This window comes from Tauraco erythrolophus, chromosome 1, assembly GCF_009769465.1.
Source record: "Tauraco erythrolophus isolate bTauEry1 chromosome 1, bTauEry1.pri, whole genome shotgun sequence".
Taxonomy (NCBI): Eukaryota; Metazoa; Chordata; class Aves; order Musophagiformes; family Musophagidae; genus Tauraco; species Tauraco erythrolophus.
The window spans coordinates 127,466,664-127,610,216 of NC_141465.1; the positions used below are offsets into that span (position 1 = coordinate 127,466,664).

Consider the following 143,553-nt stretch of genomic DNA (forward strand, 5'->3'; position numbering starts at 1 on the left):
TTTATAAAGTGTTCATAATATTTTAAACAAAAAAGGGATGAATAATGATAGAATTCTTACCTGTGTGAATAAGAACATTTTTTTCAATTAGTTATATCTTATATATTTCCCCTGAGATTAAAATTGGAATTACTGAACAATTAATTTTCAATGTAAATGAATTGAAGAAACCATGTCATTATTATTCACACTGTTCTTTTATCTTTTTAATCAGTGGAGTTAGAGTTCCAGAAAGAAAAAATGCTTGAAGAAACCAAGTACTTTCTGGTACAATAAGTATTTGCAAAACGTGTTTGTTCATAAAGAATGTACATTTATATTTTCCTACCAAGGGATCTAGTAACAAAAAAAAAAATATCTTTGTATGTACTCCATGTTTTTTTATCAGCTACAAATCTTGATACTCTTATTCAACACATCCCAGCTTTTCAATTTTTCTCAGTTGTTTCTTTTTTTTTTTTTTTAGCTTGCAATATCTTCATGTGCAAATGTAAACTTCTTCTTAATCAGTATCCAGCAAACTCTACCCTATAAAAAATTCAGCTCTGGCATCCTTGCCTTTTGGAGCAGCAATGTGCCCCTTTTCTGGGGATATTTCTTTTCAACAACCTTTTTCGTTGACGGACCTCAGTGACTTCTTCTTATGCTTCTCTTGAATGAGGGAAATGAGGGAAGTGAGTTTGGTTACAGCCCTTAGTTTCAGTGAGGTTTAACATAATCCACAGTGGCACTGCTCTCAGGGGGAAGCCTTTGGCAAACATTGTTTAGACCTGCAATACAGAAAGGTGACTGCAGCAAATTTTTCAGAGGCACTGTGTAAGTGAGGAAAAAGAGAATAGTACCGTTAGAAAATATAATTGGGAGGATACTAAATGGTTGCAGAAATAGCTCACTTTTTGAGTAGCTGAGAGGTGTGACTGCCATGCCAAAGTATTTCTCAGTTGTGGAATTGGTCTCACACAAACTCAAGACCCACCTTTCGTGATGCTGTGGGTTGGTTCAGATTAAGTAGCCTCACCAGAAAACGTGTTTCATTAATTTGAAAGGGTTTGTGTAATGCTTATGACTTCAGGGGAATGAAGAAAATTAACTTTAATGTAAGTCCTTATTACACAATGAGGACACCTTCAGCTTCTCCCAGAAGACTGTCTGGTAAGAAAGCTCAAAATAGTTTCAGATAACTAAGAGTCGTCCTAACTTTCTTCTTAGATACATTGCAAAAGAACGACATGGTCTGAAAAAAAAGTCATAGCATCAGTTACAAGCATATCTATCTATGCAAGCAAATCATAAACTTCTAGATATTTAATAACACTTAAACGTGTTATTAAACTTTAAATGTATTTAAAATGAATGTTCTCAAGCCAGCAGCATTTTGTGTCAAGATTTGTCATAATGGCTAATAAAACTGGCTCTGCTTACTCAGAACACTGAGGAGAGAACAGGGAGAAATATCAGCCGTATTTTGTTCCCAGTCTAACTGACATAATTCCACGTACTTCAGTAATGTTGCTTCTCATCTACTCTGGTGCAAGACTTTGATTCTATAAAGAGCTTATATATGTGTGGAAAGCCCTCACTGAGCAAAGAAATCCCTTTGCTTAACTGGAAGCAAAGTTAGACTGAACCTCAGTGCTTGGTTTTTTTCAAGTTAAATGTGTGTCTAAGACCTCTACTGGATGAGAGCCTAATTGAATAAAATAGGGGATTTGAGTCTATCCGTGATAATCTTCTCCATAACATTCACCATCTTTCTTCTCTAAACTATCTTGCCTGACACTGTTTACCTTGTCTTAGCGCTGAATGCAACATAATCCGCAGAAAGTTCCACAAGTCGCTGGGCTTCATCAGGCTGAACAGGGGGTGGGGATCCTCTAACGCTGTGAGATTGGCTCTGTAGGTCGGACGAAGCAAGGAATACGAGTTACTCCCTTTTATTAACCAGCGTTAAGTTTGCAGTGCAGTTAATTGCCAAGCAAGAATATTATTACTTCTGCAAAAATAGCTGAATTCTGGAGTAAGGCCCCATAACTGTGACAATAATACGAACGTTCTGAAGAAAGTTCAAGAGGATTTTAATGAAGAGAGAGAAACATTGTGTTCAATATTAAATCAAAAATAAACCGTCACAAATAACGTAGCAATTCTCACCCAAAAAACTGCTGCTAAAAATGGAAGAAGCGGTGAAGTCATGACTGTGCCTGACTGTTGGGAGTCCGGGGTGGTGGTCCTGGCCATTGTATTGATTTCTGGAAGGTGTGTTTGGACTGGAAGACATTTTCTGAAACTGGATCATTTAACAGTCTTCTACTTACTCTGGAAGATATTATACAGTCCTTTTCATAAAACAAGAGAGCTCTAACATTTAACAAGTTCTTTTTTTTCCCCACTGCTCTTACTGGAAAGCTGTTCCAGCACTTCGCTGCACCTCATCTAGTTTACAGGCTAAATTCAATCATGAACAGGGTATAAATATTTGTTCACGTACTGGTGTTCCCCTTTATTTAAAGAGTGGTAGAGTGCTTTCTCTCAGTGTTTGCTCTTTCACTGCCAACTGTAGTTGCTTTGTCTGACTCAATCCCATACCACCATTTCTCTCCAAGCTAAGCAGATCTCACTCTTTCACCATATTTGCATTACTCCTCAACTCCCCGGGGAATGCTGCTGTATGGCACAGTCAACGTTTCTGCCTTAAGTCTGTACTACTGGCCTGGAGGGTTCCAGTCATTGCTAATGTGTTTTTGTGCCGTTGTTTTTTCTGGTGCTGTTATAAACTTCCATGTGCATGTGGGCATTTGGAGATTTGGAAGTTGCTAAGCCACTATCCATCATATTTCAGAAGTTGTGGCAATCTGGTGAAGTTCTCAATGACTGGAAAAAGGGAAACATAGCCCCCATCTTTAAAAAGGGGAAAAAAGAAGACCCAGGGAACTACAGGCCAGTCAGTCTCACCTCTGTGAGATCATGGAGCAGATCCTCCTGGCAACTATGCTAAGGCACATAGAAAACAAGGAGGAGACTGGTGACAGCCAACATGGCTTCACTAAGGGCAAATCCTGCCTGACTAATTTGGTGGCCTTCTATGATGAGGTTACAGCATTGATAGATAGGGGAAGAGCAACTGACATCATCTACCTGGACTTATCCAAAGCATTTGATACTGTCCCACACGACATCCTTATCTCTAAACTGGAAAGACGTGGTTTTGATGGATGGACCACTCGGTGGATAAGGAATTGGCTGGATGGTCGCTCTCAAAGAGTTGTGGTCAACGGTTCAATGTTCACGTGGAGGCCTGTGACGAGTGGTGTTCCTCAGGGGTCAGTACTGGGACCAGTGCTATTTAACATCTTTGTTGGAGACATGGACAGTGGGATCGAGTGCAACCGCAGCAAGTTCGCAGATGACACCAAGTTGTGTGGTGTTGTGGACATGCTGGAGGGAAGGGATGCCATCCAGAGGGACCTTGACAGGCTGAAGAGATGGGCCTGTGAGAACCTCATGAAGTTCAACAAGGCTAAGTGCAAGGTCCTGCACGTGGGTCAGGGCAATCCCATGCACAAGTACAGGCTGAGCGGAGAATGGATTGAGAGCAGCCCTGAGGAGAAGGACTTGGGAGTGCTGGTTGATGAGAAGCTCAACATGAGCTGGCAATGTGCGCTGGCAGCCCAGAAAGCAAATCGTATCCTGGGCTGTATCAAAAGGAGCGTGGCCAGTAGGTCGAGGGAGGTGATTCTGCCCCTCTACTCTGCTCTCGTGAGACCTCACCTGGAATACTGTGTTCAGCTCTGGAGTCCCCAACACAAGAAGGACATGAAGCTGCTGGAACGAGTCCAGAGGAGGGCCACGAAGATGATCCGAGGGCTGGAGCATCTCTGCTATGAAGACAGGCTGAGAGAGTTGGGGCTGTTCAGCCTGGAGAAGAGAAGGCTCCGGAGTGATCTTATAGCAGCTTTCCAGTACCTAAAGGCGGCCTACAGGAAAGCTGGAGAGGGACTTTTTACAAGGGCGTGTAGTGATAGGACAAGGGGCAATGGATTTAAACTGAAAGAGGGCAGATTTAGGTTAGATACAAGAAAGAAATTCTTTACGTTGAGGGTGGTGAGGTACTGGAACAGGTTGCCCAGAGAAGTTGTGGATGCCCCATCCCTGGAGGTGTTCAAGGCCAGGTTGGATGAGGCTTTGGGCAACCTGGTGTAGTGGAGTATTTCCCTGCCCATGGCAGGGGGGTTGGAACTAGATGATCTTTGAGGTCCCTTCCAACCCTAACCATTGTATGATTCTATGATTTTCACATCTCTGGCAACCACACGTATTGCACATCAGATTCTCTATCTGTACAGGCAGCAAGACACATCTTGAAGGCACCCAAAGGCACCTTTCAGAAGGCAAACCTTTTAAGACAGAGTAATTAGAAAAGAAATATCTGAATAGCTTTTTTTCTGCATTCCCATGGAAATTTCTTTGTTGAACGTGAAGACAGCAGCGAACTTCTGTCGAAGTAGTCTACATGAGTGATTCAAGCAAGTCTTACAAAGACAAACGTAACCTCAGATTAAATAAAAGTAATAAAGTTTGCCAAGGCACTTTTTTCTAAGAGGATTCTGAGATGTGACAATGTGAATAGGCAAAGAATGAACTCTTCCTCAGATGGGAATTTCTAGTATCCAGGATATCTGACCAAAATTTGCTCACTGGTTATCTCACTGTATCAAAAGTGCTTTCCTGATTTTACTTTTTTTGATCATGGATAAAAGTCAGCTTTAGTACTCAGAGCTCCTTTGTTAGCTTCCTGCTCTCCTTTGCCTTTCCAATTTTTTTCCTGCCCCACTAACTTTGCAGTAAGAGTGCAAACACCAGTTTGACAGAGTTAATGCGGAAGAATGTGTCAATCTCTTGGATCTGCAGTCTTGATGCTTTTAACTTTACACTCTTCCAAGGAAAAAGTTTCTCCAAGAATTGGGGAATTATGAATGTTTACTCACTGTTGATATTTGTGATGCTTGCATAAGCATGTTGTACTGTAGACTTTAAGAGTTTCTGTAAACTATGCTCTGTAAACCATAAGAGCTGTAGTTCGTACTGTAATTGTTTAAAATTTTTCAGTTAACTGAGACTCAACGTGTTGTTGATGAGCCCCTGGGAAACTTGGATACTGCAGATTATTTGGCACTGACCTTTGTGTCCTGGCACTGAGTCAGGATGCATGCACAATGTTAGCATGCGCTACGCCACCTTGGGATGCAAGCTACCGGAGATGTAAAAGAACATTTTATTTCTTGTCTTAAATTATTGCTGCACGTTCTTAACCAGGTGTCCCCTTCTACCTGAGAAGCAATTGTGCTGATATTAAGCATTTCTTGCCCAGTTTTCACTTGTTTCATGGATTGTTCCAAGACTCAGTTAGTATTGATTCCTCTAAAGCTCTGGCCTCTCTTTGAAAGATATAACTTTTTTATTAAGAGTGTATCACAAGGGGTTGTTATTGACTGGTAGTGTGTTAGGGTGATTGTTCAGTAACGTTTTTTCCACACCAGCTCTGTTCAATAGCTTTTATTCATGGTCTGGAAGCATTAATAATCTTCAGTGCAGTGCTGTAGCTAAATTGGCAAACACAGTAACTTGGCATATAAGCAGAGGAGTATCCTGTAACGTATTAAGATACTTGTACTCCTACCTATAGTACTACTGAGCCTAGTTTTGGACTGTTGTATAAACAGAAGGGGTTTGCTCTTCAGAAAGGAAGACGAAATGTCTACTAAAATCCCTCCAACTCCGGAAATCTTCTCTCAGAGGGAAGAATTAAGAACTAAATGCACACTCTATTCAGTTATCCAGGAAACAGGTAAAAAAGTGACTTGATAGTAAGTTATACGAAACTGAAGAGAAAAGAGATTTCTGAGGGTAGATTAATTTCTGTGTAACAGCAAAATACATGATAATGTCATTGCTCCCAAAATGGTTTTAGTCCTGTTTGGTCTAAAAATATGGCGCATCCACAAAAAAAAAAAGCGAAGAATAATGAATCAAGGGATCGTTTAGCTTGGTAGGTTGTGTTTATTTTCCTCTTCAAAGGCTTTAAAATAAAGCAAGCATTTTTTTTAAAAAAAGAACTGCTCAAGCTCAAACAGAGTTGATTGGCCAAATACAGAAATAATTGGTCGAGAATTTCTGGAATGCCAGTTTGGGGGAATATATTAGTTCCTTTAACCTCTAAAATCAATGCAAGATACGTTTCAAGCCCTGTACTACTCTCAGACCTGGTCCTCACTCAGAGTGGAATCAAGGGAAAGCTCATAAATTCAGTGGAAGGTGGACTGGACCTAAAACCTTTGAAAAGGTACAAGATGCTGCATTTTAATGATCCCTAGATATGTGGTTCAGTTCTGTGATAAGTGTTCAAGAAAATTTTACAAACAGTTGGAAAAATAAATATAACTGACATTTCTCTCAAATTGTCATGGAATGCACTCCAGCTGTATTTATTATACACATTTTCCCCATGCGCTATGTGCTTGCATTCCTTCGTGATGAACGATGTCGCCGTGTGTTGGAGTTGTCATGCTATCTTTCTTGTTTGAATCAGGAATATGTAAGAGGTGATTTGAGGACAAAATACCGTAGGACGTCCCGTCATATTTTGGAACTTGCAGGACGGAGCTGAGCAGTGGCTGAATGGCTTGGTTTAGGAAAGAGTTTCAAGAGAAGCAAAACAGAGCCTGCTAATGCTACCAGTGCAATTGTGCCTTGCTGCCCATTTGCTGTGTCTACAGGAACCGAGGATCAGATCTTCATCTGTTGTCACCTGACTGTTCATTTGAAAGTCTTTGGGCATAAATTTTACTTTTGTGGTAAGGTAAAGTGTGGGCCTGGGCCATGCTCTATACCCCTAGACACCATGGCAGCAGTAAATAATGCATTACCATGAATCACTGCAGCTTCTTTGAAATTAATAAACTTGGCTGTCACCCAAATCTGGAGAAGCATTTCACCCTAGCAAGGCCTCCGAGTCCATGAGGGAGCACACAGGAAAGCAAGTGGATCTTGTAGTATGCAGCAAATGTAAAGATTCAGTTTCAAAAAAGGAAAGAAATGACACAACATGTAATCCATAAAAGCCATATGCCATTGCACAGGATATTACTCACACGGCACAGATCTTCAGAGTTGCATACAGTTTGATTGCTATTTTACCCTTATGTTGTGACTACACACTAGAGTTGTAGGAAGGAAAAATGATAAAAAGGCAAACAGCATGTAGCTTAAGTTTAATGAGAAAGTCTCTAAGAAACACAAGAAGTTCATTTGTGGGGAAACCTTTCTGTTTTTGGTTTCTATTATGATTGCAGCTTTCTCCCAAACATTTTGAATTTTGAAATTTGCTCTGCATTTTTTCTTCCAATGGAAAAAAAAAAAGAACTATCATCCCAACTCTCCTTTTCCTAGATGATCCTCTCCCTTCCTTAGATGCATACTGTTACCACTTGGCCAGCATCCCTTTCTGATTTTCTTAGACCTCTCTCTCTTGCATTCCTGGCTGCACAGTGACTCACTTGGAGATCATTGCCTTCCTTGACCCTGGTGAAGGGCCACGATTAGGAAACTTTCCTGAGATGTGAATGCAATGGCTTCAGTTCCTTGAGAAAGATCCAGCTCTCCCACTGTTGGGCAAGTGCTCTAATCACTCAGCTGTTATGCAGAAACTGCACTTTTCCCATTCTTTGTAAGGAAATCAGTGCCAACATTTCCTTCTCCTCCCATGAGCTCAGTCTTAAGGGCGAATACTCCAAGAAGGCATACTGGATCAGTCCCCTTATGGATGCAGGCAGAATATCAGGGCCTGTCTGCCTAAGTCTAGACCACAACAGAGCAGAAGAAGATGTGCTCAGACGCGCTACAGAAGGACACAGTGCTGTGCTCACAACACGCGCAGTCACTGCAGGAACTTGCAGAGTGATCATGATATGCTGAGAGATGGAGACATCTAGGAGTTTAGGTGACTTGAATCTGGATCACTCTCAGGTATATAAACAAAATTTAGGCACCAGAAACATTTTAAGCGATGTCTGTAACATTTAACTACAATACTCAGCAGTGTTGTAAAGTACCTGGGAGAGCAGATTGAGTGTAGAGGATGTTGATGGGAAGTAGACTTGGAAGGCAAGTGTGCAGTCAGGGTGACTTTGCTGATGCAGCAGAAGCAATCTTGTCAGAGAAAGTATGTTTTCAGTCTCCAGAAGGGACTGCCTGCTTGACAGTGGTCTGTCCTGCTGGTAGGATGAAGCACAAAGGTTTTCATAATTAAAGGATGGATGTTCAGGAAGAAGAGATGAGCTGATGCTCAAATGATGTTTCAGAGTGATGTTATAACTTTTCTAATTATTCAGGTTGTAACTAGCATCTATGGCCATTTCTGAGTGCTCTTACCAAGCAGTTTAAAACACACGCTCACATGCACCTGGAATAGTTTAAAACAGAGAAAGAAGACAGAAAACGTCCAGACACCCCTGGGAAGGCATGATTTAGCCACTTGCAAACTCAGCCCTTTCTACGGAGGAAGGACACAGTTGTACTGGTAGGGCACTGGTCTCTGCCAGCCTCTTCTTGAGAGACTGATTCAAAACCCTTGGTTATTTCCAGGTAGAAAGAAAAAGGGGATGATTTCTACAAAAACATACTCCTCACTCTGTACCTAGAGATGATATAGGATCCAATGCCGACTGGAGCATGAGTCACCTACTCCACCTGCACTACAGCACTTGGTAAGTGGGCAGTGAAGTACAGTCGCTGGTGGGTGAGTCATCAGCTTCATGTGAGTGGGCAGTCAGATCCTGCATTAGCTGGTTTTTCAGAGACATTTCTAAGAGTATTTTGAAGCTCAGCATATGGCATGGGCAAATTATTTTGGTTTTGTTTGTGCTTGCTGCGGCTTCAGCTTTGGCCAAGGAACCACATTATTAGGCATGACATAGCCTACAAGTTTTGTTTTGTGTCATTCCAGCTTTGACATGCTTGTCTAGAGAAGTTTCATCATCTGGTTCTCTGTAAGCAGCTTCCATTTCTCTTTACATTCCAACAGAAACGAGGAAGTGAATGGAAATAGCAAACAAGATAAATAAACTATACTATTTCTTCAGCTGTTAGAGCTGCTTTGGCATCAAACTATGGTTCTGGTGGGTTTTGAATGCAAAATATGTATTTTCCCTTTCACTAGTTTTCCTTTTAGTGTCATTTTCTGTTATAAAATTGCTGTAATCCTCTGTTCTGCTGTTTCCAAACTTCACCTGGTATCTCATACAGCTGCAGAAATCCTGCCACTTTTTGAGACAGGGCTCCTGCCACAGTCAAAATATGCCCAACTAAGTTTCACGGGAGCCATGCCCTACTTGTACTCTTTGCACTTAGGGCCACATACAGGTCAGAGACTCCCTCCATCTTTATATGGAACTGGAGGAAGATGGTACTTTGCTTCCTCTCAATCTTCTCTGGAGCCGTGACATGTGGCTCATGAGGAACACAAAAAACGACAACTTTCCGAGCTGTAAGAGAAACACAGCCAGCACAAGCTGGACTCGATGACACTTCTTGGGATTGCTCCTTGGACTTGGCATCTCCCGGAAAAACAGTCTTGCTCTGCTGCCATCTCAAGGAGCAGCCGTGTGCGCCACTATGCCTGGTTTAGAGTGGAAGCTCCTCTGGTGACTCATGAGGGTGTTGTACAAAAGCTGCTAGCAACAAGGGTGTTTTTTTAAAGCTTCTTCTCAATATAAAAATCAGTATCCAGCGCAACTCCTCTGCCAAAAATACACCCGAACGCAAACCAAACATGAAGACCACCACAAAAGCAGCCTGGTTGCAAGCCCAGCAATCAGAACTCGGGGCATTGTGGATGTGGAGGTGCCCACAGCACCATTTCTTGTGGCTGCGATATTACACAGCCGCTGTGCCCGCGCACTCGGCTGCCTTGTGCTGGGCAACAGGCGCCTGCCACTCCCAGTGCGCCCAGGGACACCTGATGGAGCAGGACCGAGCTTGTAATGGCACAATTTGGCCCTTGCCAGCTTTCGAGGACCTCACGAACTGCCCAACAGCAGTTTCTCGGACAGCCTCTTTGTTTTCCCCCCCGAACCGCAGCACACTTGCGTACACGGCTGCTCCCCCACTCCCCGCTTTTTGCACCACATCTCAGCCGGGGGAAGGGCCGGGGCAGAGGGAACCCCACGGCCGGGATTCTCTGTCGGGATTCGCGCTTTTCAAGGCGGGGGGTTGCGCGGAGCCGGCCGCATCACTCCGCAGCAGAGGCACCGGCGACCCCGAGCCCCTTCGAGCGTGGCTCCTGCCGAGCCCCCGGCGCCCCCGCTGCCCGGCCCGGCTGGGCTGCGGGTCCCGGGCAGCCCCGCGGGCAGGGCCGCGCACAAAGCGCGGCCGCGGCAGACAAAGGGGCAGCGCTCGGTGGCCGCATCGGGCCGGGCCGGGGGGAAGGCGGTTCGAGCGCGGCGCGGCGGGGCCGGAGCGCAACGCCCCGGCGGCCGGAAGACAGGGCGGGGGGTGAGGGGTGGGGAGAGGGAGGGGAGGACCGGCTCGGCCCGGCTGAAAAGGAGGGCTCGCCCGCCCGTCACCCCCCCACCTCCCCAGGTCCTGCCCCGCAGGCGTCCCGCACCATGGCTCTGTCCTGGAGGAGCTGGCTGGTCAATGAGGGCAGCAAACACCTTTTTCTGGTAGGGGGCTGCCGCCGGGGCGGGGGGTTCCCCCCCGAAGGGGCTGACCTGCGGGGAAGCGCTGGGGAGGTGGGTGCGGGGGTGCTGGTGGGCGGCCGGCGCCGGCCCGGGTCGGGTCTGGCCCGGTGGGGCACCGGGGAGCCCCGGGGGTCGGGGCGGTTTGTCCCGGGAGGTGCCGGCCGGGGTCGGCGGGAGGTGCTCGGGGCAGGACGGGGTTCGCGTGTGGCTGTGCCGTGCCCCCGTGCCGGCGTGCGGCTGGCAGAGGGACACGTGTGTGTCCCAGCCCGGGGACAGCGCGGGCGTCCGTGTCCTGCTGGGACCCGGCGCACGTTGTACGTGTGCCTGCTCTTTGTTAGAACCGCTTCGGGAAAGTTTGGGTGAAGATGCATCTTCTTAGAGGTCAAGTTCGCCCCGCCTTTGTCCTTGTCTCTCTGTTGCTACTTTTTATGCGATGGGTCTAAAACTGCGATATCTGACTAAAGATTTCGAGCAGCGTTTTGTAGGCGGAGGGTTCCGCCACCTCTCAGTTGTCTTAAGTCACAAAGGTAAAAGTTTTGTGAAGTTCAGTCAAAGGCAAAATGTCTCACATAGAGGCTATTCCTTTTAATTTTAAAAATATTTTATGCCAAATGCTTGAAATTTGTTTACCCCTTCCATTTACTTATGTTTATGACACCACAGGCATATGAGTTTTATGAATGAAATTAAGACTGAAAAGTTTGCACGTGTAACTTTCACTTATGTTCTCTTGTTTCTTTTTCATTTTAGCTTTTCTGGCTCTCCGTCAACATAGGGCTCTTCTGGAAAACCTTCCTGCTCTATTATCAAGGGCTGCAGTATTATTATTTGCATCAGATGTTAGGGGTGAGTGACCCGGACATTACATTTTGCCCTGGAAATTGGGATGCTGGGAAATGGGAAAGGTGCAGAATTGCATTTACTGATCAAGGATGACACAAAGTGCCTGTTAACTCTGCAACATAGGGAGTGATCAAGTAGGCAATTACTGGCATAGTAGTGAGAGTTGTTCAGGAGTAGAAAGTGAACAGTGTTGAGAAGAAACGGAGCCGGTCAAGTGTGGGGCAGCAATCCTTCCCCCTCCTCTCCTCCCTCTCCGTGTTCTCAGCTGCAGACAGGCTCACAGGAACACAAACATGCTCAACAGATGACTGGAGCTCAAATTTTTGTCATCAAAATGTTAGCCAAGCTCGTGGGCTTGCAATGGCAAATCCTTTCTAATCCAGTTATTGTGATACATAGTTGCTGAAGGAGTTCTTTTGATACGTCTTAGTTCTTTTCAGTCTTTGTCATCCTCATAGATTTGCTGTTCGTGTAAATCATTGTAATCTATGTAATTTTAGTTTTGTTTTCTAACAAAATTCTTGGAATCTGAATGTTTTAGTGAAGATTTTACTATTTTAATTTAGCATGGATAATATCCACCACCAGAAGAATCTAAAAAAGATATTGAGGAAGCGAGATACAGGTCTGTCTTGTGAAGTTATCCACAGCTATGCTGTTGCAGTGGTTTGACATGACTTCTAACCAAGGGATACACTAAAGATTAACAATTTTCTGGCAAATGCTCTAGGGTTGGTCAGAATTTGAGAATCTAAGAAAAAGTGGATGAATAACGTGATGCTTTGTAACTCCATGTCATACTCAGGAATGGATTTCAATGGAAAGTTGGCATGGGGCTAAAGCACAGATGATGCACATCCTAACCTGCTGCAGAGCCTCAGGGTTTTATCTTTGGTGGATCCGGGATAGATTTTTTCATATGATTGATATCATTGCCATAGCTAGCCAGTTCCATGAGCTTTTGTGAACTTGCTTGAAAGTAAGTTGACCTGGTATACTTTTTTCTCTTTTTTTTTTTTTTTCTTCTTATGACTGACTCAGATGTGTTCAAGAAATGCATCTTAGCAAAGGTAGTGCAAAAAGAAGGGAATGAAAATACTTAAATCCTTCATGATCATGACTTTCTTGACAGAAAAAGTGTGAAAACACGTTTCATTTTACCATAGTCTCTAAAGGCTTTGCAAACCAGTGCATCCATTTGAAAATGGGTTTTTCCTGGCAGAACAAGTGGGTTGTTTATAAAGCAAATGTTCTTGGGTCAACATGTTGGGCTGGATTGTCAGCTGGTATCAATCAGCAAAGTTCCTCTCAATTCAGAAGACTCATCTGCCTTGTACCAGCTCATCGTCTGGACTTTTTTTTTGGTTTTCTTATACTTCAAAGTGAAAGACACATACAAAGTAATATAATGTGTGTTCAGAACATGTGAGAGGATTCAATCAACAAATTCCTCGTCTTGGACAGAAGATGAGAACCAGGAGGCTGTGTGTTTGACTTTGTCTAACTGCCTGCAACTGTGGGAAAAAATACCAAAGGAGTTTAGAGATTTTTTTTTTTTAAATGAGGGAATTGAGGAGCTAAGTCTAAAAGGTACTTTTGGTCAAAGCTCTGAAACCAGTTAAAAAACTTCGAAAGCATTAAAGACTGTAAAACATTCTCTCGATTTGCTTTTTACAGTTTGTCTAAATATCATCCTTAGATGCCAAAGTTAGCTTTTTCCCTTCTCCTCAATATAGTTGTGTGTGTGTATGTAAGTCATACGGATTGTTTTGCAAGGGTTGGGAAAACTGAATCCAGTTTTAGTCTCTTCAGGAAACAGAGTAAGCACATCCATACTACAGCTGCTGTTACCTTCCATGGGGATTTTTGCTCCTCTTGTTTTTCTACTTTATTTGGTTTACACACTGGCCACCTCATGGCCCATCTCCATAACCAGTCTCCTCTCTGTTCCATACATGGGTGAGTGGCTTGCAGTGCCTCGGTTTGCCATTTTTTGATGTTTGAAAATGGTGAGGTTGAGATGAAAGTTCTTAATTTATAATTCAACAGTTGATTTTTATTTTTGTCTTAACAGAATGAACTTTTATTACGACCACTTTCATGAAAATTGGTTCCTCTTTGCAGCTAGTTAAAAAAAAAGGTCAAAAAAAAGATATTTTTTGAATGAAAAGAATTTATCTTGTTTTTCAGTGAGGTCTGCTAAGAAGGTTTTTTCTTTTCTTTATATACTGTGGTAGCCTAAAATCTCTTTATGAACTTCTACACTTGCAGCACTGAAAGATTTACCACAGGTAATTTTATTGTTTACCGAGTAACAGGATGGAGAGCAAGAATAGTTGCTGTAGGAAATCAAATTGTGATACGAAATGAAATCTTGGACTGAATATCCTGAATGTAGTCAACTCTGCCACGTTGGTGTCCTGGAGGTGCAAAGAGAATAAATAAATCAAAAGCACTGATGTGCTAGGAGGAGGTTAATCAACCTATTCTATGCTACAAAATTTAGTGGGTAAATTTATATTTTGTCAAATTATAAAATCCTAGAATCATAGAATGGTTAGGGTTGGAAGGGACCTCAAAGATCATCTAGTTCCAACCCCCTGCCATGGGCAGGGACACCCTCCACTACACCAGGTTGCCCAAAGCCTCATCCAGCCTGGCCTTGAACACTGTCACTGCTTTGCTCAGTTTGAGTCCTGTTGATGAGACCATGAACTCATGGTCTCATCAACCATTCTCACACTGTGGAATTTCCATCCCTGGAGGTTTTCAAAACGTAATTGGGCAAAAACCCTGAGCAAGCTTAGTCTGAGTTTGGTGTTGAACTTCCTTAGAGCAGGAAGTTGGAATAGAGACATCCCGAGGTCCCTTCCAACCAGAATAATTCTGTAGTTATATGATTCTTGTGGTGTAAGTTCAACCAGAACATAGTGGATGAAAACTTCTTCCCAGTACTTTTGCCTTGATGTACCATCCCTTTGGGTACTTAATTGCTTGTAACACACTGCAGATCGCAGTCTTGCCACGTGAATGCATTCCTTGCAACTGGTTCTGGAACATGATTCAGATAATCTCAATTTTTCATAATTTAATAAATGTTAACTTGTGGTTTTACATTGCTTAAAGAAGAAAAAGCTGGGAAACACCCAACAGTCATGGATTTCTTATAAGAGTGTGACAAAGAGGAAAGGAGTGTTCTCATCTTCATGATAGGTACTACAAGATGTAGTAGGCAGGAATTGCAGAAAGGAAGATTCATAAATGGCTTGATGAGACTCCAAAATCTGTTGTTGAAGATTTTGTGTCTGCTCAGTCAGATAAATTGTCCAGATGATTAATTTCTTTGCAGACTTCAAGATTTCTCCCTTCCCATTAGCTTGGCTGTGTATTTTCCCAATAAGTTTGCTTGCATCTGACCAACAAATTCAGTTCTAAATTCAGTACTGGCCTTATTCTAGAACTTAAATCTTACTTTTAACAGCATTAAATGAAATACCTGTTTCTTGTTGTTTGAGTTTCCCATGAACAGAAACTGCATTGGGCTCATTTTGTCATGGCATAAAAGGTCTCCCTTTCCCTATTCGCTCTCTAGTCCCTGTAGGCAAACCCAGATAAGCTTCTGGATTTCACAGCAAAATGGAGAAAATGCATTCTCAGAAGGGTCTATTTGGGAAAAGATTGAATAACTGAAAATGGAACTGAAAGGAAAAGTGCTTCCTCACTTTTTTATCAATACAGTTGCTGCCTTCTTACTGTGCAGTACTATGCATCACATTTATGTCATCTTTATTAACTGCTTGGAATATGTTCCAGATGCTCCAGTAACTGGCATCTGTCTCCCTGCTAGTTTGTCGTAATGATAGAGATTTTGAGGCCAAATTCTGCTTTTATTGATCCTTATGTTACTGCTCTGCAGGCTGCTTCCCCCAGACATCTGAGCATTGAAGGGAGCTATGTATCTTGACCCTTTATTTTCCTTAATGCAGTATGTTTTTGATATTTAATTGTCTTGTAACCACGTTATTTGAGATTTGCTCTTCAGGGTGTTCCATGCAGAAAAAATATCTAAGAATACATTTATGTTGCTATGGAAGCTCTATATATGTCTGCAGGATTCCCTAACGAAGGATGAGAGTGTTAATTCACAAAACCTTATCTTGATAGTCCCCTTGAATTTGCAAGTAAATCTCTTGCATTCTATTTGCCTCATTCTAGTTTTTTTTGTTTGCCAAAACATTTTTCCCTTTAACACTTTGTCCTTCCTGGACATCCCACAGTTCAGCATCATTGCTGAGATTATTCTCAGTTATGAGCCATTGAAGAGCTTGGGTTTTGCACCCAATAGTTCTTCTGTTTGCTTACTTGCTTTTTTTTTTTTTTTTTTTTTTTTTTTTTTAGCTCAAATGGCAATAGCCCTGTGAAGGATGTCTATTTTGTTAGCTTTTATGGTAGAACTTCTACCTTTGCAGAACTTCTTATGAAACTGTCAATAGTGGAGGTTCAATTAGTAGAGGTACATCTCAAATGATTAACTGAAATTTTCACTACTGTATCATGTAGACTTGTGTTAAAAATAGTCTTCTAGTCACCATTGCTCCTTGTTCTAAGATGGTCATGGCATAATACTCTGTGTAGAACAAAACTGAATTATGGCTAAAATGTTTCTTTGGCTGATTATTCATTATATTATGTATTATCGCAGGGCTCCCATGGTAGTCCAACAGTGGCAGGTCTTAAAATAAAGATAGCTTCATTAGACTCCAGAAGACTGATTTTACACATCAGATTACCTACTGCATTGTGATAAGGTGAAATAATTCAACATAAAGGAAACCTTTAGTAGCAGACGTTGCATCACTTTTGTGTGACTGTGACAAATATGACAATAAACAACCTCTTGCTGTGGCCATGAGTTGTGGTATGTTGTGAATGTGTTGGGGGACTCGGGTACCCTGAATCCCTTGATTCATGACTGACCTCGTGGAGTTTAGATCATGTAGCATTTTGTAGGGTCAACTATTCAGGCTCTTGTTGCTAGTTAATATATACAATGCTGTCACACTTTGATGTTGCTACAGAAAAAGGGTGAGTCTGGAACACTCAAATCTGTAACATAACTTGAGATCTCATCCAATCTGTGTGTGCATCATTCTGCTGCACAAAAAGAAACCTGTAACTCAGCAACACTGACAAAAGTATTTTTAAAATTGTATTTCCTGAGATCAGGATTATAACAGTTTAGATTAACTGATGTATAGATTAATAAAGATGAACATTTGGTCTGAAATCTTGTAAGTAAATATACTTTGTCTGGAGATTATCAGAGAAGTGGGATGCTAATGTTGAATTCCAGATCAGGATAGTTACTTTCTTCAAATTGCATGACTGAGGTAAGCAGAAGGAGGAGTACATCTAACAAAAAGGTACTTTGTGTAAAGTGGGAACATGACCTAAATATGTGGGCAGAAAGAGAAGGAAAACTTTCAAGGAATGGCTGATTGGTGAGTTACGAGTGAACGGTGAGAACATTGATTCTCAGTACTGCAGGGGAGGTACCCATACCTCATGAGAGAGCGAAAAATATTGCTGCCATTGTCCACTCCCGATGTTTCTCCCTTTCTATAGTGTTATATCCAAGTTCTGATTCATATATGCGAGCAGAAGACTGAAGTTGAATTAGCATAGAGAATTGGGCTACTGTTAAATTCTCTGTGTAGAGAATTGCTGTTTTCGCTGGGTTTTTCTAGATACTTAATATACTTTTTCAAATGCGATTCAAAATATGACACCACTTAGTCTTAAAATAATTTTTAAAGGGTTGCAGTACATGAGTTTGGGATATACAGAGTCCTTGAAACCTTCCATCTTCAGGAACAAAACCAAGTCAAACTTCTGTAGGAAGTTTTCACATGTTCTGATAGGTTTCTGCTACCCTCGTGTTTTCCTTTCAGCTGCTTTGTTTTTTTTTTACTAGATCTCCAGCCAGATTTGGCAGGCCCAGGGAGAATAATTGCTGTCTGAACACTTTATATGTGTCCTTCATCTTAGATTATCTGTTCTCTTGTTACTTGAAACTCGTCTATGAAGAAAAGGAAGTCGAGTCAAAAGGAGGCACATTGTGTAGCACAGTTTGTCTCACGTACGAAAATAAATATTTTTAGCTGCTCCTGTACTGATTTGGGGAGGTGGTCTGTGACCTGTGTCTCCAGGGCAGCATGTGGCTTATGAGTCTTCTCACAACTGTTCAAGTTTGCCTAAACTGTAGAAGATTGAAAAGGTTCAAAGCTCCAGGGAGAGAGTGAAGTGTGACGTCTCTTCTGCACCAGGACCTATTCAGGATTGTTGCTTGCAGATAGTGAAGACTTGAGAACCAGAGACACATCGCTTTTGGGTATGGAAGGATTTGCGGTATTCTCCTGTTTTGTTTTGTTTTGTTTTTTTCTACACGATGAGCTTAGAAATGAAATGAGACAATATTTGTTGAAGTCTTCCTGTGTTCTGCTCCCCAACGTGTTTCGCAACCATGTACTGAGTATTAGATTTCTGAGCACAGCAGTTGCAGGTAACGTTCATCTCTGTGTTTATAACTGACGAACTTTGGGAAATTCTGTGGTACCCAGTAAATTGCTTTAGGCCTCAACCTAGCACTGAAATCATTTACCTAACTGCAGAAAAGCTCGTTTCCCCAGCAGCAACGAGAACTGACTCTGCTTCTCTGTCCTACTTGCACATTGTATGAGCGTAGCCAGGAGTCCATCCTGATGCCTGTGGGACCATACATCAGACAGGGATAGCTGGAGAAAATACATTCCCACTATCTCTCTGGAGTCCTTTTCTGCTGCTTTACAGAAGGAAAATATGGTGATTGCTTTATATTTGTCTGGAGAAAAAAATGTAGCCTACTTTTTAGGATTTGAGTTTGTAGTGGATCCAGTTCCCTACTATCCCTGCCACAGATTTCCTCTGTGAATTCGATTAATCCTTTAATTTTTCTATGCCTCTTTGCCTCTCCATGAAATGGGATAACAGCATGTATGGTACTGGGTAGGCAGAGTACAGGAGGTTGTCAAAAGCTTGGGTCTGATACCAGCAACAGTGGATGAGAGAGTGTCCAGCAGAGATTTTGGGAGGGTTATTTTCTCTCTTTTTGATCCTGCAGCAATTTCATGCACTACTAATATAAAATAACCTTTTTTTTTTTTTTTTTTTCCCTTCCTTAAGACAATGATAATCTTAGGAAGAAAAGAGGATTATGTTTCTCTCATTTCTTAGCTAGTTAATAAGGATATGTATTCCCTGCTAGAGCCAGCGAGTTGCCTTGGAGCGAAAAATCTACTATTGTTTAAAAATTCAACAATGCACTGCCTTGATGTGTTACTACACCACCCAGGCAATGCACAGGAAGTCAAGAAAGAGACCACTGGGAAACCGTTTGGAAAGCATTAGTTTCATGGGGATATTTTTAGCCTTTGAATATATGTTAAGAGCAAACTTAGTGCTCTGTTGTTCTTCTGGGTCTTGAATGAGTCGCGATTCTGTGCGTTGCTAAACATGTTTCTTTACCACTGTTTTCAAATTGGTCATGGGCTTGTTGCAGCAAACATTGCACAACTTTATTTCTTCAGAATAAAACCTTAAATGAACCATTGGTGAAAACTATTTGAATCACACTTTCCTAGAAGTGTACAGCGTATTTGGAGAAGTCATTTCCTACTCCATATTTTTTTTTTTTCTTTGTTCAGAGGCTGATAGCATTGAATTCAAATTAGTGTTAGGGCATTCTTCCATAGTAATTGCATTATGAATGAATATTCACTATTTGTTAAATAGTGTGCTGGAAAAATACAAAGGAAGGTTAATAGGGCTGCATTTTCTACTCATCATAGCTGATTCATATTTTTTGTACCAGTTAAATTGTTTGACATTTTATTTAATTCTTACAATAAATTATTTCATTTCTTTAGTACCATACAGTATAGAATTAGCTCTATTCTAGACTATTCCATACTAGACTATTTTGTTGAAGTTTTGTAAGAATAGTTGTGCCTGATAAAAGAAGTCTTAGATAACTGATATCAAGCCTGTTTTATGTTTAAACTCAAGGACAACATAAATTCTTGAGAAACTAATATAGATCATATTACAGAAATTATTAAATTTTTCAAATTGTTTTACTTATTAATTGTATTGCAACTTTTTTTCAGCTTTTGGGTGTTAGTCAAGAGCTACAAAAATGGTTCAGTTTACCTCTGGGTTTTGCATGATGTTCGTTCTACATAATTCTTGGGTTTTTCAAATCATGCTCATTTCATCACTGTAGCACATCAGCAAGCTAATAAAAATGCTTATGTGTGTTTAATGACCGTGTTTTTGAAGTTACTGCTTTTATGAGGTGTATAACTCATTTTTAGCTTCCCTTTAGAGGAATAATAATTAATGAAAATACAGTCTTGTATATGCAAATGGCACATTATAAAGACATTTTACTTGCCATTAAGTTCAATCATTTCAAGGTTATTGCCACTTTATCTGATATTCCAAAAATATTTATGATGTTCTAAAGTCACTATAAACTACAGTGGGCAAAGATACAGAAATTTTATTGTGGTTGTTCACATTTATTTTTTTTTTAAATCATACTTTGAAGTGGAAAGTGATATCAGCATTCAGTAAAATCTCAGCTCAGTTGCTTAGGTTGTGGCCATTGTAACTGGTGCTCAGTTGTAGTCATTGCACTTGGGCTCTGGACCAGTTGGGAGAGTCTAGAGGAGAGAGGAGAGGATGATCTAAAGTGTGAAAAACATGACTTGAGGGAAAAGTAGCAAGAATAATCTCTCATGATGCATGTGAACAGAGTGTGAACTAACAGATGAAATGGAAGCAAGAGAGGTTTTATGTAAGGAAAAAAAGGACTAAGAGTGCTTTGGAAGAAATAGTGGAGGAGGTCTGGAGAGTGGGAAAGAATTAAGTGATGTGGTTCATTCTAGTCTTATTTTCTGTAGTTCAGTGAGTTAGAGATGCCTCTGTTGTAAATGTCCCTCTCAGTGTAACTTTGGTGAGATCTGCTCCCAGGATGTTTGCCAGGCATCTCACGTTTACGTGACAGAGAACAAGGTGGAGCACGGTTTGTGGGGTAATTGCTCCTATTTCTCATGAGCAACTTTTGAGAGAAGGTGCCTTTATCACTACTTTGTTCTGTGGAAGCTGATAATGTCTGGTGAGGAGGTCCTTAGCACTCAGGACTAACTAGATAATGTAAAGTATCCAGAAGAGAAACAGGATTGAGGTGGAGAGCTTGATGCTTCGGGTAGATTGAACATCTTTACCTTCTGTTTGCCCACTGGTTTTGTGCCCAGATGTACTGCAGAGAAGGTGGGTTACATGGGAGTTACTAACCATGAGAGCAGCCAGTTTTGATGTTTTATGGTACTGAGAAGCTGCTGACATACTGTTGTGCTTGTGATCTTGCTAGACATGCTGAAGTCCAGTTATTTTGTTTACTTTACTTTTACTAGTTTTTATATTTGTCCATTTCTGTGACATGTAAAAAACAACTAATAGCAATTACAAATTTTGAGATTACAAGCATTTTCTACTAATTTTGGTAAAAAAAATATATTTCTAAGTAAATAAAACCTCTTTATTTCTCTCCAATTTTGTTTCTTCTTGATAGGAAAGATATCAATATAATGTTTCACTGATGAATTTTTTTTTGACTGAGAAATAACAAATGTTCTTTTTTTGACATAAAATTTAAAAAAAAACCCCAAAACTAATAAATCTTCAGTAATTTTTATTACTGTTCAAATCATTCACATACCTCTGCAGTATTTAACTTAACTTATAATATTGTAATAGTTTTTTATTAGTTTCTTCAGGAGTTGAAAAACTTGGAGTTTAGAGAACATTGTAAGAAATATCCTTCCAGAAATCTGTTGACAGTCTAAAAGCATCTTTTATATAAGCTAGTAAAATGGTAATTCAACCTAATAACTAGGAGAACAATGGCATTTTGCTAACTTTTTAAAAAGCATAAATGAATGAGAGAATATAATAAGATTAAAAAATACAGGGTTATGACATTAATGTGTGCTTTGTTCATTTATGTGACAAGTGTTTTTGTTCTAATTATGTAAGTTCCAAATATACCAGTGAAAGCATTAGTGAAATTGGGTTTCGTTACAGTTCCCAGCTATTGAGTAGTTAAAATGAAGAAAACCTACTTTCTTTAGGTCCAAATATGGCACTGCATAGTATGAAAGGATGAGGAGTTCTGTGACAATTCCATAACAGTCCTTGTTATTTCAGTTTAATTGAATCAATATATTTTTTACATCTTTTCTGGCTTTTTTACCAGAAAATCGTTGCACTTTACTTAAGTGATTGTCTAGTGTCTTCACAGTATTTATCGCTCTTTCTTATTTAATTATGTCTCCTTGCAGATAATAATTTCTTTTTGGACACCTATTGTCTTAAATGTGTTTTGTTCCACGTGGCTTTGAGCACTCATGAGTATGTTGGTTCTTTCACTAGACAGTTGTTATTTGCTGACATTATTGGTGACAAAATTAATTTTGAATAATTTTTTGATGTAAAGATGAGAGCTGTTTCCCTTGTAGAACAGGAGAGCAGGCTGTGTACACAGTGGTTTTTGCAGCACATCATGAAACTCCGCTGTTCTGATGAGTCAGGAGAGCATGGGCACCGTTCGGTTTCACGGCGAAGAAAAGGAGGTTGAATACTGACACTTGAACTGTTAAAATGTCTTTTCTCCCTGTAATCTAACTCTTGCTGTATTTGTTCAGCTAGGATTGTGTGTTAGCAGAGCTTCAGCATCTGTCCTCAATCTCAACTGCTGCCTGGTCCTTCTACCAATGTGCCGCGTTCTCTTGGCCTTCCTGCGAGGATCTCAGAAGGTGAGCACTGTCCTCAGAATGCATCAGTTGTTTAGCCTAAAAGTAATAGGAATAAATCTGTTATATTCCTGTTTATCATACAGTGTGTGCCTGCATGGTGCAAGTACCAGACATTCAGCCTAGATTCATGACTCCGTTGAAGACAAGGCCTTGGCTGACATTGTCTGGTTTGATTGGGCTTTTTGTGAGGAAGGTGTCTTCAACACAGTTTTGAAGGGCGGGGAGTGGCTGTGGAACTGCAGCCAGACGAAGTCTCCTCCTTCCTTCAGAACTCTAATATAAAAGACATCTGTGTCTTCTCTACTGCTGTCCTGATAGAATTCAACAGAGCAAAAAACTTTTTCTCTGCAGGACCAGAAGTGTCCTACTGGAGATGACAGAACTTCAAATAAAAATACCCCACCTGATATGTTTGTTATCATGGGAGAAAAAAGTTCTAGCAAAGCTAAGAGGGTTTGCTTTCTGTACCAGTATTCAGTAAACAATACTTGGTTTTTTCTTGTTTGTGATTCACCAGTTGCTTTTACAGAAACATAAGTAATGCTTTTGAGGGACATCTGTGTTTTCTAGATGATTGCAAATTGAACCTATGAGTTCTTTCCATCATGTGAAAGTACCTATAAGATTTGATGCCTATAGATGTATATATATGTGCAAGTGTAACTTTCCTTCTGATCCTGCTCACTAAAGAGCTAGGAATGCTTACAACAATTAGTGCTGGAATTCCTAAATTTTAAGGCCAGAAGGAACATGACTTGATGTGCTCTTGACATCTCTGTTATACAGATCCAACTGTAATTCCTTCATTAAGACCTCAAAATTGGCTTATTGATGAAACCTTGTAGTTTTTAAATTCAGCTACTGTGCTTGCAAGGGTGTTAAACCTAATAAAAGTTGAAGTTGCTATTGTATCACCTCAGTTGCTGTTAGTATTTTTTTCTTTGCTTTGTTTTAGAAGCGATTGCTTGAATTCTTCTCTTATTAGGTTGCCAGCAGGAAAACCAGAAGGCTGCTAGATAAAAGTAAAACTTTCCATGTGACGTGTGGCGTTACAATATGCTTCTTCTCAGGTGAGATCTTACTGTGCTGAGCAGCAGCGTATTTAGGAATCACATTGAAGCAGTTCTTTGTGGTTTTTCTTGTACGGTACATTTGGGGGTAGTCTTGCTCTGTGCTTCCCTGCCTTACATTGTGAATGCTGTCTTGGATCTGTGTGGGTTTTGGTTTATTTTTCCTTTAAACACATGGGCTTGCATTCTAATGCCGAGCCTTTTCTTAAAATTCCAGTTTCTTAAAGGACAGGTATGAGATCAGGTCAAAATCTGCTATTACAAGTGACCCTCCTTTGTACTTAAACAATTTGAGTGAGGAAGCAGGGTGCAACAGGCATATCTGCAGAAGAGGGAGTGGTAGAGACAAATACTCAATTCGGTGAAGAATATTCTTTGGTGGACACCTTTGAATGTTGTCTCCGAGCTGAAGCGTTGCAGTATGGAAATAATTGCTGCAGTGTTAAAAAAATCTTAAAATACATACAGCTTTCTGCCATGAATGTCCACAACGTGGTTTACTTTAGAAAAATAATTCCTTACTCCCTGATGCGTCTCATGCAGACGATGTGATTATAGCTTGGCATCTGGGTAGCCACTTTTCTTGACTTCAGGGAAACATCTACCTCTCTTTTTTTTTATGGATCTCAGCTTTACTCTGTTTTTTTTTTAAGTCTTACATGTTGCTGCTCATCTGGTGAATGCTCTTAACTTCTCTGAGAATTACAATGAAGACTTTCTGTCACTAAATGCAGCGCACTATCGCGGTGAGGTGAGCCAACTGTCCTTTTATATTTTACTTTTAAGTATATAATTTAAATATATGCTTATTTGTATGTCCAGTTCCATTGTGTGATCCATCCTACTATCTATGTAGTGCTGCTGATTTTGTGCATTGGAAACTCACCATCATATGGATTTTATTTCTTTCTTTGGACAAAGCATGTATTAAACACTTTGTTTAAGTCAGCAGGATTCAGACCTATTGGATTATTAGGTAGAGAATGCTGTCATCAAGTCCTTTCACCTTGTGTCTGTTCTGCTTCTCAGCAACATGCTTTAACTTTTGGTCAGCCCTAAATTGGTCAGGCAGTTGGACTGGATGATGGTTTTAGGTCTTTTCCAACTAAAATAGTCTATTCTATTCTTCTTCCTTCTGTTCCTTGGGTGGACCTGATTCAGACACTTCTGCTGCTGTTTTGGGAAAATACATTCTGCATTTGCAACGTTTAGAATGTAGCGCTATGTGACACATACTGAGATTTGAGACTGATTTTGTGGTTTTGAACTGCAGTGGATCTATAGTATATATGCTAAGAGTGGAATTGGTTATCTGCATGAACTGGGCTGGAAGTTCATTGCTACTTACGAAATACTTTGTTTGCATGACTTCTCTTGTGGTGCATTCCACAGTCCTGGTCCCGCCTCCAGGTGCTTGCTTGTGCATTTGGCCCTGGAGCGATGTTTACAGATTTTAAGAGTAAGACCAGAGTCCAGAACTCTTTCTTCTTTGGGCTACAATCAAGTTCTCTCTTGTTTATATTCATTCTAGTCTCAAGTCTGCAATTCTTTTCTACCAGCTTCATTAGGAAAGACTTAGAGTGACCCTATCCCAGCTGCATCTTTTCCTGGAAAAGAAGAGCTTGACTCAGCCCAGGCTCATAAGGACCAACAACCAAGGTCTTCTACTCCCTTGGTGAATGATCTAATCACTGAGCTATTCTATGGCAGACAGACATGCCAACACCAACTATTGTGCTGAGGTTCTGGATTGAACTCAAGTGTCTGCGTGTGTTAGGAGTGGTCTAATAGACTTAACCTCATCAGGAACATGAGCAGGAGCTTGCCTCAGGCAAGAATGTGCCAGGTGTGCATGGCAGCCTGTGCTAAGCAGCCATAAGAATTCAGGAAGAGAAAATGGAGATAATAAGTTTTTCGTAACTCTAGGATCAAAACCTCACAGATTTTAAGTACTCTAGTAGCTCTTGAACTTTTGTGCTTGTGTGCTGGGTTTACGGGAGGGGCTGCGACTCTGCAGAGAAGAAGCCCGCGCTGGAGCAATCTGATGGGTAAGGATTGCATCCTGTGGGAAGGACTCATGTTGGAGAAGTCTGTGGACTGTCCCATGAGGAGGGGATCCATTGGAGCAGGGGAAAAGAGTGTAAGGAGTCCCCCGCGCCGCTGGGGGAGGAGGTAGACCTGGAAAGAAGGAAGGGGTGGGGGGAAGGTGTTTTAAAGATCTGGCTTTGTTTCTTGTTATCCTCTCTGAATGAGCCGTTAACAAATTAGATTGATTTGTCCCCAAACTGAATCTGTTTTGCCTGGAGCCATGGTCGGTGGGTGATCCCTCCCTCTTCTTGTCTGGACCCTCAGGGCTTTTCTTACATTTTTCTCCTCTCCACCTCACTGAGGGGGAGGAGTGAGTGAGTGACCTTCTGGTGGCTGAGCTGCCGGATGGGCTAAACCACAACAGCTTGAATTCCACTTAAGCCTGCTTTTTAACGGTGATGGGCAGTCTGGGTGCTGCTGGCATCTTCTGTACGTGGGTCGCACATTTGGGTGCAGATAAGGTCAGAGGGAGGGAAAAACATTTCGTTTTTCCTGACCTGTATGAAAACTGCTCACCTCCCCTCACTGCATTTTACTGGCAGTTTAAGAAAAAAAAAGTTTTTCTCCGCAATGAAGACCAAAACCTCACGAGGCGAAGGACTCAAGGGGATTGAGGCAGTTTCCTGTGAGGTTGACATATTCCCTCTTCCTTTCACATGTGGTGAAGGACACAGGGAACATCTGGCCTTATATTGTCAACTCTGTTGTGTTCAGTCCTGCTTCACTGGAGTCCACTGCAAATCTCTTGGTGATGTAACTGGCAGTAAAATGCTCGCTGCTGGTCTTTCATTTAAGTTCCATATCTCTCTCTCTCTCCTGCTCTCCTCTGTCTTCCCAAAGGTGTGATGTAACTGAGGAAAGTTAGACTTTCAAAAATTAATTATTTGTAAAATTATCTGGATCCTAATTTTTCATAACAGATCAGAACTGTCTTCATTGGGGGAATACGAAGGCTAAAGGTGTAGTTTATGCAGAATTGCAGGCAGTGTAAACTGCTACCGAATCTATTCCTGCACCAGGTTTAGGGATTGCTTATGCCATTGAGCATGTAGCTCTATAAGCTACTTTTTATTACTACCTTATTCATATGGATGTAAAATCACATATATTGACTTTTTTTTTTGCCTCTCTGTTTTTCAGGACCCGAGGAAACTGCTTTTTGCTACTGGTAAGTCTGTTGCAAAACTGAATGAGAAAGTTTGCTGCTTCTCGTCATCACTCTCCAGGCAGAACATTTTGATCCTGTGTTTGCATGCTCCATTTGTCGTATCTCAGCTAGGTTGAGATGTATTATTTTGTTAACATAACCTAGGTTTGCTTATCCAATAGTCAGGAGGGAGGAGTTACATAAGCCTTGTAGTAGGATGAACAGCATCTTCAAAGCTGTTGTTGTACAGATGAGTCAGTGGAAAATCATCAGTTTCAAACAGAGATCCTGCATAATATTAAAACCAAATTCCTAAATGATCCAATTTCTAGAAAAAGAAACGCAACAACAAAGCGGTCTTCTTGCTTCAGCTGGTTTATTTAAGGGTTAGTTTGACTTCAGAGCAATTTAAACTGTTACACGGGAATCGGGCTTCAGCGCTCATAAAGAATAAATAAGCAAAGGCATTTTTGGTGCAGGAATTTAGAAGGGAGCAATATATGGGTGTGGAGGGGCAGGCACAAGCCTGAGCTGTAGTGCTTCACGAGCAGGCAAAGGTACTTTCTGAGGTCATCTCTCTTTCACTCTTTTGGATCAAATGCGAAAATCCCAACTTGGTAGCATTTAGAGCAACGTCTAAAGGAATTAGTCTGGACAGCAATAAATGGGGTTCTAGACCTCTCAATCCCAATAAATTTACTAGAATTTGCAGCCTGTGGGAAAGGGCTTTCCAAACACCCTAAGCAAGGTTTAGGTCAGTTGAGAGTAGAGGAAGTGAGAAAGTGAAATGATAAAAATTGAGGTATAAGTTAACTGCTAGCTGGAAATAGGTTTGGTAACTGATGTAGTGAGTGAATCAACGGTGGGGGCCTGAAGGTAACTCACGGAGGAGGGAGTTAAAAATGGGGAGAGAGAATCAAAACAATGGGGAGAGAGAATCAAAACAAACAGCTAGTGTTATATCTAATATCTTGGATCAAGGAGAAGGACTTGGGATGAAGAATGAGTGTAGAGACCCCATCAAATATTGTCACAGCTTCTGGGAACACTTTGAGAACTCTCTACATGAGCAGAGGACCTGTGAGGTGGGACACCTCTTACCCTCTGACAGCCAGGAGAATACTGCATTTTCAAAAGCTTGTGCACACTGTTTCAAAAAGCAGTGATTCCAAGTCATCTTCAATTTAAAATTATTCAGATCACTTCCCATCCTAACAATGGGTGATTAACAATTATTATTTGTGTGGTGGGATTGCCCAGACAGGGACCAAGATTTTGCTGCACTGGGAGCTGTACAAATATGCAAACAGTTCAGAGCTAGATATATTGGCTGATTTTTTTTTTTTTTTTTTTTTAAATCACAGTGAAGAGAAGGAATAAGGAGTTGGAAGGATTTACAGTGTGATGGCTTTTCAGATCAGTCCAGGAAAGAATCTCCTTGTATAGGGCATGAGGCTAAATGTGGGAGGAACAGGTATTTACGATTATAGTTAGTGGAGGAAAAGAGAGACAGGGAGGAGAGGAAACACTAAAAAAGCACTGATGAATTGGGGTGAGGCTGTGGGTGATTTCATGTTTGCAGTTTGATGGAGAAGAGAGTTAAAGAACTGGATGTAAAAGGAGACCTGTGGCTTGTATGACAATGTAGGAAGCTGGATCAAGTGCTGTACTGCAATTGGAGTGGAAGTATTTGTGTCAGAGGGAAGATTGATGGCACACTACACATCAAATTAGATTAAGGAAGAAGAAATGAAGAAGGAGGCAATGGAAGGAATGTACATTTTTTACTGCAACTGCTTTAATTGTAACCTTTCCATGAAGGGGTGAAATTACATTTCTTATGCAGTCCATGACAAAACTTCTGTTGATTGTAGGACCGGGATTTTTCCTACAGTTTGTAAAACTGAGGAGTGATTTGAGATGTATCAGATTTTGGATATCAGACTTTTCAACAAATGGATATTGAAATGCTTATAAAAAGATAAGATTTGAAATTGCTTCTATTGCTAAAGACTCTAAAATCATAATCGATTATTTTAAAAATTAACTTGTTCTTATCAGTAGGATGTGATCCTGTAAAAGATCCTGGACCATTAAAATCTGTGGTTTTGTCATTTTTCTAATGGGATTTTTCAAATCTATCTTTAGGCTGATGGTTTACTGTACTTTATGAGCAGAATTCTACTTTAGGATGAGATGAATCATACTATAGTAATACTTGTTTCTCTCCTTTGACTTAATAAAGAGCTGAGGATAGACTAGTTCTGATACAAGTCCGCATTTGAGCAGATGAACTCAATCCTTAATGTTTTTAACCTTTCCTTCTCAAATGCTGACTGTAGATCACTCTCACAGACCTTGCTGTACAGGCAACAATTTCAAGCATGATACAATGCCATGGAGAGTAATTTCAGGCTCTTTCTCGTTCCAGGGTGAAATGGGTTGGCAAACAATTGTAGCGACAGCTTGCACAGAAATTGATTTGCTTGAAATTCTGTCCCTGACCAGGTTTTTAATTGTTGTGTTCAACAGAGTTTAGGATTTGGAATAAAAAGGAGATATAGAAACTTGTACAGTCAGCCTTGCAAATAAACAAATTGACAGGATTTGTTCTTGGTTACCTGCTTAGAGACAAATGTCATGAGCAAAAGATTACAGGAGCAAAGACTAATAGGAAATTAGTGGTGCGTGGTGAAATGCAAGGAAAAGGGCAGTTTTCTCTGGGAAGGTGGGAAATAACGCAACAGCTCTTCTTTCCTATCTAGTTTGCTACATGAATTGTCTTCAAGAGGTAAACACATGCAAAGGTTTGATTGAATCATGATTTCAAGGGTCTGATTGAATCATGATTTGTATGTCTAATAACTTCCACTTTCTTAGAAAGTCATAGGAGACAAGTATACCTCTTCACAGGTCAAATGTAAGTTATCTTATGTCTGTTCTAGTTCCAGGTCTGACTGGAGTCATTATGGTGTTAGTATTATTCCTCATGTGTACAGCTTCTACATATGCCATCAGGTAAGACATAATCCGATCATTATGCTGAAAAATGCTGTTTGAGTAATCATATTCTCATACTGATTAGAGGGAATGAAGAATAAATGCAATATGAGGCAAGAAGTATTTAAATGAGTGTTAAGAATACCAGGTTTTTTCTCTATTTTTTCCTACTAACTTGCAGGTAAACTAGCACAGTGAATTTTGTGTTCAAAAAATTACAGAACCTGAATAAATTACCTTCAGAGACAAATGTCGTTTGAGGAATGCGCTCTGTTAAAAATCTAGACCTTTAAAAATTCAAATAGTTCTTTTTTTCCTGTTTGTACAGAGAGGCAGTAAACTAAGCATGTGGAAAGTTCTGTCCAATGCATAAATTAGGTCCACTGGAAGTAAAATAAGATGATATCTTTATCTTAATTATTTTCACCAATTAATTGTAACAACAAACTGTAAAAAAAAATCAACAAAAAACCCAGCAGTGAAGCAAACGGCAGCAGAATTGTGCTACGTAAGTAGAATGTTGCTTTTTTTAAAGCTCTGCTTCTGGTTGTCAGATACATTCTTTTTAATATCTATTATAATTTTGAAACAGCAATGCAGTATTGGCTCAGAGTAGCTGCAGGGATTTCTAAAAGTTCGGTCCTCCAATGTGTTCACATTCTGCACCAACATTATTTGAACACGTATTATGGTACATTTGAGGGACTGGTACCTTGGAGGATCTAGCCCAATGTTGTAGCCTTTTTAAGGCTTGGATTCTGCATTTGAAGCATATAAAACCCCTCCTTGATTTTTATAGCAGTCTCTGGTGAATTCAAAGACTGATTATGTAAATACTTAATCTCAATTCAGCAAACACTGGAGGATATTTTAATTCCATCTCTTCAAACATTAATGGTGCTCCACTGATGTGGGCTAGATATGTGGTTCTGAACTTTGTTGAACTAATCTATCTTTCCTGAGTAGCAATGTTATCAGACACTGATTGAAGAAAGTAGTTTAGCAGATACTTGTGCACTATTTGTAGACAAAGACACTTCCAGGGTTCAGACTGTTGTGAGGAGCTGTAGGCTACAGAAGTGCAGGATGAAGCTACTGCGCAAGATGTGGGACATGGCTGCACATTGCATAGTCCATGCAGATGGCTCTACTTGCAATAGAAAGCCAGTTTTGGAAAGGCGGAAAAATAAAACAATTACTTCACTCTGCAGCAGTGAGCCAGAACAAAGTCCTGTTTTCTCCAAGGCTGTGATAAATTAGAAAAAAAGAACAGCATTTATTAATGATTGGAAAAATTAAGAAAATATATGTAGTTGCACACATATTCTTGGAAATAATAATTTTGGGGTTCATGCAACAAAGATTTCCATCTTTCCAAGGTAATGCTTGATATTTCCTTCTTCAACTGCCGTAAGTACTAGTGCTTTCCCATCTTTCTGCCATCTAGCCAGCAGAATCAAAGCCCTTAAGAGATCATTTGCTTCTCCTGTTACTCTAACAGTAATTCTTATTTAGAAATTTTATCCTGGCTTTTCCCTCAGGCATATGGCTCAAGCTTTTCTTTAGAATGTGTTTTCTAAGGAAACAAGCGTCTGTGAGCATTTTTCTGTCCCTCTTCAATCTCTTTCCCTGTGGATTCTCACATGCTTTATGATGGAAGCTCATGCTGTAGTCTTAGGAAAATCAACTGTAAATGTTCACTGCCTATCTGAAACTGGGCTTTCTTTAAAGTATTCCAGAGACTATTATACTCTCTTGGATTCCAGCCCTAATCCACTCTTGCACACTGACCTGCTTAATCATTTCTTCCTTCATATGTTCTTCCGGAAATTTTTCTATGCATGATTATCCTGCTATTTTTGTGCCTTTACTTGTTCAGTAAGCTATGTGAATAAGTATTAGGAGGATTGAATTAGCTGCTAATGTTTTAAAAGGGGAAAGTGAGTATTCTTTGAAAAATTTTCTGAATTTTTGCCATGTCACACCTGAGAATTAGACCAATGTGTTTTCTTCAGTAGTTGTTTGTTGGAAGGGTTATGAAGTTATTAGAAAATATGACAAATCCTGTGAATAAATGTTGACATTTCTGCCAACTTTCAAATGAATGTTGTTCAAGGGTATTTCCGTTGAACACAAGTACTAGTGACTTCGGAAATCATATATTTAAAGGAACATTAAAATATAAGCTCCTCCAATGCCATCTCTTTTTGTAACCAAATATCACAGTCTTCAATTCACCTTTTAAACTAGCACGTGTATCTTCCTTCTCAAAACTAGCTGTAACAGGGTTAAAAATACTTTTCCAAAGCTGTGCTGCTTACTGTGTCCCTTGAAAGCATGGCAATCTCTCCTTGCATTTTTCAGAAAGTTAACTCTTGCAAGTCTTCACCTGCAAAATTCTAAAGCAGGTTAACCAAAATTAACATTAAATATTCAACTTAATGTCAAATTTTCAGGACTAAAAAATGCATTCATTTTGCAAATAATGTCTATTTTAAGCCCTAAGAAGAAGCTAAAGAAAGTAATAAATATTCTGAAGAACTATGAAAATATATACGTAGCAGTAGGAAGATTGAGTGTATTAAAGTACTGTATGTATGTGTAGGACACAGTTTAAGAAGGATGCAAGTAAGAAATATGTAATTGTTAAAATGCTGGAAAGTATACTTCATGGTAAGAGGTTCAAGGGTCTCCATCCCTTTAGTTTAAGGAGGTGAAGTTAAGAGGACTTGATTACATTTAGGGGAACTTGCTACATGTGAGGAACCAGGATTTTATAGTAGAGGTATCTACAGGAATGCTGAAAGAAGAATAAAATGCTCAACTGGCTGGAAGCTGACGTTTAGACATATTCAGACAAAAAGTGTACAGTAATTTTAATCAGCAATAATAATTAGCTGTTGAAAACAGCACATCAGAAGCTGGGATTGACTTTCGATTACTGAAATTCTGAAAAAAGTGCTCTAGATCCAATAAAATGAATTCAGTGTGAAGCTTTTGGTATTGTAGCAAGGTACCAAACTAAACCAGAGCTCCAAGACCTGTTTTGGGTCTGGAGGTAAATGTTATTCACTTTGTGCCTTCTCATTGCGCTTCTGCTCCCCACATCATCATCCTTTACTTTCATCTTACTGATGAAACTCCCACAACTCCTTACAGATACTGACGAGTGACTGCATGGAAATGCCTACCAGAGTGTGGGTAGTTAGAAATGATTTGAGCAGCCTCAGGGAGGAAAAAGTGTTAATGTGGTGATGAATGGAGGAAGGATGGTGTGATGAAGGGAATGTGAACCCTTGCTGGGTTCCTTAGAACTACCCTTGGGTTTTATTTTAGTGATTCTCAGAGCATCAATATTATTTTTTCTGTCTTGAGAAAGGAAACAACTAAGAAACAAATGCAGTATATGTTTCAGACCCATTGAGGCAAGGGTAGTTAGCTGTTTATGTAAAAGGCTGTAAGAGGGGAAAAAATTCTGAAAAAAGTTAGCTGTCGGAGAAGTAGCTTCTTCAATTATGTTCTCAGAGTTAAGGTTGTGTTTTATTTAATAGTTGTTTTGGCTTCTGAATGGGGATAGGTTTTTTGGTTTTGGAAGGAACTCTCCTACCATGCTGTGTAGTGTGAGAGGTGTGTTTGTGTGCTATGAAGTAGAATATTTTCTTAACCATTTGGTTGTTGTTGTTTTTTGGTGACCATTTTACTCAAGAAAGAACAAACAAGCTTAACAGAAAACAGTTCCAGATGGATATTTTCTTTGGTCTTGGTTCTTTTTACATTACCTAACAAACTACTGATGAAAGGAGTTCTCTTTCCCCTTCACCTCTCCTGATCCGCACAGTGGTAATGTTCTTGTTCCGCTCAAGACCATCAGTCCTAGAGCCTCACTGTATGCCTCCTGCCCTGAAAATTCTCCTACCTGTTGCCTCCTTGCTCTAGTTCCCTTGTCTCCTGTATGTCCTTCCATTCCACACCCTCACAAGTTTCTTTCACCTTTTTCACCAGCCCTTCTGCTGCTGTCTACACTACCTGTTTGTATGTTGTACTGGTAGTGAGGCATTAAACACCGTGGCCTTGTATTGGGGCAGGGAGAACGCAAGGAGACACTCACTGTATAGTGATTGAGTTTTGAGCCTGGAGGCTGAAGAACTATTCTAGCTATAAGGATCTGATAGAGACTAAGTAGGACCTCTGAAAGCAGTGAAGTCTTCTAATTTAGGAAGAGTTCTTCAGCTGGCTCTGTACTTCCTTGTCTTTCATCTCTCTTCTCGTCTTTTTACTTCTGTGCTAGTTGCTTGTTCTTCTCAACACTTAATTGCTTGCAAGTATTGTGTGCCTGTAGGAATACATACTGGACTTTGACTATTCTACGTGACTACATGGTGTATAATGATGTCCTATGTGCACAGATCTGCTTTTAATTAGCGGTGATTCCATCCGAGCAAAACAGCATTGAACCATGGTTTATTCTTTTCAGGGTTTCAAACTATGACATCTTCTGGTATACACACAACCTTTTCTTTGTCTTCTATATGCTGCTGATGCTGCATGTTTCGGGGTAAGTAAATGGAAAACACTGTCCCTTTTCCTGAAGCACAACCAGAAAGAGCAGTTCCCTTGGTTGCTGCCTTTCCTGAGCTCGTTCGTGCACAATGGGCCAGCTTCTTGACAAGATGCATTCCTCTTCAGTTTTTCAACAGGTGTTTGTTTAAATAAAGTTCAGACTGTAGCTTGGAGGATTGTGTGTTACTACAGCCAGCTAGCACAAACCTCTTCACTTTCAAGTTTATTCCTTGTCCATTTTGCTAGTTTCCAGTGGGAAATCAAGAAAACATTATTCTTCCTTTTCTGTCCCCTCTTACCCGGCTGCTGAGAGGAGAACGTGAAGCAAAGTTCCTCATCCTTTTCTCTTTCCTCTCTACCTTCCATTTTGACTCCTAAGGAGAGAGAAGGAACAGCCTCTCTCTTTCTCATTGCTTTGATACAAAGTTTACTAGTTTTTCTTCTTGTTTTCACAAACATCAGACCGATGTTCATGTGCCGTGAAGGTGATGGTCAGGTCCGTGTCAGGCACAAACAAGCCCAGCTCTACCACAAGGTAAAGCAGCTTCCACGAGTGTGAAAACCTGGTCCTTTAACATCGCTGAAGTTTCCTTCGTGGATGTAGATGCAGAGAGTGGTATAGGGAAGGGAAAGTGCATTTGAACATGGTTTGTTTCTTCAAACACATACTGGAACATGGAGTGCTGGAATGCCTGTGCGACACCGAGCACTGCTGCTGAAAGTAAACAGTGAAAGGTAATTAGGGCTAGCAAGATCACAGTAGGAACACGTTGTTGAACAAAACAAACACAGCTTGAGATCTGGTGAAGTGAAATAATGAGTTTAAAGCATTTGAAACTCCTGGATACAATTCTAGTTCTTTGTGTGTGTTTTTTTGTTGTTGTTGTTGTATTTTTATTGTGTTTTTTTATTTGCTGTGCCATAGCTCTTGTTCATAGCTGAGGAAGATGGATCTAACCTGTTCTTCCCATCCTGGGGCAAGGATGAACAACTTTTGCAAAATTATTCTTGACTGGTGTTTGTCTAACTTCTTGAAAACATCTGGTGACAGATCCTCTAACCTCCCTAGGCAATCTCTTCAAGTGATTGCCTTCGGAGTTTTTTTCATGTTCAGTTTCATTCATCTCCTTCACTGTGTTATCCTTTGCCCATTGTATTCCTAACCATGTTACCGCTTCACGAAGGAAGAAGTCTAGTTGGAGAAGTTTGCAAACCAAGGCTGCAAGAATACACCAAGCATTAAACACACATCTTCTTGTACAACAGCCTCCTTAGTACTGAACTGAAAAGTCGTTCAGTGCAAATCTAAAAGAACCGAGTGTCAGTTAAAAGTGGGAGAAGAATGAGTCATGGAGAGTGGGAGCTAGTTCAAGTTTAGGATGCCTAAATGTAGGTCTCTAGATGTTTTCTAAGTGTCTTTCTCCCATTATAGTCTAATGAGTTCTAATAAATACAGTCAGTGGAGCCTGAAGGATGCTTCCACTGACCTGCTGCTACAAAGATCTACATTCAACTGAGCTGGATTGATTTCTGGGCTCCATTGGTTATATTGATTAGAAGATCCCTTCTGAGAATAAAGGAAGCTTAGATACCCACGCTTAAATGTTCAAATGACTCCTGCATGGCATGTCTTAGAGATTGGTAGACGCATGGCCAGTTACTTTACAGAGCAAGGCATCTCCTGTGGCTGAACTGTGCAGGCAGATTGGGTGAGGATTTGCCTGTCTTGGGAGTCTTTCCTTTCGAGTATTTCCATAGTATTCCTGGATTCTTGTTTTGTTTCAAACTATTATGGGTATGTTCTTATAGTATCCTCTTCTTCAGGGTAGCCAAGCATTCCTCAGCAGTATATAAAGTGACATGATTTGTCTGTCATATGTTATTGTTTTGTTCTTCATCCCTACCCAAAGGGAGGGGAGAATCTTTGAGAGAATTATCCCTAAAGACTTTTGTTGCTTTTGTACTTCTTGCAACGTGACTTTCAAATATTTTAGTGGCTCAAGGCTTGGTGCATATCTACATTAATTTATCTGTATTTTAAGCCAGTAATAGCAGCAACAAAATGTAGTTTATGTAAAATAGAAGCTTGATGTTTCTAGTACCAAGGTAAGGATCTATAAACCATATAAAACATTTGGAGCCAGATCCCCATCTGATCCAAATTTGGTATTACTGTGGAGTTAAATGAGTTATGCTGGTTCATAGGAGCTGAGAATAAGGCCTTTGTGCTGTTACTAGAGTTATCCAAGCATTTATCTTCAAAAAGCTGAAAATTCTTAAGATTCCACCCACACATTGACCTTTAGCAGACCCCTCAAGAAACTCACCTTGAGTTGAGGAGCAGAAGATGGATGAGAAGATAGGAACAGTGCAATTCCCTATAAAAACACCTGGAACCATTGATCTGTAGCTTAGCATCATAAAAATCTCAAGAAATAGTGATATATATTTTCCAGCTCTAGCCAGAAGTGAATTTTATCTCCATTTTGGAGATGGAGTATTGGGGCAGAGGTTCATGTATGCCCATGCAAATCCTGCATGCTGTATTGCTCAGCCTGTAGGACACTTTCACATGGTTTACCCTTTTTGCCTCTCCCATTTTTGTTTGCTAAAGATGTCCATCTCCTACTTACTGACATCCACACTGAGTTTTTATGTATTCAAATGTTGCACCAAATAAATATGTGAGGATATATCTTCATCTCCTTAAGGGCTGTGCAGAATTCAACCTTTCTGGGAACTGATCTTGGGTGTGTAAGGCAACTTGCCTTTCCTTGGCAGCTTCAGAAATGGGAGTCATTGCAGCTGCTGTTAATTGCAGCTTTGTCATCCCAGTTTGCCACTCAGTTAGCATGTTTGTAATAGTTTAAAAAAACTAGACATCACTGGAGTGTATGCTCATGTTTGCAGTTCAGCTATTTGTGTCTCAAGGAAAGCTTTGAATCCTCTTTGGGATGTTCTGAGAACAGAGAAGCTGTAGGAGCAGCTGGCAGGCATGCATACAGGGCTGACTGGAAAAATATCACATGTGCTATGACTTCCAGCTAAATCCATGAGGCACCATAATAATTATGGAGCAGGGAACTGGCATAATGCTAGGGGTATCTGTCACTTTGCAAACACGCAATGACCAACAGTGGTGCCAGATGCAAGTGACAGGCATGATCGGGCAATAAATACAGACAGAAGCATCGGTGGAGGTGCACGGACACTTCCCAAGTGATTCTCCTGGGGTTGGATGTGGAGTTTAGAGTGAGCAGGTTTAACTTCCAAGATGTACTTTATTCACTGGACCATACGGGAAGCTTGTTACTAGCTGTCAGGACCGCTTTTCAGTAGGGAAGATTGCCAGTAGCCTGTCGGAATCCATTTAAGTTAGGAATATTGCAGATGTCCTACTTCTCTCTCTTCTTGTGAATTAAACTCTGTCGCTGCTGCTGCTGTGTATGTACGTTGAGGAGAGGAGGGGGCAGCATATGTCCGTATGTTTGATCACATACTTGAGATGAATCTTCACCACATGGCCTAATGCTCAGAGGACACGTCTCACCAGACGTTGTGTCAGTGTGCCTTCTTTCCCACACAGGACCATCCTATACAGCTGTCATTTAGCCCTTTGTTTTTTTAAATATTCCTCCTTGTGCTTTTACTGTCATCAAATCCAGATTTGGAGGCAAGTAGTACTTCTGAGGAATTTTATTACTAGTATTATCGGTTCTTCCCTGTTTTCAATGATTCATTCATGTGTTGAGATATCTCAAAGTGTCTCAGGTTTCCACTTTTTTCTTCATAGTTTCTAGCTGCAGCTGCAAAGTCCTCACTTCATATTACTATAAATTTAACTTCAGCTTAAAAAACAAGCCTGTACCCCACAAAATAATTTGCAAGAAAGGGCTTTCTTTTTTCCTTCTATCTATTTGACAAGATGATATTCAAAGGAGCAAATTATACTGTTGTGTGCAAACCTGATAAACACCAAGCAGTGGGAATATTCCTGCAGTTTATGATTTGGCAACTTAGACCACTTTTGCTACAGATTGCATTAAAAACCAGGGCTTGCTGACTGTAGGGAGGATGAGTGAAAACAGCCTGGGTGTGATTGAACTGGAAATGTGATTATTTAATTTTTTTTCAAGGCTCCCACAATGTCTTCCCCTTTCAAGCAATATTAAGCTTGAGGCTGTTCAGTGGGGGAGTGCCAAGTGAGCTGGAAAAATTAAACCTTGCCTCTAGTGACAGAGGGCTCTATTGTTGCAAAGTTTCAATTTCATTGAAAGTCCTGAAAGTAAAGGGAATAAAAATTTTTAGAGAAGATGAGCCTTGTGACTTCTTTCTAAAACCCTCTCCAAATTAAGTTAAGTTGCTTGGTTTTGACTATTACTTCAGTGTCTTTGCTATTTTTATTTTCCTGTAGGGGAGTGCTGAAGTACCAAATCAACTTAGAGGAACACCCTCCTGGTTGCTTTAATCCTAACAAAACACTCCGACAGAATATGACGATGCCAAAGGCTATTGAAGATCCATTTCCTGACTATACTGCCGAGCCTTCCCCAGAGGACTTACCAGTATCAGAACCCTTTGTACAAAATAACTTTATGAAAATTTGTTCCGAGGAACCCAAGTTCCAGTCACACTTCTCAGAGGTCTGTATGATCCCACATTTCAGGTATTATAAGCCATGCCAAGTCTTTCAGTTCAGCCATAACCACTAATTACTGCTTTTCCAGACCAGATGTTTTAATAATGGAAAATATTATTAAAACCTTTTCAGGCATTCAAAGATTTGATGGGGAAAAAACAATCAGTATTAAACCTTGAACTGCATTACAATGTGGTGCATAGAATAGGGTGGAAAATGTCAAGAGATTGGCTGTAATGTTCTTTTTTATATGGCATGATAAGAGATGTATTGGCCTTGCTGTAAATGTGACTTTAAATTACAGTGTAGCACTTCAGAGCAAACATTTATATAACATATTCATAAGCTCCTTTTGTAAGCATTGTGTGGCAGTAGCTAATTGAAATAATCAGACTCCATTTGTTCTTTTTTTTCCATGCGGATGGAAGTCTTAATGCTCCTTTCTGGGTTGCAGTTGGTTGTGGTTTGGCTTTGTGTAGCCTGTTGTTTGCAGACAGGCTTGTTCTGTATGTGGTATGGGTAAATGAATATGATGACAGCCTTTTCTTATTCTATTTTCTCTTTTCCTTTTGTTCTTTATGTTTTGTGGCAGCAGCTTTTTCTTCATCCATCAGCTGGGCTGTATTAGCAAGTAGTCTGAGGAAGTTTGGCAATACGGAGTTCACAAGTCTAAGGCCCACTACCCAAGGTGGTCCCATAACAGACCTCACAGGAGTTTCTCTCTATTATTGTCATTGTTTTCTGTAGAACACGTCCCTTACTAGCTGCAATGGGAACCCATGTTACTATGGAGCATGTAATCATAAGAAATAGTCAGTTCTACATTGAAGTCCTGCAACAAAGTTCTCTGGATGTATATTTTGTTGTGGTAATACTCATGCATTACAAGCATCAATGTGTATCTGGCTCTGTATGATCCACAGGACATCAGACAGTCCTCTTAGGGATTTAAGATGCCTACTTTAGAGCCATTTATGGAAGAAGAGCCATGGAAAGAAATCGCCACTCTGTTCTCCTGGCAGCTTGTAACATTATTTAGGAGTTTTTTGGATTTGGAAGTGTTTTATGTACTTAGTGATACCAAGTCTAAAAAAAAAAGCCGTAGGTCTTGTGAGCGACTGAAGTTTTTAAGGCCAGAGATGCTTGAGGAAATTAAATAATCTGCTAGCTGCAAGAGATGCTGATGTCTAACTTCAGAAATTGTAAACGGAAGATGGATGATGGTCGAGGGCACTTCAGTGCTGTGGCTTGAATGACTGAACAGATGTGGAATTAATAGTTAGCTCTGCCATAAGCTGTTAGTAATTGACTTGTAGGATGGAATTTAGCTGAGCAGCTGCAAATGTCTCCATCTGAGGTAGTCACCGAGGGCTCCCCGTATAATCAGTGCAGAGAAATGGGCACTTCCAGGGCATTATTTGTCTAGCATGCACATCTTCCACAGGGGCAAACGAATCGTGATTTGAAAGCACGTGTTTCTCTCCCTTGTCTATGATTTTATGTCAGTTTAATGTAACCATAAGTTCTAAAGCACAAGAATGCTTCTTTCTTAGTTTTTTGGTAAAGATTAAAAGGTGATTAAAAGTAGGTGTTCGTCAAATAGTATTTCAAGTCAGACTGTTTTCCCATTAGGGCTAACCAGTTTTGTAGTACTCTGGTCTGGTAGATTTTGAAACAGTGTTACGTGCTGTGTCATTCACTGCTGAAACCAGTTGCCATCTAACCGTAAACCCAGAGTAACATGGTTGCAAACAAGGTCATTAGCATTTTGTTCCTGATGAGTTTTATGGTTGAAATTGTTTGTACTTGTGGATGATGCTGCCAATTAGACTGATTAAGCTTCCATAACATGCTTGGATTTCTGCATGTAGAGAGATGTGGAGGTTACTTGTGACCAAAACACTGTTCTGCAGTAGATGTGAAATGAGGTCCTACAAGCACGCATGTAGTTTTGAAATTAGAAAACAGAAATTGAAAAATCTTTTGAGATAGCATATTTATTTTCCCTCAGACCTGGTTTTGGATTTCTGGACCTCTGTGCTTGTACTGTGTTGAAAGGCTGTACCGCTACATCCGCAGCAATAAACCAGTTACGATAACTTCAGTGATACGCCATCCCTCCAATGTCCTTGAAGTAAGGATGGTGAAGGATGACTTTAAAGCAAGGCCTGGTCAGGTGAGTCAATGTGCCCCTAAAAAATCACTGCTGTTCATGTAGCATTGTCTATAGGGATGACTTTCACTTTGTATGTACTAACCCATCACTGAATGTTTTGAACATATCTTTTCTACCATTTTATTTTCTCTGGCTGATTTTGTTTCAGTATGTTATTCTACATTGTCCAAGGGTGTCTGCACTGGAAAGCCATCCATTCACCCTTACAATGGTAAGAAAGATGATTTTTTTTCTGCACTTTTATTTATATGTGGTAAGCAAATGGTCTTTATTTCCTTCAGGGTGAAAATTCCCTCTAGAAGAGCTTATGTTTCATTTATGAGGGTACCAATGCATACAAAATGGCATGATTATTATGTATGACAATACTCAATACATACATTTAATTTTCTCCACTGTTGAGAAAATGATAACGGGAAATTTTTTCAGTCTCCTAGAAATGAAGAACAATAATAAATAAATAAATAAAATCAATGTGATTTTGATCATTGTTTCATAAAAGAGATTTCAGCCATTTTTGTAGAGCTTAATGCAGAATGAGCACAAATTGTAATGAATTTTCCGTCGTCTTTCCTATTCAATGAAAAGACATTTCTGCAACTGCTTTTTCCAAAGTTAGAAAAACATCAGGTTTAAAAAAGAAGTTTCTAAAATAGTCTTCTGCTTTATTTTTATATTAACACATATATGAATGACTTAAAATAACATACCAGTGAAGTCATACAACATTGGGATTATTACTTACTCAGCTCGATTGATCTTGTATGGGAACTGGACTCCCTGGAGAGAGACTGGAATAAAGTGAAATTGTATATCAACATATGTGAAGTTCTTCAGGAGTGAGCAGTGCAGAGACCTGCGAGATGCTACCGAAAAATCCCTGTACTGCACTGGCTATGTTGTTACAAAAAGCAAAGTTTAAGGTTGGATATTAAGGGCAGCCTTTTTCTTCCAAAGGGAATAAAGTCTTTAGGACTGCCTGAAATGGATATTCTTCTTCAAAAAGACTATGGAGATAAATATTTGCCTTAAATTGTTATATTCAGACTGATAACTGATACTTTATCCTGACCAAATTGTACCTAGTGCGATGAAGCAGCTGTTTTACTGTTACCTGAGATTCAGAGGGTGCAACCCAGTCTTGTCCACTTTCAGTTCTTTGGTTTTGAGGAGTGTTTTGTTGTATTTTTTTTTTTTTTTTTGTTGTTGTTGTGTGGTTTTTTGTTGTTGTTGTTTTTGTTTTGTTTTTTTAAATTTATTTATCTACATGCTGAGCTGGGAGGCAAGTACTGTCACAGGGAAACCTACACTAAATTCCACCCAAAATAAATTCTGTGCTGTAAATCTGGGAGTGAATCTCACTTACGGGAAGCTGCCTCTCTGTAGCTTGGTGAAGCAATATTAGCACTTGCATAGCCTGATTTTTGCAAATTTTTCCTGGCTACTCACTTTACTGGTGGAAAGCAGAGGTGTGTTACTTAGCTGTTGGTAACTCCAGTAGGCAGTTCTTAAGGTTTTCCTCTGTATAGTGCATGAAGACAACTAGATATGCTATGCTGAAAAATTATGTGCATTGAATAAGATGGAATGGTAGCTGTTTTTTTGTGCAGAATGATTCAGTCAGTATTTATTTATATTTTTTTGTTAGTTTAGTGATCAGAAGATAAATTTAAAGAACTTAGCATAAGTCTCAGATTGCTTTTTACACTCATTTGGCCCCAGAATAGCTATATTTCATAAAGTTATAGTTTCATAGATTCATAGATTTCTAGGTTGGAAAAGACCTTAGAGATCATTGAGTCCAACCATCCCTAATCCCCATTAAACCATATCCTCAAGTAGCTCATCCACCCTATTCTTAAACACATCCAGGGATGGGGACTCAACCACCTCCCTGGGCAGCCTGTTCCAGTGGCTGACAACCCTTTCAGAGAAGAAATACTTCCTAACATCCAACCTGAATCTCCCCTGACTAAGCTTATGCCCATTTCCTCTTGTTCTATCACCCGTCACTAATGTAAAGAGACCTTCCCCTACCTCCCCACCATCTTTTCTCAAGTATTTATAGGCCGTATTCATAGGCCAGGGAGGTGGTTGAGTCCCCATCCCTGGATGTGTAAAGTTATATAAGGTTAGTTCATAAAGTTCCTAGCGACTATACTAAGGCACATAGAAAATAAGGAGGTGATTGGTGATAGCCAACATGGCTTCATTAAGGGCAAATCTTGCCTGACTAATTTGGTGGCCTTCTATGATGAGGTTACAGCATTGATGGATAGGGGAAGAGCAACTGACATCACCTACCTGGACTTATCCAAAGCATTTGATACTGTCCCACACGACATCCTTGTCTCTAAACTGGAAAGACATGGTTTTGATGGATGGACCACTTGGTGGATAAGGAATTGGCTGGATGGTCGCACTCAAAGAGTTGTGGTCAACGGTTCAATGTCCAAGTGGAGGCCAGTGACGAGTGGTGTTCCTCAGGGTTCGGTACTGGGGCCAGTGCTATTTAACATCTTTGCTGGAGACATGGACAGTGAGATTGAGTGCACCCTCAGCAAGTTTGCAGATGACACCAAGTTGTGTGGTGGTGTGGACACGCTGGAGGGAAGGGATGAGAAGCTCAACATGAGCCAGCAATGTGTGCTGGCAGCCCAGAAAGCCAACCGTATTCTGGGCTGCATCCAAAGAAGCGTGGCCAGCAGGTCGAGGGAGGGGATTCTGCCCCTCTACTCTGCTCTCGTGAGACCCCACGTGGAATACTGCGTTCAGCTCTGGAGCCCCCAGCACAAGAAGGACATGGAGCTGCTGGAGCGGGTCCAGAGGAGGGCCACGAAGATGATCCGAGGGCTGGAACACCTCTGCTATGAAGGCAGGCTGAGAGAGTTGGGGCTGTTCAGCATGGAGAAGAGAAGGCTCTGGGGTGATCTTATTGTATCTTTCCAGTACTTAAAGGGGACCTACAGGAAAGCTGGAGAGGGACTTTTTACAAGGGCATGTAGTGATAGGACGAGGGGCAATGGCTTTAAATTGAAAGAGCATAGATTTAGATTAGATAAAGGAAGAAATTTTTCACTCTGAGGGTGGTGAGGTAATGGAACAGGTTGCCCAGAGAATTTGTAGATGCCCCATCCCTGGAAGTGTTCAAGGCCAGGTTGGATGAGGCTTTGGGCATCCTGGTGTAGGGGAGGGTTTCCCTGCCCATGGCAGGGGGGTTGGAACTAGATGATCTTTGAGGTCCCTTCCAACTCTAACCATTCTATGATTCTAAGTTAGACCTGTTCTATACCAGTGGACACATCTTATTTGAACATTAAACTCAAAATATCACGTTCTTAATTTCTTACTGTCCATCTCAGTGGAAATTAAAATAACAGTAATAATTTAATTGTTAGTATTGATTGCAGTTTGGAAACTATTGAACTTTTACATTACTCTTCTCATATTAGGCCACTGCTAAAACAATGCATCATGTGATTCTAATTTCCAGAAGTAATGTCATTACAGAATATTAGGCCTGGTTCAGTGGTCTTTTCTCTGGCAAAACTTCTTATTTGTTACGACGAGAGTTTTTGTCAGAAAAGAGATTGCTGACATGGATCTACTGAGTTAGATGATAGGATGAATTTGAATAGGATGTTTTATTGAAGTCAGATTCTTTGCATGAGTTGAGGATTTCATCCAGTTTTTAAAATGACATACTCTAATAATGCATGGTATGAAAAATTATTTCTGCACGAAAACTTATAGATCTAGGAGCTATGGAAAATAGATCTCTTGTTGTGGGTCTGAGTTTTCTTAGTGAGTGTAAATAACTCATTTATATTCAGATAATGTGCAGTATCTTTCCAATACACGAGTCTAGTTGATAAATTACAGTTTGCGTAATTTTTAGGTATGTATTAAATATGTAACATTAAAACTAGCGATTTCTAATCATGCACAATGCATTATATTTCAGGTATGTAATACTAGACCAGGTAATTTCTCTTCATGCTCAGTGCTTTACACTTAAAAGTACAGTGATGTCCTTCAGCATAACAGCATATCCTTCAAGATTACATGCATGTTTTAACTGTTACAAGATATGAAGTTACCACTGAGTTATTGAGCTTCATTTTTATTACCACAAATATATTTCAGTATTTCCAACTGCTGTAGAAATGCAGAATTGGGTAAATGGCTGTTTTATAGCACAATGAGGATTCAAAATATCTAAGTTTATGACAATCTTTTTGCCCAGTCTAAGCAGGGGACAGTCATTTCCATGTGTTTTTCTAGGTCATAGAATATACCTTGGGCTTCTCTATCCTGCTTAGAAAGCTTTTTCTTGTTTTTTAATATGATGCCAGACATGGAACTGTGCTTATAGAGTGTATAGGCATTAGCTTAACTCAGTATTTTTTCTGCTCCAATCTGACCTACTTGTGGTTACCAGGCAAGCTGGAACACTACTGCTGCTTCTTTTGTTGGGTGATGATAATCCCTGGGTTATTTTTTCTAGGCTAGTGTAGGAGCGTGGGGCTCAGAGCCACAGTGAAAGCAGCGCGAGGGGCGCGTGGGGCTTCGGATGCTGGAAGCACAGTGCAGCGATGACTGCAGCAGAGCCAGGGTGAAGCCTGCAGCCTTCTTCCTGGTGCTGTTGTCCTGCTTAGGCTCTATGTGATGTCTCGTCTAAGCTAATGAAACATCTCACTGTGCCTGGGGTATGCTTAAAAGTCAAGAAGTGACCAGGTCAGACATATCTTTATACTCTTAAGTGAGAGCAGTAAGCAGAAGTGGAACGGAAGGGTGAGTCAGCGTGAGGGAGGCATACAGATATTTTACTAGTCCCTTCCCTTTTTGAGGTTGTGTAATATTTACACTTTAGCTTGATTTCTTACATAACGCCGGGGTGGAGGAAAACACTGGGAGCTGTGTAAAGGGCCTGAACCCACTCCCATTGCACTCTGGCAAAGCTCCTGTGTGTCTCACTTGGAGCCAGAGGGAGCTCTAAATTGCAACCAAGTGAACATAAAGAGGTAGGCATTGTTCAGAAATGTGTGCACTGGCATTTATTTTATTTTCTTTTTTGTCGATTGAAAGCATTCTTCCTCCTGCTGATGGAAGGAATGAGCAGAAGTAATTGGTGATAAATGTACATGGGAATTTGGAGAAGCAAAACTCATGACACTCTGAACTCAGAGCTGCCAGTTCGGCTTCTTTGCTAACCTGTGACCTGGCTCTGCTATCAAAGGCTTCATGTCACAGAATCACACACTGACTGAGGTTGGAAGGGACCTCTGGAGATCATCCTCTCCAACCCCTCTGCTTAAGCAAGGCCACGTGGACCTGGTTGCCCAGGACTATGTCCAGATGGCTTTGGAATATCTCCAAGGATGGAGACTCCACAACCTCTTTGGGCAACCTGTTTCAGTGCTTGGTCACCCTCCAGTAAAAAAGTATTTCCTGATGTTCAGAGGGAACCTCCTGTGTTTCAGTTTGTGCCTGTTGCCTCAGGTCCTACCACTGGATGCAACTGAAAAGAGCCTGGCTCAATCTTCTTTGCACGCTGCCTTCAGGTGTTTATATGCATTGATAAGGTCCCCTTGAGCCTTCTCCAGGCCTAATAGTCCCAGCTTCTCAACCTGTCCTCATAGGAGAGACGTTCCAGACCCTTAATCATCTTCATGGCCCTTGGTTGGATTCTCCACAGTATCTTCATGTCTCTCTTGTACGGGGAAGCCCAGAACTGGACACAGTGCTCCAGTTGTGGCCTCACTGGTGCTGAATAAAGAGGAAGGATCACCTCCCTCAACCTATACTGGCAATGTCACTTGTGCACTCTGAAGTTCAGGCATTCAGAGATCCCGATTTTTCTCTCATCATTGATATGGAAGCTGGCATTTTTTAACCCCATTTTTGAAGTGTACTTCCACTGTTTTTTATTCACTAGTGTGACTTCTTGACTTTGTTATCCATTGGAAAGGCTGGGAATGGTGATGAAGGGATTACCCAATGTCTGGGATTCCTATAAGTGACCTACTGGCCAGTTCTCGGTAGTTCAGTGGGCTACTCGCTTCATATTGTCTTCATTGCTCCATTGTCTTTGATTTCACTTTGACAAAATGCTTTCTTTTTAGCATGTTTTACCATGCTTCTTTCACCAGTTTCTATACACAACTATCGTGTGTAAAACAGTGTAACATTTTCAGTCCTGTATGCCCTTGTGTCCAATTTACTTATTTTAAATAGGATATTACTGCATCTTACAAATGAATCTGAACAGAACACAGTCAGCTCTGAGATATTTTAATCTGAAGTGGGGAGAAATATTTTCTGTAAATAAATATTCTAGTTGAGAGTTTGTAAAGAGACAAATGATTTTTGTGTGTTTCTACTTGATGAACTCTTTTAATAGGGTTTGTCTTTCAGACCAAGTACACAATGTGGTCTGGAGATCAGACCATCCGAAGAAACATCAGAAATCTTCTCTTTAGTGCTCTGCTTCCTGAGACTGATCACTTTTGTGGAAGAAAGTGTGGAACTCATCTGCTATGGAATATGGTTTAAATGTCATTGTCTATAATGATGTTTAAAGCCCTAGGAAAAGACAACAAGCACTAGCAATAGCACAAAATTCTAGCAGTAAGAATGGTCCTTCGTTACAGTTTGTATATCCACAATACTGCTTCCATTTTTTAATATACAAAGTCCCACTTCTTATCAAATTGAGGAAAAAAAAATAGTTTATGGAGATACTTACTTTTTTTTTTTTTGCATTTTGAAGAGTGTTACTTCATTCTTGTTGTTCTTAGTTTGAACCTGTATGAACAAGAAGTGACTAGGGCTTTTAGTTTATGGTACCATTGTTTTTTTTTTTCCATCTCCATCTTATATTTTCCGCTTGATACTGAGTTCCCTCTCTTTCCAAACACTTAACCACACTGATGATTATTTGCAGCAGCATGAAGCCATAGTACTGACCATTTATGGCTGCACACTTCCTTTTTTGCTGATGAATGACTTCAGAAGTAGATGCTCCTTTAGAATATATGTTAATGTCTTAGCAGAAAAAGTGACTTCTCTTGTGTTTTTGGAATTTCTTGCATTGGCATGTGGCAATTGGCAGTAAGCTTCATGGAAATAGCCTTGTGTTTTGCTGACGTTAAGTACTTCAGAAGATGTGCTGGGTCCTTTCATGTGGTCTTTGCTGAATCTAGTACAGAGTCAAGGCAAGCCACAAATTCTTGCAAGCTGCAGTTTAGACAGCTTGGCTACCAAAAGACTGGTGTCTACTCCCAGCACCTCATAAAGCTTGGTAACCTTGCTGTTTTGTGTTGATTTGCTTGTGGCAAAAAAAAAGGTAAGAAACCATTACATCAATTCATGTGGAACTTAGACTGTGACAGACCTCAAAATAAGGGCAAAACCAGGAGGTGAATTCTTCTAAATTTGGAGATGGCTCAGATCTGAGGCTTGGTGAAACTTCTTTGCAACAAACATCCACAAATGCAGGATCAAATGATCTGTTATCCCAAGTTCGTGACAGTTCTGGTTGTCACTAGCTGCTGGCATGCCCCTGTTTCCCCTTGGAACTGAAACATGTATTGCACAAAGATAGGAGGTACTGTTCTGCCATTGTGGGGTGAATTCAGAGTTCACTTAAACTGCTGTCTGAATAACTTAAAGTTTAAAATCCTTCCTGCTGGTGCATGCATGGAACACTACAAACTGTTCAACACTGTTCTTTCAGTGGTTACCATCTCTAAACTAGAAGGACCACCTCTGAGGAAAAGAAAGAACTTAGTCCCAATGGTACATGCAGTAGCAAACTGAGTCTTTTATCAAAGCTTCTTTACGGTGGTAGCTATGGAGGAGAGCCTAGCAGGTGCTGTGGTGATTGACTGAGTCAATTTGCAGTATCTGCTTTGCTGAAGTTGAGCTGCTGATGGAAAGGCTTCGTTAAGTGTTGGTTTATGGCAACAACATAGATCTGCTACTTGGAATAGTAATTATTTATTTTTTTTCCAGCTAAAATATTGGGTCTCAAAGGATTGTCCTCTTTCATTTCTGACAATTGTATCTGTATAATAAATTATCTTCTCAGATATTTTGAAACTTCACCATAACAAGGTATCTGAAGTATTACTTTAGCATCCAAGACATGAGACATCAGAGTTTTATGCGTTATATGTAGACATTGAGACAGCACTTCCTTTTGTCATGCGAAACAGACAAAGGGGAGTGCTTTTGGCTACTCCATACATGCAAGAGATATTCAGGACAGAAGCCAAACTTAAATCCTCTGAATGACATTATTGCATTGACTAGAGAAAATGCTAGAGTTAGTCCCTGGGAATTGGCCCTCAGATGCTGTGAGTACTGGAGAGGAGGGATTCTTTAGGAGTTTCTGGGAACTGAATTCTGCACTCTGTAATTCCTGTCTAGTGATTTCAGTGACCTGACCACAATTCCTTTCTTGAATTGAAGTCACTCAGGCAAGTAATCTGTATTGAATTTCTCTGAGATTCAGGGCGTCATTTTGTTGGAATTGATGAAACAATAAATCTTAGCCCACTAAGATCAGGCTCTTCAGGCAGAGAAAAAACATTGCCTGGTCCGTATAGGACAACCTTCACTGGCTGACTTGACAGAGACTTCATTCCTTTCTCCATCATTCCTCCTGACCCAGCACTGTTGGTAGGATGCTCCCTCCTATCCTGCAGTTCCCTGTTAAGCATCCAGAATCCCTTTTGGAGACAATTAAAAAGCCACCTGTTATTAAGATAAAAGGCTTAATATGAGGATGTTAATCTGCACTGTAAGAAGTTGACTGTCTATGTAGAAAGAGTATCACCTCTTCTGCTCCTGTGAACAGTGCGACCTTAAATATTTTTAATAAATGTCCTTGTACTTTACTTATATCTGTAAAGCTGTCCAGGACCTTATTTGTCATTCCAAGAGAGAGATATCCTGAGTTCGATGTTTGTTGTCTTTTCAGATTAATACTATTTTAGAACTGAAGTTGTCCTTTGGTGACATTTTTTAATTAACACATACATGTATCCTAAGATACTCTTGTTGATACTCAGACACAGGTAACTTGCTCTTATTGAGCTTTCTCTGTCTCTGTTTAAGATGTACTCTGCATATCCACTGATTAGTAGCTTTGCAAGATAGAGTTAATAGAGACAGATGACATGAAAATGGCACATATAAAACAAAAAATAAAACCAAAACAAAGAACCCAAAGCAAAGATCTCAGCCTTCAGACTTTATGAAACATCTGCTTTATATTAACATGAGTGGTTGCTTGTTCAGCTCCTCCAAAAAGTTTTGGCTCTTCATTCAATGTCTAGTTCCTAGTTCTGGTGGCAGGTAAGCAGAGATCAGCTACCAGCAACAGGTAGATCTTTCTTTCAAGCTAGAAATAGTCTCCTGTGTTACGTGCTCTGACTTCCTCTACTTCAATGCTGCGTAACAAATCTGCTTTTAAATTGCAGCGAAGTAGAAACTGGAAGAGTTTGGTAATAAAAAGCTCCAGTAAGTTCTGCCCTTTTGCTGGTTCTCCATCTTTTTGCACAGATGGTTAATTTGAAGCAGATCACATCAGGAGGATTTGTAGTGTAACGTCTATCTTCCTTTCCTTCCACATACAGTTCTATATGAGTAAGAAAAGAAAAATTCTGAAAGGACTTGAATTCTCTGCTCTTATACAGGGATGGTCAACTCCTTGCTCTGTCATTTGCAGCATGTAGCAAGTTAGGGAACCAGTCCGTGTGTGTTTTTCAATAAGTCAGAGATGAGTTTTGAGAGGACAAGTTTGTATATGCAGATACTGAGATCCACAGAAAAAAATCCCAAGCAGATATTGCTGAAGGAGAATACTTTGTCTGATTAGTATCAAAATTTAAATTCTATAAAGTAATAGCTACTGAACCTTGGGCAGAGAAACTCTGGGTTGTCAGCCACTGGAATAGGCTGCCCAGGGAGGTGGTTGAGTCCCCATCCCTGGATGTGTTTAAGAAAAGGGTGGATGAACTGCTTAGGGATATGGTTTAATGGGGATTAGGGACGGTTGGACTTGATGATCTCTGAGGTCTTTTCCAACCTAGAAATCTATGAATCTATGAATCTTAAGTCCATTAACCATCTCAGAGTAGGTAGAATTTTCTGCAAGAGGTTTCTTTATGTACATCATAAATTATAGTACTGTACCTAAATGACTAAAAGCTATTACTTATTCATACATTCTGTCTTTAAGGCTTTTGTTTTGGTTTCATATGTTTTTTTTGTAGCTTGGGTTTTCCTTGTTACCACTACACCTCTATTTAAGTTCATTTGGTATCTGAATTTAAGCATGATGGAATTACAAGCTAATGGCCCTGATCTGTACATTTACAGTTTTAGGCTTGATGCTTTGTCAGAAAAGTCTCAGCAAATAATACATGAGTATGAACAACATCACAAGTAACACATTTGCTTTTGTAAGAGAAAACCAGTGTTTTGTAGGGCTAAGGTTGTTTTTATCCCTGGATAATCCAGAGTTCATTTAAAACCAGTGAAGATATTAACAGCCTAGAAGTGAAGATTTAGCTCTGAGCTTCTTTTAAGCAAGAGATTTTATACTGTGCAAGGAGCAAAAATGGACATGATGGAGCAACACATGTCCTGTACTGTAAACTTCAGAAATAAACTGTCCACAACAGGAAAAGCTTAGGGGCCAAATTCTGAAATGCTTCATAAAAAAAACTGAAAAGTTGTTGGAAGTTTGCCTGAGTAAAAAGCATGTAAGGACATCAAGAGCTGAGTTCATACTGACAGATAAATACAGTAAAAACAAAATTTAACATGATGACATTCTGATAAGATTTGTTAAATATCTTGTGCAAATGGTTATGAAACTTGGCTTTATGAGTTGATTTACAGAGAATTTAGGGAAATGCAGATATTGTGAAGTATCTTGCTGGCAAATGAAAGAAATCCCTAGAGCTTGTCTGCTCTTCATAGAAGTAGAAAATACAGCAGCTGTTTGACAAAGAATGGAAGTAAAACAAAAATAGAGTAGATTAATATTTCAGATGCCTTGAGTACTTCCTGAGACTTGTTTGTGTGGTTTGGTTTGGTTTTGGGCTTAATAGTTTTAGAGTCTGTATAAAAACAATAAGTAAACCTTCACTTTCATTTAAACTTATAAATCTGAGTCTTTTGGATCAAGGGAACACAGAAATTGCCACATTAGAGTTCACGAAATGCTGAGTCCTCCTTCAGCAGATGCTTTAAACAGGTGTTAGATCTCTCTCATGAGCAGGGTTTTTTTCTTCTGAGATTATGAAAGTAAATTTACAATATATAACAAACATGTACTGAGTGTAGTAGAGAAGTGTGTTTTCTCCCATCAGAGGTAGTGCTTCTAGGTTAGCTGCTAGGTCAGGTTAGAGGAAGGTCTAAGACGTGCAGGAGAGCTTCAAAATGAAAAAAAAAAAACAAGACAACTTTTAAGCATGAATACAGTTAGCACGTGGACAAAGTATTAAAGTAAATGAAGAGCCCTGCTTATTGTTGCCCTAAAATTAAGACCAACTGACTATCTGGGATGTGTGCTTTAGCCTGGCAAAATACTGTGCGTGCTGATAGGATAGTTTGGACGGACACAGCGTTCCTTAGGAGGTTGGTGGTCATCCAACTAGAAAACCCATTGATCCTTTAATGGTTCTTTCCATGAGCACCTCACATCACTGGGAGCCAGTTAACACAAGTCTGGAGATGGTCCATAGTTTTTTTTCTCAAGGATGATGATGGAGCCTGTTGTACCATTCAGTTTCCATGTTCATGCATTTGTCAGCTCACTGCAGTGTTGCTTGGCAATGTGTCCACCTACCCTTGGAGGACTTGGAGAGGCAGCCTTGGACAGAAATGTTACTCTACTGCCTTTTACTCCTTCAGGGACAAAGGCTTACATCCTGAGCTTCCCATAAGGTTGTGGTTTGCTTTCTCCACTAGCTAGCAACTTGAAACGCATAGTTTATATGGGCTGAATATTGCTAGGATTGAAACATTTTTACTGTGTTATAGGGAGTTGGTCTTGATTATTCTGGGTTTCTTCCAACTTGTGCTTTCTATGATGCTATGAAATGTAATGTGTCTGCTGGAGTGAAAGGGTGGTCAGCAAGTTTTTTACCTTGGTAGACCTGCAGAGGCAAATTTTGACTAGTCTGTAGAAGTGTATCTTTGTAATGCATCTGTAGCAGCTAGAGTAGCAGTTGGGCTATTACAGATGTACTAGAAAATAAAGTAATTTCATATTACTTATTCAACAATATATATATTATGCAACATTGTATGTATTTTACACTTACAACTATTGGTCTATTTACAATCCTAAGACATCTGTTACAGTAAACATTTGTGTTTTCTTGTGATGCAAGAGCGAAATCAAGGAACAAATGCTCATATATTGAGGCCTGAAAAAAAAAGATTTCTTTTTGAACACAGAGAGTAATTTAACAACTGAAACTGCAGGGAGCGAAGTAGCAAATGTTACAGACTCACAGGAATTCGTGGGTGTGGGTTTGTGGTTTATGTTACAGAAGCTAGACCCCAGATGACCAGAATGATCCTTCTTGGCACTGCAGCTGACCAGTGGTGCATCTGGAGCATCCCACAGTGTTATGGTGTGTTTTTTCCACTAGCTAGACTGCAGGTGTTTGGGGTTGTACAGCAAGGAGTACAAGGGAATGGAAAGTGAAAGGGAAAAAGTGCTTGGGATGTGTTTATGCAGCTGGGCTGCTTGCAAGGAGTCAGCTTTGCAATAGGAAGGCTCTGGCTGAAGCAATGAGAATTCAAGTCATGGTGGTCTCGCCTTGATCATCCAGACACCCTTGGTACTTAAATCATGTTCCATGGTCAGGATTTCCCTACATTCAGAAATGTTATAGTGTCTGCTGATGTCTGCCAATTAAATGAGGATAGCTGTAAGGTCAAGTCTCTAACAGGGAAAGCTTTTAGACAAAATCCAATCTGTAAAGTAACCTGAAACAAAAATAAACAGAGCCATGTCAGAGAATCCCCTAGCCTTTGAGGCAGAGATGTATTTAAAAGAGTAACTCCTCAGATTAACTTTTTTCCTTCTCAAACTTGCTTCTTATGGGATTCATTAGTTAAAACAGGGGTAGCCCAGTGTAACAGACTTCACCTCCTATGAGTCAGACTGAAGTCTAGCTACTATTTTTTGGCTACCCTTATATAGCATGCCTGTGTTTGTCATCACTCCTCTTCATTTCTGATGTCAGGCTGAATCATTTTAGGAATGTTTATATCAATTCTGTGTGAAACCAGACAAGCTACAGCTTACTGAGCTTCCAAGGTTCACATTTTCTTGTCAGCTAACAAAGTTGAAAGCCTATTTTTTTTTTTCTTTCCCCTCTATTAGAGGGAAAATAAGCTGATTGTGGCTAGTTCTTTTTTTCCTCCTGCAATTCTGCCTCTTTCCCAAACATGCTAAGTTTTTAATGTGTTTTTCTTGATCTATGTAAGGGTTCGTCTGAGTCTGGAGCAAGGATGGGCTGATGAGATGGAGTTCACGGTGCAGCTGGTTCACCCTGGCACGCAGGCAGAGGCATGGAAACAGATCAGGGGCTCAGCAGTGTTTATAGTCCCTGCCAGGATATCTGTAAATCCATATTAGGATCATGTTGTGACTTCTTCCCCCAAGAGAAAGCCGTCTTTGAAGGAGTTTCCCTTTATTTACACAAACTCTACAATGATCTTTTTAGTTCCCAAAATCAGGCAAAGATGAGATTTCAGTTTGTTCTTCCAGCTGTGGCACAGGTCTTTGTAACTTTGGGCACTATTCAGGCCGCCTACTGCAGCACCAAACCCAGAAGTTGGTGTTTACTGTGGTGCATCAGCTTGAGAGCAGTATCTCCACAGGAACTTGTGAGGAGCTTTATTTGCAGAGCCACATGGGGTACATAACTTGGGCATCCCTTTATCTTCTTTTTTCTGATGATAGATATTCTGCAATGTTATCCTGGTGTCTGCATCAGTGCTTCCGTGACAGCACTGTAATCAAAACCTGACATCTCTCTAAAGAGTTTTCACAATTCTTATGGTAGTGATGTACAGAAGAACTAGAAACTTTCAGGAATTAACTTGCTTTTTTCTTGCTAGCTTGCTGTTGACTCACCGCAACTCCCTGCACCCCAAAATCTAAAAAGAATGTTTTACATTATTTCAATAGTATTTAGATTTCAAGAAGGTTTGCCCTGTTTCTTGTTCTGGACAGGATTCTTGACAGGGAGTAGATACCAATGATGTTAAATATTTGGGATATTCTAAGCTGGAAACACAGATGGTGATAACACGTTTCCTATATGCTGTACTCTCATGTGCGCAGGTTCTCCACTGCTCATCGCCTCTAGTAGATTTTTATACCAATATAAAGTGAGTGTAAAGTATTACCACTGTGATCCAACAGTAATTAGTTCATTCACTTTGTGTTCATATAAAATCAAGGCATGGAGGACAACTAAGAATCGTGTTTGCAATGTAAAACTAATAAATAAAATACATTTCAAGTATGTATTAATCTAGCAGTGCATTAAACATTAATTAAATTATTAAGATTATAAAAATATAATCTATATTTTATCTCAGTGTAGAGTTACAGCTACTGGTGAGTATAATTATTTTTGGTTTATAAGCATAAAATTCTCCAGGAATTGTTGCAAATTCTCTATGTGATAATTTACATTTGTATTTCAAGTTAGCTTGAAAAAAAAAGAAAAAATATATGAAATGGTGTTTTTTCATCAAGATATGGAATAATCTGTATTCTATAAGTTTTATTTACGTATAAAACACTATTCTCGCTGCTTTGAATGTGCATATACATGCAAAAATAAAATAAAAATAGGCTTTGTAAACTCGCTTACATGTGATTAACAGCTCTGAGGAAATCTACCACCTTTCCAATCCTAAGAACATAGTTTGGTTTCTCCAGGGGTGTAAATCTGCACAGCTCTATTAAACTTAACAGAATTCCTTTGGTTTTCAATTATTTTTGGAGGATGGCCAAATGCTGGCAGATAACCTGATTAGCATAGACTTTCCTACCTGTAAAATCTTTCTCTTTTTAAAGGTATAGATAGCTTGAGGTTAGAATAAAATTAACATAGCTTCATGTAATTACACTATCTGCTACAACTAATTTGTGTACCGTAGCATTTTAAACAAGTGAGTGTGGCAAATAGAGTTCATTTAACTCTTCAAAATGTGGAAAGAAGTCCTGAAAAATTTATTACTTGTGACATTTTGTTTAACAATGCCTAATATCCCTTCTCATTACAGACTATTCAAGTGAGTGATTGACCTCTCTGGAAAACATTGCTTATTTAAGGAGAAGGAACTAAGCAAAAGTATTTTTTTTATTTCAAAATTGGCTAATCTTTACAGTTTCCTCTAGAGCAGTGCACTGGGCAATAAGGAAAAAATAAGGGGCTGCATGCAGCCGTTGCCACAGTACAGTTCCTAGTCACTGGATTGTTTCACAGGGCTCCCAGATAAAAAGGAGTAAGGTGAAATCCAAGTACTATTTGCCAAAACATATTTTAAAAACAATTTTAATTGTTTTTCTTCACAGCTACAGAGAGGACATCATGCATTGCTGAGGCCGCTTTAATATGCCTTTATTTAATCAAGGCTCATGTGCTTATTCTCTTGATTTCCAATTCAGGAGGGTGCTTCAGCTTGTGCTTCTCTTCATAGAACATAAATAGATGTCAGTTTAAATGTGTGTAAGAGCTGACTGTAATAAGGATCTTGGAGCAGTGTTTGCTGTGCAGTGTTTTAAAGATGAGATATGGCAAATTAAAAGTAAAATGGATGATCAGAGACTTAGATATGTAAAATGGACAAGAGCATTATAATTCACAAGATTTTTGACACTGTTTCTCATAAAATCCTCATAGAGAAATTGATGAAGTGCAGAGTAGATGAATGGGCAAGAGGTAGGTAGAAAACTGGCTGAACTGCTGGGCTGAAAGGGTTGTGATTGGTAGCACAAAGTCCAGCTGGAGGCCAGTCAGTAGTGGTGTACCTCAAGGGTCAATACTGGTTTGCAAATGATACAGAACTGGGAAGAGTGGTTGATTCCCTAGGTGGTTGTGCTGCCATTTGAGGGACTTTGAGAGGCTGGAAAAATGGGCTGACAGTAACCTCATGAAGATCATGAAAGGGAATTGCCAAATCCTTGATAAGGAATAACCCCAGGTACTAGTACATAGTGGGAACTGACTGGCAGGAAAGCAGCTCAGCAGAGAATGACCAGGGAGTCCTAGTGGACACCAAGTTGACCATGAGCCAGCAATGTGCCCTTGCAGCAAAGAAGGCCAACAGCCTCCTGCGCTGTAGTAAGCAGAACATTGCAAGCAGGTCGAGGGAGGTGACCCATCTCCTCTGGTTAGAACTGGTGAGATATGTCTGGAACTCTGTGTCCAGTTCTAGGCTTCCCAGTACACAAGAGGCATGGACATATTGGAGCACAAAGGGCCATGAAGATTATTAAGGACCTGGAGTCTCTCTCATATTAGGAGAGGCTGAAAGAGCTGGAACTGGTGGAGGAATGAAGAAAACACAGCCAGACTTTTCTCAGTGGCAGCCAGTGACAGGACGACACAAACTGAAGTACAGGAGGTTCCATCTGAACATAAGAGAAAACGCTCTTTTTCTGTGATGGTGGCACAGATTGCCCAGCGAGGTCGTGGAATCTTCATCCTTGGAGACATTCAAAGCGCAACTGGACACTGTCCTGGGCCACCTGCTGTCGCAGACCATGCTGTTGCAGGAGGATTGAAGTAGCCAGTCCAGAGGTGCTTTCTAGTCTCAGCTATCCTATGATTCTGTGATTTCATGGAGAAGGTTAAATATATAAGAGGATATTTTCATTGCACTTCATTATACACACCCAATGGTCTGTTAATAATATGGGAAAGTTTACCCACTTTTATGATTAAACTTCTGAAAAACTGTCTTTGAATATTTTCTTAAGCTTCTGCAATATATTATCTAACAGTCTGGAAAAAGCCACAATTTGGAGACTTGTGTTTATGGAGATGAGAGAGGTAAAATCAGTGTTCTGTGCAGAAAAAAGGAAATACAATTTTCAAAGTTAAAATTACAGGTCCACAGTAAAGTCTTAAGTCAGAAAAGGCCTCTGGAGGCCATCTGGTTCAGCCTTCTGGTGCAAGGGCTGTAGATGAGGTCATCCAGGGATCTGTGAAGCTGAATTAGCAAGAGAAATTGCATTATTTCTCTGGATACCTATTCCATGGTGAGGAATATTTTTCTTATATCCAGATGAAATTTCCTCTGAAGCAACTTGTGCCTCTGGTCTCTTGTCCTGTCACCATGCATGGTGGTGGAGAGAGCCCCTTCGTCTTCTCTATAGCTATTTTTTAGGTACTGGAAGTCAGTGATCTCCCTGAGCATTCTCTTCTGAGAGTTACACAAGCACATTCCTTCTTTGACCTCTCCTTCTATGTCAGGTTCTCCACTCCTCTCATTGTATTGGTGGCCCTTCGCTGGACCATCTACAATCTTTCTCTTGAACTGCGGGAAATTCACCCTGTGTAGCCTAGATGATGGGAGTGTTTCTTCTGGTAGATTTAGCAGTACAATAAGATTTTTCCAGAACTCTCTGAGGAACTCTAACACCCAGTTATAGGTATCAAAACAGGCTTCTTAAAGTCTAAAGAGAAATAAATCTCTTTTTTATTGGATAATTTTTCAAAGTAGTGCTGAAAGGAGTTGGTCACAAGGATAATGTAAAGGCTAACAGATCTGAACCTATTTTGACTGGAGACAAGGGGTATTCTGCCATAACTTTAATGGAAGAAGGGAATGTCAGACGATTTTATAGATGTGCTGAACTGGGACTGTGTGTAGTTGGACTAAGAAAATCGCTCAACCTCCTGTGAAACACAGAGAGCTCTGGGACAGCCTGGACTGAAAAATAAGCTCTGCTAAAGGCTCTTACAGAAGCCCCCAGGAGAACAGATCTTTTTGCTGCCAGTACACAACTTTCTAGCCGAGCGGCTGTTTACCTACTTTTATATGGGGAATTGGTCTTGATATTTTGCTTGGAAAACATTGCAACTAACCACAGCAAATACTGGCCTGGTTGTGTGAGGTTTGCCTGCATCCCTGCCTTGATGCTATTTTTCTGAAGCCTAAGACTTGCTGACATAATTCTGACTCTAAATTTCAGTACCAAATTTTTATAGGAAAACTTGAAAGATGATAAGGAAATATGAGTCTGTATAGTAATCAGTACTCTTAACAAGAATGCTCTTCCGCTTCAGGAAAATGGATTGACTACCCTTTTATGTGTGTCTGCTGCTAAATAAAGAACTGATAGGAACTGATCCTCAGCCCTGAGGCCACTGATTTTCCTCTCCACAACAGAATATCTTGGGAATGACAATGGCAATGGTCTAGAACAGAACCAAGAAGTGTCCTTACAAGCATGGTGGATGATGACTATTTGGTGCTTGGATTCACTACTTGGGCCTCTTTTATTTATAATATAGATGCATTCTTTGAATTTAAACCCTCTTTTCAGAATTCATATTTTTCTGTAGCAGTAGAAAAAAGAAAAGACAGGAGTGTCATCTGTTGGATATTGGAATCGTGATGGAGCTTGGATCAATCATTAACAGGTTCTAAGAAAGGCATCAAAACTTGGTAGTAATATCTTCTATCAAAAAGAAACCAATGATGTTGGTTTATAGAAGGAAAGCATAGAATCTTTTCTTGAGGAATCGTTGCTCATCCTGTTTGTGCGAAATGATTTGGTGTACCTGCAAAAGCTGTCCAGACAGTGCATTTGAACTCTTCCTGTAGCTGACAGAGGAGGCTGCTTAACTTTTGACATGGCTTGACTGGAGAGGTTTTTAGATACCATGGTGTGGAGATAAGACTGTAAATTATATCATTCCTGTCTTGATAGTCACAAGTAAGTATCGCCGAGGTCAGGGCATAGGTGCAGAGTGAGAGAATGGTGGCTTCAAAGTGATTTTTATGATGTACCATGCAATCTGGTGTCTTTGCCTTTGCAAATTCTAAGCTCTTGTGAAGTGCAGCAAAAATCTCAGTTTCCAATTATAAGAAAGCATCAGTTGTGTGATAATGATCAGCTTGAAAACATGTGCCCTGACACTCAAGAACCAGAAGTCTCTTAAATACCTTGATTTAGGAGTGATGGGGCAGTTCTTGATTTTGAATGATGTTTCAATAGTAGAGGGAGTGTTTCTGTGCTGTTGCATCCTCAGTTGGTATCTTTGCTGAGTGATGCTTAGTGAAGTAGCTGTTCCAAATCATACCACCATCCCAAACTCCTCTGTGACCGGAGGGAAGAGTTAAGACTGAGGAGTGGAGACTAGCCCTGCTTGGCTTCCTGAACTGTACAGATGCTAGACTTGCTTTTTGAAGGGTATAGCTGCTCAGGAATGACCTATTTACACCGGGTTCTGTCTTAACAACTGTACTTTGAATGCATTTTGTTATTTTCTTGTTACTCAGAAGTGGTCCTTAATATATTTAATATTTTTAGTGCCCTACAGATACCAAAGCAACGTTTGGGGTCCACCTTAAGGTAGTAGGAGACTGGACAGGTATGTAGAAAACCAATTCCTTTTCAGAGATAAATACCTTTGCTTGAACTGTTATCCCTTTCTGGCTTCAGCACGATTGTACCTTGATTGTGGTGTATTCTCGCTAGAGATCGTTCGTGCTTATTTCCCCAAAGTTATTTTTATTACATTCTTGATGCAACCCCTGCTTTATTCAGATGTACGTTTCTTCAGATAACATGTTTTTCCAACTACTAACAGATCTTCTGATTGCAGTGTAGTAATTTTCAGTGTTCTTCCACGTCTGCCTCTTTTTTTTTCCCTATTTTTTGGTAGCCTGCTGCCTCGTGCAGTGTGGTGCCTCTGTGCATAGCAGTGCCTGCAGAAATGCTGAAATGTGCAGCTCCCTGATAAGCGGATTCGATGCCAGCAGTTTGGATGGCTGCCAGGTTAATTAACGCCTATGGTACACTGAGATTACCGGTTGCTTTCATGTTCTTCCATTGCTCTTTGAATGTCCTCCAGACCAGGGGTGTAAGCCAGGACTCCCCGCAGAGGAGAGTGGTAGTTTGCTGCTCCCTGTGACAGCTGTATACTCAAGTGATAGTTGTCATTATTCCTTGGTGACTGACTTTCTTCTTGCTTAGCGTAGCGTTTCCTTGCGAGGAAGACAAATACACACCACTATCTTGTTCCTTTCTTATGAAGAAATGTTTTCTGTGTTAATTTGTATCAGCTTGTGTGTTTGTGGAACTGAGTCAAATGAGCTTGTCGCCCTGAAAAGGATTAGACCAGTTCAGGGAGAATAAGTCCATCAATATCTGTTGAACTTGTTGGTCCAGCCTCATACTTGGCTGTGGAAGTTGCTGAAACTTTAATAAGCAAAGTTTGGGAGGGCAATGCCATGTGCACATATGCTCCATAATCACCCTGGATTTTTGTTCTTGCTTGAAGTGTAGGGTGTTGGCCAGACAGAAGCAGATTATGGGCCTAATTAGCCTCTGGTCTGCTCCAGTATATGGCTCTTTTGTTGTTAAACATCGTTCCTGTTTGGGAGAGGACAGTAAGCTATTGGGAATGGTGGGGTGGAGAAGTATTAGCTAGATGAGTTTTGAAAAGAAGTGGCATCTTTGAAGTTTTCTGATTGCCTCTGTGGCGTGAATTGCTCTCTATTAACACTTGAAGATTTTTCTCCCAACTCAATATCTATATTCTCCATGGAGATGCAGGTCTGCCCTAGGTATCACTGTATGAGATTCAGGACACTGTCACATTACGGAGACCATTAGCTGTATTAGTTTTGCTAAACAGGGATATCTCTCTGAGGATCAAATGTGCTGTCAAGAAGCAGGTGATTTGCCCAACCCTTTATGCCGCATCTGTACCACGGAGCCCTGTTCTCAGTCGGTCCCTTAAGCCCTGTGACAATTAATGGTCTCTAATCCGCTGACTGTTTGAGGAAGGATTATTATATTTGCCACATTCCTTATAATCTTTCTTAAGCATGCTCTAATGGCTGCTTCTGCAGACAGGATATCAGGCTGGAGGAGTTTTTATGCAACATGCTGTCATTTGAGCTCTTCTCACGACTTATTCTCTCAACTTTTATTCTATTTATTCAAATTTTCTTTTGTATCACATTTTCACATTCCTGACAGTTTATGCTTGACACCAAAGAAGGTTAACAATTTATTTCAGAGAACTCAATTACAAGCCTAAATTAAAGGATGCAAGAAGAGGGCAGATATTCTCTGAAATATCAGAGAACCGGTTAGTTTGAGACATTTCTCCTCTCACTGGCTTCAGCTTCTGCTGCCTGCACCTGGGAGATGTGGCAAAGGAAAAATTTACTGCCATTAGCTGTAAGGACTTGAGGGGGGATACACACTGCTGACAAACTAATTTTGCAAGTTATGGCTTGGGTGAAGTCTCTGACACTGAGTCTTATGTTTTGAAAATTTAATAGAATATCTCGTGGCCTTAGTGTTTGTAGGCTGAGAGAGCAACTGCATGTCAAGAGAAAAGAGGAGGAGTAATAGAATTATCAACTGATGAGAAGTTGCTGTTAATGGAAAGTCATTTATTGCCAATATCCCAGTGCATATCATTTTAGGTATCCAGTAAAAGAAGCCACTAGAAGCAGCTTCTGAAAAAGGCAATCGCTCTAGAAATAATTTTTTGCATAGGAGCAAGTACTTGGTAGATTTTCAGGCAATATTGTCATTTGCTTCTTAAAGCAACGATTTGAATAATGAAAAACGTAGGACAAAAAAAGTAGGAAAGAAAGGAAGAAACCTCAGAAATGATAGCTCCGAGACCTTTGCCATCCAAATGGTAATCTGGACCCCTAAGTGATGTATTTCTTGCTCCCTTGAAATCAAGTGGTGCTATCTGAGCTTAGAAGAGCTGAGAACCTGCCCTTCTCAAAAGCAGGTTTGGCTAAAGGCACAACATTTCCTCCCATTATGTAGGCAGCACCGTCCTTTAGATAAATTCCCAATACAGACCTGAGTTCTTTCATTTCTCATCTGTGTTATGGTGGTGTTAGTAACTGTATTGTGCTTAGCTTTCATGTTCATCACAGAAAACAGAGACACATTGGCACTGGTACTGCTGTACTGTGCTCTCAGATGCCTGTGTAGCAGATACTTTCACCTGAAATACTTCCTGTGCCTCCCTTTGCAGATCTCTGACCTGTTTATGTGTCTAGTTTAGGGTGAGATGAGCCAGACCCCAAGTATGCCTTTTTCTCTTCATTCATTGTAAAGGGAGTCTATACATATACATCCCTACCTCAGAGGGAGGTAGTTTAGTTAATTGACAATTAGTTATGCTTTTTCCCATGTAAAGATTCCTAACATGATTTTTCCATCTTTTGCCATGTGCACTGGGTAATGTGAATAGTGGAACAGCTACTACAGACCTCCCTAAAGAATGTTTTCGTGATAATGTAATTACTATCCTTGTGCTGACGTGTGACTACTTAAGTCAGCACCTATTGTATTAACAAAACATTTTATGCCCTTGTGTTGGGTCGTACTATTAATGCAATTATTTCATCATACTGCAGAAGTGAAACCTATGGCCGTAGACCAGAGCTTAGTTAGCCTGTCAGGACTTAGACAGCCGAGTTACGAAGGGTTTGCAATGGCTGATTTGTGGTAATTGCAAACGTGAAGCCCTGCACTTTGGGTTAGCCCTGTGGCTCAGGGCGAAGTAAATCAGTGTGTCTTCCTCTGCGACTGCCTGGCAGCTGAGCTGGTGGATGGCAACTTTAAACCCCACAGTAACACTGAAATCCGTGCAATGGCTCGTGCACGGATCAGAGCTGTGAGATCCATGGATTACCTAATAAACTGATCTTGTTTCTTACCTCCCCTCTAAACACTTTTTTCGTTCTGCTTCTCTCATATATCTGAAGTCACCTATTTCTCCTCCAGCTTTGAAAAAATTGTTGGCTTAGTATTTACAACAAGGATGTTTGAAGGGTTTTTTTGTCTCACTCACTGTCTAGTTTGTCCTCAGCATTGTCATCTATCAGCCTTATGCTTCCTCTGTCGTTGCTGCTGCCTCAAGTACTACTGCTTGTTTAGTTTTAAAGCTGACATTTTATCTGGCATCTCCGGAGGGAAAAAGAGAGACTACGGGCCATGCCTTGTGTCCAACCACTTGACAGCTGTGAAAAAAGACCCACGGCAGTGTATCAAGACAATGTGTCTCATTCACTAGACAAACTTCAGGGTGCGAGACAGAAAGTGATGTTGATGATGCCAAAGTAACTGACTTCTGAAACCATGCAGCACATTTTTGTGGAAGACAAATACACAGCACTCAGAGGCGTTAAGGTGAATTGCGTGCCTCAAGGCAATAAAACATTTCTGTTATGTTCCAGTGTGATGCTGGTACAAATCGATGTGGGATCGTGTTTAAAACACTGCTGCTGTTCTGTGCTCTATAGTAATTTTTATCTTGTAACAACATCATCCTGCTGTGTAGTTGCATATGATCCTAGAGGTGTTCTCAAGGCCTGGCCACCATTCTGAGCAGCACGGTATTTCTTGTGGAGATGCCATAAAAGCACTTTACTACCACTCATTGATTCAGACACTTCTGTCCTGTAGGTTGCTAAATGTCATGGCAGCAGGAGGTGGTGATGTGTGTGGGAACTCTCCAGCCAGAGCCAGAACAGACAAACTGTGGGGTACCCATCTGCTTCACCTTTGTAAACTCTGGGTCTCATCAGAAAATATGTATCTTTGCTTAGTTCTTCCTGCTAGAGATGAGGATATGCACGGTCACTAGATCATTTAGGTACTGACTATCTTATTTTGAATATGACCTGGTATGATGTGAATTTTTGTCAGATATTGTCATAGTCCTTTTTCTGGAAGGTCCAGATTTGAAGCAGGAAGTTTCAAGGGAAAAAAAAAAATAAAATTCAGTTAAACCCAACAATTTTCCAGAATGTGTGAAATGTGGAAGTGTGTGAAAGCGTGGATCGTGTTTAACTCCCTACAGACTGAAACCTGAGACAGCAAAGAGTGCACACCCCATATTTGTTACTTTTAAACAGACAAAATTTTTAACGCAGTTGTTTGAGATTTTGGAGGCAAGGATTTTTTGCATGTTCACCAGAAAAAAATAAACATACCTTTTAAGTGGCTCTGAAGGAAGAATGATCTAAACTTGCTGGGCTGGGAGGTTTTGTCACATTGTTCAGGAGTATCTACGGGACCTTGTTAAACCCATGCAGCTCCTGGTTTAGAGAAAGCCTGAAGCATCCCAAGGCTTGCTGTGCATTGCTGTGCTTAGCTGGAATTTATCAGCAAGCGTAGGAGCTAGCAAAGAAGCAGTATTTTATTTTCAATAGCCCTGGGAACAGTTTTAGAGATATTGAAGTAGTGGATCATTCAGTCAGTATCTACTATATTCTTAGTAGATTTCGATTCAGACTGGAGGAATGTGTGAAACAGAAGATGACAAGAAGGAATAATAAGACTACAAAGTCTGCCTGCAGGATATGACAAGGTTATCCTAGGATCACTATAACTGCTGCTGAGTTTCTCTAAAAATACCTAGTCACTGGTCATGAGCAGTCAGTCAACTCTTTTGCTATTACCTCGAACTCTATTTGATTTGGACCTTTTTCATTCCATAGTAACATGTATTTTGTTGTGTTCAGTTATTCCATGAGATTCCTGGCAGAGTGTAAAGGCATTAATGATGTGGTACTGTCTGTCGATTGTTCCAGCAAAGTCAACGTGTGGTTTTGGAAGGAGAAGACAGAGATGGGATAGATGGTGTTTTCCCCTGTTAGATTTTATAACTACCAATTCTTACACTATCAGTGAATCCTACTTACGCTTCTGATGAAGAAATCAAAATTAAGTGCTAAAAAGGTTTAACTGTGTTTCTTTTCATATAATTTGACATTAGTAATAAAAGTAATACCAGTACATTACTGGCAGGTTAAAATGCTTTAATTATCCAAAGTGTGCCATAAGGAATACTAGTTTTATTCTCCATTTCCATTAACATTCATTAATTATTTTATTTATGCCTGCAAACAATCTCAGTGAAAGACAAGATTAAGAGAATGGAGAAAAGGAAGGAGAACAGATTTAGCTTACTGGCTTGATGCTGAAAGCCCTTTTCCTCTGATTAAAGAATTAATGCTGAAGGTGAACACGTCTGAATTTTTGGCTCCAGACCTGAATTGTTTTACATTAGTTGAACTTCAGCTGACTTAGTACCAAAACCAGTATAACTTGAAGCAACTCTTGATTTGAACCGTTAATGAGTTTTACTGCCACAGGGAAAAAAAGATTTTTAGGTGAGCAAGTTGCCTCGAAGGAAATTTTCTCCTATTCTGAAGTCCTTTTTTCATGCATCCAGTTATTTGTAATCTTCCACTTTTTTGCATATCCCAGGTTCTTTTTAGTCAGGTAATGATTATAGAAAATGACATGACTGAATGATGCAAATGATTTGTATCCTTATAATATGCACAGGATGTGTGAATGTTGCTGTACTTCAGAACTGATCCGAGAATACAAGGTTGGAGGATTCCTTGCCATGCCTCATATGTTTTAAGTACCCTTATGAACTGCAGGAATGAAACCTGTGAAACATATTAACATATAGCAGCTGAATGTAGTGAAAAAAGCAAACAGCTACTTTGAAAATAGAGTTGCAAGACAGAAAGGCTCCAAGACATGTATTTGCGTGGACTTCCAGGCAAATTTCTGGTTTATGATCAGTATTTATACGTTGTGTTTGGCTATTTAAGATGACAAAGTTACTGTTCTGGAAGTGCCTGTGTTTCACCATTTGTCTGTTAATCTTTGCTTAGAGAAGCAAATCTTTGCTTAGTTTCACCATATTTTTGTTAATCTTTGCTTAGGGATACTTAGGGAAGTCCCATTCTTGTGGTTCTTTCTGTGCAGAGGACCAAAGCTGCTTCAAGCAATGAATATGCAGACTCTGGTTCCTTTGTGTAAGCACCTTTAACAATCTCAGGTGTGTAATGGTTTCCAGAGAAATGGGAGAGTTCACATCAAAATGCCAGGTCTTCATGCATGCCTGCACTTCCCTAGGGACAGTAGTGGACTCCCCTAGATGCCACTCAAGTTTTCCTGAAGAATCCCTTCCGAAACATCTTGTTTTGTTCCTAGTTCATTCAAACTTCTCCCTCAGGGACAGAAGAAAAAAGCAGTCATGCTTCAGACTTGGAATTACGAGTTACCACAGATTAACTAACAATTGCTAGTTAAAATATGTTAAAAGTAGATTTGAAAGATTTTGGGGATCCTTTTCTAACAGATTGTAAAAATGCTGCAGTTAATTAGGAAAATTATATTTCAAATTTGGAACATTAAAAAAAAATAGGAAAAACTTCTGTAGGAACTGTTGATATTTATAAACTTTCTTATCAGAAGGTACAGTTATCTTTATGCACTCTCAACTCCTACATGATGCTTTAGAATTTCTTAGAATAATTTCCATACAGAAGTTAACATAACCTAAAACCAAAACCTGGGATTGAAATAGTCTGCAGATTTTTCAGCTTCAGCCTTTGGATGTTCATGGACTCTTTCTGTGCATTTTGAGAAAATGTAGCTCAACTTTGTGATGTTGTCATAATTTAGTATTTTCTCCTGTTACCACCACTGGAAAATGTGTCTGGATTTTAGTTGTTGCCTGTTTGTGTGCAAATATTTACAGAAAATCAGCACAGCACCTTTGAACCTTCTATTCAGTAGATCTGTTGTTCTAAGTTCAAGTTCTGAGACCTTGCATTTGGCTGGCTCTTTGCTTTCTGCACCCTTTCCACTTCTAACATTCCTTGTAAATACAAAAGTGGGCTTGCTTTTCAGTAGAGGTCTCGTCACTGATTTGAGCTGTGGTATGATTTAAAGTGTAGCTCTCTTTTGCCATGAAGACCACCAGCCGTGGTGGTCGCTAGGGTATTCAGGCTACCTTTCAGGCTACCTCGTATTGCTCCTTATTCCTTGGTCTCTTCTACCTGTCTGCTTATTTCTACAGGTGCCTCATCTAAGCTTGGATGGGGAGCAAGAGGGGCCATCTCTTGCTCAGAATTTGTTCTGTGCTCAGCATATAACTCTATGGGACTTAATTAAAACTCCCACAACATGGCAAATGTCATTATGACCAAATAACATGGTCAAATAACATTTTCACTCCATTTACACAGCAAATATTGTGTAGCTCCTTGTTGGCGTGATATTAGTGTTGAAGTTCTAGTTAGGATATTCCATCTCTTTTTTCCATCCTTTTTTCTCCCTCATTCTGTAAGTACATTTACCCTGCGTCTGTCCTCACCCTAAGCTTCAGACTTCCTTGAAACAGCAACTGTTTGTTCCAAAGTCTCTTTTTGTTCCAAGGTGCATCAAAATCAGTGCTGACCTTGTTCAGGTGAAGAAAATCCTACACCCCAAATTTTAGCATCAGTTCCCTATAGCCCCTTGCCACTCAGCTTTGCATTCCTGTGCTACACACACCTTCCTACTGCTCCATCCAGTCCTGTGACTTTTGTGTATGTGTTGTTTCTCCAGCGCATCAAGCACTAGCTGGAGAATTTGGGTTTCACCATAAGGAAATATAGCTAGTCTGTGATCCCAGAATTTTTGAGGGGCATCTTGCAGCCACAGCTCTTCTCTGTCTCGGACCTTCCTCGGAGATCTGTCCCATTAAATCATAAATATTATTAATAAAAATCTGCCACCAACCAACTGTATAGTTATCAACTGCAAAACAGGATTCCTGTGGGGAAAAAAAAAAAAAGGGTATGTGACAGCCGCAAGAGAGTTACTTCTTCCTTTAAAGAAACAAACCAAACCTCAGAACTTGCATTGAAAGCACCATATTGTGACAATGGGCCAACAGCAGGTTTCCACAACTTGCAAAATAGATATTTTAGTATGTGCTGTAAACAGAATAGAAGAGTTTAGTTTAAAATGTTAATGCCTATGCATTTTGTGCAGACTTAAACCACACAAAATTGCATGCGAATCACAGCTCTGTATTGGACTATGAACCTTGTGGTCCCATGCCTCTAAAAAGTGGATACAGCAGTGCAGAACACAGATGTGGGGGCAAGTTCCTAATGGGAATGGAATCAGATTGCCAGTGCAATCCATTTTTTATGTAAAAAAAAATGAGAGAGGCTTAGGCTGAGAGAGTTAGAGTTGTTCAGCATGGAGAAGAGAAGGCTCTGGGGAGACCTTCTAGCAGCCTTCCTGTACCTAAAGGGGCCCTAAAGCTGGAGAGGAACTTTCTTCTAAGGGCTCATAGTGATAGGACAAGGGGAAAAGGTTTTAAACTGAAAGATGATAAATTTAGATTAGTTCTAAGGAAGTAATTCTTCACTGTGAGGGTGGTGAGGCACTGGAACAGGTTGCCCAGAGAAGTTGTGGATACCCCGTCCCTGGAAGTGTTCAAGGCCAGGTTGGATGAGGCTTTGGGCAACTTGGTGTAGTGGAGGGTTTCCCTGCCCATGGCAGGGGAGTTGGAACTAGATGATCTTTGAGGTCCCTTCTAACCCAAACTATTCTATGATTCTATGATTTTGTGAGTGTCAGTCCACTAAATTAATTTGCAGTTAAAACCCAATTTTTTTCTTTTTATCAGGCTTTGAAATTTTAAAAGGCGTCAAGGCAGAAATGCCTTAAATACTCTATAAAGTTTAAGATGCTGCCAGGTAAATTAATTGCTACTGCGCCCGAATTCTGAGTGAAGTTCGAAACGGCAGTTGCGATGTGCTGAACGTGGCGTTTCTTAACGAGACAAACGGCTCAATTATCGCAGTATTAACTCAGGCGCTGTGAGGGGAAACTGTAGGAGGGAATTCATAGGCTGGAAATCGCTTTCCGAAGTGTGAATGGGATTGCAGCCTTGCCCGTTGGGGTGCGCGGAGCAGAGCGTGCCGTGACAGCAATAGACGGCGCTTCGGCATGAAGCGCAGCAGCTGATGGGCAGGGTGCAGCCTGTATCCTGTTTCACTGACCTTACAACCCACGTTTCTGCAGCTCACACATGTTCTCACTCTTCCTCTTCTTTATTTAAAGCTCTTTTGCTCAAAATGGGGATAAAGTGACAAAGCTTGTTTCAGAAAGGATATCATGATACTTCTTGTTTATACACTTTGTGACATTTGTAGCAGATTAGACCAAAGTACACTATAATGAAATAATATTCCATGAGAGGCAAGTTTTGTAGGGAGAAGTAATATCTTTTATTAGATCAGCTGAAACAGCCGGAAAAAACAGGTTGTCTTTTAGGCATGCAGTGCCTTCAGCAGGTTTGGCAAAGAGGCAGCAAAGTCAAAGCAAAGAGCAGGGAATGAAAAAACATTCCTTGTTATTTTTGAAAGCAATTTTTTCCTTGAGAAATATGAGTGATAAAATTGCCTAGTAAACGAACAGAAAATGCACATCACCCCTTTTTAAAAAAAAAATTGATTTACCTTTTCCATGAGAAATACTACTTGTTTCTCAAAAAATTCATTTGGTCAAAAATACTGTCTGAAAGCCAAAAATATCACTTGTAAATGCTCTCCCCACTGCCTCTTAGGATTTGTGTGTCTCCAGCTTTCTTTATCCTCTCTTGGCTGGGTTCCCAATTTAGGGTATATTTGCTGTAATGTGCTATGGTCTCACTCCTGGAGAGAGAAAGCACTTGCATCATGGCAGATACAGCCCGGCTGCCAACTCTAACTGGGAAAAGAGATGGACATGTGAGAAATCCACTGTGACTTGCATGAAATGCTGCATTTTATTTATATATATGTGCCCACACACATCCCTAAAGTTTCAGCATTTGGGTATGTTTTTTACATTTTAATATTTTTTTTTTCTCTTAAAATCTCAATGTCCTGTCTAAACGTTTTGATTGAAAATGTTTGACCATCTATAGAGAGTAAAATTTGGACAATGCTTTACTCAAATTATTACTGTGTTTTTAGTAATTTGAAGGGACCCTGTTCTGTATGTAGAAGCTGGTAAACAGTGGATGACTGCTTAGTTCTGTGACTTACCTGCAACCAGGGAATTTTAAGTTATCCTGTAGTAAATACCATGACCATGAGTAAGAGAGAGTGCTTCTCTGCTGGGGAGAGAGCCTGGAAGGGTCTGTGAATCCAAATAGGCACATTTGTGTTTTTATGTGTGTTGGACAAGGGGGGACTCAATGGAGGGTGGCATTTACCAAAGGCTGTTGACACATTTTTCAGTGTTGAAGGGGGATTTTGGGGAGAGGAGGAGTTTCAGAGATTATTGACTATTCTGACTTTTGCTGAAATGGCTGCTGTGATGATTTTATTGTACTGTCGATGATAACTAGGACACCTACAGCCTCCAAGAAGCCTCCTCGTGTTGGGTGAAATTAAAATAAACCAGTGGGCAGTTTGGGCTCTTCGTTGCGATAAGCAGTTTTAAGGACTATCTCTTCCCATAGATTTAGCATATTCCCTTATTCGTTAAGCACACTGTAAGTGCCATTTCCTCAAGGAAAATGCCGCAGACGCCCACGCACGTTTTGAAAGACGAAGCTGTGATGCTTTGTTGTGCTTTGCCAAGTGGCTGGTGCCAGCCTGACGGCACAGGGCTTTCCCTCAAGGATCACTTGCACTGTGTTAGCTGAGTGTCTCTTAAGCTTAGCCGTGACTGGTTTGGAAAAGGCAAAATTTATTATTAAAGGAAAACATTTTTATAATTTCTGTTATTTGATGTTTGCATTTTTTAATATGCTGAGGGGATTATGCTAATTATGTGCTATCATTAACAAGCATGGCAAATGAAATTATCTCAGTGCGGTTTCCAAATAAAGCAGCCTGTCATTAATCCAAAAATTTGTTTAGAAATAAGTCTCCCATAGTTTTCAACACATATGTACCAGCATGTGCCATTTTTGTATGAAGAGGTTTTTATCATTTCTCCGCTGTTTTGTCATGCTGAATTTGTGATGGTACATCACTGTATGCCAGGTTGTGACTTGTAACTAAAAGTATCGAAAGCTAAATATCTAATGAAAACTTAAAGATATAAAGATTGGCAAAATCACTTTTTCAAAAAAGTACATGCCAAACCATTTCCTTGCAATAATGTGAGGAACTATGGGATCTAAATCATGTTAAACCACTGGTTCTCTGTTCTAGAATAGTTATAAATGTAGTATTAGAGAGTAACGTTTTCAAGCTTTTCTCTCCCATTCAAGGCTGGGAATGCTTTTTCTGTTGACTTGAGTAGTAACAGACTTTCTATCATGTAAAAACGTATCTATTTAGTGTTTTATCACATTCATAACGTCATGGTAGTTGAAAGACGGAGATGACAATCCAGTAGAAAATCCTGCAGCATATTTTAAGGACAGTCTATACAAGAGCTAGTGCTAAGTCAGCAAACATAGATATTTTTTTTAAATTAAGAGTAGATGAAAACTACTCAAATTAGGTTATATATAATAGCTTATGTTCAAGGAGTGAGCTGGCTTAAGTTCTCAAGAATGACTTGTCTAATCCAGGTGTAAGAAGAAATAACAGAATTACTCACGGCAGGGTGAAATTAAACCAACTTTTGATACATTTCCTGATACACTTGTGTGTATTATGTTTTATCACCTATTCAAAAAAAGAGAAAAACAATATCTAATGGCTCATTTCATTTGCCAGTACAAATGATTTCCTGCTAAGGTTTTGATATTGCCCTTTGAGAGATGTTATAAGAAATGGATCCTCAGATGTGATTAGATCTTTGGAAAATATGTGCATTTCTTCCCAGTGGGTCATCCCCAGTTGACTAGCAAAATTTATATATATAATAACATCCAGCTGAGCTCTGATCACTTTGTCCTGTGTTATACTTCAGTACAACCAGTGTTAGGAGTGCTTTTGGATAAGAACTTATATCTGAAAACACAGGAGAGGTGATTTTTATATATAAATGAAGTCCCTCAATACCCTGTTTCTTCTTTTGTGTCTTATTTGGAGCCTTATTACTGTTATTTCTAGTATTTTAGTTTAGCTAAGCAGTTGGCTGGACAAGCTTTTCCTCCACAGGACATATGTCAGCGCTGTTTTGTCCCAGCACTGTCTCTAAGTATTTCAGCTTGTCTCTAAGTATTTTCAGCATATTTCAGCTTTCTGTCTGGCCCTCAGCACGGACCTGAGAACAACTCAGTTGCTTCAATGTAGGTATTCACACAATGTAGCAGTGAGGAGGTAAAAGTTATGCTTCATGACCGTACTAACATCAGTTAAGCCTCTGCGATTAGCAACATCGTTCACAGCTGCAGTTGGAGGGAGGCGGGCTGGGCAACCTCACTGCTGCCTTATATTATGAGGCAAGGAGTGAGGGTGCATTAACAAGGAAACTCCTGTCCTCTTTTACAAACTCTTATTTCTTTAGCATTTTCCCTTCTCCTCCCATCCCTGCCCCAATTAGGAGAAGCCACCATCCAACCTCCCCAGCGTGTTTGAAGCCTATGACAGGGCAGCATCTTGACTGCATGTTTATCAGCTGTGGGGGCAGTTGCCCCCTAACCTGCTGTTTCCCTCTCTTCAAACAGATGTAGGTTTACAATTTTAGCCAAAGGTGGCAATCAATGGAAACAGCACAAAATATTGATAATTTTTTTTCCCACAAGCAGATCTGTGAAATAATTTTACCAGTTAGTGAAATTTAAGGTGACTTTTAAGAACAGAGTTGACACGAAGAACTAGAAGATATTTGGCAGCAATGTCTGTATAGGGACAGCCTTTACTAGGCCAAAATCTGCTAGTGCTTTCCTCCTGTTCTGTTGTGATGGAGGAGGGCTGCTTTGTACAACTCTCACCTGTTGTGTGTTTTGGGTATGCAAAGCATTTTGTGCATCACCCACTCCCAAAAAACAGCAGCGGAAGATAAAATATAATCTTATCAGCCTTATATTGCCCCTTATGTTGCACAGGGAAAGGTTCATTAGATCTTGGATACAAGTATCATGGCACGTGATTGTTCTCTCCAAAACCTTTTGTCCTGTCTGCTTTTACCTGGGACGGAGTAAAGCAGACAGAGCCAGGCTGTTCTCGGCGGTGCCCAGTGACAGAACGAGCGGCAATGGGTGCAAACTGAAATGCAGGAAATTCTTTGTAAGTGTAAGACAACACTTTTCCACTGGGAGGGTGGTCAGGCACAGGTTGCTTGGAGAAGTTGTGGAGTCTCCGTCCTTGGAGATACTCAAAACCCAACTGAGCATGGCTGTGAGAGACCTGCTGTAGCTGACCCTGCTCAGAGCAAGAGGGTTGGACTATACGATCTCCAGAGAGCCCTTCCACCCTCAACTATTCTGAGATTCTGCAAAGTTATAATACAGTAATTTATTTGCATGTTTGAGTGCAATAATGAAGCTGTGTCTGTATTAGCAAGAGCATGAAATGATCCCATGCTTATGGTGTAAACTGAGACCAAATACAAATAGAGAAAAGCCCACAGATGAGTTCCCAATGACTGGTGGTGTTTTCGTTATGATATAGAATTTTAGCCGTGGATGGGATTAACTCTGTTATTTTGTGGCTGCCATTTAAATATGTTTAATGAAAAGTTCTTGTAGCTTGTTCAAGTGTATAAAATATATTGCAAACCTATTTATAGACCTGGCTAAAAATACCAGTGCATGTATGCATGTGGGTACATACTGATGTTTGATATATTTGGTGACAAACTAATACACGTGGCTGGAGATGATGTGACTGTGACAGCCCAAGAATAACACTTTAAAGTCATGATAATTATTTCCATGACGACATCAGCTCAGTGCTCAGCAGCAATAAAGAGAAAAAATATTGGGAGAAGAGTAGGGAATAAAGCAGAGGAGATCACCATGCAGCTGGGTATTTCTGTGGTACTCCCAGGACTTGAATCCTGTGTGTGGGTCTGGTCCTCATCTCGTGGACAGAATCCTGGACAGAGTTCAGGAAGGAATAACAAAGACAATCAAGAGAACAGAAAGGCTTCCAAACACAAGATAACTGAGTATGCAAGGACTCCTTAGCCTGCAAAAGAGATAATTTAGGGGAATATAGCAGTAATCTACAAAATAATGCATAACACTGGAAAAGTGAGTGGGTAGCGCCTGACTAGTCACGGTTTCTGCCAGTATCAGAACTTTTGACCATCAAGCACAGTCAGTAAGACACTATTTCAGAGCAAACATGTAGTAGGTGAGAGACGCATGGAACTCCTTGTCAGAGGTATGAGATAGATTAGAAGGTTTACATGGAGGACTGGTCAAGTACTTTAAAAGAGAAGTTAAGGCATTTCTTAGTAGGTGAACCACATTAGGCTCAGGAGATTTGCTGAGATAAAAACAACAGGAGGCTTGGAAAGTGACAGCAGGAGGGTCTTGCCCTGTACTGATTCTTCCATAGGTGTCTGCATGTGAATCATAGAATCGTAGAAGGGTTGGAAGGGACCTCAAAGATCATCTAGTTCCAACCCCCCTGCCATGGGCAGGGACACCTTCTACTACACCAGGTTGCTCAAAGCCTCCTCCAACCTGGCCTTGAACACTTCCAGGGATGAAGCATCCACAACTTCTCTGGGCAGCCTGTTCCAGTGCTTCACTACCCTCGGAGTGAAGAATTTCTTACTTGGATGTAATGGAAATATACCCTTTTTCAGTTTAAATCCATTACCATTTGTCCTATCGCTACACGCCCTTATAAGAAGTCTCTCCATCTTTCTTGGAGGCCCCTTATAAGTACTGGAAGGCTTCTATAAAGTCTTTCTGGAGCCTTCTCTTCTCCAGGATGACCAACCCTAACTGAAGCAAGCTATTAGAGTAGGGAGCCCTTGATGTGAATCAGTACAGCCTGACAAATTGTGCCTTTGCTCAGCTTTTTAGGTGCATTCCCTTTGGAGCTTTGCAGTGCTGGATAGTATTGCAGTAGTTGCACAGCTGGATAGTAGCTCCATTTAAGTGTTAAAATCCCATGTAGCTTTTGAAAGGTTGGCCTTTCTCTAGTTTCTGTATCAGATTTCAAGTTACAAAGAGAGAACCAGTTGAATCCCCTGCTCACATAATTTGACTCTCTTTTTTTTTGTGAATGTAAGGGCTTTTTAGATCCAGTGTCACAACTTTGCTTTAAAGCCACAAAGGGATATACTGATGCCTCATCATTTCTTCTGGCATGTTGTGAAAGAAGAATGTGCACGACTAGTGCAGAAAATGTTAGTTGAGCCTCTCTGCGTTGTCTTATGAGGAGTGCAAACAGCAAAGGATGGCCCTTCATGGCCAAAGGGAGCAATTGTAGAACTCAGAGCTGAAAAAAATCTGCATAAATAACATTTGCTTCAGAGGATATATTTATGAAGATATTTTTTAAAGTTAACCGTTTTGTGTTCTTTCTAAACCCTGTTTTAATGTTATGCTTTGTAAGTGTCGAGTTATGGACTGAACTCTACTGTCATGACAGAAATAGTCTTCAAGTATAGTAAGTACTTCTGAGAAAAAAAAAGTAGTTTCTTGATTAAGATATTGGTTTTGAACTCCAGCAGCCTAGCTAATCCCCAGCTCTGCCAGGGAGTTGCTATATAACCTACAGAAGGATTTGCAACTCAGTATTGAGCATCAAGACTGCTTAACTTTGCTGTTGTGTCCATGTCTCTTCACTGGCTGTCGGGGGAACCCGAGTCTGGCAGCGTAACTAATAGGTGGTCTGGGTCACTCACTGCTCTCTTGTCAAGTTAGACATACAAAATGCAGTCTAAATATGGTCCTCAGTATCCCTCTTCCCTGTTTTGAAACAAAGCAAGTGATGCTTTTTCCTTCCCATCATTCATCTTCCAGCCTTTTAAGGTTCCTTGGATGAGGACTGCCTTTCACTCTGTTTCTTCATTGGCTGATGTATGGGCATACACACATAAATCATGCAGTATGTGTGATTATAGTGTAAATGAGGGAGGTCGGGTTAGAAATAAATCTGCCCAAACTAATTTTGACATAGTAGGTGGGACATTTTAAAGACATAAGAAAGCACGTAGAATTCCAGCAGGGAAAGGATGTGCTGATGCCAGAATTGGGGAGGGAGAATGATTTTCAGCTGGTAAGCACACAGCAAGAGAAAGAGAAGGAGCTGACTACTTTTTAGGAAGGAAATGCAGGTTAGGAGGGAAAGCAGGGTGTACAGAGACTTTCTTCAAACAAAGGAGGACTATTCTGCAGGTCCAGAGTGACTGATTCATGTAACTGACATTACACTCACTGCTGACGTGTAATGATTAATTGATTTCCTTATTTTTTCCCCTCTGCTTAAATAAACTAAAATCCTGCAAAAGAAAATGTTGAACAGAAGGATGATGACTGTTTATTCGCCTAGCTTAAAATTGAAAAGACCAGTTGCCTTTCTGTAAAACTTCTGTATTTCCCTTAAATAAATATAAACAGCAAGGGTTTTTTTTTATGTAATTTTCAACTGTCTGGGTTTTTACTAGCGCTTTGTTGTTTTTTGGTTTGTTTTTTTTTTTCAGAAAGTGTGTAAATGGTAGGCTCTAATTAGTCTTTCAGTTGACTGATCAGGAATGAAGGTAATGGAGGCGAAAAACCAGGAGAATCAAACCGTGAGGCTTAATGCACTGAGAATCATGGAAGTTCAAGCTGGTCAAAAAGCCTGTTTCTTTGTATCAGCAAAATATGTATGTTTCAGGGGAATTCCAAGACTTATGATGTAATCATTTTTGAACCTTTAGCTCATCAACATTACCTCATCATTGTTTTATTTCCTCCCCTTTTAATCTGATGGAAGATATTTGTAGCACTGACTATTCAAGAGGAGAGAAGTAATACTTCCTTAACTTCAGAAACTTTGGCCATTAATAATCCAGAGGTCAAACTAAAATATTGGACATTTCAGTTTTATGCCATCTTGTTGCTCATCATAGTTTTATAGACCTCATCTGGCAAATACTGCTTCCTAAATGTCTTTTCTTTTTACAAGACACCGAGGAACTACTTATGACAGCATTTTCAAATTTACAGAGCTTGAAAACAGGTCAGATTATTGGGTTTCAAATCCTTTTAAATGCTGTTGGCAGTTTTAAGAAAGCTGACTTAATTTTTTTTTTTTTTTTTTTTTTAATTATTGCAAGGTGCTGCGGAGCTATTCATGACACGGAAGGTGCTCCAGACCACTCTGCATTTTGCATAAAACTAGGCGGACTTTTTTAGTTTGAGGTTATAGAGCTTGCTTGCAAGTGTTTGTGTGGTGAAAGACAACTGAGATTTGTGTCTCAATGACTGCAGAAGTGCTACAGGTTACATGACTGCAAAATGAGTGTCACTATGGATAGACCTTTTTGTAGACGGCTAGGCTGCTGGATCACAGTGTTCTGAACATTATAGCTGATGAGGCTATTCTGTTCTCCCATTCTCTGATTGCTTTCTAATCACATTTCTGTTTATTCTTACAAACTTTGATTTAAAAAATAATCCATAAAACTGATATAAAATATCCTTATTACCATCAGTTTTACAATGTTCTTAGTTGAGTTGATTGCATGCAATTCAGCCTGGTTTTATTAGAGATTGAGAGTGGTCTGTGATCAGGAAAAACAAAACAATGTCTCTGACTTCAGTTGTATACTGCTGTGGCCTCATATGACCAATCAATCTCTGAAAGAGCAGAAATTTGATTTTACAAGACTCTTGAAATTCAGCAGAGTGACTTTACTGTTATGTTATGTAAAGTATTTTGTAACAAGAAGGAGCAAGGAAAGAAGAACCACAAGACCTGACTTTTAAAGTCAAACCTGACACAGCTGTAGTGTGTGACTTTTGGCATAATCTTCGAAGTGCAAAAGCAGTAAGAGCTTCAGGGATGCAAGAGCTTTGAAAAAGGCTAGTGGTCCCTGTGCCATAGTGTCTCTGTCTACAGAATGTGAATAATAATAATGTGGTTTAGTTCACAGGGACCTTCTATATAAATTATTTTTCTTTGCTTTGAGAGCCTCAGATATTAAAATATTATCATAAAAAATCCCTTTTTCTCTCCTTCCACCTCTCTAATAGTGTATTCTGTAAAAAAGGAAACTTGATTGTGTAACCAGTTTGAATGGGCTTCAGATCATGCCCCCATTCTTGCTTACTTTTTTCTGCCATGACCATTTACTCATCATACTGAGCACAATCCCAATCTGCTTGAGAACAACAATGACATGCATCTAAATATTTCCAAGGGAAAATTTCCCTTGAAATGCATCCTTCTGTCCTTGTAAATTCGTAACTGATTTGTCATAACCGGTATTATAAAGATGTTAGTGGGTGTTTATACTGAGATTCCAGTAGCTGACTTGTGAATATGTTGAGCTGGGAGAAGGCTGGAGGAACAAAGGGTGCAAAAGAGGGAAGATGGATTACATGAGAGACAGGGAAGAGAGGTATATGTCAGAGGGCAGATTAAATCTCAAAAACTTTCAATGGCAAACTTTCTCTTCTCCTTTATAGTCTACAATCTGATTTTATAATCTACATCCTGATTTAGGAGGACAGGGCATAAGATTGTGTTGCTACATCCAGGCTCTAGTCATCACAGGCAATTATACACATTTAGCTAAACATATATGATCCCAGTGAGACTGCCTAAATTTAACTGAGGACTTCTCACTGATCAAGAATTTGGAAGGAACTGTACACTCACAGTGAGAGCCAGGAGAAAGCAGAGACACTCAGCATGTTGAAAAGATAAGTCTGAGCATAAGACGTGACTGTACAACCATTCTTGATGTCTGTGAGAACTTTGTCCTGCAGGTCGACTTATGGGAGAGTCCGTGAGACGATGTCTGCACTGTCACACTCAGCAGAGTGACAAAATGATCAATGGCATAATTGATCTCAGAACAATGTAAAAAATCATTAGGACTCTAGCTAGTACGGACTTAAACTAATGCAAATTGCATGGATAGAATGAGGCACAGAGAAGATAATTGCAGATTTTCAGAAGTAAGCCTTCTAAAACTTAGTTAAGTAAATGTTCTTCATGTTTTGTTAACAAGCCAGACCAACATCTAGACAGAAGCATCACATTTTAGCTACTAAACTGTAGGATGTGATAGAGAAGACTCAATTTTGGGAGATGTCTCTCTAAAATGATCCAAGTAATGACTTGGTTTGGTTCTATTGATCAACTAGTGATTGCAAATCAAAATAATGTAAAAATGCTCTAATTATTAGTTTCATCAGTTCTTACGTCTTTCATTTGTTGTTGTAACATGGATTAGAAGAAAATCTTAGTTTTTTGAAAAAATTCCCCCTCCTTTGAAGGTGTCATTGTGATTTTTTCTTGTAAATTGAAAAGCCTTCTCTTGTCAAGCATTAGGCTTCTAATATTCACTTTTATAAGAGCACTAAAATTGCCACCTGTGTTCTGTCAGTAGCTGCCAAAGCTCTCATCACTTCCCTTATCACCTTACTGGATGGTTCTTAAAGGCAATAGTGTCATTTGCACCAGTGTGACTTTTGTACTGTGCACACGTATGTGTAATACCAGAATATCATAGACCTGAAGGGTGAAGCACTTCCATAAAGGTCCTATGGGACAAATTGATCCTGAAGCCTTCTGATCGGTGTGCCGTTTCTGTTAAGAGGATTTACAGGACATGGAGGCTATATGTGCTGGAGGAAGTTGTAGGATGTATTTGAGATGAGGTAGAACGCTACCATATAGCATAAGTGTTGCCATGGAAAAATGAGTAAAGTTATATGGTGAAAAGAAAATACATCTGCTTGGGAAATTTGCCATAGCATGGGGAAAAAAATAAAAGTTGACTTTTAACTAAAACAAGATCCAGTGGAGAAGATGTTTAGGTCAATTTCAGATGCCATAACTTGGCTGCTTTCACTCCAGCACTGGCCAGCCCTGTCACATTACTATTCAAAATATTTTCAAGATCGTGGCTTGTTGAATCGAGTCCTGAAGTGCAGCCAGGTGGCGTAGATCAATGGGAAAGGGCAGCAGCACAAGAAAAAGTCACGGAGTGGGGGATAGAGATGGAATATGGCTCTCTGGCTTGGTGCCATTCATCTCGGGCAGAGCAATGGAGTGGGGCATATCTGCACCCTCACCGAGATGTGTTTTATCTCTCCCAAAGTGTCACAGGCCCTTTGCCAGGTCTGCCAAACCAGCCTCACTCACTTGCATGTACTGACCATGTCTCCTCGTGCTTTGCATTGCTGTTGCACCTGATTATAGGCCCTAACAAATAAATAAATCGGACCACCCCAAAGACAAATCCTTAATCATGGTGACTCACACCATATTCTGGAGGTCAAACCCTCAAGTCATAGAAAGAAGTGCCATCATTCAGTATTTGCCATTGAAAACTTCCTCTCATTCCTCCACCAGGCACGCACAAAGACTGTTGTTCATATAAAGCCTTTTTGTGAAGGGTTCCTAGAAATGCACCAGTTGCATTGGGAAATTCCTGAGGTAGGGGTGAAAGTTAATGTTCTCCCTCTGAAACATATACAGTTGGATATTTTGCACGTGTGAAAGTTTCCAGAAACCTTTCAGTTCTTGTCCAGTTGCTTTTGAAGATCATATTGTAACATCTTTAGGGTGACAGGGCATGCCCGTGTACATCATATTGCCATGTACCAGAGGACTGAGAAAAAAGTAAATCTCTGCTTCTTCCTAAAAATCCAAGAAGAGGTCAAGAAGTACCTGTAATGGTAAGCTTTTTGTCAAGACAATGAGCAGGCTGCTCCCTTAAAGATGCTCATTGAGTTTCACTTCCATTGTTACAGCATTGCATTTGTTGTTGTTGGCCACATCCAGTCTCTGTCCTACTTAGATACAGGGAAAGCTAAGTTACATTTTGAAGATGCAGTAGGAATTTCAAAATTGAATCTGAAGAGGTGTAGAAATAAAGAACGAAGATACTAAGTATCAGCCTTTGTTTCTTCACTGGCAGATCCTGGTGTCTTCTCTGAGATGTTTGCAATACATCTTAGCCAGCTGATGAAAGACTAGATCAGATCTTCTGAGACAATTGACCTTTAAATCTGAGCCCTTTACAAAAGAGTTTTTCTTCTGAATTTATTATGTTTTCTTCAAAGTATTATAAATTCATGAAGTATAGGTGTAGGTTTTTTTTTTCCCATTTTAGAGGCTACACGGCAGAATTGTATCGAAATTAATGGAGTTTAGTTATGATGACATAACAGTACATAAAACTGAATGTTAAGAAAGCCATCATATGCTAACCTGTAAGAAGTGAGAAATCTTCTATGGTTCCTTTTTGGAACTGGGAGATTCAGTTTTTTTTCTCCACTGATTATCTGTCCCTCGATCTCCTTATCTGTAAAGCTGGTGTTAGAGGATATTTTGACATACGTAGGGATATAACGGGAGGAAGGACTACACTTATCCTCAGGTTCAGTTCCCAGGTTGAAAAACTTATGTGGAAGAGATACTGATTTTAGAGAAACCCAGAGTACAGCTACTACACACGACACAGGCTACAGACTGTGGTTTAGCCAATGAAGGATAAAAGCTGTAGCTGAAGACTTCGAACCATAGTTGCAAGGTATTGAAGGAAGAGTAGGAGATGTGAAGGTGGGAAGGGCATCATCAGTGTCCTTGGTTTCTGTTCCACTGGAGGACTGGTTAAATAAAAGTTGCAGGTGATGAAAGGAAGGAAACAGAGTAGTCCTGTGCTATGGAGAGCTACGGGATATGCTAAGAGGATTTGACCTGGGTGGACAGTTCCCTTCTATCCCTGAATCTGGATATCAAGTGAATTTTGAGGAGGTTCCCGTCTTCCAGGAACTGAAAAACTGATACTGATAGAAGCTTCTACGGATCCCGCTTACATATGGTGTCTGACCACCTCCAGAGAAAGGCAGCTACACAAATCACAACCACCCTTTCACGTGGTGGTCAGTGAAGCTGAATTACAAACCCCTTACCTACTGCAGATGATCCTGTAATGCAGTTTTTTAAATATATAATAGTGAACAAAAAGCAATCCAGTCTTCCAACCGTCCTTGAAAATACCAATGAGTCAGTTACCCAAGAACTCGCATTGCAGTTTAATTTAGATTAATTAATTACTCTGTGTTTGTTTAGACCACTGTGATCCCGGAGTGGCTAGTGAATTCTTAGTGGCTCCTTCTTTCTGCTTCTAAGCTCTTCAAGCAGGGACTGTTTATGACTGTCTGTATTTGATACCCAAAAGATGTGCATGCAAACCTCAGAAACTTGTAAGTGCTACTAGAATTTAATATTAGATTAAAAAAATGCTATTTTAAAGTATTATTAAAAGATTTTACGGGAAACAGTGATTTCTAGACACTAGTCTTAGCAGCAGTTCTGTATGAATATTCAGATTTTATTCCCTATACACTTAGCTTTGTCCTCTGGTAAATATTGCTGGAGAAAAGAATTCGCTGATATTACTGCTTGCTTACTTGTGGCCTGAACTTATAATGCAGAGTCACAGTCTGGGTTTGTCTTTTTTTTCTTTTCTCCTTTTTTTTTCTTTGTCCTGACAGAAAGATTGCGGGATTTACTGCTTCTACATTCAAATCAAGACACAGAGATTCTGCCCATCTTTCAGCAGAGGCGCTATCCCAAGTAAGTAAGATTGTCTTCTTGGGAGAAATAAAGTCTTTGTCTATTTGCAGCGAGGGAGAGTGAAGCATTTATAGCACTGTACATGTTTTTGGTGTGAAGTCCTAAGGCAGAGCTGTCAGGGAGCCACACTTGCACTGAGATTTGCAGTCTTTCAGCGGTGTCAGGGAGAAGCAGACGTGCTTTGCAAGCATACCCAGCTGTCAGCAGGGAGGTGGTGGCAGAGTGCAGACGTTAAGTTGCCTGGATCAGTGTCTGGTGGAGCTTTGTTTCACTTGACACTGTGTTGACATAGGCAGATGTTTTGTCAGGCTAATTCCCACTCTTGTCTTGTGGGATTCCATGATTTATGGTGGCAAATTCTCTTGGATTTTAACAGGGTCCCTCTGGAAGCCTGCAAGGACTAGAAAAGATTTTTTTTTTCTGCCCTTTTTAGGGATATATGTACAGGCAAACCAAAAGAGTAGTGTTATGTGTTTAGTAGGGCTTGCATGTGTTGAGTATCCTGGACAAAACCTCTTCTTCTCCCAAGTGACATATCTGAATGAAACAATAAATGCTCCTTGTTAGAGCACTGGTTAAAAGAAACAGTCGCTTTCAGCTAAATCTTGAAAAGAGGCAGTGAAGGGGAAGGAAGGAAAAATAGCACTCGCATTAACCATGACCAGAGTGAGCAGTGAAAGAGCGCTAGAGCAGGATGGACAGAGGGAGGAGAAGGAAAAAAGAATGTCTGGAGCCAATCCAGCAATGATAATGGAAATAAGCAAAGTTATTTATTTTATTATTGTTAGCAGGTTCCTGAAATGTATAAGAAGCCAGTGAAGCTAAGTGTTAAATACAACTCTTAAAATCTGATAATATGAATTTTTTTAAGAGCAGGCAAGAAATAGAGGGGCTGAGTGCTCAAAACCAGTCTCCTTCTCACTGTGAATACTTGAAAATAAAAGCACTCAAACACTGATTCTTAAAATGGTGAAACTTTGCATTGACTTCGAGGGAGACAGGATTTTATCCCCCTGAATTTTTTTTTTGCATTATCCATTGTCACTGGTTTACTGGCATACTATGGAAGTACAATATATGAGACTAAGGGAGACACCTTATGATGGACTGGTCTATTTGTTTCACTAGGACTTCCACGAATTAATATCTTTGCCCTCACTCTTTGGAGCACTGGAACAGTTACTTTTCCATAGTGATAAATGCTTTGCTTGGCTTAGATGTTTGCACTTATGGTATGGACACACTCAGGTTGGTCTGAGAAACTAGTTTATCATCCTTCCTCAAAGAACTTGCCATAAACCATTCCTAAAGTGTCTGACTTTCCATTTTTACATTCAGTTTATTGCTCGTATTCTTAGCAAGTACAGTCTACTAGCTGTAGGTACACATCCTTGTCAGATTCATGGGTGCATGAGTGCCTATTGTCTTCTGTTCAATGGAAGCTTCAGCTCTGAAGATTGTGCAACAAATCCCTTGTAGTGTGGAGCACTGTTGCTCTTTGAAGTTATAGCGGCCTTGTATCGCAAAACGATGCATGTTTTCAGCCACGTTGCTTGGCAAGATTGACTGATGCCTCTAATAAACAAAATCAGCCAAACTTTGGCACTTAATTGAAAGAGACGCTTGGATATGTTCTTAAAAGATTTCTCTTCCTAGCATCATTAATTGGTGCAAATTTATGCTTGTTACAGAAATTTATAGTTTATTATAGCTTAGCGACATGGTTTAGTGATGGACTTGGCAGTGTTAGGCTAATGGTTGGACTTGATCTTAAAGGTCTTTTCCAATCTAAACCATTCTATGATTTAGAAACTGGTTGAAAACTATTGACATGTCCTAATTTCCCTAGGGGTTGTCTTTCAAGTGAAATACTTGTGTTCAGCGAGGTAGAAAACCTGTTCCATCTTCATAATATATTTTATCTTTTTCCTATGTCAGTTTTTTCCCTTCCTTATGCTCATTTTTGTTGAAAGGTCAGTTAGCAGAAAGGAAGATAATGAACAGGCGGATCTCATAAATCAATGTCCCTTCATTGACTTCAGCTGAGCAATGGCTGGCTGGACTACATAAGGGTCTGAGCAGTAAGGTTATTTTAATGAGACATTGTCATGGGGCACAAGCTGGAGCTTGTAATGCTTAAGGAAATCCTAAAAGTATGAGAGGTTAAAAGTAGAGAGAGAAATTTTAGTAATGACTTAACTGAATAGCTTGACTCAGAAGGGGTTAATAGGTAGAAAGCACAAAAGTTTGCATGTATTTAAAAGACGTATATCTAAAGGAAGGAGATTGGAAAGGAAGATGTTCGGCATCTCTCTGGATATTCAGAGTCGTAGTAATTAATATTAAAGGCTAAATGAGCAAACTATAATCCATCAATTTTTGAAATATAGAAACCTTCATGTTCCGGCTTGAATTATGTTCTTACACATTTATTATATTAAGACCTGAACTCCTTCCCAGGGAACAGCAGGATAATTTTGAGTACGTGCTTGTTCTCAGAGATGTCTGTGCACTGGAATGGCTGGGAGAAGTTTTCTAGAATATACATGCACATTGTTCTGGATTTTCTGGGGTAAATGTGTCAAAGAAACATGATTTACATGCCTGGTTGATGAGGGGAGAAATGCAGGGTCTTTTTATGATTTTGTGTTTGCCTGAGCTTATTCTGCTGGTCTTGGCTTAGCCAAGAAGCAAATACCTACTCTGGCACGTGGAAGAGATTATAGAAAGGCCTGAGTTTACAAAGATTAAGGCTTTTAAAGCCACACTACGCATCACCTTGACTTCTGTGACTTACTACTGCGTGTCCACAAGTCGCGTGGCATTATGAGCACCAGTTCTCATTGTGGCCTGTGGGCTGAGGTGCACAACTCTGCCAGCACATGGGTACAGCATCCATCCGGTCAGCCCAACCTGCAATGTGCGTCCTCTCACTTTTCTTCACAAGGTTGCAGAGCAGAAGGAGCTTGGCTTTATCTTATGCTTCACTCACATGACTGTGTAACTGTGTCTTGGAAAAATTATGGAATATAGAAAGTCTACATAAAAGCCTACAATAAAGTTTCCTAATAAAACATACTGTACTGCACCAGTTACAGGTTACTGAACTAACAAGACCTGCCTAATCCAGGCAAATCTTTTTGATACCTCAAGTGGCTGTCAGAGGATGAAATGCATGGTTCAGAAATCAGACATCACTAGACTCCCCTCATCCACCTCAGCACGAAGCCCACCCATCCACAGAGAGAAATATTTTGAGGAGAAAGTCTGTCTGCTAGCTGACACGAAGCCATCAACATGTCCGTGAGGATTCACATTCCTGAAACTAGGAATAAACCTGCAGGCAAAGGGGCTGGGGTGCATAGGAGCCTCCAAGTGTAGCCGCCCAGGAAGAGCAAGCAAACCATATCACAGACATACTTGCAACTTGTTCCTTGTCTCCCTCACTCCATGAGCATGCTGAAGTCACTGAAGTGAGTTACACCGCTATCAGGCCTGTCAACAAACTAAACTTGTTGCAATGAGTCTTATCCCAACTCATCACTTTGACAATGAGCGTTAGGTCTCCTAGATCTCTTAAAAACCCTTTTAGAGTTTCACTCTTAGCACATTTCTGCAGGAGTTTTCCTCATGTTGGTTTCAAACTCATGCTTTCCTTGGTTACCCCCTTTGCCCATGAGATTCCTGCTGTTTTATCACACGGATGCAGTCATAAAATGCAAGAACTGCTGAAGTACTGACACAGGCTACAGAGAATTTCTCTTGAAGAAGACACTGTTATGGTCATTAATTGGGCTGTAAGGATCAGCATGTGACAGGGTGGTTGGTACTAGCAACAGGAACCTAGGTTGCTCCGTCCCACCAGGGTCTTTTGGTCCTTTCCTGCTGACTCCACTCCGCTCCTGACCGCCCATGCTGTGTCTGCAAGGGAAGGATGCATAATTACCTCACAATGTGAGATAGAAGGATCACTTGTAGCCGGGCCTGATAATATCAAAAGAAAAAAAAAATCACTGAAACCCCAGAATGATTAAGGGAAGTGATAAAAGAAATGTGAGAATGAGGAATGAGGTTGGTGGGTGAAAAGGCAAGAGAGAGGCTGACTGCACAAAACAGCGCTTGAGAGGGATGTGCCAGAAATGCTACTGGCATTACAATTTTTTAGCAAATTTCTCTGTATACAAGTGACTTGAGAGATCAACTGTACTTTATATTTTCAAGATATGGCTGAAATCCTCAAATACGTATGTGGGTTTTTTGGACGGAATATTTGCTGGTTTGTGGTTTTTTTTTTGTTTTCCTCAGAAATATTTACAGTCTTCATTCTTATCTTTTGTGGGTTTAGTGGAAAAGTTCTTAGATGATTCACAGATTTTAAGAACAGAAGGAGCTGTTATGTTCCAGCTAATTTGAGTTGCTTCTTAGCACAAGCCGTAGAGCATTATCCGATAATCCCTGCAGCAAGCTTCTGGTTCAGCTGGAGCATGAATTTAGAAAGACATCCAGTCTTTAAATTGAGATGTTAAAAAGTGGAAAATTCACAAGCCTTTAGATCAGCTTATTTCAATTGTTAATTACTTCACATATGTGTAACATTAATTTCTTTAACTTCGGTTTCTGGTCTCTGCCATCTCACTATACCATTTTCTGCTAAACAAGAAATCCTGTACCATCTGAAATGATACCTCCATACAAGATGTTGGAGGTAATTTTAAAACTTATTCTTCTCTGCACAAATTAAATTAAAAAAAAACTTTCTTGCAGGATAAGCCTTACTTAAAAGGTTTCTAATAATTTGTTCCAAAGTTGTTTGGGTTTTTTTGTATTTGGGTTTTGGTTTGTTTTTTTTTTTTTCCAAATGGGCAGGAATTAAGAAAGTATTTTGGTAACTGTTTCCGTAATGTGCATGTAAAGCAATAACAGCACTTCTATGTAGGCAAATAGGGAGACAATTGAACGCTATCTTATTATTTAAATGGAGTGGCAAAATGTAGAACTTTGGAGAAAAAAAATTAACTTAGAACCTAGCAGGTGTAATGAAATAACAGAGTATTCCAAATACATTTGTTTTCCATCTGTCATAAATTTATAAACATTTCTTTGGCGTTTATTCTTAGTAAATTAAGGTAGACTTCTTGTGTATGCATGGGAATATTGGTCATTTTTGTGCCACAAAAAAACAGAAAATGCAGGATCCTGTTTTTTATATATATGTGTACCTTCAAATATATATTTTTGAAGGTCATCTTTGAAAAGCTGCTGCAAGTTTCAGTTCAAACAAAGCCAAATAGTTTTATTCAATTCTCATCATGGAGTAGTCTAGACAGATAGGCGGCAGAAAGTTAGTGAATCATAGAATCATAGAATCATAGAATGGTTAGGGCTGGAAGGGACCTTCAAAGGTCATCTAGTCCAACCCCCCTGCAAGGAACAGGGATATCTCCAACTAGATCAGGTTGCTCAGGGCCTTGTCCAACCTGGCCTTGAACGTCTCCAGGGATGGAGCATCCACCACCTCTCTGGGCAACCTGTTCCAGTGTTCTACCACTCTCATGGTAAAAAATTTTTTCCTAATATCCAACCTGAACCTACCTCCCTCTATTTTAAAACCGTTACCCCTTGTCCTATCATAACTGGCCCTCCTGAACAGCCTCTCCCCATCTTTCCTGTAGGCCCCCTTGAGGTACTGGAAGACCGCTATAAGGTCACCCCGGAGCCTCCTCTTCTCCAGGCTGAACAGCCCCAACTCTTTCAGCCTGTCCTCATAGGAAAGGTGCTCCAGCCCTCTTATCATCTTCGTGGCCCTCCTCTGGACCCTCTCCAACTGGTCCATGTCCTTCTTATGTTGGGGACTCCAGAACTGGACGCAGTACTCCAAGTGAGGTCTCACGAGGGCAGAGTAGAGGGGGAGAATCACCTCCCTCGACCTGCTGGCCACGCTCCTCTTGATGCAGCCCAGGACGCGGTTGGCCTTCTGGGCCGCAAGAGCACATTGCCGGCTCATATTGAGCTTCTCGTCCACCAGTACTCCCAAGTCCTTCTCCTCAGGGCTGCTGTCGATCCATTCACCACCCAGTCTGTATTTATGCCTGGGATTGCCACGACCCAGATGTAGGACCTTGCATTTGGCCTGGTTAAACTTCATGAGGTTGGTACGGGCCCACCTCTCCAGCCTGTCGAGGTCCCTCTGGATGGCATCCCTCCCTTCCAGCGTGTCGACGGCACCACACAGCTTGGTGTCATCGGCGAACTTGCTGAGGGTGCACTCCATGCCACTGTCCACGTCACCGACAAAGATGTTGAAGAGGGCCGGGCCCAACACGGACCCCTGAGGGACGCCACTCGTGACCGGTCTCCACTTGGACATTGAGCCGTTGACCACTACTCTCTGAGTGCGGCCATTGAGCCAATAAAAATAAATAATAAATTTAGTGCCCTAAACTATTGTGCCATCTGGTTCCCAATTGCTACTCATTTTAATGATAATAGATCTATAATGGATCCACGCCAATTTGCTACAACTTAAGAACCAAGCCAAGACATTCATAATATTTCATAAATAATACCCCAGGAATACAACTTTTATCTTATTTGTAACTGTCTTAAGAATGTTTTTTCCTTTTAGAGAAAAATAATTTGTGCGTAACTGGAGAAATAAGTGAGTTGTGTCTTCTGGAAGCGATGAGCTGGGACGGCACATCCTCTGAGATTCTTCCTGAATCCCAGATTTAAGCACGCACAAAGGCAGCCAGCAGGATTGTGGCCTAGAAACCCCATTCAGGTTGCATTAGAAACAAAGGCAACATCTTCCTTGATGTTCAGCAAGGGAAAAAATCATGACCTATGCGTTTGTTACTCAGTCTTCATTTTAAGGCAAAGAGATTTTTAATTTTAAAAAGAGGTGGAGAACTTTTCATGGAGTGATTTTCTATAAAAGGCTTTCTGTGATGTGCTTTACAAAAGATGTTCTCTTGTTACAGAGGAGAAACTGAGGCATGGGTCTCTGATGTGAGTTACCAGTGTCACCCAGGAACAACTCTCCTGGGGACGAGGCCAGAAATAGAAATCGGGTCTTCTGCAGTCCTTTCAGTAGTGTGCAAATGGCGCTCTCATCTGAAATAGCATCTATCCTGTTTTCCACTGCAAATAACACGTGGCCTGCCCATATTGCTGCAATCAGATGGGAAAGTGCCAAGTGAAGAAGCCTTTCAGAAGTGCCCACACAAGCACTATAAATGCTTTGTGTAGCATAGTACATTAAGCATGAAAGTTATCATTTTTGAAGTGCTCCAAGATTTATTTCAAAATGCAGGCTATGAGCTAACTATCTCGCCAGCAGCACAGAGCCCTCCGAAAACCTGAGTCTCAGAGAATTTTGATTACTTGATAAAAAGAAAGAGATATCTGCTTAAGGAATTTGTAATGACATTTAAAAGAAAGTCAAGCTGTTTATAGGGAAGAATGTTTATAGGCTTTTTTGGTGGTTTGGGATTTTGTCTCTTATTTTTCATCCTTTTTTATTTAATATGACTTGCAGTGATATCAGGTTATCCTGTAGAGATTGCAGACCAGTGCAGAATTGAGCTCCATGGCAATAAAACCTCCTCTATGAGAAAAGGGCATTTTTCTGTCATTTGGGATTTTTACCAAATGGTAAAGAACAACAGTGGTAATGTGGTAAAGCCTGGTAGCTGTTTATAAAAAACAATACTCATGTTATAAAATAAATCATGTAATTAAAAATGCAAGTATTGGATCTAGATTTTTTTGAAATCATAATGAAAATGGGAAGAAAGTGGACAGTAATTCGTACTGTGCACTACATGTTTGGGCTCAGATCCTACAAAGACTCATGTGAACACATCCACATAGTATCAAGCAAGACCAAGTCAATATCTTGAAATATTTCGGACTGCACATTAAACTCAAATGTGGGTCATAAATTCCTTGAGACAGAGGCTATATTTGTTTAGAGTATCAGTACAATGCCCCAGCAACTTCTAGTGCAAAATAAAGACACTTCTGTTCTGATTCAAAAGGCCTCGAGTTCAAGTACCAACAACACAGAGTGAACCAGTACCCTTAAAGTCGAGGGGAATTTTGCTGCTGACTTCAGCAGAGCTCAGACTTGGCTTGAAGTCTAAGAAACTTTGAAGAAAAAAGTACAAATATTGTATAGAGAGATGCAGAGAAAAACCTGTATGCTCTGAGAGATTTGGTGTTAAGGAACATGGTTTAGGGACCCTGACAGTGCAGGGTGAATGGTTGGACTCAATGATCTTGAGGGTCTCTTCCAACCAGATTATTCTATGATTCTCTGATTTGTGCAGCAACATACATCCAAAGTCAAAGCTGTGTGTGCTTAGATATTCTCTTTTAAGTACCGAGCAATCTAGAATGCAAGTTTAGCTTAGCTCTGTTTATCATAGCATAGTTGTAGCTCATTAGCAGTCATGAACTGTTTTATGCAAAACATTGCAATACTCCCAGTTTAGAAGGGGAAAGGGCTGACTGAAAATAAAAGATGCCTACGACTTTCAAAATGTCTGGGAGATGAAATCATTGCTTTGCTCAGAGTGAGTGGTGTAAGACAAAACATTACGGCTGGTTTTCCTTCTGCTATTTGGGAGCATGAGCATGGTTTTTGATAAAGCCTGTTGATGTAATTGATTTATACTTGCCTACTACTGAGCAGCAGTGTGAGACTGTGGGGAATTATCTGCCAGTAGATGTCTTAAAGGATATTTTTTTAAAACAGCTCAAACAGAAGTTATAGTAGTTTGATGCAGAAATTATTAGTGAAGTTCTTTGATTCATTATGCAAGAGAGAGTTACAATGATCCCTTCTGGCCTTATATCTAGTTTTAAAAATAATGGCTTATATTAGCTTAAAAAATAGTTTCACAATTACCATAGTTACAGAGATCCAAGCACCAGGCTCTTGAAAAACAAGTGCTAAAGAGTTATGGTTGATGACAAAAATGACTTCCTCCTTGATTCTATGGATAAAAGGGAACAGCATCATTCATTCACTCCTATACGCCTACCTGCACATTAGCACTTTAATTTTTGGCCCTGTGCTTTCAGTGTGGGACCTTGGAGGCCGTTTGCTTTCATAGAACCTGTTAAAGGAGGCAGCATCTTTTGTTGGTGTTTTGTTAAGTCTTGGTGAAAAAGGAAGAAAAGAAAGATTCCAGCTATAATAAAGGGGAAAGTGAACAGTATTATGTCACTAAACACTATAAACACTTTATATTTCATGTAAGACATAAACAAAAACTGTATTTCCTAGTCTCTAAGGAGAGCAGAAATCTAGCAACACTAGTTGCTGTTCTGGCCTTTCCCCAAAGAAGGTTTGAAGAAGCAGGAAAACTGTTAGATAAACATCTGAGCTGTGCCAACAAGTCCCTCTTAATGCCCTTTAATACCTCAGAAAACAGCATACACTGCCGATGCCTCTGGGGTAGCAGAGCAAGTATACACTCTGTGTAAGAGCAGAGATGAGCATGAACCTTCAAGCCAAAGGAGACAGTTATGATGTTCTAATTTTGCATACAAAGGGCAAGGATGGCTTGTTCTCATCAGGACATGCGCCTAGATTTCAGTTTTAGCAACATTTTGGTGAGTGGCACTGGCGGAGTGGTTCAATTCTGAGTGCCAGGCTCTTCAGTATATGTGAGGGAGACACTTTACATTTCTTTTTCATTTAACAAGTTGGGCTTTAAGCTCTTGGTGATAATCAAGGGCAGCAAGAGACCCATGTTGATCTAACAGCTGTCCTCTGTCTCTTCTGAGAAATGAACAGGAGATCTGAGCTGTGGGATGCTAACTGAAGCACCCTGAATTGAGCATCCCCAAATAAAGATATACATACCACATTTCATGGAGGAAGGTGTTTCAGCATCCAGGCTAGGACTGGATAGCTCAGAAGTAGCTATCAACTCTTAAAAACTGGCAGTCGTAGAAAATCCATCTCATCCTATAGTATGTTATTGTAGCTGTTGATTATACTCAATCATGGGGATAGGAGCTGGCTACTGGGATACTGTGCCCAGTGGCCCAAGCCTAGTCTCAAAGACAGTTCCTCTATGATCACGTCAAGCGGTTCGTAAGAATCACGAGTGCTTTCGAACGGCCAGACAGCTAGCAGGTGGAAACTGTTGTTAGCAGCTACAGAACAGAAAAGGCCCACGATATTAGCTGCCAAATCCTTTCTGAGTGTTGCCTAATCAGCTAGCTGAGGTGTTCCTGTGCAGAATTGGAGGCTAAAGTAGGTAAGCTCTAACACAAAAGCTGTTTGAATGGAAGTTACGTACGGAATTGTTGGATGACGAAGATAAGTTGGGTGGTATTCAGAGTTCCTGGTTGTTGCTTTTTAATAGAAGAATTTTGTGGGTTACAGATTTGCCAGAAAATTATCAGTCTAAGCATCTGCACCTAAAGTGAAGCATTACATGTGTTGACTGAGGTGACTCGCAATGCTTTTCCTTGGTATCATGAATGTAGTGATCCGATCTTTTTTCTCCCTGCAAAGCAATGACAGAAGCTGTGTTATAGGCACCAACCAGAAAGAAAAGATACTAAAATAATTACTTTAGAGCCTAATAGCTTTCATGTAACAATTTGTTTTGTGACTGAATTATCCATTGCTGTCAAGTTATCTTTGTACTATGAGGTTTAAATTAAATTTATGTATGGTCGAAACCCTGGTTCATTTAGAACCAAACTCTGCAAGGAACTTTCCTTATTCCTCTGGGAGCTTGTACAAGGAAAATTGCTGCATACTCCCAAAAAAACACATGGGAGCAGGGTAGGTCTTCCTACCCCAAATCCACTTGACCGGTGTGGCAACAGTAACCTATACTACAACCTGTACAGTTGTCAGTGTAAGTGTTCTCTGTATCCTCCCTGATTTCAAAAAGTGCTCAGAAGTGTTTAACAAAAGGCAAATGCCCGAGCACTTCTGAGGACTGGGGTCTTACTTTCCTCTGCATGGAGCATCGTGATGTTACCTAAGGATATTATAGCTTTGCATTTTCCTTCACTGTATATCGTGTCTTTATGGCATAAAGTAGTTTTTTAGATACATTACTGTTGGTCATCTCTAATACTGGAATGTTTAATTCTTCTTTTAGACAAATCACCATAAAAGATTGAGTTTCTTTATTAAGTTGACTTCCCTCTGCTAAACCAATTCTGAAGGTCTTAAAATAGATTAAATTGTTCTTTTTGTACTCTTTTTGCGTGGATAGCTGAAGCTTCCTAAACAGTATTTGAAATGCAGGCATTAATTTCCTGTTTTTTTCCCAAAATAAAGGTATTTGCATCCCCTCAAAAATCTCAAAAGACTTTGAGAGCTATTTGTAGGGGTTTTTTTGTGCCGTACTTTTTATGTTATGAGGGAAAATGGACCAATGGAAGTGGTCAGTGACAATTTCTCCATCACATGGTACTAACAGCAGAGCAAGGCCAATAAAACAGTGGCAAAACTCGGCCATTTATTTTCTTGTGATTCGTCCCCAAATGTATTTTCAACTTGGATGAGGCAAATCATGAAGATGTAATATTACCTTGTGAAGGTGTCATAAACCTGATGTACTGGGCTTTTGGGCCCTGTGAAGATGAAACTCTGTGATCTGAAGAGTATCTCCTGCCACAGCAGTTTTCAAGGGAAGCAGTGCTAGGATTTCAGCTAATCACTCCATCAGTAAGAGTTCGAAGTGTGTCAGAGAGATCCCACCCACTTAGCTCAAATCTAGGAAACTGGCACTTCATTCAAGCTAGTATAAGATAAAATCTGGCAGAGTTGAAATCAGGCTTTCCATAAATTTTTAGTATAAGCTGCAAGAAAGACTAGAAAGTACCAAAATCCATTAGTTAGGGCGATACATTGCTGTGCCAGTGTTTCTGAGTGGGAAGGGCAGGAGCTGCTGTCCTGAGGGATCACAGCTGATCTGAGGAGTGTAAAAACCATTGGTTACATATTTCAGCTATGTTCAAGTGAAACACTGTACCGCTTTACCTCCAGAAAGAGCAGACTTTCTGTGAAAGACAATCATTACATGCCAGCCTCTCTGTTGACCCTGTTTTGTTTCAAGGAGATGGCATAAAATTTTGCTTCAGCTCACATATGTCAAACTTGCTGGTGAACTGAAGAAGAAGAAAAAAGCCCCTAATGCAAGTTTGGTTTCTGAATGGCTTGAAAGGGAGCAGTGATGCTGAATATTATGTAGTCTGATGGGGAGGATGGAAGGAGGGAGGGAAGGAGAGCAGGGGGGGAGAAAAAGACAGATGTAGCTTTCTGTTTTGTGCAGAGCCCACACATTACGTGGAGGAAGATACCTTAATTCAAAAGAACAGGTTTACCTTATGGGGTCAGCAGAGCAAAATAAAATGAGCCTGTTCAGCTGCGTAGGGCTGTGATTGTAATGAGAGCCTCTGGGCACCGCTCTGCTGTGACAAGCCAGCGATGCTCGCATTGACAGACAACTTGAGCTCCTTCTGTCTTGTGTTGGGGAGGATGGTTTAAGGAATGTCTTGCTAATTTATTTGCGGGTTGCTGTGTCCCTAGGAGAAAACAGGCTGTGAGTTTCGCATCTTGGAGGCTACTTTCACCCCTGGTGCCGTTAGCGTGCACTTGAGCATCTAATTCCAGGCTCTTAAGTGCAGCAGAATGGCTGTTCCCCGGAGCTCGGCCCCTGCTTCCCTCTTTCAGACACAGCACAAGCAGCACTTCTGAGACAGGGAACTTCTCTAACTTTCTCTGCCCCATCTGCGGCAGAATTTTGCTGTTTGAATGTGTTTTTTGTGTGTGTCTCTATGCATTTTGCCTGCACGTTGTTAGATGGTAGTAACTAGCTGTGTAGTCGTTGATGGTTAACTTTTCTTCTTCTTAGTGCAGATTTGCACTGCAATTAAGAAATTCACTTCAAGGGTTTGGTGCAAAGAGTGGGTATCAAAATTTGGGCTGGGTCTCTCAAGCCATTTGATAACGAAATAGAGCAGGTTGGCTGCAAGCAGCTCTACAGAGCATCACTGGAGCTTAAGAAATCCATTTATCTCTGCATTGACTATGCCAGCTGTACATGGTCAGATGAACCCTCCTCACTGAATTAACTTTGTTGTTAGTTGCTTGGCCCTGCACTCCGATTCTGGCACTAGTGAATAGCATCTGCACCATGTGGAAGTGTTTTGTCGATTAAGAGCCAATTAAATTTAGCTTGTTCCCCTGTTCTGTCCTTCTTACGATGTCCAAGGAGAAGACTTGTGACTGAAATATTTACCATCTATTAAAAAGAAAAAAAAAGCTGTCTTGATTTTGCTGAGTCTGGGGGTGTATTTTTCTCTGCACTTGAAGGTCCCTTGGAGGATGAAAGTTTAAGGGACATTGCACCATAAAACTTGTTCACAGAAAAAAAAAATATATCAAAAGTGCTTCTAAATCATGTATGGTTTTATTGTCATTGGGTCACTGGTAGAAGAAAAACCCTGTGAACTCAAGTATTTGAACGCTGTCATGTAAGGTTAACCAAACTGATGAAATTGAATTAACAAGGAAATAGCAGGGCCGGTGCCTTTATCCACAGTCCTCTTTACCCTTTCTTTCACTTGTTTGTCTTGGCAAGACTTCTCCGATGAGATATGAAGCTATCTCTTACCCTTTTTTAAACGATGTGTCGGTCAGGTCTGCAGATAAAAGCCATCAGTTAGATGAAACGTTAAAACAATGGATCTCTAGAAACAGTCCTTTGTGTAATACTGTCCTTCCTTTCCTTTTATTTGCTCAGTGAGGACTGTGATCTATATATTGATGGGGTTTATGAACACCATTACAGATGTGTCTATGGGCCTCACAGCCTTGTAATGAAGTCATTGTTGCAATGCTCTTCTCTGTTTGAGAAATACAACTACTCCTCTGTAACAAGTAAATGGAGTCACACGGTGTCCAACTGGCTTGCCCAGGTTCTCCTGAGAAAGATATGGCAGAGAGTGGGTTAGATCCCAGCACAGCACCTGAGCTGCTGCAGTTATTCTTCCTCTTTACGCTCTTTGTGAAGTTCCTACTCCAAGGGGGAAAGTGCCTTTTGATTAGGGACCTTTGAGCACTTTTGTGATAGATATAGCAGTGGTAATATTAGAAACATGTGGTAGTGGTTTAACAGATGGTTGATAAATGCAAACATTAGGAAAAACATAAATGCAGTTTCAGAATCTCAGAAAGGACCAGAAAGTATTCAACTGTCTGTCTAATGTTTACTTTACAGTTTGTTTAAATTACAATTGTTAAGGGAACTCTTAAGTAGAAAGAAAGTGAATGATATGTGGAACACCTGAACCACTGATCACAGCTGATGGATACAGAGTGAGCTTTCAAAAAATGAGATTATTTGTAAATACACAAAACATAGTGAACTGGGATTTCATTCGTTGTGTACTGCCTGTGTCTTGGTGTATTTACTTGCAAATATATGTACCACTGCAGGATAAATAGTAAAAAGTAGATTTAGTATATATATCCACGTGTGTAGTGGATATCTGCTTGACAATATATCTTTCAGTCCTGTAGAACTACATCCCGATATCATGGAATTCAGTAGCATTTTTGCCATTTGATTTGTCCTAGAATCAGATATTTTTCCCCATAGAGAATTTAGCCAAGTATTGTCTAAATAAGCCTACAGCACAGTATATTAAAAAAAAGAAAGAAAAAAATGAAAAAGTCAGTGCTGACAGGTGACAAGCAGCAAATAGTTCTTTAGCAGACAGTTTTAAAAGGGGTGAGGTATCAAATATGCGGTAATTCATCTTGGGACTTGTTCTTTTCAATATATCAAGTAATGAATGACAAGGAGGGAGATGTAAACACCAAGTTAATTAAATCCTCTGATGATATCGGACCAGGGAGGATAGTATATCTCAGAGCAGATGGATTGAAATTTCTGAATGATCTGGAAGATTTCAGGAGGTGAGTGGAAGAAAAGGAAGACAAGCTGGAATAAGCAGAAATGTCAGACCGTTCACCAAGAGAGAAATTACCATCATCAAAAAAAACAGTGACATGGAGTGGGGGAAATGTTAGGATCATACTTAGCACTTTCTAACAGCCTTTTGTCTGCGTGTATCAGAGTATTAAGCCTATTAAATTAAGCATTCCTAGTCTCGTGGAGGGGAGGTCTGAGAAAGTGTTGCTACCTGGGTGCACCAAAAGGAAGAGCATAGCTAAGGATGTGAATGACATTTTGGAAATGACAGTGGATCAGCATAAGGGAGATGGGATTAAAAGGCCAGACTTCTTTTTCTCTCTGACTGATCAAAACTGACATTTGAGGTCAGACCTGAGGCACAGTCCTGTGATCTGCATTTCACATTGGCAACGAACTTGATGGGGATCAGCTTGACCAGTGTGGAGCTGCAGGACACTGATTTTATGCAAGAGGTCTCATGAGTCAAGATTTGCTGTGTCTCTCTAGACCAGCCACACACAGTGTGGTTTCTCTGTATATACACAGAGCAACTTCAGGGGTCTGGTCAATAGGAACTGGTATTGGACCTACAGGAAAAGCCCCTTTGGCTTAGCCCCTGACTCTGTGCCAGAAGTATTCTGCTGTGATGTCCAGCCTCCGTCCTCTTCAGTGCCTTACAGTCACCTTGCCCTACAGCAGTGTTTCGCACTCAGTGGCTTGTAACCCAAAGGATTTTTATGAAAAGTGAGGGTGGGAAGGGTTAAGAGAGGAATTATATATTTGTTGTACATAAACACTAGTGCCCAATCTCTCTCTCTGTCTCTCACCAAGTCACTTGCTTATCTGTCTTGTTTGGGGTCATCTGTTCTCTCTCAGCCTCTTAAAAGTCATAGAAATGCTAAAAATAAGACTTTCTCTGTTATCATGGATACTCTTGCAGCACATAGAAAGGTAAGAGCTTGAAGGAATTTAAAAATTCAAGGGATGAAAAATGCTTTATTTTGAATAACTCAAGAGGCCAGAGGGCTGTACAGAGGCATCTTTGTATGCCTAGAAAGGTAGTGACAATGACACTGCCACCTGTGAATAATGATGCCATTATATAGAGCCTTGGCAGGACTGAAATTGGAACAGTGCAGGCAATAATGGGCCTTTCACTCTAAAAAACAGAACTTGAAATAAGAGGTTGGAGCATATTCAGAGAAAAACAATGGAGAGGTCAAGATGGTCAGGACTGGATTGAGCTCATCTGTGATGTAATGCAGTATATTCTCTAGTACCTTGATAAGCTTCTGCCTGTGAATCTATATGCAGATTCATCTATAGGCTTATGCTGACTTTGGAAATTCCTTCTCCAAATTGGATGATCTCATCCGTAATCTGCCATTTTACTGCAACTATGTATGGTTTACTCTAGCATTCAGCAGGCATCCTTTGTTTCCATTTTGACCTTGCCAGTTTTCAGTATCCCTTTCCAGGAAAGAGGCTGTCTGCCTAAGGAAATGAGCTTGTCTGACCATCATGGAACATCTGAAAGCCATTTGAAGTTGCCTTCTCATTATCTTGCAAACGTCACTCCTCAATTATATGAGCAATTTTTAGGTAATTTATTTTTGGGCTTTCTGGCAGCTAAGTTCAAGCAAAGATATTTTAGAAACCCCCAAACCAGTAATTATTTGCTTCATGAAGCTGCCCTGAAGGGAACCTACTGCTATAAGCACATTCACTGGCCTATATAGAATGTGAGGCTCATGGAGAGCATCTTTCCTTAAAGGAAGTGTAGCTGTGAGAGACATTTCCTTACAAAGAGAGTTTTCTTATTGTTTCCAGCAATGAGACATGGCAAATTTTTCTTGGGGGTTTATTACATTTTAGATGGCATATTTATGCTTAGGTTTACTATATATTGAGGATCCCATTTTATTTAATGGAATCATAGAATGGTTTCATTCATAGAATTTCAATTTCAATCATAGAATTTCAAGATTGACCACTTCATTCCAACTGCAGAATTTGTTGTGCAACTTGTCCTTTGTTTTTTTCTTCTTATTGCCTTCATTTTGAATTCTTCATCCCTACTTAGTCTAGTCCAAAGAGCCTGAAAGGGCTGCCTTTGGAGCAGATCATGATATGCCTGTCCTTGTCTTCAGATTGAGCTGCTGCCAACTACATCTTCCAGCACTCTAGTCAGCTTCTTCTCTCCTCCCATTTTGTTTCTGTGGATACCTAGCTAGGATTTTAATTTCTGCACTTGTCATCCTTGGGATTTATCAGCAGGTGGCAACTTTTCTTTGCCCAACTGTAATGTGTATCGGAGCTTGACCGGGAAAGCCAACTGGCAGCGTGGATGTCTAGTTACAGTGGTCTTCTTCTTCCTCCAGTCTACTCAAAAGTATTTTAACCTTTGGTATAATATGCCCCCCAAGTATATTTGTAAGTGCAAAGCAGCTGCCGGGGGTGGGGGACTACTACATCTCATATGTGTACTAGCTGTCAGGCTTTCTTGAATCCTAAACTCCCATGTAGACTTTTTACTTAACTTGAAAATACCCAAACCTTGGCTGAGGGAACTGCGTCAGACCTCCAGTTCTGGTTAATATGTAATATTTAGAAGTGTGAAAAGCTCAAATTGATACCTGAGATCTGTAATCCAGTTGCATCACTATGCTTCAGTATGCTTCAGGTTTCCCATAGTACCCTGAGGTACTGATGCTGCAGGTATTTCCACTGACATGGATACATGGGATATCCTGTCTTAGTGAGTATAATTTACCAAGTGAGGAAGAGGGCTCAGTGCTAATATCAGCACTGCTTGTGAGGAGGACCTATGCCGTCTGCTAGATGGCCACTCTGAGATGACCAACAAAGAGAACAGTATAGGCAAGAAAAAGCTTCCTGTAAATATCGAGAGACAAATGGTCAAATGTGGAAGTGGATTATTCTGAAGCAGAAACATGGTTTGCAGTGAGATGGACAGATAACTACTGTGCCAGTGAATGAGTTGTGGAGAAACACGCTCAACCTACTTGTGGTTGCTGATCTACAGAATCTTGTCACTTAGTGATGAAACAAACTAAATTTTCAAAAGGCAAGTTACAATAGGTGGTGCAGTCATTGCAACACTCTTCCTTTTCCTTTACTTTATTAGCTGAGGCAGAATTGGTAGCAGATATGTTTACAGAGAGGCCAGGCACTTCACAAAATAGATACTGTAATTGGTAAGGAAATAAGTGGAAAATTGGATTTCTTGTTATAATAAAATTAAATCATGTGTGATCTTTAATCAAAGGAATACATTTTGGAAACATTTTATAAAAATGACATTAAAAAGGCCGCCATGGAGAAAAATTAATACAACATTAATTAAGAATATTGACTCAAGAATTTGGTACAGAAAGTGCGTGTACTTTCTGAGAACAAATTTGTCTGAACACATAATTATACTTGATTGTAGTTCTCATAGTGGCTTTACAGACCTTTTTAATGAAATTAATAGTCTAAACTCTTGCTTCTCTCCTGTGATAGTCAGCAATGAGTAATAAGAAATATGGGCTCTCCATAAATACCTTAGGCAATATTTAGACAGTTTTATTCAATTCTGAGGAAAATGAGCTTGTCTGGGAGATTACCTTTAGATTGCTCCAGGAGTCCTGAACAAGGAAGAGCCGTGCTTACAAGGGTGTCCATCGGTTGTGCAAGTCTATTTTCAGTTGCCTTCAGTGGAAGTTCTCTCTCTATGCTTTTTGAAATTTTCATTCATAGTTACAAGGTTCTTTTCTCCTCCTCCACCATCCTCCTCACTCCTCTGTTAGAAGTCCAGCTCCTCATAGGTAGTTGCACAACATTTGCTACTGTAGTGTTCCAGCCTGCTCCAGTGAGATCTTCTCCTTGAACCTGCACTGTCTCATAGAAAACAATGGATCTCAGTTCAGGGTTTACAGAAGGAGCCTCATCCATGAAAATGCAGGTGCCTGCTCTGCTTTTCCACTTCCTTGCCCTTGTCATCATGCCTTCAACATATTTTCTCTTGCTAATGTTGTTACGGTAATGGAAATTCTTCTTCTGGGTCCTTGAGAGTATGATAAGCTGAAGAACAGGTGATTTCGTTTTGTTTTGCCCAGCCAGGGAGAAAGAAAAGGAACTGAGATGTACTAAAACCAATGGCTTTTCTAGAATTTTAAAAATAATGATAATTTGGCATGTTTCTATGAGAAGAAAATCTGATGATAATTGATTCTATAGGGTTTTGAGCCATCTATGTTGTTATAATTGAATGTTTCACCAACTGATAAAGGAAGCAACTTCTGTAGAGGAGAGAAGGAAACTTCTGCAAGATCTAGTACATATTGTAAGAATACGTTTGAAGTTGAAAGGAAAAAATATGAATAATCAATCAGAAATTAAACTCAAGCAAGGATGCCTAATGAAATCTGAATTAAAATCATAACACTGCAATCTTGTGCAAAATAGTATAAAGTTAATTTGGATAAAATAAAATAAACTTACTGGGTTTTGCAAGCTTACTTGTCTAAGGGGCTGCTGTTTTCCTAATGAAAACGTCATCCTTCACAATGTCAGGAGAACACATGGGAATCTCTGATCTCATATGCCAGATGTCACCTTTTTGCCACACTTTCAAACCTTGAAAGCCATTGTAGTTTTGGAAATCCATACAAACCAAGGATGATGTGCTTTGTTCAGTGGTGGTTCTTCATCTGTAAAAGGCTGTTGGTACTGAAATGCTGTTAATAATCACAAGCCCTCTGGAAAAATGGTGTCAGAGTGTACACTTATTAATTGAGGTTTAAATAATGACACAAAGGGTCATATGTTGACTTCAAAAGATGAAGCAACTATCTTGATTTTTGCTGCAGAAAATATTTGAACATCTTCAACAGTAGTAAGTGCAGCTTCTTTGAAAAATTAAATGATGTAATTTGTTGTAGCTAGGTCTTTATTGAAAACTGTTAATTGAGCCTCAGACTCCGAAGTGGTCTGGAACGCTTCTGTGTTTTGCTTTCTGCAAGCCTGACATATGAAAGATTGCTTCTGACACAAGTTTCAGGTTTGAATGGTTTTTAGTAATTCTTCATTTATCTGTATTATCCTAGTGCTCTGAAGAACCAGTCATGCATCAGGAAGCCATCCTGATATACCAAATCACACAGGAGAGAGACTGTCCTGACAAAACCAACTTAAACTAGAAGAACAGGAGACAATAGATGGATAGAATCAGAGAGCAAAATTCAGGGAAACAGGGAGACAGTAATGGGTCAGAATATGAGCTACGGCAAGCACATCGGCAGCCTAACTACTGTCAACTTCTGGTTTATTGCTTTTTAGATATTAGAAGGAAGAGGAGTCTTAAGAAGGGATTTTAAGGGAGATAATGAAATAGCTTTGCAGATGTTTACAGAGATTTCTTCCCAGGCGTGAAGGGCAGCGTGGGAGGAACACGAAGGCACTTGTTTGAATATTTATCACATGGGGGTGGAGGCTGATATTGTGGGTTATCAGAGGGAGGTGATGGAATCTCTCTGGTGCATAAGAGTTACAGCAACAGAAGAGTTGAAGGAGACAGTTGCAGCCATCAGTCAGTTGGTTCCTTGGAGTTATCAGGCTGTATCCATCATGGCAGTACTGAGCTCTGGTTTTAGTAGGACAAGTTGAAGAGAAAAATGAGGATTGTTTACTTGATTTGATTTTGATTTTGGAGAACTTTAGCCAAAACCGATTGAAGTCAATGACCTTGACTTTTCATAGGATATCAGGGGAGGGATTCAGCTCCAGCTGAAGACGTCTCAATGTAGGTGTCTGTGTGTGAGCTTGGTAACTGAGCCCCAGTTTTCTCAGTGGAGACCTAGGTCTGGATTCGAATGCCTCAGGCTAGGTGTCTAATGCCACTTTGGTTCTGCTTGGCCTTCAGCTGTTCCAGAGGGACGCCAATCTCTAAGGTCTTGTTAATTGAGTCAGTACAGTCTGTAGACATAGAGAGCAATTCATCGCATCCTGAATCTCTCGCTAGGCTCCATTAACTGTATTGACTGCATCCTTTTGACTGTATCAGGGATTTAACTCAGTGTGCTCACACAAAGATACCTACACCTGGGTCTTGGTAATAAATTGAACACTGCTCCAGGAATACAAAATCTCATACTGCTGGGTGAAATCCTCACTCTGCTGGTAATAGTTTTGCCACAAACTTCAGTCAAAGACTTCACTTTTGGTGCTCTATGCAGTACTTCGTATCCAAGCATTTTGTTCAGCTTGCAAATGCTGATACTTGTTAAATGAAAATTTCCTACAAGCTCTTGAATTAACTCCCTTATCCATCTGTTATTGCACTAATATCCCTGATAATGTCTCACAGTAGCTCCCAAAGAGCCTGGGAAAAAAGCTACAATGTTGTATCAGCATTTACAGTTGGGTAGTGAAGTACAAGATAAGCACTAAACTTTTCCAAGGGCACCTACACTCTGCAGTAAAGCATGGCACTGAGGTCCAATCTGACAGAGATGTGGGCAGGTGTCTCCACACATCCCTATGCAGTTCCTTATGGAAGATAATAACTTGGGTCTCAAAAGCAGCACAACTGCCTCTGTCTGTGAGACAGTGTCCTTTGGTTTAGGGACAGCCCCATGTTAGTGCAGTTGCATTGCCCAGCGCTGGAACAAGCTGTCTTGATGCTTGCTGGGATATTTCTCTACTGCTGTACTGTGGAACGTAAGTGTGCTTTAAATAGAAAATATGTTCACCAGCGATCTGTAAGATGCTTTCTAATAATGTACTCTGCTATTTTTTTGTGATGTATTCTGCTTTGAGGAGCTTTTTTTCTGTTTGTGAGTTAAGAAATTGTGACAGAATAACTGAGAGCACTCCTAGGCCTGGAAATGAATACATGTGAAAAGAACAACTTGTTATTTGAATAAGTTTGCCTGAAGGGAGAATTTCTAAACTTTTAGTAAAATTCCAATCCTTTCTTTCATGTTAATTAAATTAAAACTGGGGGGATAGGAGAGCATAGCATGGGAGTGTGATGTATCTGGAGCACAATAAAAAGTCATCTTACTCCCCCTTGGCTTGTCTGTCTTTTTATTGAACGCTATGAGATTTCATTAGCAATAATGAACTGCTTTTATGCAAAACTTTTCAGTACTACCAAATGAAAGGAGGAACATGTTGACAGGAAGTGAAAGTGGCATAATCTCTGCAAAAGTCCATGACTGAATCGCTGCTCTGTTCATCACTGCACTGTTTGATACGACATCAGGAAGGGTTTTTTCTTCCACTGACTTGAGTAAAAGAAGGATCAGTTCCTAACTGACCACCTCCATCAGGGCATCAGTCTCACGTTTCTTTTAGTTATAAATTATCACCACAGTAAAATGGGATTAAATGTTTATGACATGTTTATGACATCTCACAAAATCTTCCAGGGAGATCATGTTATCCTTGGAATCAGTCTTTTCAGGCAGTCTTGTGAAGTGGGTTAACACAGTAGCAATATTTCTCCAGCTTTTTTTCCATTTCTCTTTCTCGCACTTGGAAGCGGTGACTTCTGGCTGTTCTGTGCTGGGCCACATGCAGGCACAGCAGGAGCCTCTTGGCTCCTCTGACTGCATCTGCTGTCCAGACAACTTCTCCTTACTCCCTCAGAGGAAGACACAGTGGGCAGATAGAAATATTTTGCAGGCCAGATGGGGCTAATGGGCCACAAACCGGAGCAATCTGACCAAAATACATATTTAATTGAAGGTTGTTTCTTGAATTTCTGGCATGGAATTATGCACCGTGCTTGACTGGTTTGCAGTGACTGGATCTAGTTTTGCATGTTTAAACTCCTGATCGTGTCAGTGGTATTCAGAGGCACTCAGGCTTCCCAGGAATTTCTTAGTCCCTTCTGAGGTCAGACATACATACATACTTCAGATAGCCCTCAAGTAGGCTTAAGTGCAATTCTGCTAAGTGGCAGCCCCACAGTATATAGCTATTGGCATGTCCACTGGGGTAATTTCTCCTTTGCTGGTTTGCTTTTGTTTTGTTTGCTTGTGTTTTTCCTCCAAAATTTTTGCTTTAAGTCTGTATATCCAAACCAAAGTTAGTGCTGCTTGTGCAAAATGCAAGGAATTTCCCTCAGGCCTGTGCTTATGCCCTTCATACCTTTAGGATTGATTCTCCAGATTTCACCAGCTAGGCAGGATCTGATTAGGGTAACATATGTGTATATGTGTAAGAGGTATGCCAGGAATGACAGTGAACTTCAGTTGCTGGTCTTCATTATCCAGTTTTTTTTTTCTTTTTGCCCTACACTGTTATCCCAAAATTAGACCTCTGTTGAGATATACATCTGAGACCCATAACATTTGCAGACTTCTCTCAAAATGTCCCTCAGACCAGATTGATTTCAGAGTAATGACCTGTTTGTCTACATTTCTCCTGTTGCTTATTTAAATAAGAGATGCTCCTTTACCTCCTCAGTCAAATTATAGCGCAACATTTAGCAGATCTCGTAAAGCAGCTGCTTCTGCACCCTGCACCAGCAGTGGTGTCATTTCATTATTGGAAAAGAAACCCTTGTTAAGCAAATGAGGTAGAAAGTGTTGTGTAACAGGAAACATTTAATGAGAAGATAAAAGTTATGTTTATATTGTATGCACACATCCTGTTAAGTTTTTCTTGGCCCCGTTGTGCAAAAGAATTTATCTATCCTAAGTAAAGAGCGAATTTGTTTTTCTAGTATTCTCATACCTGGCATTGAAAAGTTTTGAGATTCTCCAAAAGAACATTTGTAGAATACTGTCTTGACTGCAGAATGCAAAGACAGAAATAAGAATAAGTGTATTTGGGTTGCAGATTGATTAGTTATGAATATCAGTGAGGAATTTTGGTTATTTAAAAATATCTACTGCCAGCACTTCCAATGCTTTCTGATGATGGCTGTGGCTGGCCCAGTGTCTTCTCGCTTTCTCTTCAGATAATACACCAAGAGCCAAGAAAGGAGTTTATAAGACAGGGCATAGCTAAAGATCAGCCCGTTTGCCTCCAGATCCATCAGAAAGTAGGTACTTATCTGTGTTTAGACTAGACACTGTAGAAAAAGGAGCCTAACGTATGAGGCATCAGGATGTCAGCAATAGCAAAAGTCTGGAAGAAATTTCCTAGAAAGGACCGTATTGGCCAAAGACACCCAGACAAGATGTCTTGACTGGTAAGATGCCAACTGTCAGACCACAAAACTAAAAGAAATGCGTTCAGACTGAAATCTTAAGTTATGGCTAAGATCCAGCCCTCAAAAGGAAAGAATCAGATGAGGGTTGGAAGATGTTGTCTGGGAAAAGAGACGTCTCCTCTGCCTTGAATTTTCTGACTGATGGTATAAAGGAGAAGTTTGTGTCCTTTTATTAGACAAATAGTATGCCTAGCTTAATTGCATGATAGTACCAGTGTGTGTGTGTGTATAAAACTACATATGTTGGAACTTCTGTGTGGACTCAGGCCAGAGACTGATGTCAGTTAGCCTAGCTGTGAGCAAATACCTAGTCAATGAGCTGCTGAACACAGTGCTGGTCCCACCACACTTTGTGGTATTCATCATCTACCTCAAATGTGGTGATCCAGTGGGCCAGTCATACACAGAATGGACCTTGACTAAATGTACTGTTGAACTTCTCGTCATAATAGTTTCTAAAGAGCTATCCGTCTCTTCAGATACCTTCTATGATTAGGATAGATCACATTCCCAAGGGTCTGGATGTGAAGTGAAGGAGTAGGTAGACGTGAATTTGTTCCTCTTGCTCACTGCAGGGTGGATGTGTGTCACCTCTTCTTTATTCCCTGGAGGACTTTGAAAAGCATTATGAGAAGCCACGAAAAATTGATTTTTGTACCCCTTTGTCGCTCTCAGCTGTTTCTGATGTTCAGGAGCTGAACCTGCTAGGCAGGGCTAGCCAAACTGTCTTCCTGCTTGTGACCCACTGAGTTGTTATTGTTTCCAGTGCAGCACTTTCTTTGCCCTCTAATAGCAGACACAAAGGGCAGTCGTAATTTAGTCACCTCCACATGTTTGATTAAAAAATGACTTGTCTAATCACGAAGTGTGCCAAGAGATTTCATATAACAGTTATTCATACCACTTGTGCGTTGATTTCTCTTCCCATAAAGCTTTCCAGGAAAAAGATTTTCATATTCTGCATCCCAAGGCTAATAAAAAATTGAAACAACTCTTTTTTTTTTTTCATCCCTTCTCTGATTTTTAGCAGCTTTCTCTAAAACTTTTCTTTTTGCTTTTTCTGCAGACTGTATGTGGATGGACCTTTTGGAAGTCCCTTTGAGGAATCCCTGAACTACGAGGTCAGCCTCTGTGTGGCTGGAGGTATTGGAGTTACACCATTTGCATCAATACTCAACACACTGCTGTAAGTGATCGTAAGCCTTTTAAAGCCATTTCCCCCGTTTACCATAGTAGCGCATGTCAGAAAGACCTTCAGAGGATTAAAAAACTTCCATTAGCATAATATAAGTGAATGATTCCTTGGAGAACTGGAATGTCCCCTGAAGAGCATAAATAATCTTATACAGGCTTTGTAAGTCAAAGAGTTGTGGCAGAGTTGTGCCAGTGAGGCACCTGAGCTGGGACAGTGTCACTAACCTTTATATCCTGCCACCAGCCTAGCCTGTGATTAATGTAGTCAGAGCCCTTCGGCTGGACTTGATCCCCTAGTCCCAGCTTAGATGAGGTTATGGACTATGATAATGAGTTTTTGAGATTCAGGAAGTTGTGAGAGCCTTTCTGCTGGAAATGAGGGCCAGTTCTCCTGGTCTGTTTGACTTCCATAAATGTGTAAGCTTAAGGTTTTAAAGAAAAGAGATCAACTTGAATTCGGATAGCATTTGGGTGTTTAATTCCATTGGAAAAGTTTAAATTTTAGGTATGCCTTTTTCTTTACTTTTTTTTTTTCTTGTTTCTCTAATATTACTACTTTTTAAAACCTTGACATTCTATTCAGACCAAACCTTTCACTTCTTGTTTCTCTGTCACATTGGCAACATGGTTCCCACCAAATCTTACATTGTGTGAAATAGACTTGCTTTTGTGATTGCTATCGATATGTGTTTTTTTTTGCTGGATTATCAGCTAAGAGCTCCAGTCACAGGTTAAGCACCCCTGTTTCATAGGCACTGCATAAATAGCCAACTGAAATGGCAAACTTTCCCTGAAGTGTTGAAAGTCTAGCGGGCTTTGGGAAGGTTTTACAGGGCACGACTAAAGCATTTGTTCTAAGATGAACATGCCAATGGCCAGGTCTAACTCCAAAGTGAAGTTAAAGCCTGGAATTGAGATGCTGTACGTGTTCTTCTGTCCTTGATCTGGGCTGGACCTGACAGTGCTGAGCGCTTCTGAAAATTATCAGCATCACCTGTCTTGTAGTGCTGCAGCCCTCAAAAACCATCTTGGGCTCTCTGATTTTCTTTTTCTGAAAGCGTATTGATCATCCTTTCAAAAAGAGGGTACATTTTTCCTGAAAGCCTGGGGCTGAGGTGGATAAGATGACCATTTTCCTTGTGACAGGTTATCCTTGACAGTGCTTAGCCAAAAAAGTCACAGATGATAATGATGGGCCAACAGCAGGTAATGAGAAGTTTGCTTGTGCTGGTGTGTTATCAGAGGAACTTGCACAGACATTGCCATAGAAGGTTAGTGTTCAAAAGCTTTTGCAATGTCCATTTATCTGGATAAAGCCATAAATGGGCTTCCAAGCAGCCAATTCCATAACCTGCCTTTGTAGCCAGTCTTCCCCTTGTGCGCTGTAGCATTATAAAGGGGAATTATTCCATGATTCTGGGAAACAGTAATGGTCTAAGCCTGCTTTCCTTTGACCATCAACAAAGCCCTGGTTTGGTGGATGATCTGCCTGTTGTCTTTTCCCTGCAGTAGAAGCAGAAACTGGCAGGTGTGAACATGCAAACTGCCTTACGATGCCAGCGCTGCAGAGGAGCAGGGCCAGTCCTGTTGTGTCAAGGACATGCAGGTCTGGGGCAGATTAGAAGCCTGTCGATGTAGTCATTTGTTTCCTGCTCAGTTGTGTTCCTGTTGTATGATCACAATTTAATTCCTGCTCCTGCCCTTCCCTCCACTTCACTGTTGAACCCTATGCCCTGTTTTTAAGAAAATATAACTTACGTTAAGGAAAGCTAGTGGCTTTCATGCTGAAGGGTCTGTAAATAATGGCTGTTATGGGCAGTGGTAACAGAGAAACACACAAGAAGTGCTATATACATGTGAATTGGGTTGTAATGGGGGATTTCACCTTTATTCCATAATATATCCTGCTGGAGGTAGACCCAAGCATATGTGTCTGAGGTGCTATTTTAAATCTATGCCTGATTTGTTCCATGAAGTCTTGCAGTCCAGCCTCTTTGTCCAGCTGCAATGTTTCATCATCGAGAGTGGTGTTTTGTTACTGAGCTACCACAGTTCAATACAAAGTGCCTTTCATTTTTCTCTTATTTTATCCTTTTTTATGGTGAAAGGCACTTATTTTCCTTGCTACTGCTTATAGTTATCTTGTCACATCTGACCAGATTGTGACCTTTCCTAAGGGCTTGTCTTAGTATAGGCAGTCAGAAAAAGATGGAGGAAATCCTGCTCTGCAAGTCAACAGTTTACAAATAAAAGCTGAAATCAGGATTTGAAAGACACTGTACTCTCCAGTCTTAAAGCACTTTTTTTCTCTCTGTGGGGAGTTTATACAAAAGATGGGTTCTCAGCCCCTACATGCTGCAGAGAATGTCTCCATTCTTGCTCCTTGGACTTACAGGGGAAGTTAGGGGTTTGGGGAGGTAAGACAGTGATTGGAGTCATCACTTAAGTAGATCTATTAATACAATACCTTTGATGGATATGGCAGCAACCCTAGAGTTTGAAATAATGCACAGTGGATATGGTGAGATGTATCCTGAAACTTTTTGACAGAGGTTGTCTCCTGGGACTAGCGTTTGAAGTCGACAGGCTATGGCCTTCTCTATCTGAAAATTATTTTAGGAGGAAAAGGAGGAAACAATCTGTGCACTGGCTATCTCAGTGATCAGAAGAACAGGAAACAGCACTGGCTAACTAAGAAGATGCTTCCTGGATGTTTGTGCTTGGTTTGAACTCATTAGTTATCAGGACTTTTTTCACTTCTATTTTCTTTCATAGTTCATTGCAGTCCTTCCTTTGCTTGATATTTGTATTTTATTTGCATTAGAAATGTGACATGAGACTTCTGCTTTTCTAAATGCAACGCCAGAATCTTTCCATGACTGCACTTTCCCCACCAGCGTTTTCTGAGGACTGTAATACATCACACAGTTCCCTAACACAATGGAGCTCTGATTTGATTTGTCCTTTTGTGATTTTGCTAGAGTATTAATTATAATCAAGGAGAGCCTTTCACATATAAAGGCAGAATTAAGTCCTGACATTATTGCATTTGTCAATATTTTCCTCTTGTGAGTCTCTTATAAACCTAATAAAGAATTGACATAATACACTTGAACTTAGAATGTCTGCTTTGCTTTGAAATAAAAGTTTGATGATGATGTATGATCCATATTTGCTGCCCAAATAATCTGTACAGATAACAATTTCTAATGTGGAAACAGTATCTGTGAAGGGTGTTAGCTCTGTGGTAGACATTTCATATTCTCAGGATCATCATAATAGGCTGCACTGGTCATTTCAGTGTCTGATGTATCACAGGATGAAAAGCAACTTAGCATTTACCTTCTAATGGAAATTCACATTTCCACTAATGAATATAAAGCATCTTAATTAATGTTCCTTTTTAAATGATAATTTTAAATTACCCAAACATTTTATTTTCAAGTGATGACTGGAAATGCTACAAGCTCAGAAGACTCTACTTCATTTGGGTGTGCAGGGACATTGAATCTTTCCGCTGGTTTGCAGATCTGCTTTGTGTGTTGCACAACAAGGTAATGGATGTTGCTTGGAGAGATAGTGACAACTTAATAAATGCAGGGTATGTCCATACCACACAACTGCCATGCTATAGAGGAAAGCAGACTTGCTCCAAACAAGCAAGGTCCAGCAGTACTTCTGCTTGGGCTGCCTGACCCAGACTCCATTTATTCTCGGAGATGCACAAAGGAGTTTGAGTATCTGTCACCAGTATTTCATTGCACAGTGTTGCCAGGTACCAGCAATCTGGACGCTTACCTGTGAAATTTGTGAGATGGAAGAAGAACATGCAGGTTGGGGAGTCTGAGTGGCCTTTAGCCATTTGCTAATAGACAGATGGAGAAGAGAGGGGGATTTACAATTTCAGGTGGGTTTTAAAAGCAGTGTAGCTTCCTAAAATAGTATTTTGTACACAGCATGATGTGCAACATTCTGGAGAGCATGAAGGGATGCTATGCAAGCGTGTCTTCTTCATTAAAAAGCTTACTTCACTGATGCTGGAACCCAAGTCCCTCAGGATAGTAGCACAAGTGACTTTACGCTTTCATCAAGAGAAGGGGTATTTTTTCACTAGCTGTTTTTGTCATCCTCCCAGCTTTGGCAGGAGAATCGGCCAGACTATATAAACATCCAGCTGTACCTCAGTCAACCAGATGGAATACAGGTATGTGGCTAAATGTTGTTTGTAAACTGAACTAGACCTTGGGGTAGTAGACAATGCAAACTGTCAGTCAAAGGCAAAAGGGAATTACTGCAGCTGGTAAAAACAGGAAATGAGACCATAAACTCAAGCGACTGATTTATTACTAGGGCAAAAGAGCAAGTCCATCCCCATAGAATTAAGAGAATCTAGTCTAGTAGCCTTAACTTGATTAGATGTAGGCAGAAATCCATATCTTCCTTTTCTAGGAAAGAGGTCCTTCCAGGCCAGGCCACGGACCAGACGATTGGCTGTGTTTGATGGGAAATCTGCATCATTTCTGGGCTGAGAATCAAAACCGAATAGTTCTCAGAGCTTGCAAGCTCAAATCTTCTTTTCAAATAAATATTTTGAGAGAAACTAGCTATTTTTAAAAGCTTTGGATTTCTTTGCCTCAAATATAAACAAAAGTTACAAATTTCTTGATATATGAGGCTGGAAATTATACTGAACTGTCGATTGTCATGTGTAACCAACCCCAAAGTTGGACTAATTCCCCAACTCTTGGCATCTCCCGTAGCTGTTTATGTTTACGATCTTCATTCTACGTTATTTAGCACATGAGCTTAGGCCTGATTCTTTGCCCTGCTGCATCTGGAAGCTTTCCATTGACTGCAGCGGGCCCAGAACCAAGCCTAACAGCTACTACAAAACATGAAATGCAGTGAGAAACCATGCCCAAAGGATTTTGATCTGCCTGGTATCAGGTGGAGACAGTATAACATTGACAGCTCTGGTAGGAACACTATCCAATAGTCTAAACGATATGATGGCTGCAGTAGTTACAAACAGTGCTCTGCAGATTTAGTATCTGGACAACATATGTCAATTGGAATGGTGTGCTTGAAAATACCTAATTGATGAACCTGATGTGTGATTTTTAGGTTAAAATTAAAACCCAAAGCAGGACTGCATTGCAGAGACACAGTAAGATTGTAATAATGGACAATTCAAAGCAAGTTTTCTAATGTTGTGTACCAAGCAGCTACTGAATTTACTGAAGTTAACTTGATTTTAAGTCTGTCTTTAAAGTCACTTTTCTTTTGTGGCTGTTGGACAAAACTGGCATGAAATATAACGCTGATCGTGATTTCTCAAGGGGTAGTTAAACTCAACTCTCCGTTGCCATACAGCTTATGTGCTCACTGATGTTAGTCCAAAGTGCTGACTCTTGCCAAAATTAGGACAGTTTTGCTTCATGCTCCCTTTGCTGAGAAGTAGCGTGCCTGTGTGACCACAGGGAGCCAAGCCCATCCTTCAGCAAATGCCTCTTGAATGTAAATGGCCAACGGAGGATGAGTTAGCCAAGGCTCTGTGTTTGAGCTGGTACGAGCAATGTTTCAGATCATTCAGCAGTGGAGTGAATCTGGTCACCTAGATAAGATACAACTTCTCTGCCTTTCTATCACGTTAGGACAGAAACCTAAAGAAAGGGAATGCCCTGCAATGGAAGGGCATTTGACCTTATAAAAATGCTGGTAAGTTAGCACTGCTGGAATGGGTTGGGATCCATCCAGGGAGCAGTTTTGGCTGCTTTCTGCTGTTACGGCGGCTCAAAACAGCTGGCAAACTACTCTCAGGGAGAAATGTAAGATTTCCCTTGTTACTTTTTCAGACCTAGTCATCTTAATAGTTACTTGTACACAGTTAAAAAAAAAGACTTCAGACAGAAATGATTTTTGCATCTGCAGTGTTTCTTCCAGCTTAGCATTAAAAGCCAATGAGGGAATGAATAATAGGAGTGTGGATATTGTTTTATGGCTTAAATAAATTGGTTTAAAAGTGATGGGGAGATTAATAAGCAGCTGCATGAAGAACAATGTATAGCGAACACCAAGGAGAGCCATTGACAAGGCAGTGAGCACAGGTATTGGTGCGTTAAATGGCTGCAGTTTTCATCACAACTTTCGGATACTCGTGCTCAGGTTTTACACCTCAGCAATGTGATAAGTGAGCCAATGTCAGAAATGGGAGCCCTGGGTGATGTGAGGCAATTTGCAAATTGGGCAAAATGGAATTTTTTGCTTCTTGCAGAAAATAATTGGTGAAAAATACCAAGCTTTAAACTCAAGACTTTTGATTGGACGACCCCGATGGAAACTCCTTTTTGATGAAATAGCGAAGTGTAACAGGCGGTAAGTACCAGTCCGCTGGAAGGATGCCATGACTTGAAGAGTGGGGATATTACCTGTTTCCAGCTCTGTTTGTAGGAAAATATTTTGGGGGTTTATTTCAGAGTGTAATGTTTAACCTACTGATGTTGAAATGGGCTAATATTTTGCTGTGAGAGATAGCCTGTACAAAAGGAAATTTATTTTTTTTTCACACTCAGAACAGTTCATCTTTTCGTGCAGCTAGGATGTTCAGTGGCCCAGAAAATAAAAGTAATAGATTTCCATCTCACTGTACAAAGATTGCATATGTTTTTGTCTGTGACAATATCTTGCTTGCAACATATGCTGGTTTTATATATGAAGTTGCATTTTTCAAAATTGTTGACTTCTGTAATTTTCATGATTTATAGCACTGGTTTATAAACAGAATGCACAAGGAAGAATCCAACTGTTCTGTATTGTTTTTTGTTCAGAGGATATATTGTCTTTGGAGATTTCCTGGCACTTTTTTATTCTTTGTTAAGACCTGACAATGTCTTTTTACTGTGCTAGGCAAGCATGTTATGGTCTGAAACAAGACAGTTGTAAGCCAGAGAAGACATGCAATTAGACTATGCAATGTCTTTGTCCAGATCCAACATTGTTGATAGAGTGTTTTACAGTTCGCTGTCAGTTTTCTGCCTCGAAAGCTGATCTGGTAAGAGGGATTGTGTGAGTCTTCACTAATTCTGGTGTAGTCAGTGGGGTGGGAGTAAACCACCCTCAGTAGATTCTGATAGTAATCTGGGTGCACCAGGTTGAGAGGTGCTGTCATGATTCTATTCACCTACAGAACTTTCCCTCAAGAACGTTTTGTCCTCTCTTGCACTTGCAAAGTGAACATCTGCCCGTGGCTTATTGACGCTTCTCCTCTGTAGCTGGATGTGATGAGGGAACACTGAGCCCTGGCTCTTGAGAAATATTGAGCTCCAGTATGTATCACACTTGGCAGTGTAGGCTGCTGACGATGTGTGTCTTGGATTCAGGTCCTAGAGGCTGTTGTGGACATGGTCCCTTGCCAGGATGCCCCAAAGGCCACTACAGAGGGACATCCCTAGTAGGATTCTCACACTGTGCAAACGAGTGTCACTTAGAGAAGGGTTTTGTAGTAAAGAACCATGAGAAAGAAAGGGAAGTAGAGAGGTAGAGAAGCAAGTTGACTTGCTGGCTCAGGGTCCTCCACATAGAGGAGTATTGACCATTTATGCTCCATTCTAATGTCTTTTTTGTTTAACCATGTGAATGCAGTTTTAGAAGATGAAAATGATGAGGTTTCTGCCACTTCCTTGCAAGGCTGTAAGTGCACATAATATAGATGAAGCTGTCAGTGGTAGTCATACTTACTTTTTCTTTTGTGCTTTCCATCGCATTACTGCTGATTAGACTTCAAGTACCATTTCCTCTGCATTTCCACATCAGGTCTTTAAACTGTGCCACCATTACCAAGCGAGGTGTCTTTTAGTACCAGTAATGTTCTCACTCTTTTGATTATCCTCCAGTTGCTAAGATGTAGGCTTCCTCATCCTTTGTCGTCCCTATGTTAGGGTTTATAGTTATAGGTCTGTATCTATAGATATAGTTGCGTGTCACATGATAGGCAGTAGTGCAACCTATAGCTCAGCTATCCCACATAAACTTATGTGTTGTAGGTAAATATTCTCCCTCTTTCCCAAGAGAACTTCTATTTTTCTGTAGAGTCTGTCTTCCCATTTCCTGGTCTCCTTCTAACTTTATTTCAGTTCTTATTTCTCAGTGACTTTCCATCTAAACAACTCTGCTGTAATACAGAGACACAAAAAAAAACACACAAAAAAAAGCAGGGCAACCAAATTGTTTCCAACATCTGATGCCAGTGTTCAGGCTTTCGCATGTATTTGCAATCATCCCCTTGGGCTTGTTTATGGGCAGCCAAGATGTTTTCCACTTTTTATCTTGTGTTTTTAGTAAAAGCTGTGCATAAATAAACACGCAGCTGGCAAAGCTCTCTCCGATTTAGCCATCTGATTGGTTTGTGGTTTGCGAATTGTTGCTGGCGGTGCTGTTTGCGTCCCGAATAAGCAAAGTGCATTTGTAAGTGTCTGAGCTTTGCCAGACCTTCAGAGCATGACATGGAACAACCCAGCATCAAGTTTCCTGATTCTTTTCTTCTGGACTAAGAGGAGCAGACGCGTGCCATCTACTGTTGGTATTTTATATGACACCCAAGGATGTGCGTTGGGACAGTTTGTATAATAAATTATGGGTCCTGTTTTTCATGCTCCCTTTTTGGGCATGGAGCAAAAGCCTTGTTTCTGTTCAGTTGTTTCCTGGATGAAAAACTTGTACCATGCCTTAGCTGCCACGCTTTCTCCATTCTGCTTAGTTCAAATGGACACCTGCTTTTTTCCAGACAGACACTGACCTAGAAAAAGACATGACTCTCTGTGGGAGAGAAGGGCATGGAGTACCACAATACATTTTTCAGGCACTGTAAAAAAGAGACTTCTCTCTAGGAATTAATGCGGGATTTAAAACCGGAACATTTCAAGTCCTGACTCTGTCCTCCCTAGGTAGCAAAGTATTTCACCTCTCCGTCACCTCCTGCTGTTCATAAAATGGATATAAGAATACATGCTGACCTACTCATCCCATAGGAACACTGAGGAGTTATTTGCTCGGTGCTCTTAATGAGTAAAATCTTATATTAATGTTTATAATTATTACAAACAATGGACTATAACACAGTTTCCTTAAATATAGACATGTTAGTGATATTTAAAAGATTTTCAGACATTGTGCCTCAGCAATACCCAGCGACCTGTCTTCATTTGAGCAACAAGGTGAGCCACTGACCCAAACAAGTGATTAAAGCCCATCAGCTCAGGGTAGTAGCGTGCTGCTCCATGCAGTAGCTGCTTTCAGCTGCCTGCCTGCTCGTGGCACAGCAACCGGGCAGGAGCCAAACGAGGCAGGGAGGTATCTGCAAGCAGGGAATTGGGGGGCGTAGGTGGGGGAGGACGTGGGTTGTGAACTGTGGGGGGTAAGTGGTACGGAGAGAGATGTCCAGAAGAGATGCTGATGGTGGGTATGCCGGGAAGGGACTTCGAGAACCTCTGGCTCACGGCGTGGGGCAGTGGCTTAGCTGGGTTTCAGGAGACGTTCTTAATCAGCCACGGGTCTCTTGTTTGACCTTAGGCAAATCATTTGACCTTTCTGTGATTCTGTTTACTAGCCAAAAATTGTGTGTACCTTGGAAGGATGTTGCTGGGATGGGAATACATTAGCAGTATATACTGATCAGACGTGTGTGCTTTGGGAGCTATATATATATAATGAAAGGGAGAGAGACAGACGCACTGTTTGGGTTTTATGTATCAGTTTTCTGTACTAATTAGACTAATGAAAACAAACAACAACATTAATTCTCTCAGTTAAGTACACAGTAGAAAACAGATTCTTGCTGGCAGCTCGTGCACCCTTTTTCTCCACGGTGCACAGATTAGAGGATGTTCAGAGTCTGCAAGTGCTGAGGAATCTTATTTGAGAGCAACAAGCAACAGTGTTCTCATTATTTCTGCAAATCCAGCCACCAACGCAACAGCCCTTGCCATTAAAGGGAATACTGCCAGGACAGGAAAGTTTCATAGATATATTATAAGGGTGAGAAACGTATGAGTTATGAATATTCTCCATGGATTGATAGGAGAGATGATGTAACTGAAGGCAATTAAAGTCAGTGTTGTAAGGTGCCTGCACAAGGGCACCGTTGCAGTTACCTGCGTAACTTTGTGATGCTTTTGGATGATCTGAGTCCTCAGTTGTGCCATGTCATTGTTGTTGTGCACTGGTACAGCGTGGACTACCGTGCTGTTTGAGCTGCTGCCTAATGTCAGGCACGTGCACTCGATAGTAGGCATCAAAGATTTCTTCTTGTACATGTTGGTTCCCTTCTCTCATCAAACAGATATTTGAACTGTGCATTTGATTATCATCTTGCATGCGCTAAGATATTTTGTATTAAGTAGTTACTGGATAAAATACTGAAACAGTCCTGGAGACAGGGACCAGAACTCAAGTCTCCAGCCTCTTAGTGAGCGCTATAGATCACAGTAGTTAGAGCCACATTCCCTCTTGCATGCTGTCTCTCCATCCTGGTAAATCTGAAAGATCTTTCTGTGTAGTGACACAATTTCAGGAGGAAGATGAAGAAATTTTCTTTCATGATATAGAAGAAACAGCACTGCATCCCTTTTCTCTGCTCCTTCCTTCACCTTCTCCTCATCTTTCCAAAACAAAGGGAGATGATGAATATCATTTATGGCTCAGTCCTGCTGTTGTGGATGTGCCCTGTTCTGATGCAGGCTACTGCTTTGAGCCCTTAGATGCTGTATGAACGTGAGTCTATCTTACAGCCTGTGTTTAAGGTGACCAGAGAGCAAAGAGCTGTTGTCGGCGGAGTGGTGAGAAAAAGTTAACTAATGAACCCAGGCCGATAGCTGTGGATGATGAACAAGTATCATATCATCTTTAGCTTTTTATAAGGCTTTCTGATACAGCTGCTGAAGGAAAGATTGCATGCTAATGTGAAACTAAAGCAGTAAAGTTATTCTGCTGCTGCCAGAAATAATCATGGGTTAGTAGTGCTCTGTTTTCATTAGTGTAGCGAATCACCGTTAGTGACTAGATCTCCTGCCGGTGTAAATCAAGAGTTACACTAATGAAGTCATTACAGTGAGACATATTTTTAAGGAAAAAAAGTGTTTAATCATGGAAAAAATTAGAGTTGGGAAGTCATAATTTTTCATCACTTAGTGTCTTGAGACTAAGATGAAGCACTTTTTTCGAAGAGTTGTCTTAGTCAAATAAGTAATACAGCTTGTTGTGGGGATACTTGGGGAGGTCTGGTGGCTTCATTAATACTAACTAGATGATCTAGTGAGCTGTTCTCACCTTAAAATCTATGCATAGTTGGCTTATGTATAATATAGTGAGGCCGGAATCCAATTCTGTCTATTGATAGAAAGTTACTGTTTATTTGCAATGTCAAAACTTCTTTTCTTTTTTTTTAACAGGAAGACCATTGGAGTTTTCTGTTGTGGACCAAACAAAATCTCTAAGATACTTCATAAACTGAGCAACAGCAGCAACTCTTATGGGACAAGGTTTGAGTATAATAAAGAATCCTTCAGCTGAAAGACTGTTGGACTAGCAAGACTCTCTAGAAGATGAAAGTGCAATTTTTTGTTTGTACAACTTAAGTTCATCTGTGGTTTAAACAGACATAAATGTACCAAAGAATAGCACAGATTTTCTTATTTATGATTATTTAAGACTTTGGAAAATGATGGATGCAGCAGTATACCAACAAATAATAAGTGCTTATGCTCAAAGGCAAATGCGCTCACACAATATTTGTGGCAGGGTTTGTTTCTGTTAATTAAAAAGTACGGAAGCTGGGGAGAGACACAGTTGCTTTAAAAGCTGTTGGAAGAAGAATCTGTGGAACGTTTGAACTTCTTCCACTTTAGTCCTCTGAAGCTGGATCAGTAAACAAAGCCCCAGGTTAATCCAAATGACAAAACATAGTGTATTACAAAGACATACTGCTTTTGTTGGTATACAAATCTCATGGCTTTGGGGTGGAAACACTCCATATTAAAGATTTTATACATTGCAGAATTGAGATTCTGTATTTAAAATATAGAGTGTTATTCTCACTAGTCTGCTTCTGTAATGGGTGTAAATATTCCCACCCTGAATGAAAGAAGGGATGGAATATGGGGAAAGATGTAAGTGAACCTATGGAAAAGTGAGCACAAGTGTGTAGCACTTGTGGGCTGACTCCGTTGTGATGTAAATCATGGCGTTTTGACAAGCAAACAGCTGTACGTGGACATCTCTCTATCTTGCATCGATTCAGCATTCGGTGAGTTTGCAAAATAAGCGTGATTTATGCAGCCAGAAAGATGGAGCAAGAAAAGCGATTAATGGGAGCAGACAGGATATGATGTTTTATTATACCATGCACTCAACATGGAAGTTCTACTCACTCTGCACTCATATGTCCTGAATGTCAAATACATCAAACATTCTGATGCTCTTACTGACTATTTTACAACAAAGCAGGTTGAAATCCAATTTTAGAGGTCCCAGAGTATGTTTCGTTGACTGATCTTTGAGTACCTTCCCTGGAGTCACACTTGTTTGCACTGATGTCATGGAAAGCAGGATCAGGCCAGATCTACAGCAGAGTAAGAATGAAGCCTTCATTACTGTGGCTTTTTGCATCATGTGTGCAGATAGAAACTTTGCAAGAGCTACAGTTTGATTTCAGGATGTTCCAAAGGGGACAATCTGAAAAATTCAAATTTAATCTCCCCTTCCTTTTTCCTTCCTACAGCTGTTTTCCACTCTGCTCAGTTTCCATGGAAGGGCTAGAGGTCAAAACAGGCACTTTAAAACTTTTTGTTTCTGAGGAGCAACTTTATTTTTTTCCTTCATCCAATAGCCAGTCCAAATTCCTTTATTTCTTCTTTACCTCCTTTACCTTATTTTCCTGAGAAGAAGACATTTAAGCAGGAGTCAGGCATTTAGCTGGCATACGCAGGCATTGTTCTAGTGCATCTTAACAGAGCAGTGTTGCTTTACACTTGCTGAAAACCTGTATTTCAGAAGCAGAAGATTGGGAGCAGTACCCTGTAGTGTTTGCAGCACACACAGATGTATGATGGCTCAGCATCTCTTGTGCCTGTGGTTCACCTGTATTTAGCACAGTGCATTTGATTCAGTTTGCAGCTTTCCAATGAATACCATTTTTTATTTGAGTAGGAAAGACACTAATTTTCAACTTGCAACACAAACTGTACAAGGTTCTACAAGTATCAGTGGTCAGAAGGAAGCATTTTTCTAGTAGGTGGTGTATAGGCATGTTGTATGTGCAACTAGTGAAAATGAGTTTGGTCTTTGCCTTGGCAGCTTCTCCTCTGGAGTTGCTCGAAATGGAACAGCCGAGTGGAGGTGCAGCAGTGAAGCCACTTGAGGATGTGTTCCTCGGTGTCTGGACTTTGCACTGAAGTTCTTGCCTCTGGCTTGACTCAATTTGAAATTCAAGGGGGAAGGAAAGAGCAAGAGATGGACTTGTTCTTACTGATGAGAATTCTCAAAGTAGCCTAGAGGAGAGAAGCCAAAATAGAAATGCAGTGTGAGATGGAAGCCTACATTGCAGCTACTGATTTTAATCTTTTTTTCTGAGGCTGGAAGGATCATTGTTTTCCCATTGGATCTCATTCATCCATCACTGTAAAACTGGAGGTATGCAGAAAAGGATCAGATCTTTCCTAATCATTAAGATATATTTCTAGTGCTGCCTGCATGGGTTTTATAATAAACATGACACTGATGGCAAAACGCATAAATATCGGATATTGCCGATACCACAGGCGTTTTTGTTTGCTGGCAGTTAGCTTCAAGCGTGAGTGAAATCATGACTGCATCTATTAGCCACAACCAGACACTGATCTTTTTTCTCTTCTTTTAGGATCTAGCATCTAATGGTTTTTAAATACAGTTGAGAGTCATCTAATCACGGTGTTGTTTGTGGTTTCATATCTCCTCTCTGGTATCAGTTCCATTACGGTGTAACAAGCAGCTGGTTTTGTAGTTAGCTCTGTGCTGTAACAGATTACATTTTCTGTTTCAGCTCTTATATGGTTAGTGCTTTGTAATTGAAGTAATAATACTGGTACTGTGCTCTTGTTCTGCGTTGTAGCAGGAGCTGGCGCTGCGTGGAGGCACGTTAGATGCCTGTTGTTACATCAGGCAGCGCCGTCAACGCAAGATGCAGGCAGAGCCACGGTCTCCTCTTTCTGCCTTTGTCCTCTACCAACCTCAGCTGACCCACTTGTAGAACAGTCTTGGGACTGTCTACCTTTCTTGAGTGTTGTAAGGCTTAAGTAATATTTCGGGATCACTTCAGTGCACCTGCAGTGAAAAGGTCTGTCTGATTGCTATGCAACTGTATTTCTGTTTTATTTCGTGTAAACCCGTCTGTTGCTGATACGCATAATTGCCAGACCAGGTGAGGGTGAGTTTGGGAAAAGGCCGAAAGCTTCAATTACTTTTTTCCTTGAGCTGTGCTTTTTAAAAGGGCAAAAAGTTTAAGGGCTAGTGACTGTGGCTTGCCTTCAGGAGCGACAAATGTTATTGATAAACACGGTCTTTCTGCGGGCTGCATTGGCCTTGCTCCTTCTGAGTGTGTAACTCAGCTTGCAAAACCGAGCCGAGCCCTCTCTTAAGCTCCACAGCTTTTTTATCCGTAAGCCAAGCGTACGTGAAAATACAACTTGGTGCCAGGCAAGTAAGTGAAGGCTGACAGCACTTAATTCCACGTTTACAGATCAACCAGATTTATGTAATTGAATGTCTCTTTATGCTTTAAACTGAGTCCTGTAAGTGGGTCTGTCATAAGTGTCCTGCTGGCAGGAGAAGGATCCCACCGTGTATTCTGCCGCTTCCCGCTCATTCTGTCACAAAACTGCAGACCCTTCGGTGTTTGCTCAGCGGGATCTTTGTGTTTTATTCATGATAAATGTTTCAGGACTTTTCTTTAAAACAGAAGTGTTTCCATGCCGTGATGGAAACCAAGCCCTTTCTCTGCAATGGAAGTCCAACCCTCTCGTACAGCAGTGTGAGATTTGGGGCTGTACGCATCTAACAGATGGATTGATCAGATTTACCCGAGCAATTCTATTCCCAGAGCACTGAGATTACTTGTGTGAGTAAATGTTCGCTGCTGTAGCAAAGGGCTGCAGAGGTGAGCCCTGATGGAGCATGGGAAAGCCTGATGAGGAGTGACCTTCACCTCTGAAGTCTGCAGAACAGCACGTCCATCCATGATGATCATTCCAGCCCTGAGTTTGGAGGAACACTTCCCCATTCCAGCATATGGTACTACTAGCATGTGAGTTCTTCCTTCGTCTTTTATCTGCTCTTCTAGGAGACAGGACTGAAAGGAATACGAGAGAACACTACATACAACCTTGAACCTAGGCTGGGGAGAGGACTCCAGTGCGTACCACAGACACCTAGGTGAAGACAGCACTGCTTAAGGTAGAAAGTTTAAGCCAAATCCATTTTTCTGCAAAATGCTCATTGTTTTGCCGCAACAGACTAGAGAACAGTTGCTGTAAAGGAAAAAGAGATCAACTCTCTCTCTGTTTGAAGTCTCCTGCCTACACAAGCCTGATGTGAAGATGTGTATGAAAGCACTGTGCACATTCATCTTCCACTAGTACTGTGGTGCACGCACACTGCATCCTGATCACGGGCTTAATTCCTCAGCACTGAATCCCCATCGTTTTCCTTGGTTGCAGACATGCCTTGCAGGTGAGAGAAATACTACATACGCTTGCATCCGTGCTCAGAGTCGGATATAAGCACTGAGCAACCTGTGAGCATGCCAACAGTGCAAGCAAGTGCAGAGTCATCCCTTTGCTTCTAATGCTTCTAGCACAATGGGTGAGAAAGCAATTTGGAGCTGGCGGAGAAGGGGCAGATAATACAAGTGGCAGGCCAGCCGTGTTGGGAACAGTAATTCCCAACAGCCTAACGGAGCAGAGAGGTAATGGTTTGCTAAGAAATTTGCTTCTAGAGCAGCTGCCTAAGAGAAAAGCCTCTACTCAACACTAACACACCAGGTTGTAGTTTCAAACTACGAGATGTTGCTTAGAGAAACAGGCAGGAGGCTAACAGTCATTGTCTATAGCAGTTCAAGCCACGTAAGTCAGAGAGGAGACATAGCTATTAAAATGCAATGTTTACTTGTTTAAAAAATCAAAGGGCTTCTAGGGAAATTAATTTTCACTTCAGCCTGGCAATCATTTCATAGACATGCCAGTGTGATTTAAATCAAGCTGGATCTGTTCTCTGGATTCTGCATCTGATTTGTCTGCAGATTTCCCACCCCTCACAGATAAAACCAGTTTTTATTGTTTTAACAAAGAGGATTTAACAGCAAGGTTTAATTAAAATGCCACTGTTGCCCGTGCTGAACTGAGCTTTTCTGCAATGCATGTATATTTTTCAGGGATATATAGAATACAGCTGCGGACTCAACTCCAAATGGCGATTTGGGGTTTGCGTCATCTCTGCTGCTGGTGTATTTCATTAAGGCTACTATAGTGATGTATTGGTGAAATGCATTGAGCTGAAATGAAACTCTTCATTCCCAGAAAGGACTTGATATTTTAGTGCCTGTAGTAAGCATAGTAAATCCCAGAAACTCTGGAATTTCTGTTGTAGGTACAGTAGATTAATTAGCCGGCATCTCTTAGGGTTGACCCCTGGATTCTCTGGACTGGCATCTACAATGAATGCTCTTACACAAACGTTTTGAGCAACAAATGCTACTCCTTTAAGGGCTGGATGAGTATTTGTGAAGGTTTAGTATCCTGCTAGTTGTATCAGCCATGTTGTAAGAGGGATGGGATCTGTTTCGGTACCCTGGAATGCTGTGCTTTTCCCCTGAGGTTGTGAATATCTCCAAACTTGCAGTGGATGCTCAAAGCTTGCAGCGCCTGAAGCATTACATTGTCCAGAAGGATCATATTTTTAAGAGTTGGCTGCCAGATCTGTACTAACAGCAGTGGATCTGTCTCGTCATTACAGGGCACAGAGAGAAAGCTGGAGGAAGTCACCCATCCCACTTGTGGATTGATTCTTAACAGAGCCCTTGGATTTCTGAGGATGTCAGACCTTGCCAAAAATACTTACGTGCTGTCTGCTTCTTCCTGGCAGTTTGTCCATTCCACAGCCCCAAATCTGCACCTAATTCCTAATGATCTGTACTATTACACCAGGAGGGGGAAGCCAAGAGCTCCTGAAGCTTCAGGTAAACTGCTGTCAACTGACACGCAAACCATGGAGGGCAAGAGAGGATGATAGATGCCAGCAATGAACAGGATGAAAGATTTCTAACCTGGGAGCAAAGGGAAACGAGGGAGACGTAATTCCTGGCTCCTCTACTTTAAAAATGAAAAGCAAGCCCCATTGTCTAGATGTGAATACAAAGTCTCCCTCGGGTTTGAGGACTGATTTAAGCAAAGACATTGCCTTTCTGTGCACAGCTTGGTGCAAAAGCACAGAGGAAAACTAGTATATTTTGGTAAAAACCTGGGAAATAAGCAATCTGCTGAAAATAAATCCACCATTGACTCTTTCTAGTTAACTCGTTTCAAAAAACCATCTACTTCTGTTTCACAGCTTTGGGGTTGGGAATGGCTTTACCTGTTAACTCCTTTTCCCCAAAACACTGACGTGTGTAGTTCTCTGTGCAAGCTGTAAGTAGCTTTGACAGTTGACTAAATAAATTCTGTGTTCGTTGCTGCTGACCCTAGGTAAGGACAGCCTTGAGGATGAGCAGCAGTGTTACATAAATGTCTAGAGCACATAGCAACACTGAGAAGAGGCTGCTGCATTGCTTTTGGTGCACCAGTCACACATTAGGATTCTGTCATTGCAAGGTCGCGTTGCTCATCTCATAGTCTATAACCCTGGGGAAGAAATTTGGATGAGAGGTGGGGGAGGAAAAGTGAAAATTCCCTCTTTGTGCTGGAACCAAGTATATATTCATCGACAGCAGGGCATTTCTTTTTATTTCAAAAGAGCGCGTCATTTCTTTTTCAGGGATAACAAATTCTCTCCTGGTGCTGCGTAGTGGTGTTTGCATGTTAGAAATGTAGAAATGTAACGCAGTGATAATGGGTTGCTTCTGAATTGAATAAATAACGCCTCTGAGCCTCTTCCCTTTAATAATCTGAGAGAAATGCAAAATACCAGAGAGCATATAGAGTGGACTGTGTCCTGAGCCGCACTCAGCCTGGTTAGGAATGCTGCACAGAAACTCTACAAGCTGCTGGGAAGAGGCAAGGTTTAAGGCAAAGAGGAAAACAACTGTTTTAAGGAGAAACACAGCAGTGATACATGATCTGTAGTCAGAAGCAGGCCGTGTCACAACATTGGCCATCACGTCTTTGAACAGTGCTGAGTCAGAGCCTATCCTAAAGGTACACTTTGGCATCAGGGAAAGTCGAGGGCTCTTGTATTGACTCTACAAGGTGAGATGAAAGCAGGTTTAAACGCAGCCAGGTGAGCCACCTGTGCACACTTGCCAGCTTGGAGCTCAGACCTGTCATATCTGAAGGTGAATTGTGTAGACCATGAGCTGATCTGACGCTTGGGTGCACTCTTAGTTGTGTGACTAGCTGAGGGTATGGACATATCCTTTGTATTTCTGTAGCTTTGTAGAAGCACGTTGTTCAGGGAGTGGGGAGCTGGGTAAGTTATTGTTCCTCATTAGGTGATGGATGCTTGAAAGCTTATGCTGTCCAGGCATGCAGGGATGGTGAATGCCAGCTTCCAACAACAACTGAATATACCCTACCCATATTTGCACTAGTGTTCATGAGGACCAAATGGCAAAATCTCTGCGAAGAAGATACAAGTGCTGTGTTCTTCCTTTGTTGTGTTAGAACAGCATAATGAACTGTTAAAAAATGTTTGATAAGAATGTGAAGATTCACCTATCGCGTTATTCTTTCTGATTGCTTAAGCACGTGTAACTGCTTGATAGATGCTTTCTGAGAAAAAACTAATGTCCCCAAGCAGAACTAAAAAATGTGGCTGAGACGCAACTTGGCAAAGGGTCTCCACCTGATAGCGAAGTACCGTTGTCTGTTGGAACTGGATGCATTGGTGCTTTCATTAATCTCAGTCTACTCCCTCTCCATGGGAGAGCTTTCAGATCCATCTCTTCCTCTCTGCATACCTTCAGCCTTTGTCTAAAGATGTGCTTTAACCTTGAGATCACTGGAAACATCCTCATCCATGTGTCACATAATCCTTTTGTGCTTTTCCTCCCTCCATAGCCCATGTTCTGTCAAGAGGCTTCTCCAACACTCTGCTTCCCTTAGCTCAGTAAAACACCACTTTGGGAAATGCAGAGGTCCTTGATTTTATTCATAGAATACACCAGCCTTTATAATGTTCCTAGTGTACACAATCCGATGGGGGTCTTGTAGTCACTTTGATTAGCTTTAGGAAAGTGATGGGTTGCAGCATCCTGGTCCTAGTGATGCTTTTTGGAATGAGAGGAGGGCAGTACCACAAGGACAGCTGTGTAGAAAATAGGGAAAACTCGTAATAGCAAAGATTATATCATCTTTTGGGTGAGAATCAGGGATTTGGTTTTGTGAAAGTCAGATCGTTTGTGGCCATCACTGAAATTAAGTCATGCTTCTGCTTTCTCACGTTAGCATTTCAGGAGAGCGGGCAGTGATGGAACGGGTGGCTTTTTTCAATTACATTCTCTATTTCCGTACAGCCCCTAGTTTATCAACTTCATATAAATTCCTCCTTTCACTGATTAAATATTTCCTCGCCTGGTTTCTTTGCTTCAGGGAGCTGGAGAGCTCGTTGTTTATAAAGGGAAAGAAGAAGAATTGTGCTGTTAAGCAGACAGCTCCCAACACATATGTACTGCTCTGCATCTTTGAGAAGGAGGCACTGATGCTGCCGTGACTGCAAAAGGGCAGAGCTTCCACTGAGATTCAGATGCAACCAAGAGCCTCTTCCAGGATTCATGTGTTGATGATCTCTGGGCTTATTAGCTTTTTCTGAAACAAGAAGCCTTAGCCCATATGTGCCAGGTTGTAAAACCCTTAATCCCACTCAGTTTTTCTTTCCTTTGTTCCTTTTAATCACTTGCAATAGCAAATTTGATGAAGCACATTTGGGTAAGAAATGGTTCCCGTATCTGTGATAGTGGAGGAGAAAAGTTGTAATTGTGACATTTTTCCTCAAACTGATGTCCAAAAAGGTATTTTGCTTGGACCAGCTATATTAGTTCCATAAAATGCATACAGGGAGCTTTTTCAGGTTCTATGTTTTTTTTATATATTTTCATTGCAGAACAAAATAACCCAAACATCATTTCACTTGGGAAATGCTTGCATGTCCAAAACATGCCTGTTTTAAAAAAATTCTTCAAAAATGCTTAGAATGAGAGTGGAAACCAGTTGGAAAAAAACTAATTATTTTCTAATGGCAAAGCATTCTTTAGTTTTGTTTTTTTTTTCCCAGCCTTTCTTAGTGAAAAGTACTGTTCAATCTAGCAATACTACCATGATCTGAGCTTTGACAATGAATATCTTCCTTTTAAAGCAAAGCACCTCTCCTGGGTCATGTCTACACTGTCATTTGTCAATGTCTGCAGCAGGTCTAGATTTAGGTTGCCCCATAACTTGAGCCCAGAGGCTGAACTGGCTGCTGGGGGCTTGATCAATGGATTCCTGGGCACACACCAACCCTCCCATGAGAGAGCCGTGGGCACTGAGGGCAGGGAGCATGTTGGGCGTTTAGCCTTCTTTAGCCACAGCTTATGTTATCTCTTAATGGTCTCTGAGATGATAAAGATACAGCGTTAGGAATTATGTTGGGAAGGAAGAAGACAAACGATCCATTTTTATCTCACTGTGGATAGTTATTTGGTGCTCATAAGCCATATGAGAGTTTGACATGGTAAATGTCCCAGAACTGAGCACACTGGTATGAGGGTGGGTGTCCTCAAAAGACCTTAGCCTGCGATGATCCAACTAGTCAAAGGACTTCTTTGAACCAGAGTGCTACGCAGGCAGAAAATAATTAATCAAAATCTAATTTCAGGAAGGAAAATATGAACCCCGGAGGAAATTGTTGCCATCTCTAAAATTTGGAAAAAGCAATAAACTAAGTTCAACTTTCCAATTTTTCTTTTAAGAAATAAGCCTTGGAAGTAGTTATTTCCAGTTAACATGTATAATGTGATAGAAATAAATGAATGCCCTGGCTTTTCTGTAGTTGCAGGTCTTGAATTTTTCACTATTGACCACATACTTCCCTCATGCTTTCCTGTCCCAAAAGAAAGAGGCTAGAAAATTTTTCTGAATTTCCAAATCTGTAATTACATTTTTTTCCACTAGAGATAAAATAAAAATAATATATTAAAAAGGAAGGCAGCATTTACTTTATCTCTATACAATGTGCAAGATAACCGTTTGAGAAAGTACTAGCATAAATGTCCACAATTTTGAGTACTCAATGTTCTTTTACAGAGATGTCTGTTTACATCAATGTAGTTTCAATCGTTCTTATGTTTTTATAGATCAGGATGTGGGACAATTCTTTGAAGAGAAATGCCTGCTTAGTTTCCAAGTGGAACAGAAAGCAAAATTTGGTCCTGAACTTTCATTTTTAATTTTTTCCTGCAGGCTTGACTTTAAGAAAAAGAATAGTACTTAGTGGATTTCTGCCCAAAACAAGTCATACTCTCGTCATATGAAACAGCCCGTTTGTAGCTTCAGCTTGCTGCCCCCCAACACAACAGAGGAACTGTGTTCCACGGACTGGAAGGATTTAAATAGGTCACTATTGTAACTGAATGCCTCATAAACCTTTAAAGTGTAAACAATAAGCTTTTTGACTCTGCTAGTTCCCATCAAATGAAGCAAAGTTTTTCCCAGTTAGCTGCAGAGCTAGAAAATTGATCATAAAAAAAAGCTTTGCCTTTTTTTTTCCTTCTCTTTCTTTTTCCTGATTCTTTTGAGGGTTTTCCTTCTTCCCTTTTTCATGTCAGAAATTTTTTCCCATACTGTCCCTTTCTTAATTATACAGTGTTGTGAGGGTAGGTGCAAACCATTGGCTAAAAAACGGATCAGACAGGGAGGAATCCTGGGCTCTATCCCATCTTACAGAGTTTCCTTACAAACCAATCACTCCACTCAGGATTTTCAAAGTAACAAGAAAAATTCAAGTGCACTGAGGTTTTTATACTCAACTGCATTAAGGGTCTTTCTAAAATCCCACGTTCTTTTTCTCTACCTGTATAATGGGGACAGTCACACTTGAAAAGAGTTTTATGGGTTTGGCTGGAAAATAGTCCTTCATTTCAAATTTTTTTAGTTAAATTGCAAAATCCTGGTTGCAGTATGGAAAGGAGGCTTCTTTCCAAAACTACTGGACTGAGTTAGCCATTTTATCTTAATGGCAATCCTGACAAGTAAAATATTTGGCTGCTGAGTTCTGTTGCTGTTCAGATGTTATTTTTGCACTCTGTTATATTAGCAGGACGCCCTAATGTGAGTTTATGTCTCGTATTGTATTTGACAAAGCACCATACATTTATTCATCATGTAATTATAGCACTGTACTCTCAAGGTATTTACTTTACAGGAAGCTTCATGACTTTGGAATAAACAACCATTCCAAGACTGAACAAAACATGGTTGAGTTGCAGTTTGTGACCTCGTTTTAATTAATGACATACTGCTTTAATTGTGGAAGCACTGTGGATGTGCATATGTGCGTATGTATCGCTGCTGGCAGGGGAGGCTGGGGTTTCAGTGCTTAAATGGAGTCCCTAATACTGTTTGAGATATCCTGTACTGGCCGAAACATCCACACAAGGTTGGCAGATATGCTACAGGAGACCCAGGATCCTCTGGAACAACAGCAGGAAGCCAGGTAGGGAACTTGAAGTACAAAAATTGTAGTAGGCACCCTTGTTTATCCACTCAGTCATCTTCTGACTTAAAAAGTTAGGCATATGCTTACTTCATAGAATTGTAGAATCATAGAATGGTTTGGGTTGGAAGGGACCTTAAAGATCATCTAGTTCCAATCCCCCTGCCATGGACAGGGACACCTTCCACTACACTAGGTTGCTCAAAGCCTCATCCAACCTGGCCTTGAACACTTCCAGGGATGGGGCATCCACAACTTCTCTGGGCAACCTGTTCTGGTGCCTCACCACATTTAAATTTCTGATAAATTCAGACCATTCGCAATGAAGGACTGTGCCAAATATATTATTTTTGTATCTTCAGCTATGACACCATCTCAGAAGCTGAATAAATTTATCTCATTCTCATACACAGTCACACCACCACTGGAACTTGGAAGAACATCAGTCTGTGTGACTTTCTTTAGAGCACAGTGGGAAGAGAAAACAGCACATGTTTGACCCTAACCCACCAAAATCAATGATGGACAAACTTCCTTCCCATACCACAAGTGTGTAGAAATCCTTCCCACTTAAAATGAACACTTGACAACCTGAGTGAGTGAAACAAAATCTAGGAATTTTCTTTAGTCTGCTCAGTCTGGTAAAGCATTTCACAGTGTTTTATTTGAAGCACTTGTTCAGACCAGAGTGCTTTGATAGATCTTAATGGAAAGCTGATGTTTTATTATGATCTTCAAGACACTGCTGATTCTACAGAAAACCTGAAACAATTATTTTAAAACTCAGAATCCACTTCCCAGTTATGGCAACCAATCATTATTACCCAGCTGGACTGAGTTAAAGATAATGAATTAATTAACTAACTCAAGGTACTGATCCTGCCTACAAGAGGCAGGCCATTTCCTCCTGGCTGGGGAAGATGCAACAGTGTCCTTGGTGCCGCAGCCCAGGCTGGTGAACAACAACTGGCGACCCCGACGTGATACATCCATGAGACCCTGGGAAACCCCAACTCTCTCGCCGGAGCCGAGAGCCCGAGCCAAAAGAGCCAGAGCCGGAGCCGGGAGCCCGAGCGAGAGTCCTTCGGAGAAGAAGGTAAAGCCGCAAGCCCCGATGTGGTATTTGTGGGAGGGAAGCATGCTGGAGTTGGATGAATGGACCGGGTCTCTGCTCACCCTAAAGCCTTCGTGAGCAACACCCAGTAACGTGGTTAGGGCTCTTTCTGGTGTACTGTGGACCAAAGCATCTACTCGATTTTTCTTCAAGGTGCTGAATGTCCTGGTAGCTGTCCACCTAATCATTTCTGTATTTGGCAGGGTTGTTGATTTTTAGGAAAAGTACATGTGAAACATGGATTAATACAAGTATGCAGACTTCTCTGAGACTTTTCAGAATTGCAGTCAAAAGTTCTGGTTAATAATTTATTTTTCAGAAGTAAGGACACACAGTTAAAGTGCATAAATTATTTTCAAGGTTGTATTTTTGGTGACTTCAACCTATCAGATATTTGCTGGAATTTGAATACAGCAGTGAGGAAACAGTCCAGGAGGTTCCTAGAGTGTCTGGAAGACAACTTCCTGATACAGCTGGTGAGGGAACCAACTAGGGAAGGCTCCCCGCTGGACCTGCTGTTTACCAACAGGGAAGGACTCATTGACAGTGTCAAGGTTGGAGGCTGTCTTGGTCATAGTGACCATGAAATAATAGAATTTTCAGTCACAGAAGCAGTAGGGAGAGGGGTCAGCAGAACTGCTGCCTTGGACTTCCAGAGGGCAGACTTCAACCTTCTTAGGAGACTGGTTGGAAAGGTCCCTTGGGAGCTGGTCCCAAAAGGCAAAGGGGTCCAGGAAGCCTGGACAATTCTCAAGAGGGAAATCTTCAGAGCCCAGGAGCAGGCTGTCCCAGTGAATCGCATGACGAGCTGGAAGGGACCTCAAGACCAGCCTGGCTGAACAGAGAGCTCTTGCTAGAGCTCAAGAAAAAAAAGAAAGACTATGACCTATGGAAGAAGGGGCTAGTCACTCATGAAAACTACAAGGATTCTGTGAGACGATGCAGGGAGAAAATTAGAAAGGCAAAAGCCCAGCTGGAGCTCAACCTGGCAGCTAACATAAAAGACAATAAGAAAAGTTTCTACAAATACCTTAACAGTAAAAGGAGGGTTAGGGAGAATCTCCACCCCTTGCTAAATGCAATGGGAGAAATAGTGACTGAGGATGAAGAAAAGGCTGAGGTACTCAATGCCTTCTTTGCTTCAGTCTTTAATGGTCAGACTAACTCACTGGGTGATATGCCTCTAGAACCAAATGCTGGAGATGGAGAGCTTTATCAAGGTTTCTTTCAAGAGGAAACAGTAAGCCAACTGCTGCACAGCTTAAATGTGCAGAAGTCTATGGGGCCGGATGAGATCCACCCAAGAGTTCTGAGGGAGCTGGCGGAAGTGCTTACCAAGCCACTTTCCATCATTTACCAACAATCCTGGCTAACAGGCGAGGTACCAGCTGACTGGAGGTTGGCAAACGTGACACCGATCTACAAGAAAGGTAAGAGGGAAGAACCAGGGAACTACAGGCCTGTCAGTCTGACCTCAGTGCCAGGTAAGCTCATGGAACAGATCGTCCTTAGTGTTATCATGCGTCATGTACAGGACAGTCAGATGATGAGGCCCAGTCAACATGGATTTATGAAAGGCAGGTCTTGTTTGACCAACCTGATCTCCTTCTATGATAAAATGACCCTTTTAGTGGATGAGAGAAGAACTGTGGATGTTGTTTACCTCGATTTTGGCAAAGCCTTTGACACTGTTTCCCGTAACATTCTTCTGCAGAAGCTGCTGGCTATGGCTTGGACAGGTGTACGCTTCGCTGGATCAAAAACTGGCTGGATGGCTGGACCGAGAGAGTGGTGGTGAATGGAGTTAAATCCAGCTGGTGGCCGGTCACCAGTGGTGTTCCGCAGGGCTCAGTGTTGGGGCCTGTTCTCTTTAACATCTTTATCAATGATCTGGATGAAGGGATCGAGTGCACCCTCAGCAAGTTTGCTGATGACACTAAATTGGGAGGTAATGTTGATCTGCCTGAGGGTTGGAAGGCTCTACAGAGGGACCTGGACAGACTGGATCGATGGGCCGAGGCCAACTGTATGAAATTCAACAAGACCAAATGCCAGGTCCTGCACTTGGGCCACAACAACCCCCTGCACCGTTACAGGCTTGGGGAAGTGTGGCTGGAAAACTGCACAGCAGAGAAGGACCTGGGGGTGCTGGTCGACAGCCGATTGAACATGAGCCAGCAGTGTGCCCAAGCAGCCAAGAAAGCCAACGGAATCCTGGCATGTATCAAAACCAGTGTGGCCAGCAGGAGCAGGGAAGTGATTGTCCCCCTATACTCAGCACTGGTGAGGCCACACCTTGAGTACTGTCCAGTTTTGAGCTCCTCACTTCAAGAAGGACGTTGAGGTGCTGGAGCGGGTTCAGAGAAGGGCAACAAAACTAGTGAAGGGTTTAGAGAACTTGTCCTATGAGGAGCGACTGAGGGAGCTGGGACTGTTGAGTCTGGAGAAGAGGAGGCTCAGGGGGGACCTTATTGCTCTCTACAATTACCTGAAAGGAAGTTGTAGGGAGATGGGGGTCGGTCTCTTCTCCCACATTATGAATGACAGGATGAGAGGGAATGGCCTCAAGTTGCGCCAGGGGAAATTTATGTTAGATATCAGGAAGAATTTCTTTACAGAGAGGGTTGTGGAGTATTGAAACAGGCTGCCCAGGGAGGTGGTGGAGTCCCCATGCCTGGAGGTGTTTAAAAACCTTGTAGATTTGGTGTTGAGCAATATGGTTTAGGGACCCTGACAGTGCAGGGTTAATGGTTGGACTCGATGATCTTGAAGGTCTCTTCCAACTGGACGATTCTATGATTCTATGATTCTATGATTTTTTACTTTCTTGTTCCAGAGTGGTGTTGATATGATGATGGCAAAAGGTACCATCCCTCTGGAATGAGGAGTTTAACTGCAGGAAGATCAAAAAAACACAAATCTGTATATTCCTTCTCATTTATTCTTAGGCGTTAGGTTAAAAACATGTATAGAAAGTTAATGTCTTCACTTCAGAGAAGTTCCTGAGCTGTGGAAATTTAAAAGATGCTTATTTATACTTAGCACAGGGTCGGTGACACTCTGGGCAGAGCTATCAGAGGAAAAATTGATACTTTCAAAAATTATTATGATGTTTTTCATTAAGAAGAATATCCTTTCTCACTGACCACCTTCTGGCCAAGTAATGAGGTTTGGCAAAATGTATTTTGGCTCATGAGCTTTGATTTTTTGTCTGATATTTGGAGCAGTTTTATGGGAAATGCATTTCACAGATGCATTTGATCAAGAGGGAAATCTCATTGTTCATCCAAGAAGAGTAGGGGAAGGAGAGTAGAAAAATTGGGGGACCTTTTATTTTGACAAAACCTGGCTAAAAATACTGAAGCAACGAAGAAACTCCTTACACTGGGCAGCAAGTAAAGTATTACAGTCTACTGTTTTCCTAGCAGAAGAGGAAAACTGCTTCCTCCTCCCCACTTCAGCACTATACAGACATCATTGATCATGATAAATTCTTGACAACAAGGTGAGCAGAAGGTGGGCAATGGCAGGCAAAGACTGCTCCCGTTAATAGATGAGCCTTTCTAGAGAGAAAAACAGCAGCCGTGGGCTGAGCAGCAGCTGTCTGCCTGATCCAGGCACCAACCTCTCATGAATTTCAGTTATTAAATGAACCAAATCTCCTAAAGTAAATTATCACCTTTCTCACATAATCAGTGGGGAGATATGAAAGCCTTTGAAAACCTCCAGGGAGACCTGATTCACCTGACTTAGATTTTTGCATTTCAGCATACAGAATCTGTTTCAAAAGCTCCCTTTTCCTTCCGTTGATGTTATAGGGAACATACCAATTTATTTGGAGAACACAGAACATTATGGGCTGCAAATGCAGATGCTGGTTAAATGTGAACTGGCTCTCTTGTCCTAGAATATCTCAGCTGGAGAACCACCTGAAAAAGCAGTGTGCATTACAAAATTGAGACTATCTGAGGAGCACACATAGGTGGTTTCTTACCTGTTCCTGATTCTGAATTCTGGGGTAAAAGGGACAGGTACCTCATTGCTGGTCCCACCAGCCTCCTGAAAGCTGGGGAGCTGTCATGCAATCCGGTTAGAGCCTTGTTCACTGTAGTGAACCTGATGCTTAGTCTTAAACGTGCCTTAAAGCACGTTACAGCCACGTGGATGTTACAGGGGGGCTGGAGAGCGGCACATTGGAATAATTTCTAATCAGTGCAACTTGGATTGTTTCTCCTGAAAACCCATCATCATTTTTGTATGTGAGATGACTTAAAATAATCTGCACTTCTCATCCATTTCCCTTTTCCAACTCCTTCCAAATTTAATTCTCTTAAGTTTAATGGCTCCATAATTTATCATTACTCTTTCTGATGTCTTGTTTAGCCTATGCATAAGCATCAAGCTAAGCTTAGTATCCATGCACTTTCTAATCTGAAATCACGCATTGTAGATGGATGACTGATAGTCTCAATAACCAAGAACTTGTCTTGTCTCCCTCCTCAAAATTGTTCTTCTGGTTTTCCTGAAAATTAGTTATGTTAGCCCAAAGTTTCTGATCTCTCTACAGATTAATTTTCCAAATGAGCCTTTCTGTAACTTTTTACAGTAGTGAATCTGTGATAGTTTGATGTGTGTGGGGGGTGTTCTGGTGGCAGGGGAGGGGATTTGCTCCCTGTGCCACCAGATCTGAGTCCCATCCCCCCCGGGGGAGGTTGAGCCAAATTGGCGCCTCTGCGAATTGCCCTATTTAAGTTGAGACAAAGGGGCGGGAAAGGGCTTTTTGCTCAGGAGCGAGGAGAGGGCAGGAGGGCGCTGCCCTCGCTCCCGGCTCCCGGCCGGGCGGCTGCCCGGGCCCGGGCCGGCGCCATGTGCTCAAAATGGCGCCGGGGAGCCGCATGGGGGACTCGGTAAGCGCCCCGCTCCCGGGGTACCTGCCGGGCCGAGCTTCCCCAGAGAGGATTAATATCTAAGAGAAAACAACCACAACGACCGGGTCAGCCAAGATGGAGCAGGAGGAGGTGTACTGGAGCTGAGGCTTCCCTTGCAATCGGTGTGAAGATGGCAGGCGGCCCCCCTGCAGCCAGGGTGTACTCGGCGGAGCAGAAACCCACTCGTGGCCCGTGGAGAAACCCACGTCGGAAAGGAGATGCCTGAGCCCGGGAGAGGTCGTGGAGCAGGGGATGCGCGACCAGGTACTGTTAACAATGGGGCATGGAATGCACGACGAGGTCGTGGAGGCATCTGGAATCCGTGGGATGGCCGACGCGAGTGGCAGCAGCTCCCTAAGAGGCCGAGACTGGTAAAGCCCAAACTGGTGCGATCCATGGGGAGGATTGCAATCCTGCGGGCAGGACTCATACTGGAAAAGTTTGGGGACTTTTTCTTCGTGAGTAGGGGATCCACCGAAGCAAGGGAAAAATGGTGTAAAGACTCCTCCTCCTTTAAGAAAGGCACGGCAGTTAACAGCATGGATGAACTGATCTGCACTCCCCCATTCCCTGTCCCCCTATGCCGCCGGGGGGGAGGTAGAGCCAGGAAGGAAAGAAAATAGGGGGTGGGGAGGTGTTGTTTTAAGATCTGGCCTTGTTTTCTCTTTTCTCCTCTCAAGTAACTGGTTTCGTTCCCTTATGTTTCTTGTTAAGTAACTGTTAATAAATTGTTTTGTTTTATGAAGAAAGCCTGAGTCATGTTTTGCCCGGGACCATGGTTGGTGGGTGCTCCCTCTCGGTTCTTGTCTCGACCCTCAGTCCAAAAACCACGACAGAATCTCCTTGTAGGAGAATGTCACCTTAATTATGGTGACTGGAGTGATTCTCCGATCTGTCGTCTGTTTCCACATCTCTAAACACAATTTCTAAAGTGACAGGCTCCCTGCAGACATCCCTGTTCAGCACTCTACGGTGCCGTGGCTCCTAGAATGAGACAAGAGGCCATAATTTTTAAGTCTTGGTATCTAGACTTATGGATTTAAGCATATTTGTTGCACTTGGAAGGGAAAAATCTTTCTGGCTAGAAGTGATCTGATTTTCCGAAGTGACAAGCACCTTTTCCGGTAGAAGTAGGGAAGACAGAAATGCCTCATTTTCATTTAGGCTCTTAAATGAGAGTTGTCAAGAGCCTGATTCTCCCTGAATGTTAATAGGAGGTTGATGCTTTGAAAGTCAACCCTCTGGATTAAATAATTAGAACCACAGACTATAGAATTAAAATACTAAAATGAATTTTAAAGTAGCCTCTCAAGTCCGTGATGGTGTAAAAGAGAACATGGAGCCTGGATTCTCTGGCGGTCTGTATCTTCCACTGTCACTGTGGCATTAATTGACAAAATCAAAGTAAAAATAAATTGTTGATGTTCTGACTTGACAAATTCTATATTCAGCAGGAAAGAGTCCTTATAGGGCTTGTCTACACACATACACACACATGTTGTACAACTTTTACTACTATAGTAAGAACACAGTTACGTAGCACTGCTCTGTTGCCATGAGTATATGTATTTTGCTATCAGCTAATGGCTGTAGCTCTGTCATTCTGGGGTGTGTGTTGTGCTTCAGTTTTTAAAAAAAATCATTTTCACATTTTCTCATAATTACATCAATTAATAGTTCTGTATACAGTTACTGTCACAATCTTTGTCATTTGATATTTTTCTAACTATCTAACCATGTATATATTTTATTCTGTACAGCCAGGTCATCTGATAATGAAATCTGTCCACAGTAAATTTAGCAGAGCACCGTTAATGAACCAGTATTTTCCACCCTGCCAATCTCCCAGTAAATTTATGAGGAGACAGTCCAAGCCTTCAAGTCCTTATTAGCGCATCTTCCTGACATGTTCTGCTCTGTGACAAAATAGCCAGCACGTTTTTGCAGTGTTCTTATCTTTGCATGAAGGGGTCACATGCAAAGAATTTAACGTTTTAGCACTTCTCCCAGAAATATATTTTCTTCTGTGGCCTATTTATTTGCAATAGTTTGCACAAAGGAATGAAGGTGAGTAATGACGTTAATGATGTACAGAAGCTCATCAGCATCAGTCAATGGTGGGGAAAAACAGCATCTGATTACAGGGAGGGTTGTATTGATATGCAAGGCGAGGAAAGCCTGGTGCGTGGCTCTGCCCTGAGAGTTAAGAGGCTCTGCAGACTACTTTCCTTTTATTCATATTTATGCCACTGTTGTCAGAAGTGCTTGGAAAGATGTACAGCAGTTTGAAAGCATAGCACAGTGAAATGGTTGTGCTTAAATTTTTCAAGAACCAATTCAAACCAGAAACATTTTACCATTGTTATATGATTGCAGGAAAGCGTGTGAAAATTTGTCCACAATATGTAATAGACCTGAAAATACCTTATTTGCTTATTATTGCCTGAGCACGTTTCTTTTACTAGAAAACAATGAGGAAAAACAGAGAGGTGTTTTCATACATCCAAGTTTCTTTAAAATCTATGTCACAGACAGCAGCAGTGTAGGTACCACCCCTGTGGGCTGTTTTGCATTGCTATCACTATACCAGCCTCAGTAACTGGGGACAATCCCACCACTGAGCCCTCAAGGATCCCTTTTCTTGATGGATAAAACAGTACAGTGTGGGGTGACAGGAGAGCGACGTCATGTAAGGCTGAATCAAGTTGCATGAGATGCAAGTGCCAAGCCACAGTTAGGGTCCAGAATTGATGTTTATTGCTGAGTTCTTGTTTCAAAGGGAATTTTGTTTGTATGCAGGGAAAGAACTAGTTTCTCTTCATATTTTATTAATGCAGCAGATTTCCAGAACTTTTTGGCACCTTGTGAATTCTGCATGCCTGACACCCTCAAGAGAAGGAGGTAACAGGCAGACTCCTGGGGAAATACCCGTGTATAAAATGGGACATCAGAAAGTCTAATGGATGCAAGATGGATGTGCAGAAATAAGTTGACTTTTTATAGTTACAATAGCGTCTTCATATCTAATTCAGAGCTTATTACAAAAATTACAGTAAAAGACCATTTTAAATGACAAGGTCTCATTGCTCCCTATTTTCAGCTCACTATGGAGACTGATTCAAAATGACTTGCATCCCTACACACATGTGTATACACAGATGGTGAATTACAGATTTAACTCAATGGAGAGGACAGGTGCTAAAAATACAGATTGAGGGGAAATGTGGGAGAGAAAAGAGAATGACAAAGAGTGACAGCTGCTTATTGTCCTGCCTTGACTAATCTTATCAGTCCATGGGAGAAAGATACCAGGCTAGAAAAAGAAAGACTTTGCAGAGGTAACAGTCTCCTGCAACGGCCAGAGACAAACCATACTGAGTACACTATAAAGAAACTTCCAGGTATCCTGTGGATTTCTGAACATTAGCCATACGTTATTTTTGTTTCATTATGTGAAACAACATGGTGCTGATCCTGCAAATACGTAGAATCATAGAATGGTTAGGGTTGGAAGGGACCTCAAAGATCATCTACGTCTCTGGATGCTGAAGCTGGTGGGATCCTCATCTGACAAGTATTTTCAGACAAGCCTAACTTCGATGCCCACTGGGGTCAAGGTTTATGTGATGGCATAGTCTACATACACAGGATTTAGATTTTTATGATACCAAGCACTGTAATGCCCAATTTTCAGCATTGATCTTGACAGAATGAACTCCCTAAGCCTAAGCCAACTGTCTAATGCCAATGAGAAGTTTCTTGTTTCAAGTCACCTTGGCCAGACAGAGGAAAAGGTAAAGGCAAGGTTGCATTTAAGCTCTGCCCACTCTGATTCAATGAGATTACATGGCAAGCACAGCCTCATGGCATTACATTATTCCCAATTGAAAAAAAACAGGCAGGAGCTCCAGCTCCCATCTCGAGGAAGCATCTACAATAAAAGAGATCCTTCAACACTTAAGTTACATACGTCCAAGCACAGGAGTCAGCACAACCCTGAACATGAGCCTGAGAAAAAAAAAAGATGTGCCATTGCATTTGTAGCCTGCAGACAGAAAGCACAACATCTCCTGTCAACGCGAGTGAGGCTTGCTAGGAAAATATTTAATGCCATGGTGCTGAAAGAGTCCTCTCCTTCCTTCTTACTCATCCAAAAACTAGGTGGCTGGCCTAAGCTAACATTCAGGATCCCCAAAAAGTCAATATGAAGGATTAGACATGTCTGCAGGACATTTTCTCCGGTCTCAAAATAGTTGCTTTAAGATCGGTGCAGTCCAGCCCCACCTGACAGTGGTGTTCGCTTTCCACTCTGGAGGAACCTAACCAGCTTGCTCAGAAGAGAAGACCGGTTGGGTTTTCATGTGCTCAGACTCAGATACACTTCTGAAGACTTTTATCTCCAAACTATCATCAGTCCAGTGATCTAAGCAGACACACCACAATGATGGAGAGAACTATCATGTGCTGCTTGTATCCATTTTGTCCTAGTTCCTAAGATTAACATACACTATACTATTTATTCCCTGCCACAGATCATGCTGACTGTTTGAAACAGGGCTACTGTGTTCTTTGTTCCCTCTCAATGCAGACATGGTCTCCAGGTCATATAGTGAGTGGGTGCTAAAGGGGAAAAAATGCTTGGGGATATGACTACAAGTATGAAGGGGATACAAATTCCCTTTCATCTGTTAGAGCTCAGTTGAGTCCTCTGTGATGAAACCTCTGGGGAACAAAACAGGCTGTTAGATCCTCCACTGAAGAAAAAGGAAAGGAAAAAGCTTGCCTGGGAATTGGCAGATGATCTGAATAGAGCATAAAGAGCCTCACTAATAGGTCATATGTTTGGTCACAACGTATGAATTACGCATTCAATGCTTTTGGAGAAGAAAGGATGACCAAGAGCTGGCAAAAAGTAGGATTTAGAAGACCTGATGAGCCAAAGCTCCACATTCATCCTTCCATGCATGGTGAGATGCCATGGCCAAAGAGGGAGGCTCAGGGAATGCTGGTGAAGATCTGTGGAAAAGACACTGACAGCTGAGGAGCTGAATCAGAAATGACTTGTTGGCCATGTCCTTTGCTAGGGTATGACACTTGGTAAAAATTACCTTGACTGATGTGCAAATGAAACACTGTCACCATGGAATATTGCAAAGGCTGAGATAAACTTGCTTAATATAGAATCATAGAATCATAGAATGGTTAGGGTTGAAAGGCACCTCAAAGATCATCTAGTTCCAACCCCCCTGCCATGGGCAGGGAAACCCTCCACTACACCAGGTT

General features: G+C 40.8%; 1 protein-coding gene across 2 annotated transcripts; it reads left to right on the forward strand.

The window, feature by feature from the left end:
- Positions 1-10,661: 10,661 nt before the first annotated feature.
- NOX4 (NADPH oxidase 4) lies at positions 10,662-120,867 on the forward strand. 2 transcript variants are annotated; one of them, XM_086614256.1, is made up of 18 exons: positions 10,662-10,718; positions 11,487-11,582; positions 22,385-22,495; positions 23,481-23,565; positions 24,219-24,316; positions 26,794-26,821; positions 29,746-29,818; positions 34,275-34,355; positions 38,775-39,003; positions 41,011-41,175; positions 41,324-41,386; positions 60,773-60,833; positions 83,835-83,916; positions 109,175-109,294; positions 112,748-112,856; positions 113,438-113,506; positions 115,577-115,677; positions 120,747-120,867. In XM_086614256.1, the coding sequence occupies exons 1-18, from the start codon at positions 10,662-10,664 to the stop codon at positions 120,865-120,867; spliced, it is 1,749 nt and encodes a 582-aa protein (XP_086470382.1). The 2 variants fall into 2 exon arrangements, with proteins under 2 accessions (XP_086470382.1, XP_086470391.1); XM_086614265.1 differs by lacking the exon at positions 109,175-109,294.
- Positions 120,868-143,553: the final 22,686 nt, after the last annotated feature.

Coding starts and splice junctions, on each gene's coding strand:
- NOX4 (XM_086614256.1), top strand. CDS start 10,662: ATGGCTCTGTCCTGGAGGAGCTGGCTGGTCAATGAGGGCAGCAAACAC. Junction 11,583..22,384: donor ATTTGCATCAGATGTTAGGG/GTGAGTGACCCG, acceptor GTATTTGTTCAG/CTAGGATTGTGTGTTAGCAG. Junction 22,496..23,480: donor TCCTGCGAGGATCTCAGAAG/GTGAGCACTGTC, acceptor TTCTCTTATTAG/GTTGCCAGCAGGAAAACCAG.